The sequence below is a fragment of the Salvia hispanica genome, chromosome 3 (assembly GCF_029641045.1).
Source record: "Salvia hispanica isolate PSC_SH4W2 chromosome 3, Shi_PSC_v1, whole genome shotgun sequence".
Taxonomy (NCBI): domain Eukaryota; kingdom Viridiplantae; phylum Streptophyta; class Magnoliopsida; order Lamiales; family Lamiaceae; genus Salvia; species Salvia hispanica.
In genome coordinates, this window is record NC_142694.1 from 26,499,948 (window position 1) to 26,610,630 (window position 110,683).

Here is a 110,683-nt window from a genome sequence, read left to right on the forward strand (position 1 = left end):
CGCCTTGCTAAGGATAGCATGGCTCGGTAAATCATGACCAGGGGAGGGAATTAAGAAGAGGGGATAGAAAGGGGACGAAAGAATTTACAATAAGACATGCAAGTACTTCTTCATAAGATAAAAGAGGTTCACAAGACACGAAAGATCATGAGAATTTAAAAGAGTGTTTAACGTAGGTCACTCGTTACTAATCATTTTTCCTATGACCCATTAGTACAAAATACTACAACATAAGCACAGCGGAAGGAGTTGTAACCATATGGTCATGTGTATGAAGACACATGCCACGAAAATCCTACAAAAGAGATGAGACGACCACCAACTCCACTCAGCCACCAGTTCATCACTTGCTCAATCTGCACATTTAGAAATACATGCAGGGCTGAGTACGGGGTACTCAGTGAACACATTGCCGAAAGATACATATATAAGAAAAAGTTATTATCATGCCATCACAGTAACACACGGGGGTTTTCTTAAAGGCCCGAGCGTACTAAGTTCATTTTCATAAAGTTCGCTTGATCAAGCTAAGTTCATTCCATCAATCCGCCATATCTGATAGTTCATTGTGTGTCGGGAAGGTGGCCACCTTCCACGATCACATTGACCGGCCAACCCTTACGATGACTCACGGTCCATTCTTTTGTGTACACTAACTCGAATAGGATCTTGGTCCTATTGGAGCCGAATTCGTTTCATTCATTCATTCATTTGGCATCGCCAAACAGATAGGCATCATAAAACAAACAATTTATGGCACGATAACATTTTAAAAAAAGTAAGTGCAATTTTATCAAACAAAAATCATTTCATATATTTGATAATTTTATCCACACTTAATGTGTTGGATATAAAGCCCACCTCAAAGCTTCCGAATGAAATGCTACAAAAGCTTGGCCTTGGAAATCAAACTCCGCGAACACGCCCTTCTTGAAATAGTATAATGATTTAAATTAGTTTTATGAACATTCATAAGGTGCATGAAGAGAAATGATCCTACATGGATTATGCGCCCTATGCTCGTGGTGCGATCAAGATCACTTCATTTCACTTAAGAAAAGTGGATCTTTATTTTATAAGAAACCTTGAAGTAATTAAATAATTATTTGGGAGAGGGTTCATTAAATCCATACATTCTTATCTTCAAGAAAAATTAATTACTTAATTAAGAAGGGTTTTTACATTAATTTATCATAAGATTAATTATTTAAAAGCTTCAAACATTTTAAGAAATATTAATCCAAAATTAAGAGATAAGGTTCATTTTATTACTTATGCTTCAAAGCCCAAACTTCTCATTTCCTTTAAATTCTCGGCCCAAAAAGAAATAATAAGAGACCATCTTACTAAATTAATTACTTGGCCCAAAGGGGAGGCCCAATAGTGTGTTGCCCTAATTTCACTAAAAGAATTAGCCTCCCTTCCTTCTTCCATTTCAAAAAAAAATATTTCTCCCCTTCTCCAACATCCCACTCTCTCTCCAATCTCTACCGGCGGTTTTGGCGTTGCCGGCGAGCGACGCCGGCCGCCGGTCACGTCTCCCCTCTCCCCTCTTTCTCTATCTCGGCCTCTCTCTCTCTCTCTCTGCCGCCTCTCTCTCTCTCGGCCTCTCTCTCTCTCGGCCGCCTCTCTCTCTGCCGCGAACCGCCACCTCCGCCGTCGCCGCCGGGCCGCTGCTGCCGTCACTGGTGGGCTGCTGCCGCCGTCGCCGCCGGGTACACGGCGGTCTCCTCACCGTCGACCGAGAGAGGTAGGAATTTCCCCCATTTCCCTTTTTTTCTCTTCTTCTTTATTTTCTCAAATTGAAGGCTTAGGACTAACAATTAAGTCTTGAAATGTGAAGATTCGGATAGATCGTGAAAATGGGGTCGAAAGAGATTAATTTCGTTGTGAAAAGTCGGACAACCGCCGGAATGTTGCCGGACTGCCGCCGGACTACCGCCGCCGCCGGTGGGCCACTGCCGCCGGTGGGCCACTGCCGCCGGTGGGCCACTGCCGGGCAGTCTCTCCGAGGTCCGGCAGCTTCTTCACTCACGAGGTAAGCTTTCCAAGATCGTTATTATTGTGCAAAGAAGATCTCTAATAGTTTAGGCATTGCTTAATTGTTTTCTTTGTCTAAGTTTTCTATAGTTAGGGCAATTCCATTCTAGAAAGTCATATGCATATTTGATATGAAAATCATTAGGGAAGAGGCATAATAATATGGTTTGAGTATTAAGCACTTTATTCCTCAATGATCAAGCTCTAGTTTTGGTTTTAAGTTCGATGAAAAGTTCTAGATGTTAAAAAGGGTGAAGGAAGTGGTATAGAATTGGTATTTGACATGGGAGGCTTCAAATGTTCATGCTTTACTAATTGTAATATGAAAATGACAATGTAGTAAGAAGACAATTGGTAGGAGAATTTACCTTGAGAAAAAGGAGAAGAAGAAGAATGGTAGTGTGTAGAAACTTGACTTTCTTCTTCAAGCACTAACTTCATCCTCACCATGAGATAATTTTGTTTAGGGATTTTGTGGATGAACAAGAGAATTAAGGGTAGGGATGGTGATGAGACTTTGCTTCCTTGCCTTAAAGATTTTACATTCTCATTAGAAGGAGAACTTTGATGGTAAATGTTTTGAGTGGTGAAAACAAAGGAATTATTAATGGAGTGATGATAGTATTTATAGAGGAATTGGGAGCAAGATAATCCATGGTTAAAAGCTTGATTCATGGGTGGAGGGGTATTGCCCAAGAGTTATGGACTTTTTGCCATAAGAGGCAAGGTGGCTAATCAATCTTTCAAATTACTATAATTGGTAAGAATATTATGTCTCGTCACTTAAAAGACGTGAGCCGTCGTTTGGAAAACGTGAGCCGCCGTTTAGTTTGCGTGTTTGATGTGATTTGATTTCGTCGATTGTCTCGTCTTGATTTAACGTGCTTCTTATCCGTTCGTGTAGGTATCGGGGTTCAAGACGTGGCTATTGTGCAAGATCCGGAGGGCATGGAGAGTATTTTATTTTATTTTTATTTTTATTTATTATTATTATTTTTTTTAATATTTACTTAAACGTTGAACTCGTGTACGGACTTTTATTTGAAACTCGGTCTTCACAAACGGACTTTTATTAGAGCAAACATCTATAATGACTATTACTATTTTTGTTCACTACTCAAAATATACTTCACAGCGATTAATCATAACAAGAAGTAATAATAAGAAAATTTCGACGCGAAACTCATATATATATATAGATCGATGTTCTAAGCCTTAGGGTAAAAAGTCGGGATGTTACATTCTTTCCCCCTTACAAAAATTTCGTCCCGAAATTTGTAAGGGTCTATTCAAACAGTTCCGGGTATTTTTCTTTCATCTCGTCTTCCAGCTCCCATGTAGCTTCTTCGTATCCATGATGCTTCCACAAGACCTTCACCGAAGTGATAGATTTTGTCCTTAGTTGTTGCACCTTCCGGTCTAAGATTGCTTCTGGCTTCTCCTCGTAACTCAAGTCCGGGTTTAACATCATCTCTTCATGGTGGATCACATGTTTCGGATCGTACACATATTTCCGCAGCTGCGAAACATGGAAGACGTTGTGCACGCTTCCGAAACTTGGTGGCAGCGCCAAACGATATGCGACGGGTCCAATTTCCTCCAGGATTTCGTAGGGGCCAATGAAACGAGGCCTAAGCTTCCCCTTCACCCCAAAACGTATTATCCCTTTAGAAGGAGACACCTTCAAGAAGATCTTGTCTCCCACCTTGAACTGCAGGTCGGTCCGATAGGACTTTTGTCTGTCTTGTGCTTCCTTGATTCTTCCTTTGATCTGCCGCACGATTTCAACCATTTCGTTGACTACTTCGGGGCCCAGCATCTTCCTTTCGCCAACCTCGTCCCAGTATAGTGGTGATCTGCACTTCCTCCCATATAGCGCTTCGTAGGGTGCCATATCAATGGTCGCCTGGTAGCTGTTGTTGTAGGCGAATTCTATCAAGGGTAGAATTGTCTCCCAACTTCCTCCCCTGTCAAGTATGACGGCTCGTAGCATATACTCCAGCGTTTGGATCGTTCTTTCCGATTGCCCATCAGACTGTGGGTGGAACGTGGTACTGAAATTTAATTTCGTACCAAGTTCTGCTTGCAGGCTCTTCCAGAAATTTGAAGTGAATTTTGCATCTCGATCTGACGTGATTGAGGCTGGGATACCATGTAAGCGTACGATTTCTCGCACATAAAGTTGAGACAGCTTTTCAGATCCATAAGTGATTGGAATTGGCAGGAAGTGGGCACTTTTACTGAGGCGATCCACGATCACCCAGATGGCAGTGTTTCCTCGCTTGGTCTTTGGCAAGCCCGTCACAAAATCCATGGTTATGTGTTCCCATTTCCATTGAGGAATTTCTGAGGGTTGCAATTTCCCGTACGGTCGCTGATGTAGAGCCTTGACTTGTTGACACGCCAAGCATTTTTCCACGTATGATACTATACTTCTTTTCATGCCATCCCACCAAAATTTCCGCTTTAAGTCTTGATACATCTTGGTACTTCCAGGGTGTGCGGTGTAAGGTGTGTCATGAGCTTCGCTCAAGATCTCATCTCTCAGTTTCTCATCCTGGGGCACACACAGCCTCCCTCCGAAAGTGAGGGCGTTGTCCGTCTCCTCGTGATAGGTCTCATGTCCGTCAGTCCTCACCTTTGCTCGTATCTTTTCCAGACCTTCGTCCTGTCTCTGTGCAGCGATGATACGCTCCCTCAAATCTGGCTCCACCACTAGAGTAGCTATCCTTGCTTCTACTGTTTCTGGGGCACTTATCATTTCCATGTTGAGCTTGCCAAATTCTCGTAGTAGTTCCTCCTCGTGGGTGAACATGGCTGTCAAGTGCTGAGTCTTTCGGCTTAGGGCATCGGCCACCACATTGGCCTTGCCGGGATGGTAGTTGATGCCGCAATCATAATCTTTCACTAGCTCCAACCATCTCCTCTGTCTCATGTTCAAGTCCTTCTGTTCGAAGAAATACTTGAGGCTTTTATGGTCCGTGAAAATCTCACACCGAACTCCGTAGAGATGGTGCATCCAAATCTTTAGTGCGTGCACTACTGCGGCTAACTCCAAATCATGGGTAGGATAATTAAGCTCGTGCGGTCTGAGCTGTCGTGATGCATATGCTATCACCCTGCCATTTTGCATGAGGACGCAGCCCAATCCACTTTTTGATGCGTCAGTGTAAACCACATAGTCTACCGCTGGATCTGGGACGGCCAGAACTGGCGCGGTGGTCAATTTCTTCTTTAGTAACTCAAAATTTTCTGCACATTCTGGGGTCCACGAAACTTTGGTGCCCTTCTTGAGTTGTTGCGTCATCGGTCTTGCAATCTTTGAGAAGCCCTCGATGAATCTCCTATAATAACCTGCCAATCCCAGGAAGCTTCGTATCTCGTTGGGTGTTCCAGGAGGTTTCCAATTTTGCACGACCTCCACCTTTGCTGGATCTACTTGAATTCCTTCGGCAGTCACCACATGACCGAGGAAATTCACCTCGTTGAGCCAAAATTCACACTTGCTGAATTTGGCGTATAGCTTCTCGGCCCTTAGTGTTTCCAGAGTGATCCGCAGGTGTTCTTCGTGTTCTTTCTTGTCCTTTGAGTAGATGAGCACATCGTCTATGAATACCAATACGAACTTGTCAAGATAGGGGTGGAAGACTCGGTTCATGAGATCCATGAATACCGCAGGCGCATTTGTCAAGCCGAAGGGCATCACTACAAACTCGTAGTGACCATACCGCGTTCGAAAAGCCGTCTTTGGAATGTCATCTTGTCAAATCTTCAATTGGTGATAGCCTGACTTTAAATCCATCTTTGAGAAGACACTAGCTCCCCGGAGCTGGTCGAACAAGTCATCAATTCTTGGCAACGGATATTTGTTCTTCAAAGTTAGCTTGTTCAACTCTCGGTAGTCAATGCACATTCTTAGCGTCCCATCTTTCTTCTTCACAAAAAGTACTGGTGCTCCCCACGGTGAGACACTGGGTCTGATGAAACCCAAGTCCATCAGTTCTTGAAGTTGCATCTTCAATTCCTCCAATTCCTTCAGGCCCATCCGATATGGGGCTTTCGATACTGGCGCAGACCCGGGTTCGAGATCGATGGTGAATTCTAATTGCCTATCCGGGGGTAAGCCAGGTAGATCGTTGGGAAACACATCTGCGAACTCTCGCACTATTTCCACATCTTCAATTTTCCTCTCTTCTTTTCTCTCTTCGTTCAGGTAGACAAGATAGGCCGGGTGGCCTTTTCGTACAAGCGTTGCAGCTTGTAGCGCGGAGATTATGGATTTCCGCTTACCCAAGGTAACCCCATGAAAGTTAGTGGCGTCCTTTCCGGGAGGGTGAAAAGAGATTTGTCGTTGGTTGCACATGATGGTGGCATAGTTTTCAGCTAGCCAATCCATCCCAAGGATTATGTCGACGTCGGACATGGGCATAACACTCAAGTTGTTGACTAATAACTGATGTCCTCCAAAAGAAACCTCTAGGTTTGAGCAGAAGCACTTAATTTCAATTATTCCTCCGACAGGCGAAGACACCCTAAGTCTATGTTCAACTTGATTCGTTGGGATTTCTAAGGTATCTACGCAAGATGCTGATATGAAGGAGTGCGATGCACCAGTATCAAATAAGAGAATGACAGGTACACCGAGGAGCATAGCCATACCTGCTAGATTTCCTTGGTCCCCTTCTGGCTTCTTCTGTCTGAGAGCATAGGCACGTGCCTGAGATGGGAGACTCGGCCTCCGAGGATGTTGCTGCTTTGGTGGAGGAGGTAATTGTGGTGGTTGCCAAGGTTGCATCTGGACTGCTTGCAATTGTGTGCGATGTACTGGCTGGTTCGACCTTGCCCCTACTCCAGAAGTCTTGTTCGGACAGTTCCTAGCAAAGTGGCCATTCCTTCCACACACGAAGCAATTGTCTGTCCCTGCTCTGCAGATTCCCGTGTGCACCTTGTTGCATTTGGGGCACGGTCTCGGATTTGATTGATAGCCCCCAATTGGATTTGGGGCATTTTGTCTTCCAACGTCATGGTGGTGAGGTTGTGGTTGCCATGGTCGTTTCTGTTGTTGAGGACCTCGGGTACCTTCCCATTTGCGCTTTTCTTTGGACCCTTGGGGGTGGTTCTGAGGAGGTACCGGAGCTACAGTCTGAGTGCTCCGTTCAGTGGGCATTGCCGCCTCTATATCTAAAGCTCGGCTCAGGGACTCCAGATAGGTCAATCCCCCGTGGCTAGCTAATGCCATCCTAATCTCGTGCCTCAGACCGGCACAAAATTTCTCCGCCATCCTTTCATCAGTGTCGACTTGTTCTGGAGCATATCGGGACATCTCGCAGAAAATCCTATCATACTCTGTTACTGACATCCTTCCCTGCTTAAGGTGATAGAATTCCACTTCCTTCTTCTTTCGGTAACTCTTAGGGATGTACTTATCATACATTTCTGCCTTGAACTGCTCCCAAGTTAAGCTTGCAATCTGGCCTGGGGTCATGGTCTTCTTACGTGCCTCCCACCAGAAATCAACCGATCCAGTCAATTGGAAGGTCACACACGTCATACGTTCTCCATCTGTGCATTGCAAGAAGTTGAATATCCGTTCCATTGCACGCACCCAAGTCTCAGCCTCGACTGGGTCGCCTAGTCCGTTAAAGGTTGGTGGATTCTGTCGGAGAAAGACTTCTTCAATCCTGCGTTCAATCCTCGGAATTTGCATAAGTGGTGGCGGGGGAGGTGAAGGTGGAGGCGGAGATGGAGATGGAGGTGGTGGCGTAACTTCGCGCCAATCTTCATGATTTCCTTCGACAATTTGGGGTATTCTTCCACCGCGTCCCCTTCCCCGTCCTCTAGGACGTCCTACCCTCCTAGGTGGCATTCTATAAAAAGAAATTATTATTGAGACAATAATAATAATAATTTCGCAAACACGTGTTGATCTTTTGTACATAACTTTAATTGAAGGCAACCAACAAGAGGCATAATAACATCACATATAAACAAGATACGATCGTAAGCATAGAACATCTGCATATATATATATATCAAGCCAAAATTTGCCTCTAGAGAGGACTTTTTGTACAGAACAGATCCTCCTACATAACATACGAAAGTCCCAAATTCTACGCGATCGACAAAAGAAAAGCGTGAAACCGTAGGAAGGAACAGTTTTCACGTCACAAGGGGACTAGAGATAAAACAACTAGCATCAGGACGGCCTCATAAAGGGTCCGTTGCTGATGATACATAACTAACACTACCCTACCAGTCGCCATCCGAGTCTAGAGAGCTCAGCCCAGAGCTTCCCTCAAAGTCATCGTCGCTGCTGATCGCAATCGGGTCATCCTCAGCTCCTCCTGGTAACATCCCTGGCATGGGAGGAGGTATCGCAGCGTCTGGGACCGCCCAAACTTCGCGGCGTATCTCAGCCCTAATCTCCTCGTAGCGGTTCTGATAGTACTGGTACCAGTCTGTGTCCAACTCCTCGGGGTGGGGTAGCTCGCCAGGCACCCCCAAGGACTGTCTGCGCTCAGAAGGACTCCTCATCTGCGGAGCTGCCTCATCATCTGCCAGATACTCTATCGGGTACTCATCTTCTTCTGGGGCAGCGATCATAGGTGCCTTGCCCCGCCACGTGGGGTCATGCTCCTGGCCAGGAAACTGGCGCACTCCCTGGGGTCGGTCGTAGCCCAGGGGCAAAACCATCTCCTGTCTGCGTGAAGGTCCTGCCTCGTGATCATACTGGCCCTGGGGCTCAGTAACAGGGAGGGTCGGAGTTTCCCACTGATGTGGGGGCGGTGCTAGGATGTCTGGGGAGGCTGGCGGAATGTTCTGGTACCGCAAATACTGATCAATAATGGCACATAGGAAGCCTGGGAAGTCTCCCTCATCCTCTAGGGTGTCGGGCCGACGATGGATGAAATCATCTGCTAAGCTGGCTGTCCATATCTCCCAATCGTCAGGTAGTAGGGGAATCAGATGGCGTATGCCGTCAATCCCAGTGACGCCATGCTCATGGGCTGTCTCCCACAACTCATAAAACCTGATAAGACCCTCAATATGTGCGCTCCAGGACGAGGACTGTAGGATCGATAGGCGAGTATTGGAATTTCTAGCGATAGCCTGGGGTGTGACTTGCTTGCGAGCCGTCCGGCGTTGGTTCATCTACACATGATGTTTTACCGAAACAATAAGTAAGGGAGAAAGTTGCTTAAGGATACACAACACTACTTCCTTTGGCGAAAAGCAAAGGGTGTACTTGGCCCAAGCCGCACGCATCGAGATAGACGTTCATTATTAAGGGAATTGTGTGTCGGATTTGTAAGCGTAAGATCAATTTGTCATAATATAAGCATCGGGAAATGCTTTGTTGGAACGGAGGTACTTCAAATTCGTTCATCGGGGCATAGGAGATTTTACGTATCTCTTTGTACTTCCAACATGAATCCCATAACATTGGCACAAAGATTATATCGCTCGGGAAAGCGAGAATCACACATATACTTATTTCTTCTAAGTTCTCATTTCAGGGGTGCTCATTTTATCAGCTTGATTAAAATTCTTAAAAGGCATCTTACAGGAAGGATAAATTACCTTCATTCAGGTTGAGGGCGATGAAATTGGTGCTGAGTTGTGGTCGATCTCGCTAACTTAGTCTAGCGAATCAAGTCTAGACTTTTCTTTTCAAAGAATGACTCACGGTTACAGAGCAGAAAACCTAGGCTCTGATACAACTCTGTCACGACCGCGCCTTGCTAAGGATAGCATGGCTCGGTAAATCATGACCAGGGGAGGGAATTAAGAAGAGGGGATAGAAAGGGGACGAAAGAATTTACAATAAGACATGCAAGTACTTCTTCATAAGATAAAAGAGGTTCACAAGACACGAAAGATCATGAGAATTTAAAAGAGTGTTTAACGTAGGTCACTCGTTACTAATCATTTTTCCTATGACCCATTAGTACAAAATACTACAACATAAGCACAACGGAAGGAGTTGTAACCATATGGTCATGTGAATGAAGACACATGCCACGAAAATCCTACAAAAGAGATGAGACGACCACCAACTCCACTCAGCCACCAGTTCATCACTTGCTCAATCTGCACATTTAGAAATACATGCAGGGCTGAGTACGGGGTACTCAGTGAACACATTGCCGAAAGATACATATATAAGAAAAAGTTATTATCATGCCATCACAGTAACACACGGGGGTTTTCTTAAAGGCCCGAGCGTACTAAGTTCATTTTCATAAAGTTCGCTTGATCAAGCTAAGTTCATTCCATCAATCCGCCATATCTGATAGTTCATTGTGTGTCGGGAAGGTGGCCACCTTCCACGATCACATTGACCGGCCAACCCTTACGATGACTCACGGTCCATTCTTTTGTGTACACTAACTCGAATAGGATCTTGGTCCTATTGGAGCCGAATTCGTTTCATTCATTCATTCATTTGGCATCGCCAAACAGATAGGCATCATAAAACAAACAATTTATGGCACGATAACATTTTAAAAAAAGTAAGTGCAATTTTATCAAACAAAAATCATTTCATATATTTGATAATTTTATCCACACTTAATGTGTTGGATATAAAGCCCACCTCAAAGCTTCCGAATGAAATGCTACAAAAGCTTGGCCTTGGAAATCAAACTCCGCGAACACGCCCTTCTTGAAATAGTATAATGATTTAAATTAGTTTTATGAACATTCATAAGGTGCATGAAGAGAAATGATCCTACATGGATTATGCGTCCTATGCTCGTGGTGCGATCAAGATCACTTCATTTCACTTAAGAAAAGTGGATCTTTATTTTATAAGAAACCTTGAAGTAATTAAATAATTATTTGGGAGAGGGTTCATTAAATCCATACATTCTTATCTTCAAGAAAAATTAATTACTTAATTAAGGAGGGCAAGACATTAATTTATCATAAGATTAATTATTTAAAAGCTTCAAACATTTTAAGAAATATTAATCCAAAATTAAGAGATAAGGTTCATTTTATTACTTATGCTTCAAAGCCCAAACTTCTCATTTCCTTTAAATTCTCGGCCCAAAAAGAAATAATAAGAGACCATCTTACTAAATTAATTACTTGGCCCAAAGGGGAGGCCCAATAGTGTGTTGCCCTAATTTCACTAAAAGAATTAGCCTCCCTTCCTTCTTCCATTTCAAAAAAAAATATTTCTCCCCTTCTCCAACATCCCACTCTCTCTCCAATCTCTGCCGGCGATTTTGGCGTCGCCGGCGAGCGACGCCGGCCGCCGGTCACGTCTCCCCTCTCCCCTCTTTCTCTATCTCGGCCTCTCTCTCTCTCTCTGCCGCCTCTCTCTCTCTCGGCCTCTCTCTCTCGGCCGCCTCTCTCTCTGCCGCGAACCGCCACCTCCGCCGTCGCCGCCGGGCCGCTGCTGCCGTCACTGGTGGGCTGCTGCCGCCGTCGCCGCCGGGTACACGGCGGTCTCCTCGCCGTCGACCGAGAGAGGTAGGAATTTCCCCCATTTCCCTTTTTTTCTCTTCTTCTTTATTTTCTCAAATTGAAGGCTTAGGACTAACAATTAAGTCTTGAAATGTGAAGATTCGGATAGATCGTGAAAATGGGGTCGAAAGAGATTAATTTCGTTGTGAAAAGTCGGACAACCGCCGGAATGTTGCCGGACTGCCGCCGGACTACCGCCGCCGCCGATCTGCCGCCGCTGCCGGTGGGCCACTGCCGGGCAGTCTCTCCGAGGACCGGCAGCTTCTTCACTCACGAGGTAAGCTTTCCAAGATCGTTATTATTGTGCAAAGAAGATCTCTAATAGTTTAGGCATTGCTTAATTGTTTTCTTTGTCTAAGTTTTCTATAGTTAGGGCAATTCCATTCTAGAAAGTCATATGCATATTTGATATGAAAATCATTAGGGAAGAGGCATAATAATATGGTTTGAGTATTAAGCACTTTATTCCTCAATGATCAAGCTCTAGTTGTGGTTTTAAGTTCGATGAAAAGTTCTAGATGTTAAAAAGGGTGAAGGAAGTGGTATAGAATTGGTATTTGACATGGGAGGCTTCAAATGTTCATGCTTTACTAATTGTAATATGAAAATGACAATGTAGTAAGAAGACAATTGTTAGGAGAATTTACCTTGAGAAAAAGGAGAAGAAGAAGAATGGTAGTGTGTAGAAACTTGACTTTCTTCTTCAAGCACTTACTTCATCCTCACCATGAGATAATTTTGTTTAGGGATTTTGTGGATGAACAAGAGAATTAAGGGTAGGGATGGTGATGAGACTTTGCTTCCTTGCCTTAAAGATTTTACATTCTCATTAGAAGGAGAACTTTGATGGTAAATGTTTTGAGTGGTGAAAACAAAGGAATTATTAATGGAGTGATGATAGTATTTATAGAGGAATTGGGAGCAAGATAATCCATGGTTAAAAGCTTGATTCATGGGTGGAGGGGTATTGCCCAAGAGTTATGGACTTTTTGCCATAAGAGGCAAGGTGGCTAATCAATCTTTCAAATTACTATAATTGGTAAGAATATTATGTCTCGTCACTTAAAAGACGTGAGCCGTCGTTTGGAAAACGTGAGCCGCCGTTTGGTTTGCGTGTTTGATGTGATTTGATTTCGTCGATTGTCTCGTCTTAATTTAACGTGCTTCTTATCCGTTCGTGTAGGTATCGGGGTTCAAGACGTGGCTATTGCGCAAGATCCGGAGGGCATGGAGAGTATTTTATTTTATTTTTATTTTTATTTATTATTATTATTTTTTTTAATATTTACTTAAACGTTGAACTCATGTACGGACTTTTATTTGAAACTCGGTCTTCACAAACGGACTTTTATTAGAGCAAACATCTATAATGACTATTACTATTTTTGTTCACTACTCAAAATATACTTCACAACGATTAATCATAACAAGAAGTAATAATAAGAAAATTTCGACGCGAAACTTATATATATATATAGATCGATGTTCTAAGCCTTAGGGTAAAAAGTCGGGATGTTACACAACATGATTGTTGAACAAGAAGGTCCAGAACTGACTGATTGGACCAAGGAAGATGCCGTCGGGCCAAGCCACGGCGTGGCCACCGCCAATGTACGAATGGAGATACCTCATGATGACGTCGGACGGCTCCAATCTCATGCCGACATGCACCAACAAGAAGCCCATATTCAACTCCAACATGATCTAATTGAAGAGTTGTGGACGCGGAGGGGTGCAGTTGATTTAAATGTAATTTCTTGAAATTGTATATTTTTTTAATTGTACTTTTTAATGTTTTTAATTTAATGAAATTATGATTGCATTTTCTCCGTATTCGTGTCGAAATTTTAATTCTGTATTTAGTTATGCATATAAAATGTGAATATGTGTTGTCGGGATGTCCTAGTGCATGTCCTAGTGGTAGTCCACTATTGTGCAGTGGGAAGTCCTAGTGATATGGCAGTGGGGTGGGAAGTCCTAGTGACATGGCAGAAGGTGTTTTTGGGAAATCCTAGTGCTAGTCCATGGGGAAATCCTTCCTATTAAGGATGCTCTAAAGTTTAGAACGCATAGTTCAAAGACCATTTTAGTTCACTCATAAAAGTAACATAAGTTGACATACCTCCAGAGAAGAAGTACTACTACTATTCCTCCAAGTTAATGCATTAATTGGAGCTTGTCTTTATTGAGCTCTCACCTGTATATAACGCACTTATAGTTTCTTGCAACTAAATAAAAAAATTGTGATATATAAGAATATAATTTAGGATTGAAATGAATATTTAGCCATTTTTAATGTCATCTATCCATGCATCTGGAGTTCTTTCATATTCAATGTAGGTTCATTGCCATATCATTTTACTGATTTTTCACCTTGTATAAGATTTTGAAGTTGACTGTAGCCATTAATTCTGAAATTAATTAATTTTGAAGCAGTATGTTAATGCAGCTGAATCAAAACATACTTTGATGCCTTCTCAAATATATCTCCAACCTGTAATATATATAACATCATATCGATCTTTTAAAATTTATTTCATTGTGTAGATACATTTTGCATTAATGTGAAGAGTTGATCAGCTCAATGTGGAAATATTACAAGAAAGAAAAGAGACAACGGAATGAATTAAAGTGTGTGTTCGATAAATAAAGGAATTTTGCATGACTACTCAGAGTGAAAATGGTTCCGTGTAGACATTAAAATGGTGACCAGAAGTAAGTTGTGGGTCCTGCAATCAAACATTATGTATGTTAGGGTGATATAGGCTTTGGCAGTAATATGTGAATTAGACGGTTTCTAGTAAATGTGCGTTCGAACCTGTTTCCGGCCAACAGCACCTGGTTTGTAACGGGTGGAGATGGTATACCTCATCGCGTGCAAGATACTCCCGTAGGTAGCTCCTTGTCCATTCTGTATTGCTTGTATGAATGCATATGTCATTGCTCCCGCAGGCATCTTCTCCTTAGATAGAGCCTGTTTAGTTTTCAATTGTTTATTACTTGTGTTAACTGGGCTAGAGAAAAAGTTAGTCCATTCTGAAAGAAAGCAAGTAGAGTTGGTTACATTGGTATCATCAGAATATTGGTGATCCGCACAACCGCTGATAGATATGACTTCTCCTCCACTTGTGCCTTTCCCCGTGCCTGATTTAGGACTATGATCTTCCCATGATGAGTACCTTCCACTTCTATACAGATGTAGGAAGCATGTTGTATAAGACTAGTAACTTTCATCTAATTGTTATATGTATTATGTAATGTATAGTAGTACTATTATCTACTTGAACTAACCTGTCCATTTTGCAAAGATAGGGCAAATCAAGCACTGTGCCGCTGTGACATGCATCTATTATTGCGTGCAGCTTCACACCGGTTGGTAGAGGCTTCACAACTATGTCATTGATGTCATTGTCGACGATTGGCCCCTGTGTTCCATGGTCCAGAGGGAGTAGTGTTTCGTCGTAATTGTCTTTCTCGTCTCCAGTGTTGTTCGGCTGCCGCCCCCCGTGGCCCGAAAAGTAGAATACCAGTGAGTCCCTTGACTTACAACCGTTGACGAGCCAAGACATCGCTATCAAAATATTGTGTTTTGTTGGTATTTTGCGGGGATCCGTTTCCTCGTCTAAAAATAAATTCGTTTATAAATTATTAATTAAATAACTAGAAAAAGAAAACTTCCGTTGAGATCGCATTTTCAATATAGTGGATACTATATGTTACGGACTCAATTCCCACAACTAATGTGAGGTATATAGACTAAATGGACTCTTTCTCCTAACAAGCTAGTCTTTTGGGTTGAGTTCTCTTGTTTGGTCTTTATCACTATATTACAACTAATTACATCATTTCATTATAATGAAATTCCTGAACAGAAGACAGATTTTTCCAACATGAAAGGCAAACATGCTTTCTTAGATCTCATGTCTTGCAAGTCAATTAAGTTTCATATATTCACAAAAAAAAACACTATATTAAATGTGTACAAATCTTAAATTAGATTGCAAGTTGACATGAAGAAGATTACCAGTAAGCATGAAGATTGAGGATTCGTTGAAGTTGAACCTGTGGATGAGCATATCTTTCATAGTTTTGGCATCATTGATGCATCCTCTAAGCTCTCCTTTTTGGTTCTTATATAAGATCCCTATTATGACTGCCTTCTTCTGGCCGTGGTAGTTGGAGGATGTGGTGGGAGGGACCGGAGGGTATAGAATAGGGGCGCTGCTAGGTGAAGCTGTATTTCCGATGCTACGACAGACAATGCAACGAAAGGCTGTGGTGCCCGGGGGCAGCTGGATGGGAGTATGACAGCCGTTGCAACAGATTAGCATCGACATTTCTATGCTTGCTCAACTTTGCAGCAATTCACAACTGATTGATCAAATGGAGTGAGGTGAACAGCAAGTTGAGGGTTGTTGGGATGGGAAGAATGAGGATTGGAGGGAACATATTACTACTATAAATACTCCATTTAGGAAACAAGTAGGAACTTTGATTCCCATTTCCTACTGCTTAACTCTAATTTAACCTCATGTGTGCCAGTCAAATTTGATGTATTGCATGTGGTCCTTCTGTTTGATGGAATAGCTAGAATATTTTTTTGCTCTCTTCTCATACTATTTTTGAAAGCTCAATATATGGTGGATGGTTTTTTATTTTAATTTCACCTTTTATTCACTCCAATTTTTAGTACTCCACATCTTCATCTGAACAGAAGATCCAAAATATAGAGACTATTAAAATCTGATAAATTTAATATGTATCATTTATTTGTATTTATTTTGGAAATTATATTTTGTGAATTCTTAATTCACATATTTTCATCGTGTATTTTGGTATTAGTTGAAATTTACCTAGTACTACTACTTCATTGTTTGGAGGAATAAATTAACCTAGTACTCATTGTCACTAAAAATAAAGTCAGTAGAAAAAACTAGGTCAGAAATATTATTAAAATAATTTTCATGTAAAAGGGTTCGCACCTAAAATCCCAATACTCAGGTGTTAATTAATACTACATCCGTCCCCCAAATATTGACACACTTTGACCCAACATGGATTTTAAGAAATGTAATAGAAAGTGAGTTGAAAAGATTGGTGGGATGTGGATCCTACTTTTAGAGTATTAGTTTTATAATAAAATGTGAGTATGAATGAGTAAGTGGAACATGGAGTCAACTATCAAAATGGTAAAAAGTGAAGTGTATCAAACTTTTAAAGACGGACCGAAATGATAAATTGTGTCAAACTTTCAGGGACGAACGTAGTACTACCATTAAATTTGCTGAAGTGCTACTATGAATAGTAAAAAAAAAGGAAAAAATAACCAATTGCTATGAGTAGTAAAAAAAAGGAAAAAATAACTAATTTATAAAGTTATTGAAAAATTAAAATGAAAAAATATTATTTTAGACATTCAAACTATAGAAAAATACTATATTCAATATTAGAGAGATAAAGTAAATATCATATTCACTATCTAGATATGAAAGTCCAAAAATACCCTCCATGCCTTGGGGCATTTATGATGTAAAATTGTAATGAATAGTGAAAAAGTATCATGAATGTGATTACACCTAGGGATGTCAATCTAGCCCGAAACCCACATGTAGACCCGAATTACCCGGTAACATCATAGGGTTAGGGCCGAAAAATCGCAACCCATATTTAGAAGCGGGCTACACGGGCTAACTCGTTCGGGTCGGCGGGTTATGCAGGCCCGAGTGGGTTGCGGGTTAGCCCACGGGTTGAGCATTTAATATAAAAATATAATTAAAATTTTGGATTATATACTTATACAAAGTATATTTGGTGATATCAATATTAAATACAACATTGATATGAAGAATATATGATAATTAAGTCTTCTCTCTCAAATTGAAAGTTAGGGTTATATGAAATGTATGATTTCCATTTAATTGTAATTATGCTATTAATTAAACGATATGTTTATCTATTTTGTTTCAATTTTCAATTGCTATTATTTTTTTTCTCTTGATCACTTTTATAATCCTTTACTATTTGCCACAATATGCTTTTTGATAATTTAGAAAATTAGATGGATAGAAAGTACTACTATTGACCCGAATAGCCCGTGGATTGCCTCGAAACCCAGAGATTTAGGGACAGGGCCCAAAATTTATAACCCGAAAAATTCACAGCCCGAATAATCCGCACTCAAATAGCCCGACAACCCGAGTGGATTGGCCCGAACCCGAGCGGGTTAGCCCAATTGACATCCCTAATTACACCATAGTCGAGTGACTACCCATGATATTTTTAAGAGTGAAGTACATAAATAGTACCTGATCTTTCACTTTTGCACAAAAATGATATACCTGATATTTGTTTTATACTCCCTCCGTCTCATAAAAATATAGACAATGGATATGGCATGAGAATTAAGACAAATTGGTAGAGTAAGAAAGAGGAGGTGAATGATATGGTAAAATAAGAGAGATGAGGAGAGAGTAGTTAAAATAGTATAGGTAGATAGTGGAACATAAGGAAAGTGCACATATTTTTATGGGACGGATGGAATATAACTTTTTTTACCTAAAAATCACATTTTTAGTTCCGGGTGATGATTTTTTGCCCCAAAAGATCCTCCAAAAAAACACATTTTCACATTTTTGCCATGGTGGACATTTTTGGATATACATGATAAAAGGACCTAAAATGATATTATAAAATTCTTCTCTTTTTCTTCTTTTCTTATTCCCTAATTCATTTCTTCTTTATTTAATCTTCTCTTTGATTTTCATAATTTCATTTGTGCATAATTATAGATATCAATCATTTTGTTAATTGATTTATTTCTATCAAAAAATGTTCCATAATTATAGGATATCATAATTCCTAACTTTGTGGAATTATGCATGTACTCCCTCTGTCCCTATGTAGTTGAGTCGTATTTCTTTTTGAATTGTCCCATTGTATTTGAGTTATTTCCTTCTTTGGCAAAAAGTACTTTACTCTCTCTTCATCTCTTTACATTTTTCCTTTCTACTTTATTCTCTTTTTACTTAACTCATTTAAAACAATTTTTGTTAAATCCCGTGGCGAAAAGAAATGTCTCTACTACAGATTGACGGAGGGAGTACATATTATACTATGTGTGTGTAATTATATGATACACAAATTTGTAAATCTTTGGATATGAAATTATATAAATGTCATTTGTTTTATTTGTACATACAGAGCCATCTCCTTTGGATATAAAAATTTTGAACTTGGCCCAGCCCGGCACAGACGTGGGCCAAGGTTGGGCCGGGTCTAAATCTCGTCGGGCCTCACCAGGCCCGGACCGGCCCACTTGACACCTCTACGAGCGGGCGCCTTCCCGTATTTTCCTTTTTTTGTTTATCGTTGTATTGTTTTCTAAAATTCTAATACAACGAAGATTTTCTATGTTTTTTTTCTCCAATTGATTTCGTTTTTTGTTTTCCAGTAATATTTTATAAAACACCAGCAATTAATATGAATTAAATGAGAAGTCTGTTAGGAGGACTGAGAGCTATTGGGGGACCTTCAAGAGATCATCTATTACATCCCCTACTACATCTCCTACTACACACACAAACATGTAGTAGGAGATGTAATATGAGGTGTTATAGGTGATCCTTATTCACCGTAAGGTATTTTTGGGAAGGCTATAGAATGGATCTCCCCATTAGGGCTTGCTTAATAATCATGCTAGGAATAGGATATGTCTAGATAAATAAAAAAATATGCAACCTACCTAGGTTAAGATTATTATTGTATTTATGTATTTGGTAACGGGGTTGCGTTAGTGTGCTAACTAATTTACAATAATAACTAATACTCCCTCCGTCCCAAGATATTAGACCCATTTCTTTTGGGCACATGAATTTAGGAAGTGTTGTTTAGTGGTGTAAGTGGAGTTGGTAGTAAAGTAAATTTTTACCATAAATAAAAATGGGTCAAATATGTTAGGACACCCCAAAGTGGTATATGAGTCTAATATCTTGGGGCGGAGGGAGTAACTTTCAATTTTGTGTATTAAAATTATCAACACAAAGACATAATTATATCAATACAACATATAAATTTAAATATCAACACAAAGATATAAGTTTATCAACACAAGAAGATTGATAAATTTGTGTCTTTGTGTTGATACTTTTAACATACAAAATTAAAATTAATTATTAGTTATTACTGTAACTTAGTTAGTATTTGATCACACACCTAGTAACGAGGCATAAATGTTGATATCATAAATTATTTGATTACATAGGTTAAGATTAGTATTATATTTATGTGTTTGGTAACCAAGGCATAAATGTTGATATCACAAAGTAATTGTTTGGTACAAAGCGTAAAATTATCACATAATTATTTATCTATAATCGAATTGTGAGATTCAATCTCATGAATAAACACAATACATGTTTAATCTCGATATATAATCTTGCAAACTGAAGAACTAAATACAAAAACAATAGTACTAGTATTAGTTTCATCATCAAATCTCATAGAACAACTTCTGGAGCCATTCTATGTGATCATTGACGAGCTAGCATCTGGATTAGACAATACTAACTCGTCCGTTGAAAAATTAAAGATTTAAATTCAAGAGAAAAAACTTAAAGAGGAAAATATATAATGTGGTTTACATTTTTTAAAAGAAAAACTTGCGCATCCTTTAGGCAGTAGTTTCACACAATTACAAGGTAATATAACTAGTTTTCAAATAATCTATTGAAAAGGTTGGAAACCAACAACATCCGTGTAACAAAGGGTTATACATCCAAATATCTATTGTCTAGTCTGCACTCAGTTACCAACATCGCCTCAAATTTAGCCAGAGTAAAGTCTCCAATTAGCTGGAACTCGCCTTTAATTATGTCGGAGACATTGGTAAAAAGATAATTTAGAGAAGGATTCGATAAATAAAGGAAATTTTGCATGAGTCCTCAGAGTGAAAATGGTTTCATGTCGACATCAAATTTGTGATTACAAGTAAGCTGTGGTTCCTGCAATCAGACATTATGTAGGGTCAGTAATTTGTGAATTAGACGGTTTCTAGTAAATGTGCGTCTGTACCTGTTTCTTTTCACGGGTGGCGATGGTAGACCTCATCGCGTTCAAGAGACTCCCATAGGTAGCTCCTTGGCCCTTCTCTATTGCTTGTATGAATGCACATGTCATTTCTCCCGCATGCTTCATCGCCTCAGATGTATCCTGTTTAGTTTTGAAGTGTTTATTACTTGTGTTAACTGGACTAGAGAAAAAGTTAGTCCATTCTGAAAGAAAACAAGTAGAGTTGGTTACAATGTTATCATCAGAATATTGGTGATCCGCACAACCGCTGATAGATATGACTTCTCCTCCGCTTGTGCCTTTCCACGCGCCTGATGGAGGACTATGATCTTCCCATGAGTGCCTTCCACTTCTATAGAGATGTAGCAAGCATGTTGTACTATAAGACTAGTAACTTTCATCTAATTGCTATATATCTGTGGAGTATCTACTTGAACTAACCTTTCCATTTTGCAAAGATACGGCAAATCAAGCATTGTACCGCTGCAACATGCATCTATTATTGCGTGCAGCTTCACACCGGCTGGTAGAGGCTTCACAATTATGTCATTGATGTCATTGTCGACGATTAGCCCCTGTGTTTTGTGGTCCAGAGGGAGTAGTGTTTCGTCGTAATTGTCTATCTCGTCTCCAGTGTCGTTCCACTGCTGATCCCCGTGGCCCGAAAAATAGAATACCAGTGAGTCCCCTAATTTACAACCGTCGACGAGCCAAGACATGGCTTTCATAATATTGTGTTTTGTTGGTATTTTGCAGGGATCAGTTTCCTCCTCTGAAAATATATTCATATATATATACTCCAGTTATTGTTTATAAATTTATTAATACAAAACTCTAGAAAAGGGAAACTGCTGTGAGATCCCATTTCAAATATCATTGTCAAAAGCTAAATCGATTCACTAGTATTAAAGATGCCTATACATCATTTCATTATAGTGAAATTCCTGAATAAAAGAGAATTTTCCAACATGAAAGCCAAATTAAGTTTCATATGTTAACAAAAACAAATATTTTTTCAACTCTAAAATGTGTGTACAAATCTTAAATAAGATTGCAAGTGGACATGAAGAAGATTACCAGTGAGCATGAAGATTGAGGATTCGGTGAAGTTGAAGCTGTGGATGAGCATATCTTTCATATGGTTAGCATCATTGATGCATCCTCTAAGCTCTCTTTCTTGGTTCTTATATAAGATCCCTATTATGATTGCCTTCTTCTGGCCGTGGTAGTAGTTGTTGTAAGCCGAGGGAAGGTACGGAGGAGGGGCAGTGCGAGTTTCAGGTATGCGGGTGGTGGCATGACAGTCAGCGCAGCAAATGGTCGTGGCGCCCGGGGGCAGCTGGAGGGGAGTACGGCAGACGGAGCAATAGACTAGCATCGACATTTCTATGCTTGCTTGATCAAATGTTGTCTGGGGATTTAAATAAGCAAAGATGAGGTCAACTGCAAGTTGAGGGTTGTTGAGATGGGGAGGATGCGGATTGGAGGGAATTTATTAGTATAAAGATACTCCATTTAGGAACCAAGTAGGAACTTGAATTCCCATTTCCTACTGCTTAACTCTTTAACCTTTTGTGTACTAGTCAAATTTCATGTATTGTGGTCCTTCTGTTTGATGGAATAGTTTTTTTGTATGCTCAATAATCAAATATGGTGGATGGTTTTTTTTAATACTTTACATTCCAAAGATTCAAAAAATAGAGACCAAATTTGATAGTAGTAGAGCCAAACAATGTCACTTGTTTTTGTCCTTTTCTTCTCCCCCTCTCAGCAAGAAACACCATCGTAGATTCGTAGTCGTAGAACCAAATATTCACCATAACTAAATGATTACTCAAATTTACTAAAGTAATCTTCGGTTTTCTAGATAAAGTAGTACCAAGATATAATCTAGGATATAGTTGTGAGATTATTTTAGTAATAGAGCATAGAGGGTTAAGTTATGACTAATTATCTCATGATTATCCAAGGATTGAGTTGTTGTATTGAATCTTATGAACCAAACACACTATATATTTAATCCCGGGATACAATCTTGCAAACCGAACATAATTTCACCAACAAATCTCATAGAACAACTTCTAGAACGGCTCCATGTGATCATGACGAGCAAGCATCCGGATTAAACATTACTAATTCGTCAATTGAAAAATTACAGATGTGAGAAAAAAAAAAACTTAAAAGACGCAAAAATATAATGTGTATTACGTTTTTTTAAACAAAAACTTCCGCATCCTTTATACTAAATCCGATATTCACTCGTAGGATAGGAAGGCTTTTATGAGGCAGCAGTTTCACACAATTCCAAGGTAATATAATTAGTCTTCAAATAATCTATTGAAAAAACTTATTTGATTAAATTGTATTTCCATCATTTATTTGTTTGTTGCTACAATTGGAAACGCTTCATCGTGCATGTCACTAGATAAGGAGTCGTGATATTTCCATATATAGTGGCCAATTCATCGCATTTACTATTCCAGGGTGCTTATCAGATACGGATACTCCCTCCATCCTCCAAAGTTTATTCCAATTTAACCAAACACGGAATTTAAGAAATTATTTGACTTTGTATTAAATGAAGATGTGTAGTGGAATAAGAGGCCTACATTGAGGAGATTGAGGGTGTATTTAATGTCTATTTTTAGTAAGATTTCAGGTGGGACAAACTTTGTGGAAAGGGCGAAAATGATAAAATGAGACAAACTTTGTGGGACGAAGGGAGTATATGTTTGTCACATCGTTATTTTTTCTAGAATCCAAAAGTACACATAATAGTCAAGTACTCTCAAGTCCTATTAAATATGAAACGTGTTTCTTTTTGAGTTGATCCATTAAAATGAAACGTGTCCTAAAATAGAAATAACATAATCTCTATTTTTTCATCTTTTTTAGTACTTCACTCTCTCTTCATTAACTCACAAAACAACACTACATAAAATCTCATGACGAAATTCAAATGTTTCATATTTATTGGATTGGAGAGAGTATTATAGCATAATATCAATAAAAAAAAATTGTTATTTAAGAATATAATTTAGGATTGAAATGAATATTTAGCCATTTTTAATGTCATCGATCCATCTCGAGTTCATTGCCATATCATTTTACTGATTTTTCACGTTGTATAAGATTTTGAAGTTGAGTGCAGCCATTAATTCTGAAATTAATTAATTTTGAAGCAGTATGTTAATGCAGCTGAATCAAAACATACTTATCAGCCTTATCAAATATATCTCCAACCTGTAATATATATAACATCATATCGATCTTTTTAAATTTATTTTCCATTGTATAGATACATTATGCATTTATGTAAAGAGTTGATCAGCTCAGTGAAACCAGCCTAGCTTGCAGGAGGAATTTGGTAAACATGTTGCATCTTTGAGTCCAATAAGGAAACATATCTGTCAAGCATAGCCATTACAGCTTCGAACTCCATCACATGTTGCTCTATCGCATCAAGCTGCTGAATGCAGTTGTTGAATGTGCTGCTTTTCGACTTCAATTGCTCTTAATCCTGAGGCCACATCACCAAAGCCTTTGTATTCTTCCCCACTCTTACATTCATTTTCTCCAAAAGCTCTAGCACATTATTTGTTCCCTATCACATTAGATAATTGAGTGTTGGGTATCATAAAAAAAAGATCATACAGTTAGGCAAACTCGTCAACCAAACCTATCACAAGACAGTGGATTATACAAACCAGTTCTTTTCAACCAAATATATCACAAGATGGAAGATAACAAATCTCAGAATGCAAACAATTTTCACATCAACCAATGTCAGAGATGATAGAACAGAGGAAACTATGGCATGGTAGTCAGATGGTGTATTCAGTTCAACATTATTCTTAATTTCTTACCAGCAGCATTGAGAAAAAGTTGGAAACCAACAACAGCCATGTATGTAACAAAGGGTAGGACATCACTAAAGTAAGATTGTCTAGTCTACATTCAGTTACCAACATCGCCTCACCAGTATCTGTATCTGTTCATTCAAATTTAGTCAGAGTAAAGTCTACATTTACCTGGAGCTCGCCTTTAATCACGCCGTTGACATTGGTAAATAGATCATTTAGAGAAGCGGCTCTGTATCCGCCATTCTAGATCAGAGCCGACTAGTTAGCTGCTTTGCTCAATGCTGTTTGTAATTTCAATTACTAAAAACTCACAATAACTCCTAAATGACATGCCATATTTCCGACCCTACTAATTACTTAAACAATCTATTCTCCCCTCCCTGAGCTCATTCTCCCTTTCCATTTCATTCTCTCTTATAACATTACCTTTAAATGTTTTGACCTAAACTGGAGCGGTGTTGTTCGTTGCAAGTGTCAAGTAACAAATGTTTGTTGCAAGGAGCACCTGATTACCAAAATCACCATCGATACCATACTTCCAATAGCTACTTTAGGATTTATGAGCTTGCAATTCAGTCAACTGAATCAAAACACTTGTAAAAATATGTTCAGTTCTTCATTTCTCAAAAACCTTGTCGAATTGGGGAATCACATTAGAAGGAAAGTGACGACGGGGAGACATAAAAAAGAAACACAATGAAAGTTATAGATTCAGCCAAAAATCAAATCGGAAACAGAGAAACACCATCGCACCTTCTCAGCTGCAAAAGATCAGAAGAAATCCCAGAGAGAAGGTTGATTTGGTTTTGAATCCAATATTACTGTTTACTAGCTACGGTTTGGGCGGGTTTAGAACCTAATCTTGATTAGGGTACTGGGCCGCAAGCTTAGCCTTCAGAAGCCCACAAAACGGCCCATCGATCTAAAAAAACATGAAAAAAAAAATTAGTTGCAGAGGCAGACCCCGCCGGCTGAGCCGTTTTCCCCTTTGAAAAAAACAGACCCTCACCCTATCTCTACATGATTGAGATCGATGTTTGATCTGAAATCTTCCAATATTTTTGTGCATTCAATTTGAATAATTATGAGAGACGATGACGTCCTCCCCGTATCCACCCCCACTTCTTCATCAGTATCTTATGTATCGTCGTCTTCGTCTCGGAAGGAATCTTCCTCGGATTCCTCCTCCATCTTCGGCCGCGGCCGCTACAAGTTTTGGGCCTTCGCCGTGATTCTGATGCTCGCATTCTGGTCTATGCTCACCGGCACCGTCTCCCTCCGCTTTTCCGCCGGAGATCTCGATGACAGCTTCGCACAAGACTACCACTCCCCCTCCGCCGATGATCTTGACGTTCTCGTAACTTCTCTTTCCCTTGTGCAATCAAACATTAATCAAATCTATTTGTTAAATTGAATCAAGTGAGTAGCAATCTGTCCACTTAGTTTGAAATTAGGGTTGTGGGGAATTAGTACATTGTGATGATTTATCATGTTCGTTGGAGAGTAGGATTGTGCAGAATTAGTTGCTTTGTATCGAATTGAACGCGTTGTGAAATGTTTTGATTAGGATATGGAGGAGAGGGAGAAGATGGTGAGGCACATGTGGGATGTGTACACCAACAGCCAGAGGATGAAATTGGCAGGTTTTTGGCAGGAAGCCTTTGTGGCTGCCTACGAGGATTTGACTAGCGAGGTACCTGAAGTTAGGGAGGATGCTATTTCGGAGATCGCTAGGATGTCAGCTCATTACTTGGATCTCACCCCGCCTCCACGATATTCTTCGTTATCATTGGTAAGCCCATTGCTGTAAACTCTAAAGTATTTTATCATCAAACATTGGTTATTTGCTTTTGTTGGATATGATTTTTGGTGTTTTTCAACTTTAGTTATACTGGGATACCATGGACCACCTTGGCTTATTATTGACTTGACTTACTAAAGGAAATTGCATGTGATAGTCATCTAAACTCCAGGCTTTTTTTGAGCAGTAAATTGTTGATTAGTTAGAATGTACTTATTTGCTATTATTGTTTTGGCCTTTTCTTTATAACTACTAGTAGTAGCATTTTATATTGTTGGTATCTTGAATGGGTGAATGTTTTTAGCTATATTTATCTACACTTACCTACATGTTACAATTGTTACATAGTCAGAGATACCCTTGGTTTGGTTTGGTTTGGTTTAGTTTAGTTGGGTTGTGCCTCATTGTACTCCACAATGATAATGAATCAATGAACTTTACCAGAATGCTTAGGGATACCCTTATATAGAGGGGGCATGTTTACTGTCCTAAGGTGGCAATTAGTAATACATGACTTCAGATTCCTATGTACTGGAATAGCTCACAGTCTTGGCTACTTAGCTTAAGCTTCACTAGAGTTCTGAAGCTAACTTTCTAAAAAGCAGTTCTGGGTTATGAAGAAATGAATGCTTCATTCACTTACTAGGAAAGAAACTAACAGACTTTTCCATGCTCTGTATGGCATACCTGATCTGTTGATCAGCTGTCCTACCTTTCATTGAGTGTTTGAGTGTAAATTCAATATTTCCTTCACTCTGGGGAACAATTGAGATTTTTGGTCACAATGCTTATGTTATTTTCACTACTTTTGAACTTTTCTGATCCCAACCCAAAAATCTCCCCTACTTTGACTCCATTAGTCCACTATGTGATGAAAACAAAAGAACGGCAGAAGATAGAAAGAGATAATCTAAAAGCCTTTTCCACAGTAATTACTGACCTGTGGTTCAATACTCTACCCTGTTTCTGGATTGCTACCGCTTGTTATTTCCATTAGCAGCACAGTTTTGTAATCAAGAGTATGTATGTGGAATGTGGATAAGAGTTGTAAATGTTTTTAGTACTCTTCCCAAACAAGTTTCTTGATGATGATTGATGGATATGTTTCACAATGTGTGAATTTGGTTTAAAGTTTTAAACAAGTTTGTTGATGTGGTTTTATTTCATATTTACTTTCAGGGGTTACGGAATTTGAATATAAAGGATAAAGAAAAGCAAGTGTAGGGAAACCCAGCACCAGCAGCAGGTAAATTAGGCTTGAAAATCACTGAGGAATGGAATCAGTGACTGTAACTTGCTTCGGGAAGAATGTGTGCTGTGTGGATACTACTTCCTTGTTTTGGAAATACAGATTACATTCTACTTTTGCTTTTTCTCATTTATTTCTACATTTTATGTTTCTGTATGATTTGAGGAAAGATCTCTTCATTCTTTAATTCATCTGAAAAGTTGAACATATCTTAAACGGGGAAATTGTAGTAAGTTTTATTGAGGAAAAAAGAAAAGAAAAAACAAAAATCTACAGAGCGTATTAATAGAAAAGAGAAAAAAAACTCATCTTATTTGAGACATATAGCTAAAATACGTGATGGCGTAATGTACCAAGAAAAGGCACAGATACTATAACAATTTCATATGGGATCTACACAAACCAAATAAAATTGAAAAGAGTGATTATTGATAACACTTGTACATGTTTGAAAATGGTAGTGCTACTAGTTTTTTTTATCAATCTAAATTAGTAGCTTTTTTTTTATCATTTTGATACTTCTATAAAATTAGTTTATTTCCATTTATTAAGCAATATATTAGTCTCAATATATGAACTTCACATGGTGAGTTAGGCTATTTATATAATTTTCTTATTATTTTCATTGGACTAGCTTCTGTTGTCAAAACGAGTAACTTTCTATTATCCATACAATATCTAGAAATTCTTCACCATCTTCTGTTGAAAAGGTATATACATTTGAAAAACATGAAGTCGCGGATATGTAAAATGATGGAAGTATATCTCTGGTAGAGAAATTTGGGCGTTTCTCAAACAGCAGCAACCAATATTTGGCCCTGCATATATGATGAATAACATGAGCAATGATATGTTATGATATCCTGCCAAAGAGATGATTGAGAGATAATATAAAACAATTTTGGAGATGTTTATGAAGGAGTTGGTTAATAGGGATAACAATGAAAATGGAGATGGGTGGGCCTGAAAATGTGGAAAAAGGCAAAAATGTAGGGGGAGGATATTGTAGTAGGGATTTCCCCCCTGAAGATGACTGCTGCGCCATTTGCTTCGATGACTTCAACTTTCCATCCAAGACTAGCTGTGGACACTGGTTTTGTTGTAAGTACTTATATCTTTGTTTTGTGTTTCTATCATTGATTCATCAAACTGGATGATTTTTGTTGATTGAATGTAATGAATTTAGGGGATTGATATGTTTGCATGCATGTTTTTGGCAAATTTTTCTCCATGTTTATGTAATACTACAAGCTTGTATGTGAATGATCTTTTGGTTGAAAGAACATGTTATTGTGATCTTCCTTCTCCATCCCTCTTATTCACTTACACGTCGTTTAACAGCCGGCTGTATTCTGGAGCTATGGAGATACCGGCCGGATTCTAAACAATGCAAATGCCCTATATGCGGATGTTTGATACTTAATCTGGTTATGCAGTCGTCAATGCTGATTCAGCCAGGAGAAGAAGTTGGTAAAATAGTCCGCGACATCCAACTATACAATAATACGAACCTCGGGGGGTTCTCTGGCCTCTTAATGGTACTCACAATATATGTAAATTATTGATACTCTATTACAAAAGCATTCCTCAATGATTATTAGGTGCTTCAGATTTCATGCTTCGTCTCGAAATTTCTGTGTTCAATAGATTGACTCTAAGTGCAGATGACAACTTAAAAGGGAACTACAACCTTGCATTCATTCATGTTGGTTGCAGAAAGCAGCAGGGCTGCCACTGCTAATCAGGAGAGGCCTGTGGGAAAATTTGAACATAACCATGTTGGAGTACTTATGTAATTCAATGCATAAAATTGGTGTAAGTTCATATAATTATTGTGATTTCATTCATATGATGAATTTTGATCGAATGTTGGTTCGTAGCTGCTGTTGGGCGTCGTATATGAAGTTTTTGAGTTGCAATTCTTCCCAAATGGTAACTAGTTCTTGAACTAAACCTCTGCTTCTTAATCATCTTGTGTTGTTAACTCTTGAAACGCGACAGGGGGGATTGGGATCGCGGTATGGTTCGATTTGTGCATCTATGGCTTGGTGGTGTTCATTCTATGGGATTTTATATGGCAGAGATGGATGGTGGTCTTCAGACGATTGCTTTGACAACACATGTTGATATTGCTTTCGGTATAATCCGGCAATATTTTTGTTTTCTTTTTATTTAAAAAATTTAAGGAAATGTTGTGTATTTTATGTTTTCTTGATATCTTTGCATTGCTTACTGGATAACCAATTCAAGAATATACAATGGTTAATCTAAAAAACCATGACATTTTGGACAAAACCAAATATGAGGTGGTAATAAAATGATGATTTGGACAAAATATTGTTATTCAATTTTGAATTTTAGTTAAAACAATGCCAATTTATCCGAACATCATGTTTTTTTGTTGCCACATCAGTTTCAATTTAGAACATATATATTTCCAATTTTCAATAATTTATTTTCATTTTACAAAATCACAATTGCAAAGATGAGATATTCTATAGATGGAGTAACCTATATCAACTATTTATATGAGTTAAGTAAACCTGAAATCCTAAAATTAAAGGGCATAGAATTCGATTAAACAAAAAAAACAAAACTATCCTCCTCAGCCTTTTTGTTCATTTTCACCCTCAAGATAAACCCATTTGGCATTAATTATGGTTAAATAGTGAGAATCCAAACATCAAAGAGGAGCCTGATTACAGGTAAATGAAAAATTGAATGTTGCCTCTAAAAATGTGTAAATGGTTGGACTTCCTATATATAGAAAAGAGAGCAAAAGAAAAGACAATTGCATGGCAAGGATGATTCTGTTCCCTTGGATTCCAACCTTATCCATCTTTAATTTCTTGATTACTATTGGCTCTTTATGTTAAAATTCAAACTTTCTGTTGAATTCCTGTATCTTTCCCAATTGGTTTTAATGAAATTCATATTGCAGACATAAAGGTAGCTCTTTCCGCGCGCGTTTATATATTCCTTGCATGTATATGATCCTCAATATTAATGATTTTTTAAATCATCAAGGATTAAAAACTAATTAATCTTATTTTGATCCACAATCTTAAAAACAACTGGTAATAGGATGGTTGGCCATTATAAGCCCATAAGACTTTTAGCGGTTTAAATTCACTCTACTTTTATTTCATTTGCCAACAAAAATCTATAGTTACACCAAAGAATTGGACACTTTTTTTTTTATGAAGGACTGGCGTAAACAATTTGACTACGGGTGTTCGGTTTGCAAAATTGTATCTGGGATTAAATTTGTAGTTTGTTTGGTACATTAGATTCAACCCCACAACTCAATCCTAGATGGATAATCATGAGATAATTAGTCATAACTAACCCCTTGTAACTAAAATAATCGCACAACTCAATCCTAAATTGTATCTTAGTATTATTTTATTTTGGAAACCGAACACCACCTAAGAAGAACAACAATTATTGTTTGTGTAATATGCGACCTAGGCTCTCAATCAAGTAACTATTGTTACGATGTACTATTGAATTAAGTGACAAATAATATTTGGAGGTATGGTAGAAAAGAGTAATCTCCAGGAGTAGTTATCCATAAATTTTTTACACTCATTGCCATTGCGTGAAATATTATCGAAGATGGTAAATAAATTCTACTTTGAGTAAAATGTTTTTGATTGAAAATAAGTGTTTTTCACTAGCACGCAAAAGTTGAATGGAAATATGGGATACTCCACATTTTAGCATGATGCTGGAAAGATGATTGAATAATGTAAGTTGCAAAAACAAAACCTTCTCCACTAACTAAGAACTTTTCTTTATCAAGAATAGATAGATAAATATTTCCCAAAATGGTAAAATTGGCATGTGTGTGATTTTTAGAGCATCCGCAATGGTGCTTAGGCCAGCCATAGGCCAGTCATTCTCTCCCCTGCCATGTCAGCAACACTAAAAAAACCACCTGCCACATCAGATTTAGGTCAGCCATAGGCCAGCCGCAATAAAAACAATTCAAAATATACTACATTTACGGAATTAAAATTACGATTAAAATACGGAATTAAATTTACGACACATATACGGGAAAATTTATTAATTGCATTTCAAAAAGTTACATAGATAAAAAAAAATTACATGCATAATAAAGAAAAAAAAACTATCGCCGTGCAATCCTCCGTGCCCACAACTCTTCAATTATATCCTTTTGGAGTTGAATATGAGCATCCACTTGGCGCATGTTGGCAAATTCCTTGAGGCGGCCGGCTTCATCGAGAGGTACCCCCTGTCGTACACTAGGGGTGGCCGTTCCGTGGCTTGGACCGGCTTCATCGTCACTGACCCAACTAGTCAGTTGTACGCCTTCGTCTTCGACGATCATGTTGTGCAGGATAATGCAGGCGTACATTATCTCGGAAACGCATCCGACATCCCACAAACGCGTTGGACCCTTAATTGCCGCCCATCGAGACTGGAGCACACCAAATGCGCGCTCCACGTCTTTGCGCGCCGACTCCCGTCGTTGCGCAAAGTAGGCCTTCTTTTCATCACTTGTTTGTCGGATCGTCTTCACAAAGACCGGCCACCGAGGGTATATCCCATCCGCCAAGTAGTAGCCCATATCATGCCGGTTGCCGTTGGTCACAAAAGAGACGGCTGGACCGACGCCCTGACACTTCTCGTTGAAGAGGGGAGACGAGTTCAGGACGTTGAGGTCATTGTTCGACCCGGCTACCCCAAAATACGCATGCCAGATCCACAACCGGTAATCAGCTACGGCCTCGAGGATTATCGTGGGGTTCTTTGACTTGTAGCCGGTGGTGTAGGCCCCCTTCCAGGCAGTCAGACAGTTCTTCCACTCCCAATGCATACAATCTATGCTGCCTAACATCCCGGGGAACCCATGCTTCTCCCCGTATATCTGCATCAAATTCTGACAATCTTCGGGAGTAGGGCTTCGAAGGTATTGCTCACCGTAAATGCTGATCACGCCCCCACAGAACTCCTTCAGACATTTCAGGGCTGACGACTCACCAATGTGGAGGTACTCATCCCACATGTCTGTCGCGCCTCCGTAGGCCAACTGCCTGATTGCCGCCGTGTACTTTTGAATAGGGGTGTGGCCGGGTCTGCCAGCCGCATCGTGCCTGAAGCGGAAACACAGATATCGACGCTCTAATGCACCAACGATGCGCATAAACAACTCCCTGCGCATTCTAAAACGCCGCCGGAACATGTTGGCGGGAAACCGCGGGTTCTCTGCAAAGTAGTCGTCGTACAGCCGCTAATGTGCAGCTACGTGATCCCGATCAATCACTGCTCGGTGGTGGACAACTCGTGGAGGGCGAGGTATCGCCTGCTGTTCCACCATACGCATGTACCGCTCCATCCCGCGGTTCATGTAGGCATCCATAGCCTCGTTCATCCTCCGTTCGTACTCCTCAGGATCCCCACCACTACCACTACTGCTACCACCCGCGTTACTCATCGCTCAATGATGCTCTTGTACAGAAAGTTAGAGAGAGAGAAAACTCGTTAAAATAAGTGGTGCAAATGAAAATGAAACGAAAATCGCGTTTATATATGATTTAAAAAAAAAAAAAAAAAAAATCAAAAATCGGCGCTGGCCGCTTGGGCCGCCACAATGGCGACTAGCTGATCGGCCAGCGCTTCGGCCAGCGACGAGTGATCGGCCAGCCCACGCCGATCCGCACGCCGATTTCGTCCTCGCCGATTGCAATGGTTCGGCTAGCCGATCAGCTAGCGCGACGAATCGGCTAGCCGGTCGCTAGCCGACCATTGCGGATGCTCTTAGAGATTAAAAATAAGACTGCCATTGCATGTAATTAAGAATGATGTTACAGTGTATGGCTCAATGGTTTTATTGTGCCTTGTTATGGTTCGAATATGTGACTATTTTGTATACATGCAAAATAAGGAGTAATGGCGAAGGATAATATCTTGAAATTTGCGAGATGAATCGGGTCATCAATTTTAGATTCATCTCTACAACTTATAATTAAACATGGAGTACTAGTTCAGTTGCTATTTAGTAGTACTATTCAAGTAGTAGTATTTATCAAAAATGTTACTTCTTCTGCCTCACAATAATATACAATGGCTGGATATGAATTTTAGTACACAATTAGTAAAGTAAGATAGATGTAGAAAAAAAATAATTAAGGTATTATTAGTAAAAAATGAGTTTCATCCCATTAGAAAAAAAAAAAGAGGTTTCAAATTTAGAAAATGCATATTCTTATGGAACAAACTAAAAAGGAAAAAGTGTATATTCTTATGAAACGGAAAAAATATACTCCTCCGTCCCAAGATAATCGAGTTATATTCATTTTTGGGATGTCCCATTATAAGTGAGTCATTTCCATTTTTAGCAAAAAAATTTATCTCTTACCTTATTATTCACCTACTCTATTCACACTTTGCTTCTCTCATACTTTACTCTATCTACTTTAACTTTTTAAATATTACTCCCCTTGTCCCACAATAATTGTCACTTTTTTTCATTTCGGTCCGTCCCACAATAATTGTTACACCTTATTTTTATCATAAATGGTAAGTAGGTTCCAATTTCCATTAACTCACTTCACTCACATTTTATTATAAAATCAATATAAAAAAGTGCGTTCCACATTCTACTAATTTTTTCAACAAACTTTTATTTACATTTCTTAAAATCCGTGCCCATAATAAGAGTGACAATTTTTATGAGACAGAGAGAGTAATTTCTTACATCTCGGGACAGATGGAGTATCAACTATTGAAAAAGTAAGCATCTTTAGTCAATAAAATTATCTCGCTTTATAAAAAAAATGGTTTGAACAACATTTCGCATCGGAATAACTCATCATTATGATTACTAGTATTCCTCAGGGTTTAAAAATAGTCCCATAAATTTATTTCGGCTCATCCTTCAAATTAGTCATATATGAAAAAATTTCTTAATTTATTATTCACTTTTTTTCTTTTCCCTATTTTATCCACACTATATTATTCTATTACACACTTTATATGGCCTTGTGAACGGAATATGTGGTGGAAAACTAGGTAGTAGTACGAATTAAATTACGAAGTTGGTTAATCCCAAGATTTACAGATTTAATTATTTTGGAGACATGAAACAATTCGACCAAAATGAAAATAGTTGGAAAATGACAATCATAAAGACATGTGTTACTCTTTGTATATATAAACCCTTTTGCACAGCATTCTACATTAACACAGCAATGGCTAAGCGTTTCAAGCTGAGAATTTACAGAGCCATCGCCACCACTCTCCAATCCTGCCGCTCCAAAGACCCTTCCACTCTCCCTAAAGACCCTTCCACTCTCCCTAAAGACCCTTCCACTCTCCCTAAAGACCCCGTCCCTCCATTCTCCCATTCCCAACCCCCTCAATTCAAGTGGCAAAAGGAAGACAAATGGCACGTCGTCGCCAAGATCCCCACCCCTCCCCCACCGGAGAAAACCCGCCGCCGCGCCAAGAAGAAAAGAAACCTCCCCGCCAGGATCCGCCTCAGCACCTCCTCCGCCGACAGCGGCTGGTTCAGCAGCGAAGGCGCCGCCGAGGAAACCGAAACCCTAGTCTCCTCCTCCCCCGCATCCTCCTCCTCGCTCCATCCCATCCGAGAAACGCAGCCCTTCCCCAATTCAAACCCTAGAAACCCTCCCCGCAGGAGCAGGAGATCGAGGCGAGCGCCGGCGAGGGAAATGGAGACGACGCCGGCGAGGCTGTCGGTGTTCAAGAAGCTGATACCGTGCACGGTGGAGGGGAAGGTGAAGGAGAGCTTCGCGATCGTGAAGAGATCGGAGAATCCGCTGGAGGATTTCAAGAAGTCGATGATGGATATGATCGTGGAGAAGCAGATGTTCGACAAGAAGGATCTCGAGCAGCTGCTGCACTGCTTTCTCTCCCTCAATTCCTCCAACTATCACGGCATTATCGTCGAGGCCTTCTCCCAGATTTGGACCGCCATGTTTGCGCCGCCGCTCGACCATTCCCAGCGCCGGAGAGTGTCTCGAGTAGCCTCGTCTTAGATTATTATTATTATTATTATTATTATTATTAAAATTATGATTATGATTTAGTTTGGTTTTCGCTTTCTATGTAGTATGTATTGTATGATTTAGTGGTAATAATCAGAATGTTTAAGGTGTTTAATTTAGATTCTCTGTCGTCTATCTTTCTTGTTTTCATATGAATTCATTTCTCATGTGTGTATAATGCCTTTCTATTCACATATTCAATTACTCATGCCACCCAAAGCTGAACATTATATTTTCCATTTAAACACATTAGCTCAGTCAATAATTGGAACTACGTACCAAAATAAGAATACAAATTGTAAAAACATAATCAGCCAAAACAGACACTGTTCTTTAATTTAATTATAGTCAAAATGGTGATCGCATAATTAATTTAAAAGTAGGGTTTGCAAAAGTAAATAATTTGCGAAATCGAGAAAATAGGGTATGCAAGCATCTGATTTAGATCTAATCAATTAGAGGTGAAATGACGCTACGTACAGAGACGTGCCTATATTTTTAATTTGTATCGAAATCACAACTTTGATGGATTTGGGGAAGAAAGCCTTGATTTTGAATGCACTACTCCTACAACACTATGCATGTCACACCACCATGATTTCGAATTCCAGAAAATAGGTATGCAATCATCTGATTTACTATATCTTTCTTTCATATCTATCATACCTAAACTTTTCTTAATTAACATATCAATTCATCCCAATACAAATCATTGATATTCCTTTTGTTTTTTACTATGCCATTATAGCTATAAGTAATCAATTTTTATTTCAGCAAAAAAATTACTAACATATTTACACTCTCCATTTAATTGGATAGATATGATTTTGTAAACTTTCATGTCTAAAAGAAATTCATCCCTAATAAGATAGAGAAATTAGTAGTAACTTTTTCAACTCACTTTTTTTTTATATTTCTTAAAACTCGTTTCGAATAAAAGTGTGATAATTAATGCCGAACGGATGAAGTATATTAGTACTTTATTATAAATAAAATTAAATTTTCCGATAGTTAATATATAAATAATTTATTATAAAAATAGATGTATTTTTATGAAAGAATAACTAAAATTAATTGCTTGTCAAAAATATATTTATACCTGTACATTCCACAAATTAGCTACTAGGACATCTTTAAATTTATTTTAGCAACATACTATATCTATATTCTTTTTACTATATGTTAATTACAGCTATTTATAATATTTCACAATTTGTTTTTATATTTTTGGCAGTAACGTAACTGTAATTTCACACAACAGTGAGATATTTTGAAAGTTACTACCACTACTTCATTTCTTATGATATTTGAATGCATGTTTGATGTTTCTCTGTCTTTATTTGGTTTGACTATAAACACATAGAGGTGTGTATTAGATAGAGCATGATTTGACAGGGGAACCAGAGATAATTGATTTAATTTAAAATCACTTTTTCTCCCCCTTTGATTGAAAATCACCCGCCACACATGTTACGGAAATCATTCGCTTCCCCAAATCATTATTACAATCATCCTTTTTTGTTGCCTATATGTTTCACTCATCATTTCAATTCTAAACCTATCATTCTTACTTTATGGAGATCAATTTGTTTTGTCATAATTACTTGACCTTCTTGTCATTGTTGAGGCTTCACAAATGATACCTTCCTCCTTCTATTTTGTTTTATTATAGCATTTGATTTTATTAAATTATAGGGTTTGGTTATTATCCAAAGAATATAATTTTATGGAGTGTGGGTGTTTCTCAAATTTGATTAGCTCTGCGGAATATGCAGAATCCTTATGTATAATTAATAGACATAAATATATACATCTCTTCTTTTTAGATTGGATTTTCACTTTGTTTGGTATCGTGATTGCATTTTGCGATGAAAAATCAGTTTGCTAGAAATGGAAAAGATTTAGCAGACTCTTTCAATTTTCACGCTATCAGAGATTCTTCTTTACCTTTCTACCCTCTCTCCATTCTCTCATTGTATTCAATCTATTTTCTTACTTTTGCCAGCGTCTGGGCACTGTTTCTTTTGTGGAAATATTGTAAAGTTTCATCAGATTTCTAATAAATGAAGTGTTGTGTTAATAAGGGAGTTGATGTATATGTGTGCCTACTGCTCCATGACCTAGAATAATTAATAATACAGCCAAATATTTGTGACTGCTCCCATCTTTCTTTTTTTACTCTTCCATTAATTTATTCACTCATTCCTGTGTAACTACTCTAGCTATATATATAGATGGACAGCAACTATTGCACTTCCACTAATTACTATCTGCAGAGGCAGCTCAATTTACACTATTTTCTTACTAGCTTAAATTGCTTAATTAACGATGGGATGGTGAACCCCAGTTTAGTGGATAAGGTGTTTTTTCTCTATAAGATAGAGACTAATTTTGGAAGTCATATCAAAATAGAAAAATGGACTATGTCAATTTTTATGGACGAAAACAGTACTACTAGACTGATGTTTAGCCATCCACACAGACTGAAACTTTAGTTGGGATTGAATTGTTCCTTTTATTCCATTAAAAATAAAACGTTTTTCTTTCAGGATTATTTCATTAAAAATGAAACGTTTCTTAAGATAGAAACAATTTTATCTCTACTTTTTCATCTCTCTTATTTTATTCTCTTTTTATTAACTCACAAAACAATATTACCTTAAATCTCATGCTGAAAAGCAAATGTTTCATTTCTCATGAGACTAAGGGAGTACTACTATATATCACCCTTGAAATCTCATTTCTAATTTTGATAAAAAAAAATGCACCTTGGTCCAGTTTGAAAATTTTCAAGGTTTAAAATTGTTCATAGCATATTATCAAGTTTGTTTTCAGATTTTTGCCAAACCCAAAAAGTTACAAAAACTAGAAATGAATTAATCGTAAAAGTTACAAAAACTAGAAATGAATTAATCGTACACATGTTTCGTTTGCGCACTAATATCGGGATTGCATTTATATTTCTCAGATAGAAATAGAAATACTGAATCGGGAGAAAAGTGAGGTGATATGTAACGACTTTTAAGTTGCTTTACGTCAACCTAAGAATCATCCATAAAGATCTAAACCCAAATTGCTAATTTTCCCTATTGTCGCATTCATATCTTCATTTCATAATGGATCAACATTACGGGTTTCCATACGTCAAAAAACACAACGAAAATGAATTAGGTTCACTGGACTAACATGTTGGTGAAGTTAGGTTCATATACTATCATTTGATCGTCTTTGAAAAGACTTGATTTTAACAAAAATAATAATACAAGAAACTTATCATTCTTCTTCTGAACATGATGTTACATGAACCTTACTTTGATTATAGAATTAAAGATGAGATGAAATAGCTGTGATTTCGGTGAGAAGCAATTGAACAGACGATAAATTGTAACAACACAGGTATTTCAAAATTCCTAAAATAATGTGTTTCTTGAAACCACAGTGGTTGATGAATAGTTGTGCAAGTAAACATATATCCATATCAAAGGATACAGTCCAATAAAAAACAAGTGTATAGAAACAAAATGCAGAATTTAGCATACAAAAAAGAAAAAAAACTGAGACAGGAAACAAAAAGAGTAGTACTTGGAAATACTTAGATGAATAGTAGTTGATGTGGAGGGGACAAATATATAACTGCTAATTGGGGAGTTGATAAGCTTTATTGATTGCTGGGGAAAGGAATTTAGTTTCAAGACAAGATACGATAGCACTGTGTAAGAAGTTAGACAAGACGATGACACCATTGCTGTTGAGAGATGAAAAAGTAGATCTTGAGGGAGCAGGAGTATCATGGTGACAGCATATGCATGCATGCTTCTAACTCACCAAACCTGAACAGACAATGCATTTATTTCTTAAAATCAACCTACAACTATGCATATACTATATCATAGGAGTAATTAATTAAGTTATTCTGGTCTGCCAAATTCAAGAATATTTAGGAATTGCCATTTCTTTCTCAGTACTTAATACTACCAACAATTTTGGGCATTTCCAGTGTAATCAGAGAGGACCACAGAATTAAGCTGAGCAAACACGTTTCTATTGACAGTTCGGACGATGGGCGAATAAGAAACCTCGAGAAGATGTGACTATATTATTTCCAAACCGATGGTGTAGTAAAACAAGTGCCTCCGTTAATAATGCTGAACTTTTGACTAGATAATTATCAATCAAAAAGTTAAACAAGAATATATTTTCTAACTAACTACTTGAACATGTCGTAATAAGAAATAGGTCAGAACAGTACCAATGTTGGCATATAACAACTTCACGAGTGTCAAGTTTACTGTGGCGGCATATTCATATGTTGAGGTGGGGGCATCATATGCTGCATCGGATGGGTTCCACCCATGAGGTGCTGGGGTGGTGGTGGTGGTCGCCAACCAGGTGGAGCAGCCATTCCAGATGGAGGAGGTGGAGGTCTCATAGGAGCTGGAGCCATCTGTGGAGGAGGCGGCGGCATGCTTCTAAATTGCTGCATTGGTGGAGGAATACCAGCATGACCAGGTTGCGGTGGCTGACCCTGCCAAGATGGAGCTTGCATCTGCATAGGTTGATACATGTTCTGTTGAGGTGGCGCACTGAGTGCTGGGATTGGTGGTGGAGGAACAGGGCCGTTTGCAAAGGGCCTTGGAGCAACCGGGGCACTGACACCACCGTTTTGCTGAGGGATTGTTGGAGGTCCACTTGCAAACATGGTGTGGGGCCTACTTCTTTGGGTAGTAGGATTACTTGCAGCAAGAACTCTTTCTGCAATTTTAATGGAGGAAAATGCTTCAGTAATGAACACTAACTGAGACTATTAAGCCTTTGTGGCAAGACCTAGGAACTTCAAAGTCTTAAGCAACACTCACCTGCAGGGGTGCCATGGCGCTCTCCTTTAGTATCTTTCTTGTATGCATAAGACACTGTTATTTGACGATTGCAGAGATACTGACCATTCATCGTCTGTGGAATGAAGAATATTAGGATATTCAAATAATTGAGCCATTTGAAAGGATAAATTTAGTAGAGGGAGAATAACTTAATTCAGGGCAAACATATGCCTCATCCTCATAGAGAGAATCCATAATTTTCATATATCCAATACCTCAAGGGTGAGGGCACAAAATTAATGTTTAACTAACATTATATGGCACCACACGAGTAGGTATTAGGTAGACACACCAAAGCAGGATGATAGCCCTCAATATTTGGGTTATTAATTTACGATGCTGCATAAATGAGAGTACTATTGTTTTACCTTTCTGGACCATTGATAAACATAACATATCAAAACAGTGTTCCATCCAACCTCAAGTCTCGTTTTGGAAATAAGCGTGACAAAACGTTTTGAAGTTTCAGTTCCTAAAACTCATCATTTAATTAATACTCGGTGACTTGCATTCAGTAGGAGTATGGTCCATCCAGAAAAGGTAAGAGGCTAAGAGCCAAAAAAATGTTCTCAGGCAGCAAAAACATAGCATTAGACAGAAATTGTACCTCAATAGCGGCATCAGATGCCTCAAAAGAATCATAGCTAATAAAACCAAAACCGCGAGAATTTCCAGTTTCTGGATCTCTCATTATCTGCAAATGGCACCAAAACTTAAAATCCAGCAGCATATGGAACCCAAACTCACTCTCACAAGTGAAACTTTGAAAAGATTATCTCATTAATCATTAGGTAGTAACATGACAAGAAGAAAAAGTTAATGAATGGTAATGGGCATGATCACACTGACATGATCCTAATTACAGATGAACTAAAAATCAGTGAAATATGCAACTCGAGGCAGTAGGAGCATTATGAACATCAGTATTTACACAAGCAACCAAAGAAATAGAAAAGCTAATTACCAAAAGAGGAAGTGGACCAAGAAATCTAGAACAGAGCATTAAGGAACAATATATCTCAATCACTGATAAAAGTAACTGTCCCCATTTCTTAAACAAAAGCATGCACTCCAGGTCATGATAGGCGATTGTAATGGATGTTGCAAAGAACAGAGAATGGACCAAATTCACCCCACTCCACTCTCATTTCACCCCAAGGAGAAGGGAAGGAATAGAAAGTACAGAGAAAGTGCATCAACACATATTACACACAAAACCTACGCACACACTCAGAATGAGAGAGTTATAAGCGCAAATGGTTTCAGATAAACAGATTTAATATGTGAAAAACAGACTAATACCCTTTGATTACCAAAACTTCACAAACCTACATTACCATTCTCCACATGTTAGGAATGAGTATACAAAGACAACAGCAAAAAATGGATAAGTCTAAGACATAACAGAGGCCAAACCTTAGGATTTGCAACAATAACACCAAAAGCACTGAAAGTGTCATAAAGAAGCTTTTCATCAACATCCTGCAAAAGTGGAAACAATGGCATCATATAAGAAATTCAGCAGTTATTAAAGAAATTGACCAAAAATAAATATATGTCCACAAAATTAGACCAGTTAAAACAAACTTCAATCGAACACAGCAGAGCAATTGATGGAGAAAGCAAAAATAACTTACAGGATCAAGATTTCCAATGAAAAGGTTAGCTCCAACATCAACACTTTTCTTATCTTGTGAAGCCTATAGTCCAAATAATAGGATCATACAATCAATCTCTTATAAGCCAGCACTTATGAAATAATACTAGTGTCAGCCACAATTGAACATAACATATATGCATACAGCATACCTTATTTACTCGGATAGGTTTTCCAAACAATTTTAACATATTAAGAACCTTGATCGCCTGCAAAAAGAATTGGTAATCAAAAAATCAGAATTGAGATAAGGAAATGGAAGTTGTGGTTTTGATAATGTTGGAAGTAAAAAAGATTACATAATCAGCATCTTCTTCGCTTCTAAACTCCACAAACCCGTAGCCTTGATGAGCATTTGTAACTCTGTCCTTGGGCACATATACATTAACTGGAACAAGCAAACAGAGAAAGATAAGGCAATAGTTTGTAACAAAACAACGAAAATCCACTAAATTATTCGGGTTTACAGAATAAGGTCCTCAGAAAAAGCAGAGACGTACCAACTGGACCTGCTTGCACAAACAGCTCCCATAATAATTCTTCACCTGCCTGCATGCCCGTGTAAGAGATAAACCATAAGTCTTCAGATACCAAGGGCAAGACATCATATGTATGCAGGGTGTTAACATTAGTAGATAAGAGTTGGATGGTGCACACTATAAAACCAGTAGCTTATGATAAAGCTCCCAGTATAAATAAATATGAGTAAATGCAGAACATCAGCTCATATAGTGAAATTAGACACAGGCAATACAAAAATCTAAAACCAATAGCAGATACTAATATATTAGCGCAAAACCTAGGTCGTCACTGAGAAACATAACCACTCAAATCATTAGAACTTCAAGGCCGTTACCAAGAAATCTTCAGAAGAAATCTGACAATCCGCGGTATTTCTCCAATATTACAGTCTCAATTAACTACACCAAACTCCATAAAGTTCATTACGTGTATAGATGTTTAAGCAGATGGAGCTTTATTTTTACTTATTTGAGTTCCCCGGTAAGCATGGAACCCTGAAGAAGACAGCTTGATGCTGAATGGGTGCATATTCCTCATAAACATAGCATAAATGAAACCAATATTTTTTCTAAATTCGCAAGTTTGATTGAAAATAATAAAATTCCACGATAAATTTGAGGTGGCCCGGAGAACAATTACAGTAACCAGCAACAGACTTAAACCCTAGACCAAAAAAAAAAAGAGATGACAAGAAAATACTAGTACTTTGGATTCGAGATTGCCGACGTAGACGGTGGCGTCTTGGTTTCGCTCGGCGGAGTGCTGGCCGAGGAGATTTGCGCCGACGCCCGGCGCTATTCTGGTGGTCATCTAGACTAGTGAGTAGAGCCAAGCGATGCTTCGAGGGGTTTAGAGTTACACCTCCAAATTTCAGGACTTTTGGTTTGCCTCCTATAATTCAATTTCTTATAAAAAAACAAATAGATGGAGGGAACCTATTATTTTCACCAATCATAATCTCATTTTTCTAGTAAGTAATTTAGAAAATTAGAAAAACCTAAATTCAAACTATGTTTTTTTACACAAATACGAATATGTGTTTTAAATTTTAATGGACTTTTTGAATCATTTCAGTCACTAGCCGGGTTTCTTGATAAAAAAAAAATCTAACCTATATAGAATCATAGATATCTTATTAACCATGATTTAGAAGTAGCAAAGGTGAAAAGTAAGGGGATATAAAAAGGTAAAATTAATCAAAATAAATCTATATTTTATAGGAGTATAGACTATATTTGCATTTCAATAGGAGACCGCCCTACAAATATTGATATGAATTTAAGACTCTACCAATATGCAGAAATCATTTTTGTAGTGTTTTCTAATTAACGCATAGTAGTACTGTTTCATATGGATGGCGCCAAAAAAAAAAAAAAAACTACACTGATCAAACTGTTTCCAATATAAAACGTAGGTACTTGGGTTATTTAGTTGAGCTTAGAATCGAGAGCGGTTACTTTATGAAATTAAAATGTGTGATATATTCCATAACACGTAGAGAGAGAAGTGGAAGAGTTTCCGGCGAAGGTGGGAATCCGCGGCGTTAAGCTGATCATTTTCCCATTACTTTTTCCTATTCTCCATTTCTATACGAGCTACGCATATTCATCTGCGGATCTGCCCACTACTGTCAGCAAACTATTTTTCTGTACGAGTAAATTGTTGTGCTTGAATTCGGAGCTATTGCTCTATTTTGTTGTGTGTTTGTGAAACACTGGATTGTACATAATTTACCGGGGAAAGAACAATGAGGCTACAACACTGCATCAGCTCAAGGAAGCCCTAATCTGTGTATGCTTCTGGAATTTTGAATATTTAGGGCTGTAACTTAAATAGCAAGTAGATAGAATGAACGCGAATGCTGTGATTACTATCGGGTTGCCATGAATGATGTGAAGTCCTTTTGTAAATCATGACCTCTTGATGTTGTTGCATTGGAATAATTGCCATTGATCTCTGGCATAATCTCATGGAGGATGATTTAATTGCATATTTGGGTACTACTAAATTGGGGAATTTTATTTGTTGACAAAACCAGTTGGTTAATCTCTAATGTTGCTTCTTCAGCTTATTTTATTTCAGCAAACTTTTTCTTTAGCTGGGGAATTGGGATTCACACCTGTGTCTCTCACCCTAATAGAGGGCAGGAATACCACAAGCTACAATAATTCTTGGATTGTATTTCTCTTCTGAAGTTCTGAGCTTGTTGGTCCTTGAAAATCAAATTGCTTTTAACATTTATTACTAGTATTTATCTTATGCTAGATTTGTTTGGATTGCTAATATAAGAAAGAAAAAAAAAGGATAAGAATGGTATTATCAGACAAGAAGCTGAAGAGGAAGCTACGAGCTGCTAGAGCTGGAATAAATGCAGTCTTGGGGGCTCAGAATAATTCCACTGGCAAAAATTATGAGAAATCCCAGGCTATTGTTTCAAAAGCCTCAGATTCCTTGAGGGCTATCCGAAATCTAGAGGGATGAATAAAAAGTGACATGGAGCTAAAGCTACAAAATGGGATGAACTCAGATACTATGCAGGAGAAAAAAAATAAGGTGATGAAAAGGAAGAGAGATGAAAGTGAGACATCAGAGGACGTGAAGAAGACGAAGGATGAAAGTAAGGCATCAGAGAGCGTGAAGAAGAAAAGCAACAAGAAACAGAAGAGAAAGAATGACGATAAAAAATTTGAGGCGGAAGATGGGGCTGTCAAGGAAGGAGTTAGCCACACTGAGCATGGATCCACTGTGGAGCAACTTGTGGCAAATGCTGAAGTGAGCATTGGTTTTGAGAGGTATGTCATTCCTGACTTTGCTCGTGGACTTTGCTCGTCATTAGACATTTTGAAATATTTTATCGATCAGTCGGATAATTTATGCGAAAGGCTGAACAGTAATTGTTTAATTTTCTCCTCTGAGGGTTGTATCTAGGTGAACTTTTTCCACAATGCTGATTTGTTTAATGAGTTGAGTTTGTAATATGCGCATCTCTTTTTGTGGCTCAATTGCTTGGAACTATGTTAAATCGCATGATAATTGTTAACTCGTATACTTTCTTAACCTTCTCTTTTTTTGTAGCTCATTTTATTACAATTACGTTTAAACCGCATGATAAGAGTTAACTCATACTTTCTTAGCTTTAATTGCTGGGTGAAACTTATCATAAAATTTCAGAACTCACTTGCCAAAAGAGCAAGTCTAGCAACCCTTCTCGTGTTTTCTTATGCATCAAAAGGCGACCTAACCAGCCTAAACATAGTTCTCCTTCCCCGTCTTCCTGTAGCTGTCTGTTTCCTTGTCTGAACAACGACTAGTAACATGATTCTTGTGAATATTTATCATGATAATGCAAAGGCCTTTTTGCTTTATCACTCTTCTGGGCCACTGTAGGTTGTAATTCTGTGGGGAGGTCTTGTGACAAGGTTGTTTTACATTTTGAAACTACTTATTTTTTTTCATATTTTCGTATGCTTTGGACAATTTCAATTATCAAATCTTGCTTTGTCCTGCAGGAAAAATATAGAGACTTCTCAAAAAAATATATGTTGGAGCCATTCCATACTTCTTCAGTGAGGATGATATTAGAAGTTGCTTTGAAGGTTGTGGAACCATTGCTTGCATTGATTGTATGACATTTCCAGACACTGGGAAGTTCAGAGGAATAGCAATTATCACTTTTAAGGTAGATTCTTTGTCTGTGTAGAGGATATTTTTTTATTATTCCTGCTAAGATTCCATAGTTTTAGTGTTATTAGTACTTAGGATGTGGAATTGATCTAGTAAGCTATATTGCATGCAATACAGCATATATGGCAGAGAACAGGAATGCTAGCTGTTGAATTGCACTTTCTGGAAGGAAGTAGATCAATCTTATACGATGTCATCTAAGCTTAGTTTATTGATTGAGCTCCTAGGTTAAAAAGTACTTTTTGGAGCTTACAAGTTGTAAGATCTTGTTTAACAACAGAGGAGTATTTATGTCTCATTGTGCTTTTCCAATACTTCAACATTTTCACAATGATGTGTCAATGTGATATTTCCGGCATTTGAAATTTCATGGGGGCACGCTGCAGTCTTTTGTGGAAATGCATGCTTTCACACTTACTGGAAATATAATGTGAGTTTTGCTTAATATATGAGATGGACATAATAACTGCATTATATCCTGATATGGGTCTGAGCAAATCTGGAGTGTTCGATCATTGCATTTTTGCCTTGACACTTGACAGGAAATGATAACCATAAGTGTACCTTTCTTTGCTGATAATTCGAGCCCTGTGTGTAGCTATGACCATATTTTTAGGTATTAAATCACTTGATGGAGGGCATGATCATTTTCCTAAAGTTAATTTGTTCTCCTTCTCTTGTAGACTGAAGCTACAGCTAAAATGGCACTGGCACTTGATGGTTCTGACATGTAAGGTTTTACTATTGTAACACTCCCTGTTCACTTCGTCTTTATCTGAATTTCTACTATTTTGCAGGGGTGGTTTTTTCCTTAAAATCCAGCCTTTCAAGCAAGCTACAGAAAACGATTTCCCTAATCTCGCACCATCTGTTCCAGAGGGCTACAGTAGGATATATGTTGGTAATATGTCATGGGATATAACTCAGAATGATTTGAAGATTGCTCTTGCTGGCTGTGCAATTAAATCTATTCGGTTTGGTGAAGACAATGAGACGGGTGAGTTCAAGGGATATGCCCATGTGGATTTCGATGACATTCTTTCTCTAAAAACAGCTTTGAATTTGGATCAAGCAGTAAGCTATGCGCCAGCTCTACTCAATAAGGGTACCGCTTCTGAGTCAAAACCAACTCGAATAAATAATCAAGTCGACTATGGCAAGGAGATAGATGCTGCCTGTTTGAAGGTGCCGCCAAAAGATTATCAAGTCAAGGTGGTAGCTGCTGCTGGTTTAAAGGCACCACCGGGAGACTATCGAGTCAACAGTTATAATAATAGGGTAGCTGTTGAAAATCAAGTTAGTAGCAGTGTCACAAGTGCTGTTAGTTCAAAGAAACAAAAGCGAGCATGTTATGATTGTGAAGTACAAGGCCATCTTTCATCATCTTGCCCGAAGAAACAAGCTACTGATCCTATAAATCCAGGTACAACATAGTCCAATACTAATGTAGCTGTTTAAAATCAGTTACTAGCAGTGTCACAGCTGCTGTTAGTTCAAAGATACGGAGGCAAATGTGTAATGAGTCTAACGACCTGTAAATACGTAATTTAAAATCAGTTTTGCAGTATAAGTCAAGAATTAAACGAATTTAGAGTCAAATAGTGAGAATTAGTGTATTGGATTTAAAAATAGAACTTGGGAGGTATCAATTTATGTTTTGGGGTGTAAAGTTTTAGAAATAAAAATAAATGAAAATGAAAATCAAATAAGGATGAAGGAAATGGAAAAATAAATAGCAAAATGATTAAAGGAAAGGTGAGAAAGTCTCTCCATCTCTGTCTGCACTCTCACATTACACACACACACTCACCCACCTTAAAACACACACACAGAGTGTCACTCGCATGGCGCACACATACGCAGTATGCAATTTGATGTGAAAATAAGTATAGGAATGAATGTGTATGCCCCATGTACGAGTGTGTTATGTGGATACAATTGGCATGCTATTGGAGAGAGAAGGTGCATTGTTGATAATATTGTACAAGTATAGGTTGTGTATATTGTTTATTTAATTTCAGAAATTATGCTTTAATGTTGAATATACTATTGGACTTGTTAAAGCTCATTCCACTCCACTTTTCTTCCATGCAGATTAGATGATCAGTACATCTCTTTTGTTGTGCAGTTGCTCAAGTTAGGCCACTTGCAAGCTTGTTCTGTCTTTTTGATTATGCTAATGTGACATGTATAGGATGTGAAACGTATTCTCGACGTTTCTCAAAGTTTTGTTAATCATATATTCCGTATAGTTGCCCAGATTGTGTTTTTATATACTCCGTATTCTAGACTTTGAAGGTCGGGTTTATGGTCTAATACTGATGTTACATAAGGTTTGGCTAAATCACATGTGCATGTTTAAAATAATTGAATTTTGTAGATATATTTCTGAACTTCAAAATTAAAATCGTAGCATAGTTGATTAGGCAGTCAATAATGATCGGCCACTGAAATCTGAAAGCCACAGATCCTCCACGCAAGCAAGCTTGTCAATCATCAACCAAATAAGAATGGTTGTGATAAGCAACTTGATCCTTCTTTCTTATCTAAAATAAATAAATTTTGTTGGTTAAATAATACACTTGCTCCAGATTGATTACAACTCGAATAGATATAGGAGATGAGAGTCACAAAGAACTAAACAAAATTGAAACTATATGTCATATTAAATCCAACTGTCTTTGAATTTAGATTTCATTAACATATAGTAGTACCTGTCGTAGTGGAAATTAGAAAAATTGATACATAAACACCACATATTTATTACTCCATGTGAAGCATAGAGTGATGGCACTTGTAGTAGATGCATTATCTTTTAATTTATGTGGGATAAATATGTAGCGATCAATTGTTACAACGTCAAGTGCGCTGATGTAGTACGATTTGTGCCCAAACATTTTATTTATTGATGTGGTACAGTTTGTGCACCAAATATTTATTTATGCAACATATTCCATGGTCACAATTAAGAGTTTTAATCATTAAATTGACTTAGTTGTTGGAAAAATACTACTCCTATTCTCAACAGAATAAGAATCACCATATAATGTGAGTACAACTAGCAAAAGACAAGGCCGCTCCGCCCAGATCCCATCTGAGTTCTTCCTAAAAATTGGCCCAACCCGGAAATTCACCCTTTCAGAGAAAATAGAGTTCAACCTGACACGAGATCATTGGGATTTAACTGAAAACTAGTGTCAACCCCGCACGATGCATGGCCAAGTCAACCGGCTTTCTTTTGCCAATTTGGCCCCGCGCGACCCAAAATTTCTATGGGTCTAGAATTCTCTGCCCTAATTTGGTTGGCTGGATTATCGGGCCAAACCAATTTGTGACACTTCTAACTGTGAGAGAATTTGTGATGAATCCAAATTCTATAAATAGTGAGATAAAAAAGAAGTTAAAAGGTTAGTAAAAATGATTTTTTTTTTAAATACTCCATTCGTTCACGATAAAAGTCTTACTTTGACTCAGTGTTGGTTATAAGAAATATGAAGAAAAGTGATTGGAAAAAATTAGTAGAATGCAAAGTACTATTAATTTTATAATAGAACGTGAATATAAAACAAATGAGACGACTTTAAATTATAGATGGATCAAAATGATAAATATGTACTAGTATATTATTTTATGGACGGGATGAATTATAGTAGTATCTCTCTATTGCGTACCATTATTGCTCATCCACTTCCCTACGGTTACAAAAATAAAGTGCCATATTATAATACTTTTAATTTTAATTTTGTCTCGGTAAGAAGATAGTGATACTGATACACTAGAATATATAATAGTCATATACGTTGCGTTAGTGTGCTAACTAATTTACAGTGATAACTAATAACTTTCAATATTGTGTATTAAAATTATCAATACAAAGACATAATTATATCAATACAACATGTAAATTTAAAATGTCAACATAAAGACATAAGTTTATCGGCACAATAAGATTGATAAATTTATGTCTTTGTGTTGATGTTTTTAACATACAAAATTGATATTAGTTATTAGTTATTATCATAACTTAGTTAGTATTTGATCACACACTTAGTCATATAAGGAGGGTAAATGTAAAGTTATCATTCAAATCAATACTAATACTAATAACTAAACGTAACATTACACGCCACTCAGATTACATCATTACAATGAACGGCTATATTTTATGTAGGTGTATTCATAAATTAAAACTTGCAATCTACTAAAGTCTAAACGTACAAGTTCTTTATCCTAAAGAAAATTGGCACATAGTCAACTGACATAATTTAGGAAATTCCAAGACAACTAAGAAACAACGAATAGAAGAGGACAAACTTCAAATGGGACAAACGACAGTAGGCCTTTATCCTAAAGAAAATTTGTTCCCTTCTATTTTGTCATCTTTCTTGTGCTTAAATGATCAAAATTCAAATACGGAACATCCGAACATGGCTGGACACAGATACACAGAAATGTGCACTTAATTGTATCTTCAAGAAAACCATGGATCATGTCCTAAGTCCTAAATTAGCCGAATAAATATAAAAATAGATATACTACAGTATTATATCTTTGGAGTTGATAGAAATTCATGGGTTCCATCCTAAAATTAATTGGTGGTAGGAGGAGGGCCCATGAAACTTATATACTGATTTCAGTTCTCTTTGTACACCGATGTGGGATAGTTTTAATGTTATTTTTTAGTTTCAATTGCCAACACCCTCCCGCAAACCCTTCAAGGTGAACCTTGGCGGGGTTGGACTTTTTTTTAATCGTTTGGACGATTGGCCCAATTTTTTTCCCGATCGGTTGGATCACTAGCCCAAATTTTAAGCTCAGATATACTGCTGGGTCAGTTAAATTTGACCCACAGTCGGCGACCCGCTCTGATACCATGATAAAAATCCATAGGTTTCATCCTAAAACCAATTGGTGATAGGAGGAGGGCCCATGAGACTTATATACTGATTTCAGTTCTATTTGTACACTGATGTAGGATAGTTTTAATGTTATTTTTTAGTTTCAATTGCCAACGGGAGTATTTATACAGTGTCCAATCATGTCCTTAATAACATTCACTAACTGAAGATTCGCATGTCCATAGTGTTCATTCTTTAGATTGTAGTACAACTTTTGGGATGTTTTCCTTGGGTTTTCAACTGCACCATGGGCTAAAATTCAATTTTTTTGGTTAATTGTTTGATGTCTACCATGCCATGCATGTGTTTTACATTCAATATTGTTTAACTATCACTATTTCCTTTTGCATATCAATAAATACGAATAATAATGCATGATGATTGAGGTTTAGGGTTTAAACAGAATCGACATTTAAAAAGATGTTGTTATAAAAAAAAAAGGTAAAAAATGGTTAAAATATTTGTTATGAAGTACAACTAACCTTACTTTTCATTTGCCCTCCGTTCCTAAAAGAATAGACAACATTTGAAACGACACAAGTTTTAATGTATAATCTGTAAAATAAGAGAGAGATAAAAAAAAAGTGTTTGGATATTTTTAATGGAGAATGAGATCCATCTCATTAAAAAGAAAAAAATTTCATAAAATAGAATTGATCTATTTTTAAGAGACATCCTAAAATAGTAATGTGGTCTATTTAATTTTTAAGGGACATATGGAGTATTTATTTATCCAAATAAGTCTGACGCCTAAAAGCACTCATAATGGTGAGAGCCTATATCTCACAGTTTATCTTATTTTCTTCTGCCATGTCAGTATTTTATCTCATAATCTATTTTTCTGCAATAGTACAACCTATCTCAGAGCCCATCCCACTGCCTATCTTATTTCCACATCCACACTATTTTATTTTTATTTCTTATAATTCTTTGTTTAATATGTTATCAAATTAATTAAATTAAAATATCAAAATAATACAATACATTGAAAAATGAATTTTAATGAGTACAAACATATGCTATATATATAAAATCACAAATTATTTAAAAAATTTAATTATTTTTATTGTGAAATGAATTTTAATTGAGTACAAATCATTAATTAAATTGATGAAAACCTAAATTAGGTCATCTCCAATCTAATTAGTCAATGACATACGAAAAAATTAGTCTTTGGAAGGGAGCCGAGTTGTGCTTTTGGAGGTGGACTTTGTTACCAATATTGGAGTTTGTTCCATTTTAACTACAGAAATTTGGTGTATTTATTATGGGTTACAGGTCGCAAAAACTTTGGGCTTTTAGAAGTTGGAGGTAGAGAGTGATAGTTTCGTCAGAGTTTCTATGATTATGGGGCTCCTTGAGGTATCCATGTGTTGTTGGGAAATTGTGCACAAGGTACCAGAGTTATTGAAGGATTTTGATTCAGTGGTGGTGCAACATATGCACAGGGAAGAGAATTTTGCTGCTGACTTTATGTCACATTATGCTTATAGGTTTCCAAGAGGAATGCATGTGTTAGCTAGAAACAATCCCTATGGAGCTTCGTAATTGGCTTAGGCATGATAGAATAAGTGTTTCTTATATTCAGTAGTTTAGTTTGTTTTCAGGCTCTATATGTGGTTAGTTACCCAAAAAAAAAAAAAAAAATTAATTAGTACTACTATTTTTTTAATAAAATTATTGGCCCATTAATAAATCTCATTTTATAGTAACAATTAAATACATATGAAAACCTAATTTACTATCCATCTTCTTCTTAGTAAATCTCTCTTGCGTAAACCTAACTTCTTCTTCTTCTTCTTCTATGCGTAAGTCTCTCTTCAAAAAAAATTTTGCACAAAAAAAAATTATTTTTCGCTGGATCGGCGGTCGGGCGGCACAATGGGCACCAATTACAGTGGCGGAAGATCGACGCCCCATCGTGGAAGCTCTAAAATTTTGGGTGAAGAAATCGAGACTGTTAACCGATTATATTCCTCTATGCCAAGGCTAATTAACAGTTGAAAACAACATACTTTTATTGAAAAGTAATATTTAAATTGGTCTATAGAAAATGAGGTTCACACGTTTTCAAGTTAGGAATTAAAACGTGCAAAACTCATTTTTTATGGACCAATTTTGAATTCACTCTTTATTAAATTAGTTATTCGATCATAGTACTGTATTATATTTAAGTTTTATAATTAATGTCTTTATTTTGAGAAAATTCGATGATATAGTTCAACTGAATTGATATGTGTGGAACAAATTTAATAAAAAAGTTTAGTTTTCTTTCCTAAAACTCACACCTTTCCAGTATCATGAACAGACAAATTTGCTATTCTGCATAGTTGATGCTGTCGCTTTCATAAGTTTAGTTGATGTGGAAAAATACCCCAACTACTAATAAATGATAGTCAAAATCAAATATTTACCCATATTCATTTAAATCAAACAATTAGATTCTTCTAATTTAATTTCTTTGATATTATTAATCCTAAAATTAACTCCTAATTAACGAATATTTACCAAATACAGAACTTTAGATTCTTCCATTTTTTTAATTTCTCTGATACATTTGTAATTTAGTTGTAGCAACATTTACATTCCTAATAAAGAAGTACTCTGAATAATGAATCAGTATGAAAACTCAAACCAGAAGTCAAGAAAATACAAAAATGGAAAAATGGATGCAAAGAAGCCTGAAAAAGTTAAAAAGTGGATTATGAAGACCAAAAAGGCAACAACAAAGACTTTTGCAATCACAGACGCTGTCGCGCACACACACACCTCTCCTCTCTCCCTATATTCTCTCTCTCTAATTCTCTCGCCGCCGCCGCCCTCAAACCCCATTCTTCCTCCCGTCGGCAAACGGCGCCCCGCTCACATATTTCAGTGTTTTCACCGGAATTGGTTACCGCGAACAATTTTTTCACTTCAATTTGGAAATTTTTTTATTCAATTAATGTTCTCGAAGATCAATTGAATGAGAAATCTTAGCGCCATGAATGAGTCCGCAGCTTCTGGGGACTCTTCTACGGGTAATCAAACAACCCCTCCAAAGCCCACTGAGAAGAAGAAACGGAATCTTCCTGGAATGCCAGGTCTGTAAGCTTCGAGAATCGATTTTGTTCAAATTCATGTGTAGTTTTTCGATTACGGAGCTGAAAATATGCTTAATTGTGCGATTTCGTGGTGATTGGATCAGATCCTGAGGCGGAGGTGATTGCCCTATCGCCGAAGACGCTGATGGCGACGAATAGATTCGTGTGCGAAATCTGCAGCAAGGGTTTCCAGCGGGATCAGAATCTGCAGCTGCATCGGAGGGGCCACAATCTGCCATGGAAGCTGCGGCAGAGGTCGAGCAAGGATGTGAAGAAGCGCGTCTACGTCTGCCCCGAGCCGAGCTGCGTCCACCACGAGGCGTCTCGGGCGCTGGGCGATCTCACCGGGATCAAGAAGCATTTCTGCAGGAAGCACGGCGAGAAGAAGTGGAAATGCGACAAATGCTCCAAGAAATACGCCGTTCAATCCGACTGGAAGGCGCATTCCAAGATTTGTGGAACCAAAGAGTACAAATGTCAATGTGGAACCGCGTTTTCGAGGTTGGAGTGGCTTCAATTTCCACTTGAATTTGTGTTCATTTTGCTTATTAATTAGTCTGGTTTTGATGTGCAGGAGGGATAGTTATATCACGCACAGGGCGTTTTGTGATGCTTTGGCTGGTGAAACCGCGAAAGCTCCTGCTGATGCTGCTCAAGATCTCGAAGCTGGTGTATCGTCGTCGCCACCAAAGTCGCTGCTGCCTCAGCAATCCCCTGCACCTGAAGATCCTCCACCTCCTGATAGTAGCAATAATGATAATAGTAATCATGGTATTTTGCTACAACTTGGATTTCTTTGTTTTAGGCTTTTAGTTGTCGTTTCCTCTATACTTTTGTTGATTAGGACAAAATAGAATAGCGTTTGGTGTTTATCTGTCTTTGATCTTGAAGATGCTTTTGTCTGTTACTGGTTTCTGTTGTTATCTGCATATAATTTAGACTATGTCCACATAAGTTAGATGCATAATGATATAATGGAATTATAAACTAGGACAACTAGAAGCAATCTCTGTCTCATACTATTTGTTTGTTGATACTTTTTAGTGTCGGAGTTACTGGATAGTGCCACGGCCAATCCGAGCAGCAGCCAGATTTTAGAAGAGCTGCCTAATGTCACAAACTTGGCCACTGGATGCAGCAGTAGCAGTTGCTCCGGCAGTAGTGGGAGCTCGAGCAGTAATGTATTCGCCAGCCTGTTTGCTTCATCCACATCTTCAGCAAACTTGCAACCGCAAACGACTGGATTTACCAACTTATTTCAATCCATTTCCTGTCCTGATTATACACCTGATGTCGCACCCTCTTCATCTTCAGAACCCGTAGCTCTCTGCCTTGCTGTGAATCAAGGCTCGTCAATCTTTGGAAAAGTAGGCCAGGAGCGCAGGCAGTATCCTCCAGCGCCACAGCCTGCTCTCTCGGCAACAGCATTGCTGCAGAAGGCTGCTCAAGTCGGTGCTGCTGCGCCAAACATGTCATTGCTGAGGGGTCTTGGGGTAGTTTCGTCTTCTTCATCTCCCAACTCTACCGAGGAGTGGAGTCAGCAGAAAATGGAGACCAGTGGGGGATCATTAGCTTCTGGACTTGGCCTCGGACTTGGATGCGATAATGGTTCTGGTTTGAAGGAATTGATGTTGGGAACTCCATCGGTTTTCGGCCCTAAGCACACGACTCTCGACCTTCTCGGGCTGGGGATGGCTGCTAGTGGTGGCTCAACGAGTGGGCTATCAGCTTTGATGAGCTCCGTTAATGGTGGTCTCGATGTTTCTGCAGCAGCACAACCATTCAATGGAAGAGAATATGATAGCCAATAGATGGGGAGGCTTGTCTGGTTGAAGGTTTGTTAGTAGCAGTTGTGATATGTGAGTATATAATAGAGATATGTAATTTTTTACTCAGTAGAACAGTATGTTGGATAGCCGATTATATAAATAATTAGAAGTTGAACTACAGTATTATTTAGTTTTTAGTGACCATATATGGTTAGGTGGGGGCAATATAAGTAGTAGAGGTGAAGTGCATAATGTAATGCACTAATGGTAATTTAAAACATCTTAGATTAGGGATGAGTTAAATTTGATAGGGACAGATGCATAAAAGTTTCTAGGTGCCTTGATTAAGCATCATCTGTCACACAACATGTTTTTATTAATAACATACTATATATTAGGCTGAGGGTGTGATGTTGGATACTAATGCATGTTTGATGGTTGTGTGTTAGAACAAATTAAGCAAATCATTCAAGTGTGCTACTGATTTGTCTTTATATCATCTTGATTTGCCAAAATCCTAATCAAATATCACTATAGGTTCAATATCTATTTCTAGGTATGTGAGAGATAATTCCATATGGTATATACCTTATTCATTCCAACCAATTTTAAATTAATGAATTGGTCTCGCAGAATAGATTGGTGGGGAATTGCACACTTTAAATATTTTTCATTTGTTTGTGAGAAACTCAACCATGCTGCCAGCAAATTGTGACAATGATAGGTTTAATTTTCGTAAATAAGACTAATAATAATCCGTGGTTTTTATTTTAAGGAAATTCAGTGGATGCAACATCTTAAATAAAGCGTAATAAAGAAAAAGAAATCAAGAAATGCTTTTTCACAATGTAAGGAAGACATTATCCAAAAAGAGACATTAATTATGTGCCCTTAGCACTACCCTCGACCTTCTTGGCTTGGGGATGGCCGTCAGTGGTGGCTCCGTTGGCGGCCTTTGATGGAAGAGAATTCGGTGGCCAAGATATAGGATGAAGCTCGACAACGCTGTTGATGTAGTGCCAAATACTTGAGTTTACATTTTATATGAGAGAGGAAAATTTGCATTTAATGGTCACAAGGGCTTTGATGAAAGAAATACTATCATTTTCTAGAAACGGAGAGTGCTGTTACTACTGCCTGCAGCCGTGTAGTGGAGGCAGCCACCATACCTCGTCCCATACGGTGATCGTAAAGTTCAGGTACGAGCTTGTACACCCTCCTAAGGAATTAGGTGGATTTGCACAAGGAGCCGTTGCGCTGGTTGCTAAAGCATGAGTGGTTAATATATTCAAGATAATTACGTACGTATTTACAAAATACTGTCTCAATTCATCCTATTTCACCAGATCCGGGGTGTGATAGGGTTATGTTTGATTCAATATATGATGCAAATAGGACTTTATATGTTTGTTGTGTTAAACTCATATTGATGCACAAAACGCACGGAGAATGACTGAATCATATATTCTAAGACTGCATCACATATGTTACAAAGCTTTTGTGGGTTCACTTTTATCAAAAGTTGTTTAGCTTACAAAGCTCTTGCTTCCTACTCTTATTAAGCAATTGGAAAGTTGAAATTAGGTAGAGAATGTCAGCCAATAAATCAGGTCCTATCTAAAAGCAAAGATGAATTATTGCATTTTTAATTGGAAATGGAGAGAGGCGTAGCTATGAAGTTTAGCATTGATATCTTGCTCAATCACAAGTGTGGATATTTAATTTATGAAGTTTTAAGCTATGTACAATGAGATGATTTATAGCAATCGACTAAATATAAGCCAATAATAGAGAGGAAAACTAAGATTACAATGTTGTGACATCATGAAAATGACATAAATTGGGAATCAAAAAACCTAGCAATATAGTAATGGTCCAAGTATGAGGCCGGCCAGCTGCCTACCATAATTCATAATTGCATCTTAAGGTACATGTCTAAAGGTTCAACTTAAAAAATGAATGGAAGTGGGCATAATATAAGTGTAAAAACTCCGTGTTTATTGTCGTTCATACCAAGTTAAATAAGCAAGTTGAAACATATGAAATTGTACGAGTCACTCAGTGCTCCGCTTTAAATAACAAATTGTACAAACCATTTATTTGGGTAAAAAAAGCCAACATGCATCTCACACCAAACTCCTTCAATTCCTCTTGAGAATTCTTCTACCTCCATCAACATACTGCCGATTCTTCACCTTCCATTGTTCCTCGGATTCTTCCTCTTCTCCTTCGCGTCCCCACTCGGCCCCTTCCTCTTCTCTTCCATGTCGTCGCTCGGCCTCTTCCTCTTCTCTTCGACGTTCTTCCTCTCTCCTTCCTCCTCCATGGTGCCTGCGTCTACCACCCTCCTCCTCTCGTTCTCCTTGCTCCGAAATCTGAACCTCCTCCTCCGCGCAAGATATGCAGGGGGAGATGATAGTGTCGTTTCGCTTAGCCAGAAGCTCGTCCAGCGTCCTTGGCTTCACATTGAACGAAAGTTGCAACACCTCTTTGCTAAGGAGCTGGAGCACCGATGTTTTCCCGGCTAGGAACTGAGCATTACTCCTTTGTGCCATTCTAGTGAACCCCATGTAAACGAAACTCCCGTTGTTGAACGCCATGTGAGCTGCCGGGTTGAACCTAGGCACCACAAACACATCCCCTTGTTCCACCTCCAACCTCATCACTCTCCCCTTTGTAACACTTGGACTAGACACTCTCACCATCCCCATCCCTTCCAATACTATCATCACCTCTGTATCCATCGCGTTCCAGTGTGGCTCCATCATCGATCCCTGCCACAACATATACGTTACAGATCTACCATCGAAAACAAAACAAATCTTAGTAGTCAACTACTTACTGCTTTCAACTTCACCACAAACAAACCAATGCTTGAACCTTCTAATGCTGCCAACTGCTTCTCCGTCACTACTGTGCTCCATCCGTTGCAATTCTCAAACGTCTTCTCCCCTTCAAAAACATTGAATAGTTTCTCGTGTTTCTTCTCCTTATCCTTCTTGTCCTTCTTATCTTCCTTCTCCTTCTTGTCCTTCTTTTTCTTGTTGAGATCGCAGCTTAAGTCACCTCTACAGAAGGCATCTACGTGTGTGATGATCGGTGGTTTCGTCCCGTCCAACAGCTCATCTATCACTTGTTCCGATACCTGCAATCATATGTTGGGATGTAATACATCTCCATAAATGAGAAATAAGATAACTAGATAGTTCTACCTTGAAAGTTGCCTGCAAAATTGTCTTGTCGAAGCCAAGAACCATGTCTTGAATGCTAGAGTAAGGTTCTGTTGCTGGTTCCTAAATCAGATTCATAACCAGGTACAATCAAACATCCAATTATGATTTGATGTATGTAATTGTAAATGAATAAGAGGCTCTCGTACACGCAAGTCATCGTTTGAATTTGCAAAAATGGCATGGATCTTAAGCCCTTCGTCACTTTGGAGATAAAACACAGTTCCCTGCACAAGCCTATGTACATCTCCTCGCTGAATATTCATGTCCTTTAGTTCGTCATCTTCCGTCCACCTCAGCCTCCCACTCCCTAACAACACACAATCAAACTATATTCTCTTACTCTCTTCTATACAAAATTCACCATCTACAATTTCAATCACCATTTTCTTGAAGCATTGGTAGCCATTTGTTAAAAGTAGAGATACAAGTAAATTTTTTGTTTTTAGGTAAGGGTTAAGATTTAAAAATGACAAAAGCTTTCTCTTTGTGATATACTCTATTTGATGCTGCTCCAGTTTTCATAAATGGCTGATTTTAACACATCGTTTGGGGTGTTTACCCGAAAATGTCATACTGCTTAGGTATTACTCCCTCTTTAGTACCATTATCATTTCATTTTATGGAATAATGTCCTTTCATGTCAAATAAAGCACCGAAATTACACGTCAATTTAGTCATCGATGTATAATTTTTGGCATCAACCCATAATCCGTGTAATTTCAGCTGTCATGTCAATATTTCGATGCGCCAATTTTTTTTAAAGACATTTTATTTCAATAAATGTAACAAAAGGTACTAAGTACTACTCCCTCCGCCCCATTGAAGATGACCCACTTTCCTTTTTGGTTTGTCCCAATCAAGATTATCCATTGCTTAAAATGGAAACCCCTTTTATCTCTACTTTATTCCCTCTCTCTTACTTTACTCTCTCCACTTAACACACAAAATAAAGTTGCATAAAATCCCGTGCCATCCAATAAAGGGGTCATCTTCCTTAGGATGGAGGGAGTACTTATCTAAAATAGTGAGACATTTTCAAGTGAACATTCGAAACGATGTGACTAAGTGTATCATTATCTTGAAACTCTCTTAGATCCGGCCCGAAAATCTCTTAGTATTAACTATTGTTATAACATATCCATAAAATAAAACGAACTACAATTTCATAGGAGTAATATAAATTCAAAATTGGGATTTTCCCCATTTGAAAGCTAGATGGTAGAGAATGGAAATTGAAAGAATAAATAGAAAATGACCTGCGTGGACATAGAAGAGCATGTGAGCATTCAAAAGGAGAGGGAGCAGGAGAGAGGTGGGCTGGAGGCTGAAGAAGTGAAGTAGATAGGAGCCGTTGATGCCGTCGCTAATCCGGACGGCTGAGATCTGCCCGTACTCGTTCGACACCACGGGCCACCTCTCTTCTTTCTTCACAACAGGGCCCGAACCCGAAGCCCGCATACCTTCTGCATGCACATTCGCACAAAAGGCTAACAAAATTACACAACATTGCACTACTCTCATCGACATTGTTCCTTTTGAATTACACATACTCGAGCGTAAAATCTCACACATTCTCTCTTCAAAGAAAAGGCCACTAAATAGGGAGAGGGAGGGGTACGTGGCTTTTGCATGGACACGTGGAGTTGGGAAAAGCCATCTCATACTCTTCTCATTATATTCATATATTATGCTAATTAAATTCCTAGTACCATATGTATATCATGAACAAATATACACGGTGCTACATTTATTTATAAATATCTATTTTGATTAATCATTCCGTATTACTAACGCTCTCCACTAATAATATATATAAATGAGATTGATACTTCATTAATTTTTGCAATTTTACTTCAACAAGTTAAAATATATAGCTCTTTAAATTGGGAATAGAGGGAGTATAATCTACTTGTACTAACGTTTTATTTCCCTGCAATATCTCGAAAACTGGCCCTTGGACTGTATAAGACGATGTTTCTGAGAAATTTCATGTTGTGGACCTATTGTAAGAGCAATTTTATCGATTATCAACAAAGATATACACGACATGGTTTCCTGAATTTTCATTATGTTTTATAAAATTTCTTTTGTTGTTATTCATATCAGCTTCATCCACATTTAATTACAACTATCATCTATCGACAAAAATTGAGTTGTTTTTATTTTTAAATAAATCAGTAGCAAGTTTTCAGGGGAGATTATTACCAATTACTACCATACAAAATGTTTGTCATAATCTTATAAGACAAGCGTGTTAAGTTTTTTTCACTCTTTAATAGTTTTATTTTTCTAAAAAAACTATTGAATAGCACTCCACTGATAAACTATATTGATTTCTTTCTTTTTTTAAAAATCTAAATGGGCCATAATTTTTGGGCCTGCAGAACTCCTAACGGAATAGCGGAATCGTAAGCCCATTTACAGATATTATCCGATAGGCTTTGCTGGCCCAACGAATAGCGGAAAGTTTGAATATAACTACATCCACAAAATATAAATCTTGATATTGAAAACATATCATTAAAGACAAACATACTAGATATTAATTTTTTTTGAATGGTCCAATATAGGAAAACACTAGTACTAATTTTTTTCATGGACGAATGTAGTAAGTCTTTTTCGCTCAGACTTATCATAATTACAAATTTAACCTGAATTTAAGTTTATTATTCATTTTACAGCTTGAACAAAAAATATTGCAAAGCTCTGGTGACACGTATCAAGAAGCTAAAATAAAATAGTAGTACAAATTTTCAAAATTTATTTTTTATTATAGTTTCTTGATATTAATCTTAAATAACAGTAATATCTTAAAAATTATAATACTAAAATATCTCAAAACAAATTCAAAATTGACGAGGGCCATTGCCCCCAACTCCATCACATAGCACCGCCTCAGCGTTTACATGTGTCAAATTGAGGTTAAAGTTAGCAAGTAATGAAGTTGGGAATAGAATCGAATGGTCTCCATTTTGATATATTGATTTGTCACATTTATTTTAATTTTCTATATTTATTTTATTTTAGTAGAAATTTTAAATCATAAAATATTAGTTATAAGATGAAGTTCATGATTATTTTGACTAATTTTTAAATTAGTAAGAAATACCAAGAATCAATAATACGATATGATAATGCTAAAGGTTTTGGCCAAAGTTTTTAATATAAAACGACACAATGTTTTGTTTGGCGTAGCTAGGTAGATATGAATTGGGCCCACATGTACAAAACTATAAAGGAATCAACCGTCATATCATCTAGTGGTCACAAATATAAAGTCACAAATAAAAAGTCCTTGAATCATAGGGTATTATTTGGGAGCGAATTATATATACCATAAGATTTAAGGATAATAGTCTTTATGTGGTAATAATTATAACCGGACCACCATGCATTTCATTCGTCGATGATTTTTAAAATTTTAGAATATTTTCTTTCATTAAATTTAAATTCATTTATAAAAGTAAAAATGTAACCTAAATTTTTCCTTTGGTGGTGATTTATATCACAATTACTTCGTGAATCACGATAATAACATTTTAATCGGGGTTTAAAATCAATTAGTTCAACTTCATTATATTGTTACATACACCAAAATATTTATATTCAGTACAATGCGAATATGAAGTGGAAATATCATCAAAGTATAGAGGATATTATCCATTTTGTAAGATATGCATGGATGATGTCTCAACTTCAAATAATTATACTTATACGTGTACAAATAATTGTCCACATTCAATTTAGTAATATACATTGTTATTAAGGATCCACATAGTATACTTTTTTAGTGTCATATATGGTTGATTCACCTCCACAGTTTTTCCAAACTCTTTTGTGTTCTAAACATTACATTTTGCCTTTGCTTTTGAGAGTTGGCTACTAATCCTTTTTACGAATTGTATTAGTCAGAATCTCACCCTCAATCACCCCTTAACTTTTGTATGCTACAAGTTTCTTCATTCTTCCTTTTTTTTCTTTTCTTTTTCTTATTGATTTTCCGTGTGTGTTTCGTGTATTGTCGAAACTTAGCTACTAAGTTCTTCACTTTACTATTATTACTTTTGTCTCCTTAATAATTATAATATACATATATTAAAAGTTAATTGCATACCTATAAATTTTAATCATCATCACCATCATCAATTCATCATCATATTATGTGAATAAAATCGCCGTCATATCAATTTGATTAGGACCCTTTAATTTCTGATTCATGAGTTAAGTAAGCGCCAAAATTATTACACGTAGAATGGATGGATCAATAATATAGAGATGCAAAGTAGGGCATGCAAATCACGATTAATATTATTATAAACAATAATGTCACAAATAATTATACATGGAGTAGTATTCAATAATGTGCGAAATAATTTTATTCACGAAAATATTTATGATTTAAAACTTCTAGGAGGTGGAATTGCATTACGTCAGTTAATTAAAAAGCGAGTTGATTTTTGCAAAATATTCGAAAAGAAATATTCGAAGTGGCAATAAGGCTGATTGAAACGTCGCTTTTTGCAAAATTGATTTCGCCATCACAACTTTGGCAAGAGTCAAAATCATCAGCCGTCTCCCTAATTTTAACTGCATGATACTTTTTCGTTTAATTTTTAATTTTTTTTTTTTACCTTTCTTCAGTAGCTCTAACTTTTCCACAATTGTAAAGAAGTTGATTATTATGGATTCATAAATTATGTTAAAAAAGGTATAAATAATACTCAAAAGATTACAACGACACTGAAATTTTCGAAAGGTGTCTTGGGCTTTTATTAGCTCAGGTACTACTACTAGATAGACAGCCAAAACTTTAAATAAAGTTATTCAAATCATTACATCCTTCATATAACTTGATTGAAAATATAATGCTATTTATACTAATAACGTCAAATGCAAGAATAAATGAGGGTTTATCCCCCAGAGGCCAGAGTTAATTTGTCTGCAATAACTCAAGATTGGCTATAATAATTGTGATAGTGAAACATTCCCTTTGAAAATGCAACTTTGGAATGCATATGGACATTCTAGATTTCATTTTATCCTTGAAAAATTATGTAAGTCCTATAAACAAAAAGAGAAGAGTCAAATTAATTAGTTCATGCTTGGAAAAACTACGCCCTAGAATGAGAAACACTTCTTATATGGTTCATCTTGTAAGAAAAAATTTTACACTAAGATAAATTGGTCAGATGTGACATCAAAGGAATCGAGGATGATCGATGCGTGTTATGCAAAGAAGAACTAGAAACATTAGGCTCGGAGCATACCATTTTCACATGTAGAATCTCAAGTGGCTAATAATGGTATTATTGGTGCAAATTGATGCAAAAATCCATATGAGAATATTTGAACTAGGAGGTTCTCAAAGAAACCATAATTCTTTGTAAAGAAATTAATATTACTCCATAAAATAAAAACAGCAGTAAAAACAATGACATGCGCTATTTATAAGCATTTGGAAAACCCTAGAAACCCAAAGGAAATAAAACGAAAATTAGGACATTAAAAATAAATCCCGAAAAACAGTAAATTATCTTTTTCGTCCCCTAAACGATGTTGTGATGCTTTTGATTTCTAATCCCGATTCGCAAGAACCATGCGAATTTAAGCCATTATGACACGGAGCGTTTTTGGCACGTTTTCGGCGTCACCAACGTCTATTGCTGGAACTGCATCACAAATGATGGAACATATATCTTAGTTTACATAAGAAGCCGATGGCATGCTTCATACCCTAGTTAGGCGTTCATCTTCGTAGTGGCAATACGAAGACAAGACTTATGTGGTGACGATTTACTTTGTGGATTGGAGTTTGGTGCTCCGAATTCCCCCACCCCTCAAAGGTTCCAATGATTGATGAATGTAGTGGCAATATAGATTGGAACGAGGTTCCAACGTCTATTGAATGACTTGAATCCATGATTTTTTGCATGTTATTTAAAATAAATTACCATAATACCATGTGATTGTGGGTGCGACCCCACCGAAGTACAATTAAATGAATCAATCATTTTCAACGAATTCATTCATTATATTAATTATAGTATTAGTTTTTATATTAGTATAAGCTTATAATTAACTAGTAACGGAGGACTCGAACCTTAGGACAAAGTAAGCTTATAATTAACTAGTAACGGATGAGTACTCAAATCTGAAACCTTTGACCTTAGACATTAACCTCTCTATCGTTTGACCAACTCACACACACAAAACTATGTTAGGTAAACTTTTTATAGTGACTGATTCCTCCGTATGTGGTCCCATACTTCATAAACCCAAGGATTTTTTTGGAGGAAATACATCTCCACTAAGTTAATAAGAGAAGCTCGAACTCGGCACCTCAGTCAGCAATGTCTAAACTCTTTACCGCTAGAACAAAGGCTCCAAACTATACTACTAATATATAGAGAGAAAGAGGTGGAGAGAGAGCGCTACACGACATTCCACTTTATTAGTATATACATAGATTTGATATCAATGATACATATGTACGATTTGTTTCTTGATTAACGTAATTAATTAACATAAACTCGTTTCGACAAGATTTATTTAATAGTATATCAAACTCGTTACCCATGTGGAATACTAAAGTAAGTCCACCAAAAATAAGCTCACAACTTGTTAAATTTGTATTTAATTAGTGCAATAAAGTTAGCGGAATTCTTACATTCTAGACTTATCTTTTGCTCTCTTATACAAAAAAATATAAAATAAAAATTGCCACATATATATATGCGAAAGGAAAACGTTCACGATAGATAATTTTGATTAAGACATTAGTGCAAGTATGATTATGACATGAGTGTTTATAATTAAGAGTTTGGTATGAACACATAATCAAATATATTTGTTTTCGTGATATAATTTATACGAAAAAATGTGGCCAAAATCACCTTTTAAAAGGTGAATGCTTTTTCCACTAAAGTTGAACGTGGAAAACAAATTAAAGGTAGGGGTGGTGGAGAGGAAGACCCAATTTCCTTAGTGTATTTCCTTTTGGTATTATAATTGCAATAGCATATATTCTTCTACTTCAGTTCCTTTCATCAGGCCTGTCACATTTCCTCACCCAATTACACACACACACACACGCACACACACACACACACACACACAATGGTATGGTATAAATAATTGAAATTACAAGTTTTATTATTTTGTGAATTTAGGTGGAATTAAAAATTATAGTAAAAGTTTAATTATACATCTTTCACTTATTGTTGTTTAAGATGAACTTCAACTCGTTCAATTTATCAAAAACAATATTTTGTACATAAATAATCAATCATATGAAACTTGAGTGTATGATCCTTTTTTCTTTATCCTTTTTAATCTCTAAAGAAATTTTTATAAATAGTCCACTCTAACATGATAAAAGTTACCAATGAAAGTAACTTCTTTAGGGGGAAACTTTAGGACCATTATGGGCGGTGTATAATTGAGTGGCAGAAAAAATTTCCCAATAAAGTTGATCATAAATCTTTACATGAAAATTTATGAAAGTCATTCTATATTGTGATAGTACTATATGATATACTATTTCATACATAAAAGTGGTCCTAGTGATAGTGATAAAACCATGCATTGCACCCACCTCTTCCACTCAAATATTATCATTTTGTTTTAATACTCCCTCCGTTTCCTATTAGGAGTCACTCTTTGACCGGGCACGGGTTTTAAGAAATGTAAAGAAAATTTGGTTGAAAAAGTTATGGAATGTGGGGCCCATTTTTTTATATTGATTTTATTATAAAATGTGAGTGAGTTGAGTTAGTGGAATATGAAACCTACTTACTATTTATGGTAAAAATGAAATGTGACTCTTAATTGGGGACGGACCGAAATGAAAAAGTGTGACTCTTAATGGGGGACGGAGGGAGTAGTTGACTAGCTAAAATCACACTTTCAAACATTTTTGTAAAATAAATTACAAAATTTAATGTTATTAACAAGGCCTTTCTCAATCAATTTGTGGTCCTCATCATGCATGCATGTTAACAAGTGTTCCAAGCTTTATGGATATTCACAAACAATGCTTCGAACATGAAATTATACATATTGACTTTGTAATAACAACATATTTTGAGCTATAGTTAGAAATTTGTTTTATGCGTGATGTAAAATTATACTCCTATATTTGATAGTATGAATTAAGTAGTAGTGTTTGTTTATTCATTTTTTGAAAACAATATTTTTTTCAAATATAGAACAAAAGAATTCATTAAATTTTACTATTTGATAGTAGTGGCCTTGGCAGGTTCGAATAATATTAATGATGAGTGATTATATATCCCAAACAATATATTCTCTCATCTAGTAAAGATGACAGTTTTTAGGATGCTGGCTGTCTATGCATCTTGATCATCCAATCAATTTCTTGAATCTCAACTTGTTTCCACTCATATTATTGTCTCTTCTAGAGATTTTCATTAAAATTCTTAAGTAACATTGCAGGAGTTAACTAATTTTGAGCCACTTTTGACTAAGAGTAATTATCACTTTAAATCCAAAACATAATTCAGTTATTAACTTATTATATAAATTACTACAGTACCTACCATACTTGTAAATTTACTGAATTCAATATGTAAACTGCACTAGAAATACCTCCTCTTATATTCAAACATAGATCAATACTTTTTATTTAGTGCATTAATAAATTACACTACAAAAGGAAAGGGACAAACAGACTCACAATAAAGAGGGTGGTGTTCGGTTTGACAAATTAGACAAGATTGAGTGTTATGAATGTTGTTTGGTTGAGTAGAGAATACTCGATATTTTTAGGATTAATCCTGGCATTTCACTAGTGACAAAATTAATCTTGAGAATTCAATCTTGAATATCACTAGACAAATTAATCTTAAACAATCAAATATAAAATTGCTATGCAGTATCATTTCATAAACTGCTGGAAATCATCTAATTATAAGATTTCGGATCTACTAATGATTGAATAGGGTTTAGGATGAATAGGATGCATTGGATTGGATGGAGACTTCTCCTTCAACCCCTTGTCCTAAATACTTTGATTCTAATCGGAAGCATTTAATTCTACCTTTTCTCTAGTACTATTTGATCAACATTTTAGAGACAATGGTTATATGTAACATGCAAAAAGATGTACTCGATATATTCCCCTTTATTCGCCGATCGTTTCAGAAAACTAAATGAAATATTTTTGGAAGTAATAAATTGATAATTGAAATAAAGTTAGTTGTATACTAAGTGCGTATATATTTTCATCTTACGAAGTTTGATACATACAGAAAATTGGTAATAATTGATTTCGACGTCATTTCGTAGTTAGCCAAGTACAAAAGTGAACTTTTTTTATGAGTATATGTATTTCGGCAACAATTCCTTAAGCATCAAAATGCGAAAAAAATACTGGTATATGCTCCTCTGCACGAGTTGAGAAGTATGTGTTTGACCTTAGGAAATTAGATTTTCAAATCATACTATTATTCTTCATATTCTATATTCTTATAGCTATGACGTGAAGAAATCAACGAATGTTTTTTTAGTTTGAGCCAAATTTAAGTTTGAGTAGAACTATAGGTTGACATAATAGTTACCTTCTTTTTATATGGGGTCAATAACAAGACAGTTCGGTCACTCATAAACATAATATTGAATAAATAGAGTTATAATTAACAATCAATCGGAATAAGATTTTTGAAGAAAATGAGACGGCGTGATTTCATAATCCTTTGCTTAATTTGTACTATGAAAGTTTTTTAAGTTGTGTTTTAAATAGATCTAAATATTATTTTGGACCTTTATGACGCTCCATTAAGTCCTCATCACTCAGTATAATTACTACTAATAGATTTATAAATTAATTATATAAGTACTATTTAGTTATATTTTTTTATCTATTATAAATAAATTTATGATTAAGTATAGTCACATCCGAAAAAAAAAAGAATTTAAACATCCTTAATTATATACCAATTCAATTCCATGGAATCAATGTTAGTACAGGGAATTAGGATGCAAAATTCTCATTAAAATGCATCTAATCTACCTACCTCTATACTAATCACGAGAAAGATACTTATGAGAAAGCAACTTTCCATGATTCTTACAACAATCTTCTCCGACATTTCCTTAGAAAATGAAAACCGTAAAAATTAATCAAGGGACGCTAATTAATTAAACAAGAGTCATAAACGTGAAATTAATCAAGTGAAAAGTCTGTGGAAGAAAAGCTACAATAATTAGTGAAGGATCAAAAGGTGAAGAATCAAACAAAGTAAGGACAGCACATTGTAGTCTTCATCAACAAGCTTCCACAAATACATCAATCAACACTCCAATTTAGTCTTCTCCCTCACTCCAACCCTACCCCACTCCATGCTTATTTACTCTACACTAAGATCTCATTAATATTAAATAAATTTGATTTTCATATTAGTATGATATTGTCTGCGGATCCCACCACCATGCCATCCCATGCACGCAAAGTTAAAAAGGCCACAATGATCATCCACAAAAAGCCCCCCTCTTCCATTTCTCAACTCCCATTTCCAAGAAAAAAAAAAAAGATAAACCCCCCTTTGCTTTCTCCTCCTCCTTTGGTTATTGCAAGAAATGAAAGTGCCCTTCCCTGCAAACAACCCGAACCCGAAACCAGCATCTGCGTACGAGCCCAAGTCCGTCCTCGATCTCCGAGGCAGCCCTAGCCCGGTCGCGGACCAGAAGCCGGCCTCCATACTGGAGGATCATGTGCTGATCACCCCACAATTGGACGACTGGGATTCTTTGATGAGAGACTTGGGATTGCACGACGACCCGAACCCGGTCTCCAAGCCCTTCCCCCAACCCGACCCGACCCTCCCCGACTTCCCTCCCGCCAATTCCTTCGACGAGTCCGCTCAATTCGTCGCCTCCGATTTCGGCCTCCTCCCGGACATCCAGCCCTACACGCAAAACCCTAACTCGTTGGCGGAAGTCGGGTTCGACTACGTGGACGAGCTGATCCGGCTGGCCGAGTGCTTCGAGACGAACTCGATCCAACTCGGGCAAGTGATACTAGCGCGGCTGAATCAACGGCTCAGATCGCCATCTGGAAAGCCGTTACAGCGAGCCGCTTTCTACTTCAAGGAAGCCCTCCAATCGCTACTCACCGGGTCGACTCAGAACTCGGAGATCATCCAAACCATCAAGGCGCACAAGACCTTCTCCAGCATATCCCCGATCCCGATGTTCTCGAGCTTCACGGCCAACCAGGCCGTGCTCGACGCCGTGGACGGGTCCGCACACGTCCACGTCGTCGACTTCGACATCGGGCTAGGAGGCCACTGGGCCTCCTTCCTCCGCGAGCTCTCTGAGAAATCGGAGAACTCGCGCAGGCCGGCGCTGAGGATATCCGCGCTGGTCCCCGAGGACTACGCGGCCCAGACGCGGCTCATCAGCGAAAACCTAACTCAATTCGCGCGGGAATTGAGCATCGGATTCGAGATCGATTTCGTTCCGATTCGGACGTTCGAGTACCTTTCCTTCAAATCGATCAAGTTTCTGGAAGGGGAGAAGGTGGCGGTGGTCCTCTCGCCGGCGATATTCCGGCAGGTGGGGGCGGGGTTTTTGAGCGATCTGCGGCGGGTGGCGCCGCAGGTGGTGGTGGTGCAGGTGGACGGAGAGGGGCAGATGGGGTTCGGGACGGCGTCGTACAGGCAGGCGGTGATTGAGGGGCTGGAGGTGTATTCGACGCTGCTGGAGTCGTTGGAGGCGGCGAATTTGAGCAACGGGGGCGGGGAGTGGATGAGGAAGATAGAGGAGTTTGTGGTGTATCCGAAGATAGTGGAGGGGGTGGAGGCGGCGGGGAGGAGGGGGGCGGCGTGGAGGGAGGCGATGGTGGGGGCGGGGATGAGGCAGGTGGGGCTGAGTCAGTTTGCGGAGTTTCAGGCGGAGTGTTTGCTGAGGAGAGTGCAGGTCAGAGGGTTTCATGTGGTCAAGAGGCAGGCGGAGATGCTGCTTTGCTGGCATGATAGGCCGCTTGTTGCCACGTCAGCTTGGAGGTTTTAACTTTTTATTAATTCAACTCAGAGATGAACATGAGTCTCTCTCTTTAATCCCAACTTAATTAGGAACTTGCCTTATTATATCCTGCTTATCATGTACTTCCTGTTTAAGCTGGATCACTGCATTGCACTCTTCTCTTCAATACTACTACTATTTGCTCTTTTCCACTTATCATTCTAGATTGCGCTTTTCTGAATACACACTTCCATTAAATTTGAGCTATCAAACTTCACATACAATTACTTTATACATTTTCGCCTTTTCGGTATGAGATTCAAAATCTTGTGAAACTCAATAATACTGTAAAAAATTGTAAAACTGCTTGTAAGCATGTTGCCCAGGTTAAGAGTTGAAGAAATAAGTTAAATATGATGAAAATAAAAGTTTGATTTATATAATACTCCCTCTGTCTTTGAAATATAGAAACTTTTGAAACAAAATGGATTTTAATGCATAATTAATAAAGTAAAAAAAGGATCTATTTTGGATTCATCTCATTAGATAAAAATGAAAATAATTTCTATTTTTAAAAGATTGAGAGATGAGGTAGCATCTGTGATGAGTCTGATGACTAATGAGGCGATGTTTGAGTTCAATAACAACTTGCCTCTGTAATTTCTTATCAACAACAGATGAATTAAACTCAGCATACACATATTAATTAAACTCGCATTGAACGATCACCATTAAACCCAATAGTTCCATCCATGTCTGTTAGTCTGAAAATTAGTGTGGCAAAAAGTTCGGCAAAAGCAAATCTATCTCTCCTTGGGGCCTATTGGAGCGAAACTTGGACCTCGTCCAACATAATTGGGCCAATTAGCTGGATAAAACCTATTAAGTGGCCTCTTTTATTTTAAAATTGTTATACTCTCCTTGGGGCCTTACCAAAACCACCATACCATATATTTTACTGTAAATATTGTATGCGAAAAAGTCATACCTTTACCTTGCCAAAGTTTATGATATACCGCACTTCGGTATACCTTATTTTCGGTATGACGAATTTCCATACCGATATTGTACCTCATTTTCGGTATACCGTACCAAAGTTCTGTATACCTTACTTTTGGCGGTATACCTGACTTTCAACATCAATTAAAATAGAAAATTAGAGTTTTTTAAAATATTATTTATATTTATAATTTTAAAAATAAATTAAATATAATTTATTTATATTTATATTTATATTTATATTTATATTTATATTTATATTTATATTTCACAATAGATTTTATAATTTAAAAATATATAAAATACTATATTTTATATATAATTGTGTTTATATTTTTGTGATATATACCTTAGTTTACAGTATATACCTGTATATACCGAATTTCGGTATGCAACGGTACACCGCGGTATTTGAAAATTCATACCGTTACCTTACCAGAATCTTTCGGTAAAGTATCATACCGTACTGAAAGTCACGGCATACAAAAAATTTGGTATTTTTTTGGCACGATAAGGCCATTATTTCGATATTTTTCCCCAGTCTATCAAATAAAAATAGTCTCATTGACTCATTCAGTCATTTATGCAATTAATAAATTATGATAGATAAAAATAGATAAAATAAGCAAAAACACAAAACCAGAACAAGTTTCAAGAAAATTTCTTAACAAAAGTATGTGGTGGACAGACCACAATTGTAAAATGAAACTGTTTTTGTTGACTGGGAAAGTATTTCTTAAGTTCTGTTTTTCACCTCCAACGCTCAAATGATGAAATCAGTGCTCAGAGAGATTGCAAGATGTATGATATGAAAAGTCACTAGTATAAATATTATAATGATAGTTGAGACTTGTATTAATGTTACATCTCCAACAAGAGAAGAAAGAATTACATCTTGGATGCTCAAGGAAAAAGAAATACATTCGGTTAGAAGCAACAGAAGCCATAAAATTACTCCATCACTAAATTTAAAAACAGAATGGGATCCTTACTCCTGGTATACCTAAAGTTAATTTAAGTATTACAACACTAGTAGAAGAATTAGGGATATTAAGAGGATTAGTAAGCACAGCAGTATGACTTCAAACTAAAGAGAAAATTCTACGCAGCTTGTCAATTTCTCACTAACAGTTACCTTCTTCATCTCCACTGCACCCATGTGTATCTGACTTGCCATTCTCTAATTTACTTACGGCGTCTGCCCCCAACATTTTAGTTAACTCGTCCTGCATCACCGAAAAAAAAACAAGAGTTTCATCATCATAAACATTACACATATATCATTGGAAAATGAAACACTTTACAACACTGGAAAACCAGAAAAATAAAGAACAGAAAAAGAACAACATACCTTTATAGAGTTATTCTCTGATGTAAGTTTCTCGCATTCCTCAGAAAGCCTTTGTAGCTCGTCTCTGAGACTACGATTCTCACTATTTAATGATTCCACCCTGTGCTGTAGCTCTTCACACTCAGCCTACCAAGAACATACAAGAGGCATCTTTAAATATTTAGTGGAAATATTCCCATTATTTTGATTAACAACTAAATTTGATAGATTCTACAAATACTTATTTAGACTCACTGATATTCAGAACGCCAGATAAGTCCTTCCAATATATGAACCTAGATTATAGCCAAGTGACTATTTCATATCATTTCCTTTATAATCCACTAGTAGAGAGTAGAGAGTAGAGACATCAAGACTTAACTCAAGAGAATACATTTTCTATCAAAAAAAGAAGCAACCAAAAAAAAGCAGCCACTAGCCAGCACCTTTGAAGAAAATAGGGAAGAGTTCCGGCTCTTGATGTGTCAGAAGGGTTAATATAAAAGTCATTGACGTTAGAGGAGTGGTTTTAGACTATTAGATGCTGCCCGCAAAAGAGGAACTACACTTATCTTGCTTTTTATATATTTTGAACATAATAAAAAATTGACAGTGAGCTAAGCCTAACTCGGACTCGATTGAATTCCTATCCAACCAAAAAATTTGCACACCAATGGTACATATTTAGCAATTAAAATTACTTGAAAACCTCAACAACAATGTCGTAATGTAATTTTGAGAAAACTAGTTTAGTACTGGAAGTGCTGAATGCAAGTAATATCTAATCAATAATCAAAACAATTAATCAAGTGATTGATGCCAAGTCATTGATTGAACTTGGAATTCGAAAATCATGCGAGACTTGTAGAGTCAATTAGATAACTATAGCATCACTAATATCTAGATTTGACCCTGAATCTAATTTCAGTACTACAATAGGTCAGTGATGCAATAGAAAAAGGGATATTGAACAAAAGAAATGGACATACCTGTTTCCGTAATCTTGACCTCCGAGCAGACTCACGATTAGATTGCTTTCTCTTCTGCCTTTTTAATTCACGTTCGTCCTGCTGGAAAAGAGTGCAAAATCCTTTTCAGTATGGATGACTAATTTTAAGGGCATTCATTCTCATTAATAATTTTTTTAAAGGAGGAAAATAAGAACCAGTACATAAACAGCTAAAGATTAAAAAGAAATTGTTATGTCTAAGGCAAACTAGAGACAGAAAAACATATAAAACTGAAGAAAGGACAGCCACCACAAGGATTACAGTCCAGAGTTCAGGAAACTGTAATGCATGCACCAGAAGACATTCACGACATCAATCCTTTTATTACAACTAAACAGTGATGCCCCAGGATACTGTTCATGCTATTTTCCATTGCCACGTTCATTTTTCAATCCTCCCAACCAACTCAAGAAGGAAAACTAAATTTCTAGATCCTGTGCTGAAGTCCAGCATAAAAAAAGAGCTATCTGTAATACTGTTACTTTAAGAATAAAAAAGGTAAATAATCCTAAATCTACTATTGTATCATAGTCCTTGCTATTACAAATTCTGAGTTGAGATCTGTCACAAAGACAGAAATATACAACGACCAGTGTCCATTGAACTAGAATATCTTCAATAAACAAAGTTTAATAGTTAGAAGTTAAAACAAAACACAATTATTGTTCTTTTGTCAAGGGGTAAAGCCAATCAGGTTTAGAGCTACGCTGTTCTTGACGTACTTTGGAGTCTGCTAAAACTTCATGGTAATTAAAAAAAACTTGGCATGAGCTCAGAAATTTAGTCACTCAGTTGACAACAAGAGCAGATAGGACCAAGAAAACATAAAGTCAATTATATGGATCAGGTGTTGAAAGTAGCTAATCATCAAGAAAAGCAAGTGGATGTTGTGCCTCAGTGATGTTTTTAAGGAGTCAATTATCAGAAAAGAAAGTCCGCGACCTTCCGAAAAACAATGTTAACAAAGTCGCCACAACAATATGGAAGTTTGGATAAATGAAATCAAACAAGACTAGTAGCAATTTAAAGGAAAGTATGTATACTTGAATCCACTGATCATTCATCATGCCAGATTGAGCAACAGCCTGAGCAACACCAACTGAATTTGGCCGGGATTTCATGGGCCCAGATCCAGCTGGAGTAGCATTCCACAAATCCATGCCAATATTCAAGTTAGTTGCAGGGACAGATACTACAGGATTGCCAGGAACAGAATTTGGGAAATTAGTAGGGACACCATGGTTCTGTGCGTTAGCCCCTGATATAAAATCACAATCTCATAAATTCGAAGATATTACAAAACAAAATGTTGGTGGGAATTAAAGAACCCTAACCATCAGCAAGCATCCGGTCAAAGCTTCCTTTCTTGGATGCCGAGAAGTCCTAGAAAATGTGTAAAATTGTATGCTTCAATTAAAAACATTCTGCTACATATGCCAACAGAATAGAACTCTAAAATATTATACATAGAAATATAGAATATAAAATCTTCTGTATAGGTTGAAGAATTGACCTGGTTATTGTTTTCATCACTTGCATCTGATGAACCTTCACTACCACTTTCAGCACTGCTTATGAGAAAATTTAACAATCAGAACTGAACATCAAACAGTAGATGTCCAGATTTTTTATCATATAAGACAAGAAAAATAAGCAAAATAAACATAAAATATGTGTCAGATCACCTGTGGGTACCATCATTTCCAGAGCCAGAAGCTGTTTTCCCACCATCCCCACTCTTTCCACTAATCATGCCATGATTTGCTGAAGCCCCCTTGGTTATTTTGCTTGATGAGCGGTCCTTCCCATCAGTTCCTTTCCCATCTGATTCTGCAGTCCCATGTACAAAACCTGGTGGCTGTAAGGAGCAACAAGGAAGAAAGAGGTAATGTCAAGTTTTAGAAATTCCTTAGAAATTATATTGCCAAACAAATTGGTATAAAAAACTTAAGTTAAAAGGTGTTTGAGTTCACTCAAACCTTTAGACACTAAAGACTGAGAATTTTTTATTACCGTAGCCATATTAGGGTGAGCATAGATTCCCCCAGGAGGATATAAAGCTGGATATGGAACTGGGGTCCCATAAGGTGGCATCATAGGGTGCTGAAAAAACAAGTAAAAGAAAATAATATATAAAACCATGAGTACGAACAATCTGCAACATAATTTTAGTATATTTCATGTGCATGTATGAAGCTAGATATTCCAGAATTCTCACCTGACCTCCCCACATGTAAGGATGGGGAGTGGGTGAAGCCACAGTTGAGGCAAAGAAAGGTGGAGCTGCCCCAGCACCATAAAAGGCCTGTAAATAAGAAAATCCCAAATATGCTTTAAAAGAGGCAGAAATCTTCTTCAATCAAAGAAAGAAAAACTTACAAACTTTGTAAGCAATGAAAGCCAAAACAAACATGCTAACCTGCATATTACTTGACCAATCAGGATACACAGGCGTATTAGGTGTAGCGGGTGCTTCCTGGAATTTAACCACCAAGCTTATGGATATTAATTTAGGCCAGATGCAAAGTTTAGTTCTTAATTAGCAATACCAAAGAAATTACAAGAGAGATAAGGGGTTACTTGCTGCAAATTGATGCATAGCCTTTACCTGAATTTTCAACTTTTACACAATTTTTGACAGTTTCCATTACAACACCACCTTTAATTTTTGTAATTGCAATATCCTCAATTATTCAACGGTAGCAGTGGACAAACTTTGTCAAAAAATTTATTAATTTAGGGATGTTGTAAATGCAGAAGGTTAAAGGGGATATTGCAATTTGTAGCACGTTAAATATCATGTGAAACACATATATCTTCAAGGGAACAAATTAATACCTGCGCTGCGGATGCAGGTTTGGATGATTTTGATGGAGCGCTTTCTTCCCCGGTGCCCATTAGAACAGCAACAGATTGTACCCAAAATTTCTAACCCTGTTTGGGTGATTCTTTTACCGGATTTTGGTACTTTACAATAAAAGAGATAAAACCTGGTGAAATGCATTAAGGCAATTAGTCAAAAGCACGCTTCAACATAGGGTGACATTATGAAGGCAGTAAATGGAAGATCAACACCAACATTCTTGATAGTTGATAGTAGCTTTCAACAAATAGAACAGATATAAGATATCGCAATGGACATCTAGCAAAGCTGCCTGAACACCTAGTACTAAATGCATATAACAGCATGGAGCACTGTCAAGATCTTCTGACCTACAGTTGGAAGATGTATATGATGTCAGCATTTAGTGTTAGTTGTCTGCAACTTATTCTCAGAGTTGAGCATCTTGCAGGTACTTCATTCAGTGAAACTTGGGGGAAACTTAATAAACAGCATAACAATATTCAAATTATCTAGTTGTTTGCTATCACATAAAACTATATTACAGAAGTTATTTGAGACCAATAGATAGAATCTGTCATCAACAGCATATAAATATATATGGCCAGTTGGCCACATAATTCAACCATCGAAGTTTGGAAATTGATAATTGCTACTACCAGCTAGAGTGGGAAAAGAAAAGGATATGAGAAATGCTGAGGTAAAAACTAGAAAATACTCATGTTGATAATTATATCCAAGTCAAAACGAATTTATATGTCAACAAATAGAATTATCTGCAAAGAGCAGCATGACCAAGTTATATGTTATGGCATATGCAGCTTATTAAAGGTGTCCTATTTTGAACTCAAGCTCGTATCTTTTGTGTTAGTACAAGAAAAGAGGACAAAAAGAACATGCAAATGCTCTTACATTTCGTACTTCTTCACTCACTGAGCCAACAATTAATAATTGAAACATGAATATCTAATAGAGAACAGCCTATAATCGCATGTTAGAGCTAGGGAACAGAAGCACACAGCATCCTGCTTGAATTCCAAAAGAACAAGCTGTAAAGCAATAGGCCTAGAGCCAAAATGATACATTCAGTTAAGGACTGACAACAAATCAGTTGACATTTAATCCCGTGAGGATAACACAGAAAAGTAGCATATGAATCTCCAAATTAAGTATAATGCACAGTCCTCACAACCATAAAGCTGTATAGTTAAATTGAATCCTTCTACCCCTTGTGCAACATAAAGAAGTGAATGATCAAACACATTGATTAATCAGTTGCTCTAAAAGGTTGATCTCAAGCATGTCAGGCACTGCAGACTGAACTTTGTAATAATAAAAATTGCACCTTTAGCTGCTCAGAGTACACCTATCTAATGATTTCTAATTTCATATTAATGACATATGGAAACTCGAAAATATAACAAATAAAAATGACTAGAAATTGCATCATGAAGATGCATGCCATTCGTAAATCCCCCCATTACCAAGATTATCTTGGATTCCAAACCAATAAGCATCCAATTATGCTTTACAACCACTTGACTTTGGAGGGATTCAGTATCCAATCATAACTTAAAACCAATTCGACAACTCAATTAATAAACTACAAGCTCAATTTATCAAGAATCTAAAGCTAAGGCATCAATTTCGAAGTCATATTCCAATTCCTAACCCGCAAATCCCGTTTCCTCAGTAAACATAATGAATAAAAACAAAAAGATAAAACTAAAAGACCCATAATTGAACATCTAGGTGAGTATTGTGTAGTGTAAATCTGTTAAAAAAAACAGTAAGAGAGAGAAACAAGACAGAGAAAAGAAAGGAGACAGACCTGGTATGAGGTGGAAGGAAAAGGAATCCGAGTCAGGCAGGCGAGAAGCTCAATTTCAGTTGTTGGCGGTAATTACAAGCCTAGAAATTAACTACAGCAGACACAGACAGCCGTGAATCTAGCTGAGATCCAACGGTAAGATTCTGTTCCCTGAAGTTGAGGAGAGGAAAAACGGAAACCAGAAATCGAAAAACTGAGCCGCTACGCAGAAATCATGAGGAAGTAGTGAAGTAGCGGAAAAATCGAAAATGAATGAGTAGAGGTAATTAAAGTGAAGTAACTGCGGTGATGGTGGTGGTGGAGCACGGTTGCGGCATGGGGTGGGTGGATGGGTAGGGTTTTGGAGGGTGACGCGTGAGGGGGAAGAGGAATCCAGCTGGCGGAAACTGAGTGGATAGACGTGACGCGGCAACCAAGTGTTTGCGATGACTCATGCCCGACTTTTTTGTTTTTCTTTTTCCTTTTTTCTTTTCTTTCCTTACGGATAACTTTTTTTAATTGATTTGCTGCCCTACACATTAACATATTTCTACTTAATTTATTACTAGTAAAACTCGCGGTAAGAAGATTCTGGAAGCGGGAGTATAGTTTGGTGTGCATGGTCCACCAAAATATGACATTTATTTTATAGTAATGTTTATGTTTATTATAGTTCGAAGAAATTGATTTTTTAAATCAATGTATATACGTCATCCGTCCGTAATTAAATATCTCATATTTAACCGGCACAAATTTTAAAAATTTGTTTGAATTTATATAGTAAAGTGGGAAGAAAAGTTAGTGATATGTGGGCTCTACTTTTATATATTAATTTTATAATAAAATATGCGTGGAATGAGTTAGTGGAATATAGAGTCCACTTATCAATTATAGTGAAAGTGAAATGAAACATTTAATGGCGGACGGACGAAAAAGGAAAAATGAGACATTTAACGGCGGATAGAGGGAGTAGTAATTTGGATTCTCATTTTTGACAACGAATTGTATTATATCCATCTAAAATTATTACTCCATCCGTTCTATAGTAGTGGAATCATTTTGCCATTTTAGTACGTTCCGCGGTAGTAGAGTCATTTTCCTATTTAGTAAAAGTCCACACATTTCTTCTCACTTATTTTTTACTCTATCTTACTTTACACTCTCTTCATCTTTCTACCTTTTTCAGTTTCTATTTTATTCTTCATTTACTTTAACTCAAATAACACAAATTTTCTTAAGCCGCGTGTCGAAAAGAAACGTCTCCGCTATCACCGAACGGAGGGAGTACATTGTATCTTAGATCATGAAAAATAGACTACTGTAAAACAGTTCCTAATTACTTTTTCAAATTTTGTTAGTATAAAAAATAAATATATATGTAATGGGTTTTAATTTATGAAAAACTAGATTTAAATATAGAAACGCAAAATAATATCATGCGCATGACATTTTTAGGTCATTGTTAGTCTATTTTTAGGTCACTCTAACAAAGAATGACCTAAAATGATCTTAACACGACATTCAACCCAAATCTTATAATATTACCTAAAACTGCTTAATTATGATCTTCCGTATTTTTTGTTATTGATCATTAGATCATCTAATCCTAAAGCCAAAATTTGGGCTGTATTTCTAGATTTAGATGCCACTCTTATTTTGATCTTATCTTTAATACTAGTATTTAAGTTTAAGTTTGTTTATAGATGGTTAATTTAAATAACTATTTTGATACTATTTAGATTTACATTCAAATGAATTGAAGTTTAGTAGCATAAATGATTAAAATGCTCTTGGTTTTTAATAATCAAATTGAAACAACACACTACATAATTAGCTAGCATTTTAAGGATAATTGCTACTCCCTACGTTCTTCTACAAGTGATTAATTTCTTTCGCGCACGAGATTTAAAGTAAATGATAGTGGTTGAATTAAGATGAAAAAAGGAATAAAGTAGAAATATTCTTCGCGCACGAGATTTTAAGTAAATGATAGTGGTTGAATTAAGATGAAAAAGGAATAAAATATAAATATTTAGGGTGTGAATAAAGAGAATATAGAGTAAGAAAAAATAATTCTTTACTTTTACTAAAAATGAAAACCAATAACTTGTAGTAAGATAATAAAAAAAAAACAATTATTTATAATAGAATGTAAGGAGTATAACATCAAAAACTTCATAGGACAAAAATCTAACTCCGAATATAATTAGAAAAAACTTGACTAAGAAAAATGATTAGTACATATGATAATCGACGCCTTCAATTAGACCATGTTTATCGGTTCCAATTAGTCTACTGCCATGTCATATGGCTATTTAGAAAAACTGCAGAGGTGGTCTCTCTCTTTGACCGTGGTCCATTTTGTATTAGTTGATAAATATTTTATTTAAAATTTTTACTCTCTCCTCCAATAGAATTAGATTATGCACTCTCAGTTCCAAGAAAGATAATCCCTTTTTTAGACGGTATGGAATTTTATGCAACTTTATGTTATGTGTAAGTGGAAGAGTAAAGTAAGAGAAAAAGAGTACAGTAGAGATAAAAAGTATTTTCATTTTAAGTAATGAGTCATCTTGGTTAGAACAAACTAAAAAAAAAAGTGAGTCATTTTCAATAGGACGGAGGGGAGTGTTTCCTTTTCATCCATCCCATAAAAACAATCAATATCTATTTATGAAAATATTTTTCTCATTGTCTTTTACTACTCCCTCCGTCCCCTATTAGGAGTCACTCTTTGACCGGGCACGGATTTTAAGAAATGTAAAGAAAAGTTGGTTGAAAAAGTTAGTGGAATGTGAGACTCATTTTATTATATTGGTTTTATAATAAAATGAGAGTGAATTGAGTTAGTGGAATGTGGGACCTACTTACTATTTATGATAAAAATGAAGTGTGACTCTTAATTGGGGACAGACCGAAATGGAAAAATGTGACTCTTAATGGGGGACGGAGGGAGTATTATTTACGAGTCTCGCCATCCACTGCACAATTTCAGCTATTAATTCTACTTCTCTCTTACTTTACCAACATATTAAAACTTGTGTCAATCTTATTTGACATACTATTTCTCTGTGACGAGAGATTATATCTTTCAGTTATGAATTACAGTTTGAAGCTTCGATTTTGGTGTACTGGTATGCAGCTACGGAGCCACGCATAGAATTTAAGAAAAGGATTAATTTACATAAATTAAGTTGTGCCTATCCACATTGAATCCACATTCAGACCTAAATTAAGCAATGTAATAAACACGATCATCCCATTGAAAAGTGTGTGCGTAATTGGTAACCGTATCCGGCATACAAAACACGTTGTCTAAACACTCGATTCCAAATTCAGACAGCGATGAAGTTGGACTGTTGTTGGCACTCACCAGCTCCCAATGCTCCGACAGTCTTTGTATCTCTTTTTCCGCTCCACTCAGTTGTTCCTTCATTTTTAACACCTGCACTAATCCACATTTCCACTCCATTTTTTTAATTTAAATTTCAATCTTAATTGTGGGAGATAGACACGTGCGTGTTGGAAAGTGGTAGTAAGACTTAAGAGTGCATGTGATGCTCCACCAACCATCATCATATCCTAAACAACTATTCGTAGCTAGTATGTATGTACGGACCTTACCATTTCCTTCAATTTGTCATCTCTTTCACAAATTAACATGGCTCCTTTCCGCCCTACCTAATTCGGTTAACTAACTAATTAGGAATTAGGAGATTGGTTAATTTCTAAGCTTTTTTAAAAATCTGAGCACAAGACTATATCAGTTTACAAATATATTAATATCAGTTGACATCACAAAATATATCGGTTCTTGACTCAATATTAATTCCCTAATTCACATGAATATCAGGTTCTAACTGATACTTATGATTTTCACTTCTCATTTTATAAAAGTTGCCATTAGATCTACAATCGCTCAGTATACTAGTGATTATCTTTTCATGATAAAAGTAATGAACTTGATTTGGAATTAAAAAGTGTTTGTGAGGAGATGAAGAGAGAGGAAGGTGACCTCGGTCTGAAGGTGGCATTTCTCAACAAGAGTTGACTCATAGTCGGACTTGAGCTTGAAGAACTCCTCCTCGAGCTTCTTAATCTTCCAGCGAGCACGGCGGTTCTGGAACCACACCGCCACCTGGCGCGGGTCCAAACCCAGCTCCGCTGCAAGCCGGTCCTTCCTCTCGGTCTCCAGCTTATGCTCGCTGCCGAAGCTCCGCTCCAGCATACTCTGCTGCTCCTCGCTCAGCTTTCTTTTCCTCATCATCGCACCACCCTCGGCCTCGCCTTCACCACCTTTTCCCTTCCTCGGTCTTCGCCGCGGTTTTACGCTCTTCGCCTCTCCTACACATTCAAATTCAATATAAACATTTTTTTTAGAGTTTCCTAAATTAATACTTGCAACTTACAATACCTTGTTTAGGGACAAACTGGGTGATTATTCCGACAGAACAGTAGTCAAACATGTCACTAAATTCATGGCTCATGGTGTCCTATCCCTGATGTTGTGGATGAGTCTCACTGTGATTGGTTACAAAGTTGAAAGGATTATAGAGAGAGTTAGTTAGTTGTGGCTTAGGTTTCATAAGCACTCGATCTGATGCCTAATTTATAATGCTCGATTTTAGTAATTGGACTTGATGCTTACTTCAAATTTCCGAAATGCCCCTGATAGCTGCTTCCCAATTCTCATAGACTAATCACACTAATCAGCAATCACTTACAAATTTTTTTATTCATACTATGGCATTAAGTATGCCTTTAAATAAGTCTCGTTTATTTATTTTTCAATATACCATGTTTTAGTATGGGCTCATGATAATTGTTAAGGCACGTGGTAAGTAAGGTGTCTATGAGACTATGACTATGTTCTACTCCCTCTCTTCTATGGTACATGACATAGTTAAAGAACGACACAAGATTTTAGGAGATGTTGTTTTGTGTGTTAGATGAAGAGAGAAAATAGTATATTTATATTAATGTGAGAGAGAATTTTTTTCAAAAAATGAAATTTTTGTAGGACAAACTAAAAAGGAATGTGTGTCATCTATTATGGGACGGAGGGTGTACATATTCATGAGTCATGACTATATATGTGCATGGGTACATACTACTCCCTCCGTCCCGCTTAAGATGACACGTTTTCCTTTTTAGTTTGTCCCAACTAAGATGATACATTTCCTTTTTTGGTAACTTTCTCTCTCCAATTAATACACTCAACCATTTTTTCTCACTCCTATTAAAATATCCATCTTTCTTTATCTCTCTACTTTAATACTTACACCCACCTTCTCTCTCCCCAATTAAACATTTTAAATTTTTAACCAATAACTCCTAAAACCCCGTGTCGGCTAAGCAATGTGTCATCTTAGCCGGGACGGAGGGAGTAAATAATTATGCATGTGATGAAATGGATAAAGTAAGATAATGTATATATATATATATAGGGAGATGATCAAAACAAGTATACGTTTAAATCCAGAAATGCAGCCCAAATCTTGGCCCTAGGATTAGATGATCTAATGGTCAATAATTAACCCAAAACACGGAAGGTCATAATTAAGTAGTTTTAGGTCATATTATAAGATTTGGATTTATGTCATGTTAAGATCATTTTAGGTCATGCTTTGTTAGCATGACCTAAAAATAAACTAACTATGACCTAAAAATGTCTTACGTATGACCGTGTTCTGCATTTCTGTATTTAAATCTGGTCTTCATAGATCAAAACCCTATATATATATATATTAAGAGATAACACCCCTATTTTTAGCCAAATCCAAAATCGAAATGAAAAAAAAGTAACATGATGATAGATACTCCCTCCGTCCCAGAAAGATTGTCTCATTTTCTTTTTCACACTCATTTTGCAAAATTAATAATAAATAGTTAAAGTAGAGAGAGTATAGTAAAAGAGAATATTGTAGAGAATAGTCTTTCCTACATTATTCTTTCTTTTATTTTACTTTCTTTCAACTTTATCTATTTATTATTATTTTTGCAAAACGAGTGCAAAAAATGAACTGAGACAATCTTTCTGGGACGTAGGGAGTATATCGAAAAACGATTATTCTTTTGTCTCATAATAAAAGTAAAATTTTAAAGTATAACATGAAACATGATAATTAAAACGGGGTGTGACTCTACATGAACGTAACAGTCTATTGTAACGAAGCAACACTAAAAGAAAGTTTCGACAAACATTGTTATATAGCAGTAGCACATGTAATAGCATGGACTTTTCCCGCACTACAAGTAGTCAGGAAACAACATAATTTGCAATAGGATATTTGATACTACCATATATACTTAAGTCAAGTGGACTCATTTACACATGCCTTTGTTTTTCTTTTTCCATTTTTTGTAATGTAATTAGGTCTATTAAGTAATTTATGGAAAGCGTCATAATCAACCCTCTCCGGGCATAGTCAATGCTAGTGAGAATTAATGGATAAGGATGAAGCAAAATCTTTAAATAAGAATATTCTGTTTTAGGGTATGATATGGAGTATGTTTTTGATTTAGGATAGTAAGAGTTTGGACTATAACGAAGGAGGGCGTATGTTTATGGAGTACAAAAGAATTGTTCAAGTGAAAATATAAAGCCAGAAGAGTCGTTAACATACAAATAGTCATACATCAGACAAGAAACACACCATGAAAATTACCTGTACTAACACCTCACCTAGCTACCACTTAATCGAAAAAACATCGATCTAAGCAAAGCAAAGTAGCACCACATGCCCAACAACAAGCATGCACACCAAACCTCAACCAAAAACAAGACACCAATAGATAAAAGATAGATCAATAATTCAATTTTTAATTCATTTAGCTTTCCATCAATATGCATATCAGCAAGATAGAGAGATTCTCTAAAGGTGACATATTAGCAACTAATCACCCTTTCTTTTCCATTGAAAATGCAACAAAAGGGAGGTCAGAGGGTGGCGCACGGCATTTTGAGGATTCCTTTTCTTGCTTTTGATGTTGATGAGTTGTTTCTTATTGGGCTTAATTTGGATTTATTCTTAATCCTTGACTAATTAAAGTACTGTTATGTTTATCCCGACAGCCTAAGCTCTTGTTTCCCATCTCCCAACTTACCTGCCACAGCTTGACAGCTAATCACAACCCACATTCCGAGGTTTTAAGCGGTGATTAGTGGCTAATCACATTGAATCTTATCGATTATGCCTCAATTCTTTACGTATATTTTCATCTTTTAAAAGTTGTACTAGTATAAAAGCTTCTTTAGCACATTGGTTGAACATAGGACATTAACTTTATTATAATATTTTATATTCGTGCATTAGTACTAATTGGAATTGGGAGTGGTCCTAGACTCCTAGCCTGCAACATTTATGTTACAAGTGATCTTCAATATTTCTTAGTTCAACTATTTTATATACTTTGTGACTGGATCGGACTTATAATCTAGTCACCGTTCTTAGTATATTAATTAAATTTGAAACTTATTTAATGGAGTAAAAACAATTGAAATACATCTCATGTAGTTGAAAGAATTGTTCAATATCGTTTTAATAATTGGGGGTTAATCCAATCTACGGTTTTGCCATACTATACTATCTAACTAGAGTTGAAATAATACTATATATTACTAGTATAATTTTTTTTAGTATTAGTATAAGATTATAGACACAATAGTTCCCTGTTTCCCGCTTCCCTTACCATAGAGAGGTTGTATTTTTCGATGTTTTTTTAACTATATAATTCAACAACCCACCATTTACGCCTTAAGTAAGGGATTAGTCTGGGTAATTCTTTTTCCTAATAGCTCCAATAAACTCTTACTTTAAGGTTGAGCACATATCTCATGAATCTAACATATTGTAGGAATATTGCGGGCGTCATATGTTAACTACACTCTTTTCTCATAATCGGACACGCAACTAGTTTACTAAGTCAAATTTCAGAAAGTTGTAAGAAGGGCACATGCTCACCATTAAAAAGATCTAAAACATTTTTTATTCTATTAGTATACCACCAACGTTTTATAAGATATCCTTATCATGGTGTCACAACTAAAATAGAAAATACATATAGAAGCATTCTTAAAAAATTATGATTATCTTTTAAAAATTTCAAACGCTAGTAATTGCATCTCTAGCTTTTATGTCCTTAAAGGATACTCCTCGGTTTTTGTAGTAATTTGTGTATAGCTGAAAAATAGAAATAAAATATCATCGAGGAAATGAAACCACAACTAATTATGGCAGGATAATTAAGTTCACACACTTTTAAGGTGTTTTTTCATTGAATTTTCGCCAAATGAGTTTTTTAACGAGGCTTTGGGTACAAGGTAACTTCCTAATAGACCTTGATGTTAGCGTTAACTTGTTATGTATAATTCTGAAATGTAAATAAAAGACATTAAATATTAGTATTTTATTCTCTCGAACTTAAAAAAACTTTCTGTACGTAATAATATAGTAATATAATTGTATAATTGTTTTTCCATTCAAATTCAATATTTTTCAATTAGCTTCTTCGTTTTTTATTCTTCTCCACTGATCACTATTTGTTTGATTTTTTCCATAATTATATAAATAAAAAAATTTGAATATCATATACGATGTGAATGATTTTTGCATGAATTTGTACTATCACGCAAAACCGTACGTTCAGTTCACATGATCACATGAAACTTTTATTTTGTATGCATCTTTGATTTACATATCAATTCACACAAATGTCTGAATCTTTTTGATTTTCATAATTGCATATATATTAAAGATAAAATAGTCTATTCACTCGAAAATGACTAGAATTTAAATCTTCTTCAAATTTTGGTTTCTACATACATATTTTGGCTAAGGAAACGCATCTCATCCATATCCTTTTATTTCACGATCCTTGCATATTTTTGGTACAATGATGGAAAAAATCATGAATAACCAAAATGTATTTCTTGAAGGAGACATTGGTATCTTAGATTTGATGAGGTTGTAATCAACAAGACTGGAGGTCAGGGAGTATAAGCCATTTTCACTCAATGATCATAATTAAAGAAAATAGTTGGCTATGGTTAATACAATCCAGAATTTTGTGTTTTATAATTGGATGTCTTTGTATTGTTCTATACTCAACTTTTAGCATATACTTATTGATATAGCTGGAAAAATAATGTAAAGTCAAAGAATATGATAAATTCATCGTCATGAGAAATACATATTCAATAAGGTGGAAATTGTAATTTATATATTTGAATTTATTGGTGTTATTGGATTCTCAATTCTACATCTCAGGTAACGACCCGCCCATTTAGGGTATAATAAATGCGGCGTTCGCTAACTAGGTAGACTTAAAAGCATCAAAGGTCATAGACTAGGGTTTCATTAGAAAGGGATTTGACCAAAGCATTAAATGAACAATTAAGTAGAGTAAGAATCATGCCTTTGCAAAGGAATCCAACAAAAGATATATTGAAATAAAAGCTTAACAACGTTTTCAAAATGTTTCTAACTGTTCATATCCCAAAATATACCCACGAAAATAGAAGTATTTATCCCAACAAAAGATCACAGTTTTCATACTCAATAGCGGAAGCGACCAAGAAAGAAGTGAGGCTATGTATGAGGACACAACGACACCTTAAATACTAACAGATCATCTTATAATTCTCTACTCAACACCGCCGCCCGCTCGTCACCACTCAACCTGCACATAAGGAAAACACATGCAGGGCTGAGTACGATAAACATACTCAATGGGCTCATTGCCGAAAACAGTTTTATCACAATTATAGTTATTATCATGCCATTTTCAAGTGTCCGTCGGGGTTTTAACTTTAGAAAGACCCGAGGCACCAAAATATCTTCTTTCTCAAATATCACGGTCGCGCAACCATTTTTCTCATAGACGTTTACCATATCCTCATTCTACATGACAAGGAATGCGGCCGCAATCCAGGTCACTAGACCGGCCGACCCGTACGCCAGCACTCGGTCTAACATTGGTGTACACTAACCCAAGTAGAGTTTGCGGCTCTACAAGGATCCGAATTCGATTATAACAATAGTGGCATAGCCACGAGAGATAGGCACGACAAAACAAATCAAGGCATGGTAACACATCTTTCATTCTCATCAATATCAGTTTAGGACAATGTCCTTATTTTAAAAGAAAGCCCACCTCGTCGGTTTATCTCGCAAGTATTCTCTTCTCCTCGTTTATCACGCTGAGAGCGCGAAGTATCACCTTTCAATTAGGCGTATCACAAATCAGTTTCAATCATTGATTTCAAAATATGCATGATTTTTCCATATTTCCCTTTTTTCCCATCGATTACTTTCAAAATCAAAGTATGATTAACATACCATTTTTATTCAAAGAACAACTCCAAATTCACCATTAAATCGTGTCACGCAAGAGTGTTCCACACACATAACACACGCACACGAACACAACAATTGTGCACGCCGATCGAGGCGTGCACACACACACACTCTCGGCCACACACACACACACATCCATGCATCGCAAAATTCACCAATTAAAACCCCTTTCACTCGTTCTAGATGCATGCGGATTCAAGAATACCGATTGATCGGTAGAAGAAGAGAAGATCAATATTTAAAGTACCTTTTCCAAAAGAACGAACGGTAGAAACAAGGAATTAGTCTTGATTCTTCAATAATCTCTTGAATTTCACTTGAATTCTTCTCAATTGATGAAGAAATCTTGAAGAAAACTTGAAGAAAATATGGAGAAAGTGGGAGAGAGATTTTCGAAATTGATGAGAGAGTGGGGCGCCGGTTTTGTGATCTCAAGGGTTTAGGATCTCTCATGTATTTATAGAGTGCCAAAAATAATATCCAATAATTAAATAATTAGAGATTTGGGAAGATTTGTTGGTTATAGGGGCCGAAAATTTGGAGGTGGTTAGGAGAGAATTTTCGAAATCTAGGCTATTAATTTAGCCTATGATTTAAATTCAAATATTTCACGGAGTAGAATAATATATCACGGAGTAAGAATAAAATAAAATACTCCCCAATTTAAAAGGAGAAGTGGCGTTAATTTACTTCTCTCCACAAAGAATTAAATTCAAATCCTAATTTAATTAGGATATGGTAAGATTTTCTTAGATATGGCAAGATATGCTAGGATATTTTAGCATATTTATATTTATTCATGAATAGAATAAATAAGGAATCAATAAAATGACAAATAATTTCTCTCTCCCTTCTAGATGAGATTTTCGAAAATCTCATGAATATCAAAGATGGAAAATTCGAAAATTCCATGTAGGATTTATAGGGTATTTGGACTTTGGATTTAATTTGGATAATTATCCCAAACAAATAATTAAATCCAAGAATAATATTATTTCTCCTCCACTAATCATGATGGCCGAAAATTCCACATATTTCAATAATGCTCCTATTAAATTCTCACTCATCCCTTAGGAAAATAATTCACCCACAATTATATTTCTCCGCATCAAAAATTCACACCCAATCAATCATTTCTTCACTTTCTCTTCTTTTTCTCAACGCATTGACCTTTCAACGGCCACGTCATATTTTTCCCATCTTTGACTATTCAATAGCCACGTCAACATTTCAACAAGTTGACTATTCAACTCAATCTCAAATCTCATACGCAATTAGGTCACAAAGACACTATGCAATTAATTACTCATCAAATAATCCACATATGATAGCATTTAAGGCATTTAATGCAAAAATTTTATAACCCAAAATTTAGGGTTTGAAAAAGTGGGGCGTTACATTCCACCACCCTTAAAAGAAATTTCGTCCCGAAATTTGGTACCTCATGGAAAAAGTTCCGGGTACAGTTCCTTCATCTTGTCTTCAAGCTCCCACGTGGCTTCCTCATATTCGTGGTTCCTCCACAATACTTTCACGCTAGCAATGGATTTATTTCTCAAATTCTGAACCTTTCGGTCCAAGATCATTTGGGGTCTCTCTTCATAGCTCAAGTCGGAATTCAACGCGACTTCTTCGTAGTGAATCACGTGCTTCGGATCGAACACATATTTTCGCAACTGCGATACGTGAAAGACGTTGTACACGTTTCCAAGACTTGGCGGTAGCGCCAATCGGTAGGCTACGGGTCCTATTCCTTCTAGAATCTCGTAAGGCTCGATAAAACGTGGTTTCAATTTTCCTTTAACACCAAAACGTGTTATCCCTTTCGACGGGGACACGTTGAGAAAGACTTTATCACCGGCTTGAAATTGTAGGTCGGTTCGTCGGACGTCAGCGTATGACTTTTGTCTGTCCTGAGCTTCCTTTATTCTAGCACGAATTTGTCGTACGACTTCAATCATTTCCTCGACTGCATCGGGTCCTAGCACCCGTCGCTCGCCAACTTCATCCCAGTAGATCGGCGATCTACATTTTCTTCCGTATAAGGCTTCATATGGCGCCGTGTTGATTGTTGCTTGGAAGCTGTTATTGTAAGCAAATTCAATTAGCGGTAGTACGGTCTCCCAACTTCCACCGCGATCGAGTATTACGGCTCTCAACATATCCTCGAGAGTTTGGATCGTCCTCTCGGATTGTCCATCGGACTGCGGGTGAAACGTCGTGCTAAAATTCAATCTTGTCCCAAGCTCGCGCTGTAGACTAATCCAAAATTTCGATGTGAACTTCGGGTCACGATCGGACGTAATCGTCACTGGAACTCCGTGCAATCGCACAATCTCCTTTATGTAGATACGAGCCAGCTTGCTCGATCCATGAGTCACCGGAATCGGTATGAAATGCGCACTCTTGGTGAGTCGGTCTATAATCACCCAAATTGCGGTGTTCCCATTTAGGTTCTTTGGCAAGGCCGTCACAAAATCCATAGCGATATGCTCCCATTTCCACTCGGGTATTTCCAACGGTTGTAATTTCTCATGCGGTCGTTGATGTAATGCCTTCACCTGTTGGCAGGCTAAGCAACGTTCCACAAATGCCGCGATATCTCTCTTCATGCCATTCCACCAAAAGGACTTTTTCAAGTCTTGGTACATCTTCGTACTTCCAGGGTGAGCAGTGTACGGAGTTTCGTGAGCTTCACTCAAAATCTCGTTCTTAAGTTCCTCGTTGTTCGGTACGCACAACCTTCCTTCCAAGGTGAGGGCGTTGTCGGACTCCTCACTAAATTTTCCTGATTCACCGGTTCTCACTTCAACTCGGATTTCCTCTAGCTCCGCGTCCATTCGTTGCGCTGCAACGATTCTCGTTTTTAGATCTGGTTTAACCACCAAAGTGGCAATTCTCCCTTCCACTGTCTTGGGTGCTCTTATCATTTCTAATCGCATTTTGCTAAACTCTCGTATCAAGCTCTCCTCTTCCGTTAGGAAAGTAGCTATTTGCGAATGATCTCTGCGGCTCAAAGCATCTGCCACTACATTTGCTTTGCCGGGGTGGTAGTTGATACCACAATCATAATCCTTCACTAGTTCAAGCCATCTTCGTTGTCGCATATTCAAGTCTCTCTGCTCGAAGAAATACTTTAAGCTTTTGTGGTCCGTAATGATTTCACATCTCACTCCGTAGAGATGATGCCTCCAAATCTTTAGGGCATGTACCACTGCTGCTAACTCCAAATCGTTTGTTGGGTAGTTCAACTCGTGTGGTCTTAATTGTCGCGACGCGTAAGCGATCACTTTGTTATTTTGCATCAATACGCATCCTAATCCAACCTTCGAAGCATCGGTGTAGACTACGTAATTCACTCCAGATTCGGGCACAGCTAACACTGGCGCGGTTGTCAATTTCTCCTTCAAGAGTTGAAAGCTTGTTTCACACTCTGGAGTCCAATTTACCTTAGCTCCTTTCTTGAGTTGTTGCGTCATTGGTCTCGCTATCTTGGAGAATCCTTCAATGAATCTTCGGTAGTATCCTGCCAAACCTAGGAAACTCCGAATTTCGTTTGGTGTTGAAGGCGACTTCCATCGCTGTACCGCCTCAACCTTGGCGGGATCCACTCGGATTCCTTCTGCCGACACAATGTGTCCTAGAAAATTCACTTCCTTTAGCCAAAATTCACACTTGCTGAATTTGGCGTACAACTTCTCGGTCCTCAACGTCTCCAACGTGATTCGTGTTGGGGTTTGGTGCCCCTTGCACAGCGGAAGACTTGTACAAACAAATAAATCAGACACGGATCTATTTGAACGATTATGCGATTAATCAATTCACATGTTAAACAGATAATTGCATGCTAGAACGCAAATAATTCATGCTCAAAGAAAGTAAATCCTAAAACATGAATTCTACGGTTTAGAGTTACCGATTTTGATTCTCCAAAGAATCGTCGATTGCTCGCGCCTTCTCCACGTGATGATCTTCAATACTAGACCACGGATCTTCTCTCTGGTTCCCGAACTGTATCTCGATATCAGGGTGGACTGATCTTATCAAAATACTAGGACTCGAATAAAGAAGACCGAAGAAATCCTTTTGGGAAAAGGAGTAGAATTCGAAAATTCCTACAGCCGGGGAAGCTGAAATTTTCGAAAAATTACAAATAATTAAAATTGTGATTATTCTGTCTCCTTTATTCTCCTATTTATATTAAGTTCTTTATGGGCCCAGACAGGGATCTATGGAAGGTTTTGGATATGGGCTCGCCCAATTAGCTTTTTACTAATTAAATTGAACCCACAATTTAATACAAGCTTATATTGGAATATTACGAGCAGCCACTACAGAAGTAATATTGCACTCCCCATCCAAATCCGAAATTACAAGTAATCCGGGTTTCCATTATATATATTATTTATTTCCCGCGCTTAAGATATAAATGTCCATTAATTAATTGAAGTCTGCTATGGACTTAATTAATTAACATCTTATTAATTCCAAGAGTGGACTTAGCAAGAAACACTTATTTATTATTCATAGAGTAATAAAACTCCAACTGGCCAGTTTCCGAATAATAAAACCTTGTTCAAGCTCCTCTTGAGGACATTATCAAACGAGACTCATCTCGCGCACGATTCAACATAATAGAAATCCTAGCGCCGCTAGATATTAATCACCACTACCCAATATATCAGGATTATTGGGTTGCGAAAAACCCGCACCATTTGATAAGTCAAAGTAGTGCATAATCAATACCGTATGCTCAATGCTAACGTATGTAGATTAGGAAATAGTATTTTATCAAGACCTAGTCTTTCAGTAGATAGCATAAAGACACGTCTTGCTGTTAGATCCATTCAGTGCTATACCACACCAACGTCATCTTATTTCAGTAAGGCTTAGAAATAATCGGACTGACATTGCAACCTTTCACGATAGGTAGTCTAAGCCTATCTGGGTTGTGAAATTCTTCTTTTTCTTTTGCAAAACATTGCATAGAACCGACTGTGTTACCTTAAAGTGGACGACGCCCACAACCAGTCTACTAAGCAAAAGACTTAGACTTTGTTTGCTTCTTATACATTCAAATGTTTATAAAACATCTTCTAAATGCACAAGCAAACACAATGTAATAATATATTGATTCTATTCGTGCGAAACTGCTCGAATAATACTGAATCGGGTTTAAAGTGGATTATAGAGTTTTACGTATACAAGCAAGATTCTATTCGAGCGAAACTGCTCGAAACATGCTTTTCAGTATACCAAACCTAACAATCTCCCACTTATACTCAAAACATGCTTTCGAGTATACCCACTGCTAAAAACTCTCCCACTTATACACAAAGCAGGTATTGGTACCAGATATATCGAACCACCATTCATTTCACCTCATGTTTGAACATGTTGCCACAAAGGCATTTTATGTGAAAAATCTGCTTGGTTGTTCTCTGATCATATCTTATCCACCATCATGTCTTTGCTGCGTACTTGATCTTTTAATTAATTTCATCTCTCTATGTGATTGCTTAGCTTTATTAACTCGTGTGTCCCTTGAGTCAGCCTTCACTAGAGTCATACTCCAAATGTAATACTCATAGGCATACTCAAACTTACGATTAAAGCTATTAGGAAGATACTCCTAAGGTAAACACATTTTCAGAGGATGACTTACTCGATCACTGATTAGTCATAAAACTAAGTCAGTGTAACCCCAAGGACATTACATGAATGACTGGTAAACTAGAATATAGCAATTAGTCTTTCTCAAGCACTATGGTATACTCTTTACCTCAATCAAAGTCCTTTGTCATGGTTAATATGATATATACTCGTCATGTATAATCACAACTAATATCAAACTTAGTACACATTATAGCATACATGAGACAACTATCTCCGAAACTAGTCTCATAATTCTTGATCTCACCAAGCGTCAAACGACACTTGACTAGAGACAAGACAATTCCATCTTGAAAGGTATAAACCTTTTCATGGAATTTCTAATGCTAAAATGTTCCAAGAAATGTGTTGATATAAGATTCGTAAGAGAATCTCAACATTCTTTCTAGCAATCTTAAAAAGGACTTAGATGCTAAGAATGTAATTAGTTTCTCTTAAATCATTTATCTTAAACTGGGCAGACAACCAGTTTCCTACGCTGATGCACTTTTTATTTGCACTATAAATACCTGCAAGTATACAGAGTAGGTATAGTATAGCAAAAGGTTAGTACCGGGTATCGAACACGGGGAAGAGGTACACAAAGTGTCTATCTTCTACTAGAACTCAATTACTATCTGGAGAAACAAGAATTTTTTTTAACTTTTTAAAAATAGTAAATATTAAAAGCAGTAAACAACTAAAAATAAGCAAATCACGGAGAGAAAAGTATAGAGATAAGGGGAATTCCAGGGATGTGCTTTCGCTTTAATGGTTATACAAATTCCAAACTACAATACCCTAGCACAGTTAATACTTTGAAAGGACGAGTCACCTAGCTTATGCTCATGCGATACAAACGTTGATTACTAACATTAGGGTTGTCAATTCTAACACGTAACTCCAAAAAGCTCCTAAGACCCTTGAAAAGTCCTCACTCTCAATTAACAGTGCCGTTTTAAAGGAAGCTAACTGTAGTGTCTACTAAGTGGATCTAACTCGCTAGAACTCTGTAACAGTTATGAAGCAAGTTGTATTGAATCATACATAATTGTGTCAGTCAATTATGAAGCATCATGATTAACTTAGGGAAGAAACAAAGTAAAAACAAAACGGATATTAAATAGAAAACGGAATTGTATAACCAAAGTTGCTACTAACACATCCCTAGAATCCTATGAGTTTAGTTACACATGACTGAATAAACTAAAAACATAGATTGAAGGGAAAGCAATTTGAACATAAAACTAAAGCAAATAAAACCCGTAGGTTGAATCCTTGTCGTTCTTGATGTTCTTGAAATCCTTCTTCAACTCCTTGCACAATTGAAGTACTCTAGCTTTTGATCTCTATGAATGTGTTCTCTGTTGTGTGTCGGAAAAAAAACTCTCTTTTGATGAAGCTTGAGGTCCTATTTAGGGCTGGTCGGATTCGCCGCCTTTCTCCGGCGGGCCGCCGCACCTTGGCCGGCGGTCGCCGGGCGAGACTCTTCTCCTAGCGTAAATTTCCGAGGCGGGCCGCCACATAGCTCTGACCGCCGGGCGCCGGCGGTCGCCGTACAACTTCGCGGCGGTCGCCGGTCGCCGTCTGACTCCAGATTTTCAGACTATGCGTTTTTACTCCCCTTTTCGGCTCAAATATGCACATTTCTCACAAAACACGTCAAAATCCCAAAATGTATAGAATATGCAAATAATGGACATGTAGAGTGATTTTGATAACAAAAACGGACCAAATAATGGCCTTAAAACAGTGCAAAATCCGGGCGTATCAACTCCCCCAAACTTACATTTTTGTTTGTCCTCGAACAAAACACTAAAGACACAAGAATAGACGCACGGAATGCACAAAGACTAGACGTCATAATTGCCTCAAAAGATGAAAGAATAGATTAAGCATGGATTAACACAATCAAATCAAGCAAGGCTTAATAGTGCACTTTCATTACTAACTCGTGGAACACCTTGAATTCAAGCACTCACATGTGGCAAACTTCCAAAGATGGGAAGTGTTCTTTCTCTCACTCTCAAAGTGTATAAAGGTAAAGTGTAAATCACTCAAATCATGCATCATGCAAAGTTTACCATAGGCTTGCTCAAAGTCTAATCCCTCCTCTACTCAATGTGATTAAGCATCAAAAGTCCGAAAGGTCTTTCTTTTCGGTTGTAACGTAGGCTCTTTGGTAGGTGAGGAATATTTGGCTAAAAAGTGACTCAAATATAAAAATATCCCAAGTAGAGTTAGGATGACTCCACTTTTCTAAAACTTAAGGCACTTCTAACACTTTATTTTTCTCCTTCAACTTACTTTCAATCCTTCGTTTTTTTTTTTTCACAACCTTTCACACATATTTTTCTTTTTTTTTTCTTTGTCTTTGTCTTTCTTTTTTCTTTCTTACACATCCTTTCTCTTTTTTTCTAAGATCAAGCACATATTTGGAATTTTTCTCAATTTCGCAACTTGTACTTTCTTAATATTAAGCACACTACTTTTATACTTTCCTCCTTATCTCTCCAATTCCTTTACAAGAGAAGATAACAAAAACTATACTAACCCAAGGAATTGTCCCCCCATTTATTTTGGCTTCCAAAGAAAAGGCTTAAAGGCTCAAAATTGGCTCCAAAGGAACAATTGAGAGGGTCGAAAATTTTGGATATAAAAGTAGCTAAGAAAAGACGGCCTAACATCCTCCTAAATCAACTTAAACACTAAGTAAACTTAGGCAGACTAGGAGCAAGTTCTAGAAACATATACATGCATACAGATAAATCACACAAGAAAGAATTTAAGGCTCAAATCTCACAAGGTAGAAGCACGATTCAAGGCGAACAAGCAATTCACTAATTATGCACCTTTTCACCCAACCATCATATCAAAACGTTAAGCCACACTTAAACATAGATGGAATATAATATCATTGGCAACTCGGTCTAATGTGTCCCAAAGCATGCGTGTTTCTAAGTTCTTCATGTTATGTTCATGACATGGATTCAAGAAAACATTTTTAGAACACAAAAAATCTCCTACGGGTTTTGGAAAATTAATGCAAAAACAAACAAAAAACAAAAAGAAAACCCTAAACTCACGGTCCACCACTTCATCCCCCCAAACTTATTTACAACAAAGTGTAAAATAAGTTTGTAGAGTCGGTAGGGGCGTGAGTAAACTACTGAAAACAAAAACGTACCCTGAAAAATTTCGCGTAGAGGTTGAGCGGGGCGAAATTTCGAAGAATTTTGAAAAATCGCGCTGGAAAATTGTGCCCAGGTGGCGGTCCGCCGCAGCTGTTCGGCGGTCGCCGCACGTCAAAGAAGCTTTCCAGCGTTCAGGTGGCGGACCGCCGCTGTGCTTGCGGCGGTCGCCACGGAGAGGTCAGAACCTGCGAAAAATTTTTGCAAAGCACAAAATTAAACCAAAACCAAAAATACTTAAAAATAAAGCAAAAATTGTTAAATCAAGGAAATAAATCGTCTCAAAAACATCCGAAAACATGGTACAAATGCTCATTTAAAGTCATCGAGCTTGACTTCTTCAATCTTGAGGAGGTGGAGGGAAACGGACGCTAAGATCCTCGAAAGCTCCAACGAGGTACGTGATATCACTCCTCATTGTCTCTCGTTCCTCTCTAGCTTCGGCGGCCATCATCCGGAGCTCTTCATATTGTTGACGCCGATGAGCGTCTTCCAAATGTTGTTGCTCCCAAAATTCTTGTTCTGCCGTGCGCCAATCGCCTTGAGCCGTCCACCCTTGGCGGTTGTAGGCATTCTCCGCTTGTTGCTCCGCCCATCGATTGTCCCAAGTGTTGGACATGTTTTGCATGTAGGAGAAAATTTCTCCTAATTGGGCGGAGGTGTTGACTTGAAACTCCTCTTCCGGATTTGGCCTCCCGCGGCGGCGGTTCGCTCTTGTCCGGCGGCGATGTCCTTCCACTTCCTCTTCTTCTTCTTCCTCTTCTCGTCGTGGGTGGGATTGCGGTGGTGGCGGTGCTTCATTCCCTTGAGCTTGTGAATGCTCCGCGCCCTCTTCATAGTTATCGATGGCATCAAACGCGGAATCCTCATCGTGCTCAAATTGAGGAATGCGAGAGGGAATGTTCCTCTTTCTAAATTCCCCATTGACGGGGTTAGCCTCGATAGCTCTCCGGTGGGCGGGTGTGTCGAGCTTCCAATTGGCTTGGTTTGCCCAAACATCGACCTTGGTCAATTGCGGGAGTGGAACGGGAAAGTGATCCCCCGCTACTTGCATAAAATACCCTTGACCTCAACCATCGGTCTTCAAAAGCCCCACCGAAAATAGCACCTCATAGGTGATGAACTTTTCTCCACCATCCTCCGTCATACCGGCAAAAGAGACCCCCAAATGTTCACCAATTGCCGTAATCAATCCCCCACAACAAATGACGCCCCCGTCTTTCTTCGTGATCCTATCCACATAGTAAGTAAAGAGGGTCCCATAATCGATTCCCTTCTTGTTGAGTAGGCACCACATCACGTTGAGCTCCGTTTGGGAGACACTTCCCCCATCGATACGAGCAAACATAAGCTGAGTCATAGCACGATGGAGGTACCTCAAGACGGGGTTGCGAATTGATGAAGACTTGGCATAGCCCGCTGCATGCTCTTGCTCATTTGTCATCGCCCCCCAAACCTCTGAAAATTCATATTCATTGTCCTCTTCGGGGTTGGGGTCGAAGCAATGGAAGATCCCAGTAAGCTCTTCCATGGTGAGCGAGTGCCAACGGTTCCCTAGGCGGAAATCGATGCTAAGTGGAAAATTTTGGCGGCGATCCTTAGTGACCTTTAGCGAGCTGAGGAACTCGAGAGTATACTTTCGAAACGATGGCCACTTCCTTTGGAACATGTAGGCGAGGCCATTCCCATCACCCACGTCGCACAACTTCCAAAAATCCTCCATGATCCCCAAAGTTTGGAGAGGGAAATCGTGGGGATATCTAGAAGGTGCCGTCTCTCGGGCCGACACTTTCTTCCACATAGCCTTTTGCTCTTCCGTGGCAAGGCTAATGCCATAGTTCTTCGCATTCTCTGGTTTCCCTTTTGATCCCATTATCCTTTTATGGCTCACTCCCGTCTCTGGACTGCGTGTGGCGACCGCCGCGTCTCTCGTGGCGGGCCGCCACACGGGCCTTCGTAAACAGCAATCCTGGCTGGCCGCCACGGCCCGTGCAGCGGTTACTCTGGCCGCCCTAAGCCCGATCATTCCTGCACATATTAACACACGTGTGGCGACCGCCGTGCTTTAAGTGCGGCGACCGCCACCAAATTTTTTTATTTTTTTTTTGATTTTGATTTTTTATTTTTTTAAACATAACATAAAAAAAACGAGAAGATAAAAAAAATAAAAGAAAATTGGGTTGCCTCCCAATAAGCGCTTTTGTTAAAGTCGTTAGCTCGACTTGAAGTGGCCCACTAGTTGGGCGGATCAATAACTCGAGTGTTGAAAATTGGCATAGGGAGCAACTTGGTCCCTAGCTTCTTCCACCACTTGTACTTCCCCTCTTTGGTTTTGATGACGTATATCTCGGGGTCCTCTTTGGGTGTTTTCTTTCTCTTCTGTTTCTTCTTCTGTGGAGCAGATGTAGAAGAATTAGCATCACCCTTTTTAGAAGAGTGTCTTACCTCTTTGACAATGTAGATAGTGGAGGTAGAAGGATCCTCCGCTTCAAAGGGATCTTTGGGCTTGGTCAAATCGGTAGCCATGACTGTTCTGCACTGTTGTTCCATTTTTGCCCGCTTTGCCTCCTCAAATTTCAGCATCTCGTGCTCGATCTTATAGGTGGATTGACTATGATTATCACTGATTGTAATCTCGCCACGACCTACATCAATCAAAGCTTTGCAAGTGGCAAGAAAATCTCGCCCTAAGATTAGAGGGACGTTCTTGTCTACTTTCATGTCAAGCACAATAAAGTCGGCGGGAAAAATAAAATCATCAACCTTAACTAGGACATCCTCAATCATACCTACAGTCTTGATAGACGGGTTATCTGCCAACCTGAGTGTTACGTCTGAAGATTTGAGTGGCCCAATGTTGAGCTTTTCGTAGTACTTCAGTGGCATGAGATTGATGGACGATCCTAAATCGCACAGTGCTTTGTCAACTTTCCCTTCTCCAATTCGGCATCTAATGATGAACTGGCCCGGATCTCTTTGCTTCACTGCCCTTTCCTTTTGGATGATCTCGCTGCAATGATGCGGTAGCTTAAGGTCGGCTTTAGTCGGCTTTTTCTTCCTCATTACCGCCTCCCTTAGTAGCTTTGCATACTTTGGTATCTCCTGCAACGATTCAACAAGAGGAATGTTAGTATGGACCTTGCAAAACATGTTAAGGAAATGCTTGAACTGCTCTTCAAGCTTGAACTTCCTCTTTGGCTGAAAAGGGAGTACAATCCCGTTGTGCCGCACAAGCTCCTGTTTAGTGGACGATTCTGCCTTGTCAGTGGCGGGCCGCTGCGGGGTGTGCGGTGGTCCGCCGGCGACTGGGCAGTCATGCCTGGTTGGTGTCTCTGCCGTCTCAGTGGCGGGCCGCTGCGGGGTGTGCGGCGGTCCGCCGTCATCTGGGCAGTCCCCAGATTTCTGCTTTGCCACCCACTTCTTGTTAATATCGTCCACTCTTGCTGCTGCCTTTGCTCTATCCTCATCTAACTTCTTCTGAATTTGCTCCATTTGAGTGGTAATATTGGTTACAGCTGCCGAGATTGTGTTCATTCCTTGCTCGAGGTTGTTTATCCTTGCTTCGACCACTCCGATCTTGGTGTCATTAATCTTCCTATCTTGCGTAATTACTTCCAAGATCTTCGTGATTCCTTGTTCATACTTGTCTTCCTTCTTCATCGGCTCAACCACTCCTCCTTTGCTAACATTAAATCCTGCAGGGGGTTGCAAGTAATTATTGTTAGAATAAGAAAGATTTGGGTGCGGACGGTTCCCATTATAATTATTGAAATTACCGCCCCCCTGATTAGGGCGATAATTGTTATTGTAGTTTCTGGGACCGCCTCCTTGCACGTAGTTGATTTCTTCCACAGTTGATTTGGCAGTTTCGGGTGCATTGACCGCCACTATGGAAGTTGCCGGAATTGGATCTTCCTTACTCGAGATGTCCATTTGATCAATCCTGACTCTAAGTTCTGCTAACTCCTTAGCAAAAGAACTTTCCTCGGCCTCTTCTATGGCTGCTACTCTTCTCGTGGCATGCCTTTCCTTCGACCACCCCCGACTGTTGGTGGCGAACTCCTCGATCACCGCCATGGCATCCTCTCCTGTCTTTCTTAGAAATCCTCCGTTTGCCCCTGAATCAAGCATAGCACATATTTTCTCGTTAAATCCATTATAGAGGATTCCTACCTGATGGTCTATGGAAAAACCATGGTTTGGGCACTTTCGAAGAAGAGCTTTGAAACGAGCAAATGCCTCATAGAGGGGCTCGTCATGGCCTTGTGTGAACTGAAAGATCTCACTCTTGAGCTTCAAAATAGTGCCTGGCGGGTAGTATTTGTCGAGGAAGGCAGCTACGATGTCATTCCATGTGGAGACCTTTTCTGGTGGCATACACTCAAACCACTCTTTAGCAGAATCAATCAATGAGAATGGAAAAAGTCTTACCCGTATGGCATCGTCGTCGACACCATTTAATTTCAGAGTGTTTGCGATTTCCACGAATTTGGAGAGATGGCGGTTAGCATCTTCAGTCGCCCTACCTGCAAAAGGAGTTTGCTCGACCCTTTGGATAAGGGGCATGTGTAACTCAAAATTGTTAGCATCAATACGAGGGCCGTTAGGAAAAGTGATCATATTCCCATGATTGAACATGTTCATCACAGGTAATGTTTCTCTGTTCTTCTTTTCCATGGCTTCTCGGGCTGCTCTCTCCGCATCTCTCTCATCCATCAGCAACTTCACCATCTCCTGCAGCTTCTCAATATCTGTTCGGTCACCCATTGTTCCTGATCCTTTTTCACTTCTTATTATTCTACGAGTTCTTTCAAGTTCTAAATCAAGCGGCTCTAAGGTGTACTTCCCAGAACGCGTTCGCATACAAAACCTGCAAGACTCGAAAACAAAAACAAATTAAACTAAAAAAAAATTAAAACAGAAAGCAATAAAAATAAAATGAAAGCGTTTGAAATCCAAAGTAGTAAAACTATCCGTTTGAAGATATCACTCCAAAGTGAATTGTCTTCCCCGGCAACGGCGCCAAAAACTTGATGCACTTTTTATTTGCACTATAAATACCTGCAAGTATACAGAGTAGGTATAGTATAGCAAAAGGTTAGTACCGGGTATCGAACACGGGGAAGAGGTACACAAAGTGTCTATCTTCTACTAGAACTCAATTACTATCTGGAGAAACAAGAATTTTTTGTAACTTTTTGAAAATAGTAAATATTAAAAACAGTAAACAACTAAAAACAAGAAAATCACGGAGAGAAAAGTATAGAGATAAGGGGAATTCCAGGGATGTGCTTTCGCTTTATGGTTATACAAATTCCAAACTACAATACCCTAGCACAGTTAATACTTTGAAAGGACGAGTCACCTAGCTTATGCTCATGCGATACAAACGTTGATTACTAACATTAGGGTTGTCAATCCTAACACGCAACTCCAAAAAGCTCCTAAGACCCTTGAAAAGTCCTCACTCTCAATTAACAGTGCCGTTTTAAAGGAAGCTAACTGTAGTGTCTACTAAGTGGATCTAACTCGCTAGAACTCTGTCACAGTTATGAAGCAAGTTGTATTGAATCATACATAATTGTGTCACTCAATTATGAAGCATCATGATTAACTTAGGGAAGAAACAAAGTAAAAACAAAACGGATATTAAATAGAAAACGGAATTGTATAACCAAAGTTGCTACTAACACATCCCTAGAATCCTATGAGTTTAGTTACACATGACTGAATAAACTAAAAACATAGATTGAAGGGAAAGCAATTTGAACATAAAACTAAAGCAAATAAAACCCGTAGGTTGAATCCTTGTCGTTCTTGATGTTCTTGAAATCCTTCTTCAACTCCTTGCACAATTGAAGTACTCTAGCTTTTGATCTCTATGAATGTGTTCTCTGTTGTGTATCGGAAAAAAAACTCTCTTTTGATGAAGCTTGAGGTCCTATTTAAAGGGGAAGATTATTCCTCATCATAGAAGGAAAAGATCTTCAAAATTTGGTAAATCTTGGAGCAAATCTAGGGCTGGTCGGATTCGCCGCCTTTCTCCGGCGGGCCGCCGCACCTTGGCCGGCGGTCGCCGGGCGAGACTCTTCTCCTAGCGTAAATTTCCGAGGCGGGCCGCCACATAGCTCTGACCGCCGGGCGCCGGCGGTTGCCGTACAACTTCGCGGCGGTCGCCGGTCGCCGTCTGACTCCAGATTTCCAGACTATGCGTTTTTACTCCCCTTTTCGGCTCAAATATGCACATTTCTCACAAAACACGTCAAAATACCAAAATGTATAGAATATGCAAATAATGGACATGTAGAGTGATTTTGATAACAAAAACGGACCAAATAATGGCCTTAAAACAGTGCAAAATCCGGGCGTATCATACGCCAGATGCCAATCTTAGTTGTTTGCAACTTTTGTAGATTTCATCATCGTAGAGTACCAAAAATACCATATGTAATGCACTTTCAACTTCCTTGTGCTTACATCACTGCTATGGGCAAAAGTCAAATTCCAAATATTTGACAATTTTGATAAAACACATATACTCTGATTTAGATGCTTGCCTAAGACCACGAAGGTCTATATTAGCTTCCAATCATGCGTTTCTTGCCCTTAATTACATATCCATTAGAATGTTCTAGTAGATGATTTCCTCAAGACTTCTATTTATAGAAGGCTGTCTTGACAATCATAATACATACATTCTAATTTATGTAAGTTCTAATAGACAATATGATCGAATAAATTCTGGCACAACGATAGCGAAAAGATAATTCTCCTTGGGCATAACCCACTGTCATTGTCTTGCCATTTGAGATCCACATTTACAGTTGCAAAGATACTCGCTCCCACTAACTGACACAGCCTGTAGGTAGTATTGCAAGTCTTGTAAAATATGTTGTCTATCTTAGATTGTAATATGGAATCTATCACCTTTTCAAAGATGATTATCCAAATTAACCAATACTACATTGTAGTTAAAGGGATTATGTTCAAGTTAATCTAAGACTGAGTCTTACAACACTCTTAGACCCATGAACTTGTTGTATTCCAGTGGAACGCTCCCACTACGACATGGTTCTTACAATCTTAGGTACTGAAGTTGATTTTATAGTGCAAAAGTTTCTAATGGTATGACTTCTTGGTAATGTGGAAAATCTGATATCTCTCTCTTTATTTTGAGAGTCATCACGCTGTTAGGCTTGTAGTTCATCTCATGATCTTCATACAAGAATTATATCTTTGAAGATTACAGAACTTATAATCTTACATCATTTGGGACAAACGTTAAAACATGTCTCTGTACACAACTCCAATTTCTTGGACACTTTTCCAACATGTGTTGGAACAACATTACACCTTGAGATGTGCTAGACTAGAGACGCTCTAGTCCACAACTCGTGTTTTGTAGAAGGTACTGATGTTGGTAGTTTCTTTAATGTTTATCCCATCAATGATAAGATCTTAATGAGCACAACTCATCACTTAATCAAACTTGTCTTAGAAAGACTTCGATTCCTTCTTACATAACTATCCCATTCATTAGATGAATGCTTGGATTCGTTAATGGAGATTAGACTCCCACTACTGATCTTAACCCTTTGCTCGTCTCCTTATGGTGCAAACCATTGAGACTTGCTAGTCTTTCTATGTTGCACTTCTATAAGTATTCTGAATCTCTTGAAAAATCAAATGATTCTAACTCATAGTGCATCAAATAGACTTTCTCAACTCTCAAGCTATTTAACGAAATGTTAAAATCTTGATAGTCTAGATCAGTTCGAACAATTTCTAAGTATTTTTCTTGGCCTTAAGGCTAAGAGCCATAAATACTTTATCATTCAATGATTAAGAAGTTGATGTGTTGTTGAATACTCAACCTTGTCGCACTTATATTATTTTAATACTATGATGCCTTAAGCATCAACCATAAAACAATATTTGAGCATTAATAGCTCCCACTGCAACAAAAACCTAACTGGATCAAGATCTCTTACTTAGAAGTTGCATTGTCATGTAAGTCACTGTCCTTCTATAAAATAGGTCAATCCAACTCACAAAGCATCTTTTCTCGCTTTAAACAAACTTTGACGACAATTCAGGCTCTCCCATTTCCATATCTAGTCTTTTGTTCAAATGAACTAGGACTTAAGAAAATGCAGCCTTTATGAATTCGTCATCTATCATGTTACTTTCCTCTAACAGTAATATAACGACTATTATTCTGAAGATTTTCTACTTTTCAGTTAAACCTTCTTGTAGTCATTTCTTATTACTTTAGGCGATGACTTGTGTGTCAGAAACTATTTGAGTGATCAAAAGATCCTCAAAACATTCTGTCACTCTAGGATATTCCAATTGAATCGTCTTGACAGATTCTATTTATATCCATCTTTCATCGTCATTAACCAAGACTTGTCGAGCTACTTAAAAGGAAAATAGCTTGACCTTATTCCTCAAAGAGCTTGTCAAGTACATGCATAATGCATTCTCGAACATTCTTCGTGAAATTATGTCGAGGAAATGGAGGACATGAATCATTGAGTATAAACTCCAAGCTTTCAGCGATGAGAATCTTATCCATTTTCGTTTCCTATCTACATAATTTAGGCATTCGAGTTTACTTTATTTAAGGATCGCAGACAAATATTAAATGACATAATGAAGATTTGACAAATAAACTTATTATCACTTACTCATGCTCAATACATAATCGCAAATAACCACAAAACAATTATGTATCTTGCAACTGTAAAATTAAAATTTTGTACCCTCAAGCAGAGGTCAATACGCATTAAAATTTTAGCATTTTTACTAGTCACAACACCGACGAATAGTCCAGAGACCGCAGCACGGCATGGCCGCCAAATGTTGCCTAAGCACGACCATCAGATTTAGCATTACAGAATCTTGTTTCTACAACACACTCCCATAACAATGCTCATGTGCTGATAACAAAACCAAACTATCTCATAAATTCTGTTTGAACTTCTGAAACTAGTAATTTCTTAGGATTATTGTCCCCACAGCATGGGTGGCGATAATATTAGAAACTACTTTCTAGTTCATACTATTTATATTTGAGAAGTCTGCCCTTATGAACTTGCTATTTCTTAGGATTATTGTCCCCACAGCATGGGTGACGATAATATTAGAAACTAGCTTCATAAATTTGCAAACCAACCGATGGAGACCGTATACAACGCACTTGTTGTAATCATCACTTAGATATTTTTATATGGTTTTTGCATAATTATCACATAAGCAGATAAAGCAGATAATCCACTTAAAATAGATAAACACCAAATAAACAGATAAATCCATTTAATGCATGGCATTTAAACGAACATGATAATTATCAAAAATTATTTAATCTAGTCAAGGGAGAATCAATTAAATAATTAAGTTTTATCTTGGATAATAATTATCCAAATTTATTTAGGATTTATCAAGATAGTATTAACTATCTAAATCCATTTAGGATTATTCTAGATTTTATTTCGATAAAATCAAATCCTACAATTCAAGATAACGTTGATTTAGGATTATCATTATTTAAATCGTACTAGGATATTACTAGATAGAAACACTTCCATCATAATCCCTACGATAAAAATAAAATCCAATCAATCAAGATTTATACAAATCTTAATTCTATTTAGAATAGACATCCAGAATATATCAAACATTACTTAGGATTTCTTAGATAAATAAATTTATCTAAATCCAATTAAATAAGGATTTCTTATATATCATTATCATCCTAGTCTATCTAGGACATAAATCCAAAAGATAAGGATAACTTGGATTAATACTTATTTTAATCCATCTAAGATTTGTCTTAATAGAATTAAATCTATTCAAATCTATAGGATAAAATAAATTAATATAAATGTTTATCCTAATTCATCTAGGATTTATCTTGGAGTAAATCCATACAAATCCATAGAATAAGATAATATTATATTATAATTATTCAAATATATCCAAGATTTATCTAGGAACAAATCCATATAAATCTATAAGATAAAATATTATATTATCACTATCCAAATCCATCTAGAATTTATCTATGAATAAATTCATATAAACTCATAGGATAAGAATAAAATAATATTACATTTATCTAAATCCAACTAGGATTTGTCTAGGGATAAATCCACATTAATTCATAGGATTTGGATAAATTTTAGATTGTCATTATCCAAATTTAACTAGGATTCATCTAGGATTTAAATCCCTACAAATTCATAAAATAAGGATAAAATCTATAATTAATCATTGATTTAATACAAAATCAAATCTTATATAATATATAAAATCCACAAGATATATTCAAATCTTGATTCTAAATGCATCTCGAATACTTTCCAAAATTGAATCTAAGGATTTGGAAATCCTAATCAAATTTGGAAACCGAAGTCACGGGACAAGACATCGCGACGTCGCGCGGCTGCTCACGGAGGGACGCTGCTGCTTCGTTTCCGACGCTGCTCCTGCGTCATCTCCGACAGCCTGCTGGGCATCGTAGCCGCTGCTGCCCGGAACTCTGGCGCTGCTGCATCCTCTCTGCCGGCGCCTGCTGCTGCTGCGTCGACTTCGCTACTGCGAAGTCGCCTTCGCAGCGCTGCAACTTGCTGCGCGCGGAGCTCCCACTGCTCCGCTGGCGCTGCATGTTCACCGCAACTGCTGTCACAACAGCCCGCCGGCGCTGCTACACGGAGACACCGCTGCTGCGTCGCTGCAACTCCTCTGGCGCTGCTACTGCGTCGTCGCTTGTGCGACGTCGTCTCTGCAGCCGCCGGCGCTGCTGCCCGGTTTTGGACCGCCCGCATCAGCGCAAACTGTGAATTGCCGACGATTCTCCGCAGCGGAGGGTTTGCGATTTGATTCAAATTCACGCACGAAAAAGTGCGAATTGATTCATGACGCATGATTCAAATCACACACAACCATTACAGATTGTATTTCAAATCACATAATGAGTTAATGCAAAATTACGTATAAAAGAATCAAGTTTGAATCCATGTGATGAAAACCCATTTATTGAAATTAATCCACCACAACATCGCACAAGAGATATACGCTCAACCTTGCCTTCTTCGTATTTCGTGTTTTTCAATTTCGACGACACAAAATAAAACACAAACCAAACGAAGAAATTCATGCATTCAAGCAATTCACATAACATGAAATTAATCCACATAATCAGAGCCAAAAATTGGCTCTGATACCAATTGTTGGGGTTTGGTGCCCCTTGCACAGCGGAAGACTTGTACAAACAAATAAATCAGACACGGATCTATTTGACCGATTATGCGATTAATCAATTCACATGTTAAACAGATAATTGCATGCTAGAACGCAAATAATTCATGCTCAAAGAAAGTAAATCCTAAAACATGAATTCTACGGTTTAGAGTTACCGATTTTGATTCTCCAAAGAATCGTCGATTGCTCGCGCCTTCTCCACGTGATGATCTTCAATACTAGACCACGGATCTTCTCTCTGGTTCCCGAACTGTATCTCGATATCAGGGTGGGCTGATCTTATCAAAATACTAGGACTCGAATAAAGAAGACCGAAGAAATCCTTTTGGGAAAAGGAGTAGAATTCGAAAATTCCTACAGCCGGGGAAGCTGAAATTTTCGAAAAATTACAAATAATTAAAATTGTGATTATTCTGTCTCCTTTATTCTCCTATTTATATTAAGTTCTTTATGGGCCCAGACAGGGATCTATGGAAGGTTTTGGATATGGGCTCGCCCAATTAGCTTTTTACTAATTAAATTGAACCCACAATTTAATACAAGCTTATATTGGAATATTACGAGCAGCCACTACAGAAGTAATATTGCACTCCCCATCCAAATCCGAAATTACAAGTAATCCGGGTTTCCATTATATATATTATTTATTTCCCGCGCTTAAGATATAAATGTCCATTAATTAATTGAAGTCTGTTATGGACTTAATTAATTAACATCTTATTAATTCCAAGAGTGGACTTAGCAAGAAACACTTATTTATTATTCATAGAGTAATAAAACTCCAACTGGCCAGTTTCCGAATAATAAAACCTTGTTCAAGCTCCTCTTGAGGACATTATCAAACGAGACTCACCTCGCGCACGATTCAACATAATAGCAATCCTAGCACCGCTAGATATTAATCACCACTACCCAATATATCAGGATTATTGGGTGATACGCCCGGATTTTGCACTGTTTTAAGGCCATTTTTTTGTCCGTTTTTGTTA

General features: G+C 37.4%; 12 protein-coding genes, 2 long non-coding RNA genes, 1 other non-coding gene and 3 pseudogenes across 28 annotated transcripts; 9 read left to right on the plus strand and 9 right to left on the minus strand.

The window, feature by feature from the left end:
• Positions 1-1,856: 1,856 nt before the first annotated feature.
• On the plus strand, positions 1,857-3,122 carry LOC125210615 (uncharacterized). Its single transcript, XR_007174386.2, has 2 exons — positions 1,857-2,038; positions 2,945-3,122. It is a non-coding gene; the product is annotated as an uncharacterized LOC125210615 (long non-coding RNA).
• A 3,019-nt stretch (positions 3,123-6,141) lies between these two features.
• Positions 6,142-7,825, minus strand: LOC148930461 (uncharacterized). The gene is made up of 3 exons (XM_089066482.1): positions 7,779-7,825; positions 6,331-7,733; positions 6,142-6,149 (listed from the first exon to the last, which is right to left on the minus strand). Exons 2-3 carry the CDS (start codon positions 7,634-7,636, stop codon positions 6,142-6,144), a joined length of 1,314 nt encoding a protein of 437 aa, XP_088922608.1. The 5' UTR covers positions 7,637-7,733; positions 7,779-7,825.
• Positions 7,826-11,234: 3,409 nt separating this feature from the next.
• On the plus strand, positions 11,235-12,893 carry LOC148930462 (uncharacterized). The gene is made up of 3 exons (XR_016136574.1): positions 11,235-11,520; positions 11,614-11,791; positions 12,698-12,893. It is a non-coding gene; the product is annotated as an uncharacterized LOC148930462 (long non-coding RNA).
• A 1,127-nt stretch (positions 12,894-14,020) lies between these two features.
• On the minus strand, positions 14,021-15,963 carry LOC125215723 (metacaspase-1-like). 3 transcript variants are annotated; one of them, XM_048117248.2, is made up of 5 exons: positions 15,539-15,963; positions 14,806-15,136; positions 14,579-14,702; positions 14,382-14,488; positions 14,021-14,243 (listed from the first exon to the last, which is right to left on the minus strand). In XM_048117248.2, the coding sequence occupies exons 1-5, from the start codon at positions 15,849-15,851 to the stop codon at positions 14,180-14,182; spliced, it is 939 nt and encodes a 312-aa protein (XP_047973205.1). In that variant the 5' UTR covers positions 15,852-15,963; the 3' UTR covers positions 14,021-14,179. The 3 variants fall into 3 exon arrangements, with proteins under 3 accessions (XP_047973205.1, XP_047973206.1, XP_047973203.1); XM_048117249.2 differs by having other exon boundaries at positions 14,333-14,488; positions 14,806-15,085; positions 15,539-15,960; XM_048117246.2 differs by having other exon boundaries at positions 14,333-14,488; positions 15,539-15,956.
• A 4,145-nt stretch (positions 15,964-20,108) lies between these two features.
• Positions 20,109-22,055, minus strand: LOC125215021 (metacaspase-1-like). Of its 2 annotated transcripts, XM_048116302.2 has the most exons (5): positions 21,658-22,053; positions 21,022-21,352; positions 20,812-20,932; positions 20,584-20,721; positions 20,109-20,513 (listed from the first exon to the last, which is right to left on the minus strand). In XM_048116302.2, exons 1-5 carry the CDS (start codon positions 21,962-21,964, stop codon positions 20,454-20,456), a joined length of 957 nt encoding a protein of 318 aa, XP_047972259.1. In that variant the 5' UTR covers positions 21,965-22,053; the 3' UTR covers positions 20,109-20,453. The 2 variants fall into 2 exon arrangements, with proteins under 2 accessions (XP_047972259.1, XP_088924345.1); XM_089068219.1 differs by having other exon boundaries at positions 20,584-20,932; positions 21,658-22,055.
• A 1,748-nt stretch (positions 22,056-23,803) lies between these two features.
• LOC125209655 (biogenesis of lysosome-related organelles complex 1 subunit 2-like) lies at positions 23,804-24,968 on the minus strand (annotated as a pseudogene). Its single transcript, XR_016136249.1, has 3 exons — positions 24,957-24,968; positions 24,612-24,686; positions 23,804-24,184 (listed from the first exon to the last, which is right to left on the minus strand). The product of XR_016136249.1 is annotated as a biogenesis of lysosome-related organelles complex 1 subunit 2-like (transcript).
• A 432-nt stretch (positions 24,969-25,400) lies between these two features.
• Positions 25,401-27,622, plus strand: LOC125215022 (uncharacterized). Its single transcript, XM_048116303.2, has 3 exons — positions 25,401-25,800; positions 26,011-26,235; positions 27,424-27,622. Exons 1-3 carry the CDS (start codon positions 25,528-25,530, stop codon positions 27,466-27,468), a joined length of 543 nt encoding a protein of 180 aa, XP_047972260.1. The 5' UTR covers positions 25,401-25,527; the 3' UTR covers positions 27,469-27,622.
• Positions 27,623-27,731: 109 nt separating this feature from the next.
• LOC125208870 (uncharacterized) lies at positions 27,732-29,828 on the plus strand (annotated as a pseudogene). Its single transcript, XR_016137037.1, has 5 exons — positions 27,732-28,594; positions 28,835-29,031; positions 29,210-29,308; positions 29,374-29,425; positions 29,495-29,828. The product of XR_016137037.1 is annotated as an uncharacterized LOC125208870 (transcript).
• Positions 29,829-34,694: 4,866 nt separating this feature from the next.
• Positions 34,695-35,651, plus strand: LOC125216738 (transcription repressor OFP7-like). Its single transcript, XM_048118504.2, has one exon. It carries the CDS (start codon positions 34,714-34,716, stop codon positions 35,521-35,523), a length of 810 nt encoding a protein of 269 aa, XP_047974461.1. The 5' UTR covers positions 34,695-34,713; the 3' UTR covers positions 35,524-35,651.
• A 3,280-nt stretch (positions 35,652-38,931) lies between these two features.
• LOC125210601 (uncharacterized) lies at positions 38,932-43,480 on the minus strand. 2 transcript variants are annotated; one of them, XM_048110141.2, is made up of 10 exons: positions 43,294-43,480; positions 42,567-42,615; positions 42,366-42,454; positions 42,219-42,275; positions 42,047-42,109; positions 41,826-41,891; positions 41,017-41,103; positions 40,389-40,482; positions 39,782-40,284; positions 38,932-39,362 (listed from the first exon to the last, which is right to left on the minus strand). In XM_048110141.2, exons 1-9 carry the CDS (start codon positions 43,396-43,398, stop codon positions 39,818-39,820), a joined length of 1,077 nt encoding a protein of 358 aa, XP_047966098.1. In that variant the 5' UTR covers positions 43,399-43,480; the 3' UTR covers positions 38,932-39,362; positions 39,782-39,817. The 2 variants fall into 2 exon arrangements, with proteins under 2 accessions (XP_047966098.1, XP_047966097.1); XM_048110140.2 differs by lacking the exon at positions 38,932-39,362 and having other exon boundaries at positions 39,601-40,284.
• A 1,505-nt stretch (positions 43,481-44,985) lies between these two features.
• Positions 44,986-47,706, plus strand: LOC125211178 (phragmoplastin interacting protein 1-like; annotated as a pseudogene). The gene is made up of 4 exons (XR_016136163.1): positions 44,986-45,380; positions 46,098-46,267; positions 46,956-47,002; positions 47,070-47,706. The product of XR_016136163.1 is annotated as a phragmoplastin interacting protein 1-like (transcript).
• Positions 47,707-53,882: 6,176 nt separating this feature from the next.
• On the plus strand, positions 53,883-56,202 carry LOC125210605 (zinc finger protein GAI-ASSOCIATED FACTOR 1-like). Its single transcript, XM_048110145.2, has 4 exons — positions 53,883-54,253; positions 54,358-54,754; positions 54,828-55,024; positions 55,298-56,202. The coding sequence occupies exons 1-4, from the start codon at positions 54,136-54,138 to the stop codon at positions 56,062-56,064; spliced, it is 1,479 nt and encodes a 492-aa protein (XP_047966102.1). The 5' UTR covers positions 53,883-54,135; the 3' UTR covers positions 56,065-56,202.
• A 1,797-nt stretch (positions 56,203-57,999) lies between these two features.
• On the minus strand, positions 58,000-60,819 carry LOC125216587 (vicilin-like seed storage protein At4g36700). Its single transcript, XM_048118342.2, has 5 exons — positions 60,512-60,819; positions 59,402-59,562; positions 59,235-59,315; positions 58,865-59,167; positions 58,000-58,796 (listed from the first exon to the last, which is right to left on the minus strand). Exons 1-5 carry the CDS (start codon positions 60,801-60,803, stop codon positions 58,164-58,166), a joined length of 1,470 nt encoding a protein of 489 aa, XP_047974299.1. The 5' UTR covers positions 60,804-60,819; the 3' UTR covers positions 58,000-58,163.
• An 8,934-nt stretch (positions 60,820-69,753) lies between these two features.
• Positions 69,754-71,449, plus strand: LOC125217117 (scarecrow-like protein 15). The gene has a single exon (XM_048118944.2). The coding sequence runs from the start codon at positions 69,852-69,854 to the stop codon at positions 71,283-71,285; it is 1,434 nt and encodes a 477-aa protein (XP_047974901.1). The 5' UTR covers positions 69,754-69,851; the 3' UTR covers positions 71,286-71,449.
• Positions 71,450-73,040: 1,591 nt separating this feature from the next.
• LOC125214408 (G-box-binding factor 1-like) lies at positions 73,041-79,710 on the minus strand. 7 transcript variants are annotated; one of them, XR_016137211.1, is made up of 13 exons: positions 79,250-79,710; positions 77,415-77,566; positions 76,996-77,052; positions 76,795-76,881; positions 76,590-76,679; positions 76,262-76,434; positions 76,090-76,144; positions 75,911-75,959; positions 75,620-75,834; positions 74,556-74,633; positions 73,822-73,862; positions 73,588-73,737; positions 73,041-73,462 (listed from the first exon to the last, which is right to left on the minus strand). XR_016137211.1 is itself a non-coding variant. In XM_089068788.1 (13 exons), the coding sequence occupies exons 2-13, from the start codon at positions 77,472-77,474 to the stop codon at positions 73,361-73,363; spliced, it is 990 nt and encodes a 329-aa protein (XP_088924914.1). In that variant the 5' UTR covers positions 77,475-77,566; positions 79,250-79,701; the 3' UTR covers positions 73,041-73,360. The 7 variants fall into 7 exon arrangements, 4 of the variants coding, with proteins under 4 accessions (XP_088924914.1, XP_047971381.1, XP_047971380.1 ...); XR_007175109.2 differs by having other exon boundaries at positions 74,556-74,636; positions 79,250-79,702; XR_007175110.2 differs by having other exon boundaries at positions 73,588-73,713; positions 74,556-74,636; positions 79,250-79,701.
• Positions 79,711-82,368: 2,658 nt separating this feature from the next.
• LOC125216954 (homeobox-leucine zipper protein ATHB-40-like) lies at positions 82,369-83,793 on the minus strand. Its single transcript, XM_048118744.2, has 3 exons — positions 83,643-83,793; positions 83,244-83,572; positions 82,369-82,673 (listed from the first exon to the last, which is right to left on the minus strand). The coding sequence occupies exons 1-3, from the start codon at positions 83,713-83,715 to the stop codon at positions 82,461-82,463; spliced, it is 615 nt and encodes a 204-aa protein (XP_047974701.1). The 5' UTR covers positions 83,716-83,793; the 3' UTR covers positions 82,369-82,460.
• A 14,976-nt stretch (positions 83,794-98,769) lies between these two features.
• LOC148930463 (uncharacterized) lies at positions 98,770-109,258 on the minus strand. Its single transcript, XM_089066483.1, has 2 exons — positions 108,885-109,258; positions 98,770-99,340 (listed from the first exon to the last, which is right to left on the minus strand). The coding sequence occupies exons 1-2, from the start codon at positions 109,256-109,258 to the stop codon at positions 98,770-98,772; spliced, it is 945 nt and encodes a 314-aa protein (XP_088922609.1).
• Positions 102,619-102,725, plus strand: LOC148930464 (small nucleolar RNA R71). The gene has a single exon (XR_016137480.1). It is a non-coding gene; the product is annotated as a small nucleolar RNA R71 (small nucleolar RNA).
• Positions 109,259-110,683: the final 1,425 nt, after the last annotated feature.

Bases quoted from the DNA above. Each gene is read 5' to 3' on its own strand.
- LOC148930461 (XM_089066482.1), bottom strand. From the start codon at position 7,636: ATGGAACGGATATTCAACTTCTTGCAATGCACAGATGGAGAACGTATG.
- LOC125215723 (XM_048117246.2), bottom strand. From the start codon at position 15,851: ATGTCGATGCTAATCTGTTGCAACGGCTGTCATACTCCCATCCAGCTG. The intron at 14,703-14,805 runs GTTAGTTCAAGT...ACATCTGTATAG, and splicing joins TATCTTTGCAAAATGGACAG to AAGTGGAAGGTACTCATCAT. The intron at 14,244-14,332 runs GTTCGAACGCAC...GTTTGATTGCAG, and splicing joins GTGCTGTTGGCCGGAAACAG to GACCCACAACTTACTTCTGG.
- LOC125215021 (XM_089068219.1), bottom strand. From the start codon at position 21,964: ATGTCGATGCTAGTCTATTGCTCCGTCTGCCGTACTCCCCTCCAGCTG. The intron at 21,353-21,657 runs GTAATCTTCTTC...ATATATTTTCAG, and splicing joins CTCAATCTTCATGCTCACTG to AGGAGGAAACTGATCCCTGC. The intron at 20,514-20,583 runs GTACAGACGCAC...GTCTGATTGCAG, and splicing joins CCACCCGTGAAAAGAAACAG to GAACCACAGCTTACTTGTAA.
- LOC125215022 (XM_048116303.2), top strand. From the start codon at position 25,528: ATGAGAGACGATGACGTCCTCCCCGTATCCACCCCCACTTCTTCATCA. The intron at 25,801-26,010 runs GTAACTTCTCTT...TGTTTTGATTAG, and splicing joins CCGATGATCTTGACGTTCTC to GATATGGAGGAGAGGGAGAA. The intron at 26,236-27,423 runs GTAAGCCCATTG...ATTTACTTTCAG, and splicing joins GATATTCTTCGTTATCATTG to GGGTTACGGAATTTGAATAT.
- LOC125216738 (XM_048118504.2), top strand. From the start codon at position 34,714: ATGGCTAAGCGTTTCAAGCTGAGAATTTACAGAGCCATCGCCACCACT.
- LOC125210601 (XM_048110141.2), bottom strand. From the start codon at position 43,398: ATGACCACCAGAATAGCGCCGGGCGTCGGCGCAAATCTCCTCGGCCAG. The intron at 42,110-42,218 runs GTATGCTGTATG...TTTGGACTATAG, and splicing joins AACCTATCCGAGTAAATAAG to GCTTCACAAGATAAGAAAAG. The intron at 40,483-41,016 runs GTACAATTTCTG...TTCATTCCACAG, and splicing joins CATCTGATGCCGCTATTGAG to ACGATGAATGGTCAGTATCT.
- LOC125210605 (XM_048110145.2), top strand. From the start codon at position 54,136: ATGAGAAATCTTAGCGCCATGAATGAGTCCGCAGCTTCTGGGGACTCT. The intron at 54,254-54,357 runs GTCTGTAAGCTT...TGATTGGATCAG, and splicing joins GAATCTTCCTGGAATGCCAG to ATCCTGAGGCGGAGGTGATT. The intron at 54,755-54,827 runs GTTGGAGTGGCT...TTTGATGTGCAG, and splicing joins TGTGGAACCGCGTTTTCGAG to GAGGGATAGTTATATCACGC.
- LOC125216587 (XM_048118342.2), bottom strand. From the start codon at position 60,803: ATGTGTAATTCAAAAGGAACAATGTCGATGAGAGTAGTGCAATGTTGT. The intron at 59,316-59,401 runs GTACGAGAGCCT...AATCTGATTTAG, and splicing joins ATTCAAACGATGACTTGCGT to GAACCAGCAACAGAACCTTA. The intron at 59,168-59,234 runs GTAGAACTATCT...ATATGATTGCAG, and splicing joins TTTTGCAGGCAACTTTCAAG to GTATCGGAACAAGTGATAGA.
- LOC125217117 (XM_048118944.2), top strand. From the start codon at position 69,852: ATGAAAGTGCCCTTCCCTGCAAACAACCCGAACCCGAAACCAGCATCT.
- LOC125214408 (XM_048115422.2), bottom strand. From the start codon at position 77,474: ATGGGCACCGGGGAAGAAAGCGCTCCATCAAAATCATCCAAACCTGCA. The intron at 77,053-77,414 runs GTATTAATTTGT...GTTAAATTCCAG, and splicing joins AACCTGCATCCGCAGCGCAG to GAAGCACCCGCTACACCTAA. The intron at 76,882-76,995 runs GTTAGCATGTTT...TCTTATTTACAG, and splicing joins ATTGGTCAAGTAATATGCAG to GCCTTTTATGGTGCTGGGGC.
- LOC125216954 (XM_048118744.2), bottom strand. From the start codon at position 83,715: ATGAGCCATGAATTTAGTGACATGTTTGACTACTGTTCTGTCGGAATA. The intron at 83,573-83,642 runs GTATTGTAAGTT...TTGAATGTGTAG, and splicing joins CCAGTTTGTCCCTAAACAAG to GAGAGGCGAAGAGCGTAAAA. The intron at 82,674-83,243 runs GTCACCTTCCTC...GGATTAGTGCAG, and splicing joins AATGCCACCTTCAGACCGAG to GTGTTAAAAATGAAGGAACA.
- LOC148930463 (XM_089066483.1), bottom strand. From the start codon at position 109,258: ATGCGGGCGGTCCAAAACCGGGCAGCAGCGCCGGCGGCTGCAGAGACG. The intron at 99,341-108,884 runs GTGAGCAGCCGC...TGGGGAATTTAG, and splicing joins CGAAGCAGCAGCGTCCCTCC to AAAGAGGAACATTCCCTCTC.